This window comes from Melopsittacus undulatus, chromosome 6 (assembly GCF_012275295.1).
Source record: "Melopsittacus undulatus isolate bMelUnd1 chromosome 6, bMelUnd1.mat.Z, whole genome shotgun sequence".
Taxonomy (NCBI): domain Eukaryota; kingdom Metazoa; phylum Chordata; class Aves; order Psittaciformes; family Psittaculidae; genus Melopsittacus; species Melopsittacus undulatus.
Genome location: NC_047532.1, coordinates 52612457 through 52730853, shown reverse-complemented (window position 1 = coordinate 52730853; position 118397 = coordinate 52612457). Strand labels below are relative to the sequence as shown.

At 46.1% G+C, this 118397-nt stretch overlaps 4 protein-coding genes across 20 annotated transcripts; 2 read left to right on the top strand and 2 right to left on the bottom strand.

Annotated features, from left to right (window-relative positions):
* Positions 1 to 19446: 19446 nt before the first annotated feature.
* Positions 19447 to 38174, top strand: LOC101876068 (torsin-1A-interacting protein 2). 4 transcript variants are annotated; one of them, XM_031050039.2, is made up of 6 exons: positions 19447 to 19531; positions 30510 to 30710; positions 32972 to 33256; positions 33449 to 33769; positions 34150 to 34314; positions 35200 to 38174. In XM_031050039.2, exons 2-6 carry the CDS (start codon positions 30677 to 30679, stop codon positions 35964 to 35966), a joined length of 1572 nt encoding a protein of 523 aa, XP_030905899.2. In that variant the 5' UTR covers positions 19447 to 19531; positions 30510 to 30676; the 3' UTR covers positions 35967 to 38174. The 4 variants fall into 4 exon arrangements, with proteins under 4 accessions (XP_030905899.2, XP_030905900.2, XP_005150262.2 ...); XM_031050040.2 differs by having other exon boundaries at positions 32969 to 33256; positions 34150 to 34248; XM_005150205.3 differs by having other exon boundaries at positions 32969 to 33256.
* Positions 38175 to 43954: 5780 nt separating this feature from the next.
* LOC101875447 (ADAMTS-like protein 2) lies at positions 43955 to 66189 on the top strand. Of its 6 annotated transcripts, none has more exons than XR_004549686.1 (18): positions 43955 to 44152; positions 50787 to 50929; positions 53115 to 53190; positions 53665 to 53767; positions 54698 to 54843; positions 55068 to 55191; positions 56384 to 56464; positions 56902 to 57077; positions 57353 to 57767; positions 58362 to 58782; positions 59602 to 59708; positions 59894 to 60023; positions 60359 to 60572; positions 61216 to 61371; positions 61757 to 61927; positions 63632 to 63808; positions 64454 to 64593; positions 64713 to 66189. XR_004549686.1 is itself a non-coding variant. In XM_034063775.1 (18 exons), exons 1-18 carry the CDS (start codon positions 44090 to 44092, stop codon positions 64829 to 64831), a joined length of 2865 nt encoding a protein of 954 aa, XP_033919666.1. In that variant the 5' UTR covers positions 43955 to 44089; the 3' UTR covers positions 64832 to 66189. The 6 variants fall into 6 exon arrangements, 4 of the variants coding, with proteins under 4 accessions (XP_033919666.1, XP_033919665.1, XP_033919664.1 ...); XM_034063775.1 differs by having other exon boundaries at positions 57353 to 57665; positions 64449 to 64593; XM_034063774.1 differs by having other exon boundaries at positions 59897 to 60023; positions 64449 to 64593.
* On the bottom strand, positions 65455 to 80996 carry LOC101875899 (protein FAM163A). 2 transcript variants are annotated; one of them, XM_034063776.1, is made up of 4 exons: positions 80861 to 80996; positions 70299 to 70396; positions 69162 to 70002; positions 65455 to 68473 (listed from the first exon to the last, which is right to left on the bottom strand). In XM_034063776.1, exons 3-4 carry the CDS (start codon positions 69252 to 69254, stop codon positions 68072 to 68074), a joined length of 495 nt encoding a protein of 164 aa, XP_033919667.1. In that variant the 5' UTR covers positions 69255 to 70002; positions 70299 to 70396; positions 80861 to 80996; the 3' UTR covers positions 65455 to 68071. The 2 variants fall into 2 exon arrangements, with proteins under 2 accessions (XP_033919667.1, XP_005150261.3); XM_005150204.3 differs by having other exon boundaries at positions 69162 to 69276.
* Positions 80997 to 94220: 13224 nt separating this feature from the next.
* On the bottom strand, positions 94221 to 116859 carry TDRD5 (tudor domain containing 5). 8 transcript variants are annotated; one of them, XM_031050117.2, is made up of 12 exons: positions 116618 to 116743; positions 115992 to 116230; positions 114473 to 115066; positions 113542 to 113669; positions 108701 to 108921; positions 107593 to 107799; positions 106161 to 106227; positions 104845 to 105045; positions 103329 to 103490; positions 101118 to 101267; positions 97317 to 97326; positions 94221 to 95210 (listed from the first exon to the last, which is right to left on the bottom strand). In XM_031050117.2, the coding sequence occupies exons 1-12, from the start codon at positions 116623 to 116625 to the stop codon at positions 95011 to 95013; spliced, it is 2187 nt and encodes a 728-aa protein (XP_030905977.2). In that variant the 5' UTR covers positions 116626 to 116743; the 3' UTR covers positions 94221 to 95010. The 8 variants fall into 8 exon arrangements, with proteins under 8 accessions (XP_030905977.2, XP_030905975.2, XP_033920080.1 ...); XM_031050115.2 differs by lacking the exon at positions 97317 to 97326 and adding an exon at positions 97024 to 97189 and having other exon boundaries at positions 94222 to 95210; XM_034064189.1 differs by lacking the exons at positions 97317 to 97326; positions 116618 to 116743 and adding exons at positions 97024 to 97237; positions 116821 to 116859 and having other exon boundaries at positions 94223 to 95210.
* Between the last annotated feature and the right edge of the window lie 1538 nt (positions 116860 to 118397).

Genomic DNA, 118397 nt, shown 5'->3' with positions numbered 1-118397 from the left:
GTCTCATTCACCACTGACAAAATTGTCTGGAGCATGAATTTCAAAAGGGAAGTTACAGAATCTTTTATCCGATTTATAATTTTTGTCTCTACATGGCTTAAAGGAATGGTCTCAAGCAGTTTTCTGACTGAAGAAGGGAGATAAGTCCATGAAGTTTGGTTTTGGTTTTTACCACTGTGGCAAAGTCCACAGCGGTATGAAAATAAAAGCCAAATAGAAGGATTTGTCTAGGGTTACTTGGTGATAGCAGCAAGTCTTGGTCATGGTCAGTCAGCATTATTTCATCTTTTAATGCTTCATCATGAATGACAGATGAAGAAGGTAATGTGTTGTGTTACTGTCCACAGTGCTAGCTAGCAATTACAGAAGAAAAAGTGTTGATCCCTACAGGATCTCATGGATGAAAAAGCCTTCCGAGACAAGAATTAGCTACCTGTCTGCCCACTCTACTGGAAAGGAGTGAATGGAGCTGGGCTGTCCTCACCCATCTGCTCCTACTACCTGCCACTGAGATGGGTTAACTGTACTCTGGGGTCCACTGTGCCAGAAGCTGCATGAAAAGCATGCAGCATACTGTTCCTTTGCCCACAAGGAAGCTGCCTGTGATCAGCTGTCTTTGCTGCTAGTCCTTGCACCAGTCTGGTCTCAGAGCTGATTACTTCCAAGCAGAATGCACTGCTGGTGTTTGGTAATTATTGATTTCTCAGTTGTGCTAATCAGGAATGGCAACCTGAAAATGGGATAACAGAGCAAAAGAGCAAGGAATGGTTTCTAAAAGAAAACATGTATTACTGTGTTTTTTTCAAAGAGTTCAGCAGTTGAGCTTACCTAAAGACTCAATTTATGTCCAGTGATAGTGGGCAAAATGTATTGATTTTTATCAACATGGGAAAGCATGGACTCATTTCAGATGCTGCAGCTGTCATTCAGGGTTCCTTGAGCTCTCACTTGTGTGATAGGATCAGGCTTAATCATGGCCTGCTGATCATAAATTAAACACACTTTCTTGGTCTCTGCTCCTTCAAAGAATTACTAAAGGCTCAAAGAGTGGCAGAAAAGCCCCAAGACACTATGTGATGCTGGGCAACAAAATGGTAAGTATGAATGCATGGAGGAAAAAGCAATTTTGTCTTTACATATTCAGTAACATACTGAGTTAATCACAGCTACTTTTGAAGAAGCTCTTGGAATCATAAGAGGTAGCTCTACAAAAACATCAGCTCAATACTCTTAAGCAGTCAAAACTCAAATAGAACACGAGAATGATCAGGTAAAGGAGAAGGAAAAAAGTATAATGTATTGTGCACTTTGTCCTTGCTTACTGTGGAAAAATTCTTCTTTCTAGTCTTGAAAACAATATTAGAGATTGCTCAAACTGAACTAGCAGGCTAAAATTTTTCAGACTGGAAAAAGAGTGCCCAAGAAGGGATAACATACCCAGAAATATCATTACTGGCATCAGGAAGGTGAAAAATGTCTAACTTTTAGAAAGTTTTGTCAGACTAAAATGTTGACATTTCAAAGCACAAGCTCAATAGGATGTACCTCAGTAATCCTCTGGACACAACATAGTATAGCATCAGAGAGGTAGAATCAAGTCCAGACAGTATTCTCCAGTTAGAGCTTAACAAATGATGATGCAGTGCAGATGAGGAGTTTCCATCTTTCAACAATTTCCACATTGTACCATTTTAATATACCAAGGGAAAAAAAAAATCCTTCAGAGGAATTCATATTCACATTTGTAAAACAAATGTCTTCTACGTTTAAGAAACAGTTGTAAACAGTGATATTAATTCTACATTAAACAGGAACATTTAGGAACCTGACAAATTGCTCTAAGGAATCCACTGACTTTAAAACTCATGAGCTATTAAACAGGGAATGATCCAAAGTACAAATTAAATTACTTGCTTAGGATCCCATACCTCTCCTAAACCATACTATCTCAACAGTTTCTGGGATGAGACCCAGAATATATCCACGTGCTAGTGTGTGATGCAAGCAGCACTGATGTTATAATCTCACTATTTACACACTGGTTTTCATTACATTTTTTCACACAAAAAGCCTGCATATTAGGATCAATTCCCCAGAAGATACATTTGTGATGCCTTCCATAAGAAATAGCCTTTCTAGGATGACCTGAACTGGGCTCATCTTGGAATCACTTTAACTGGATGTAGTTGTTACCAGCCTGTTACCTCTTTTTATTTGCAGATTTCTGCCAAAAGTTTTTTAACCATTGCCCCCATAAGAAGGCCATGCAGCAGGGACCGAGAAGTTGAATGGTAACACTTAGGCAGAAGTTGTCATTCAAAGTCTGTTTTTCCACTCGATTTCTAGCTGCACCTGTAGCTGATTCAAGTGCAGGTCATTACCTCTATTCCCCCCCCCCTGAAAGCAGTATTTAAACTTTAAATACAAAAATACAGTGTAAGCACACTCCTACATGTTAACTACTGTGCTTTATGTTTTGGTTTGACCAGTGGCCAAAAACTTTATTTGCATTTAGAGGGGGTTTGTCTGGGGTAGTGGGGTAGGGGGTGTATTAAACACTAAAAAGATATTTATTTCATATATGCCAAATGATGAGTAAGTATGCTGCAAGTTCATACATTTTTGCATGCAAAGGAAGGCACTGGAGGAATGTAAATCCCATTTTCACATTTAATTTTCTTCATACTTTCAGGACTCAATTTTCATGACTGATCTCAGACAAAAAGCAAATTTAGGAAGTCTTAGACAAAATACTGTCAATTGTTTTGAGTTCTGCCTACAGGAAAAAATAACCCAAGTTAGGTTTTTCTTTTTTTTACCACTATTCAAGTGTTTCCTTTTCTAGCCTGGTCTAAATAGTCTAGTCAAAACCCATTAATTTTTCTCAACTCCTAGCTCTACTTAGCAGGTTTGCTGTATAAAACGAAAGTACCACATGCATTTAAAATGTTACCACAGTAATTACCACTTAAATGATACATCCCAAATTGAAACAGCCATTCTGGGAGACTTCACTGAAGAAATTGGTTTCAGCCTAATGGAAGTTAATAACTGCTACTTGCCTAGAACATTGTAACTACTATTGCTTAAATAAGGTAAATATAATTAACAGGTCATGAAAAAGAATATTCTCAAAAATGCCTTCTGATCCTGGTTCCTGCAAGTGTTTTATAGACCCAGCTGAAGGTGCAGCGAGGAACCACTGCAGGTACTCCTCCAGAAGGACCAAGGTCCTGCAGGGGCCATGCATGACATCCTGTGCAAACAATTCAGATAAGCTGTGCACCTGAAATGGCACTACTCAGGACTGGACACCTGCCCCTAAGCATTTAAATATCTTGATTAACCCAAAAATGTGATTAGAAATACTGACTTCTCAGATTAGAAATACTGACCTGGTCAAGAGCATAGAAGTATGTGAAGTAATGGGGTGTTGGGGCTTTGAAGTTCAGGAATGCCAAACAATATGGATTATGTTTCCAGAAACACACACATCAATTGGATTTCAATCAATGGAAACTGCCCTATTATGGAGCATTTAGTAACAGTAATAGCAGTTGTTTGGTTTTTTCTTTTTAATAAAAATGAACAAGAAAATCAAATGTGAAGAATTGTTAAGTTTATTTGCCTTCTTAACACATTATTTCTCTAGTTACATTTTAGTAGGTCAAATGTTTTAGAATTGAGCAAGAAAACGAGATGTCAGAAAGATGCCAGAAAGCCAGCCAGCACCTTTGCCCTGTAGGCTAAAATTACCAAACTTTTTTCCCAATTATTATAGAATTGTACATAGATTAAATTACTGAAATACTCAGAGACAGTTTATTATGACTCTAAGATCTACCAGGTTCAACAAAGACTGATAAAATAATGGGATTGGTTTTTCATCTACAATCCTTCAAGGTGGTTCGAATTAGAGATGACCTTAGGACCATCAAAAAAAGGTCAGTTTTGGGGGTTTTATTATCAAAACAAGCAACTTGAATGTATACAATTAAAAGCTGTTTACCAAACTGGTATATACAATTATCCCTAAATAAATCTGTCAGTGCTGTTACACTGACAAAACTACAGTCAAGCAGTGATGCTACATGATTTGTTTCTAACAAGTAGAGAATTACTATGTAATAGATACTGGAGCTTCCTTCCAAAAATCATCTTTTGACATTTTTGGGAACTTAGTAATAGAGAAATAAATCCCTCTTTCCAAGTATCAGAAATAAGATGGGAAACAGCCTGTCATCCAAGTATAGTGTTGATCTAGCCATAAAACAATTATTGAGCTGATTTCTTATATAAAAGAAAAAAAATCTCTTTTATATCAGTTCAAAGCCTGTTTCATTAGTAAACTGAGGAGATCCAAGTTACTGTTAATTCCAGAGCCAAGGTAAACTGTTTCTGTTTACAGTGAAAATATTCCAGCAGAAAGGAAAATGTAATATATATAGAAAGAAAAGGAAATACTAATTTATGCACATGTTTATCTAGAAAAGCTGTATTAGTTGAATTATGGAAAATCGCATTGAGTAGACAAAGAGACCATTAACTGTGAGGCAGACATTACAAATCAAACATTTACATCAGAGTTTAATTTTTCCCTAATTCTGATACCCCTTTTAGAGGACATATACCATGTCAAACCCAACTTACAGAGCCTCTGAAGTTACTCAGTTCAGATAAAGGGGAATTTCTATATGGGAGTTTTCAGGTTCCCTCCATTCTCCCTCATTTCTCAGCCAGAATCCGTACTCACCCCAAGACCTGTTTCTTAACAAACCCTACAGCTACAATTTAAATAAAAAATTCTGGCTAGCCATTATTATTGTCAACAGCAGTTGCTTTCCTCAAAAATTAAGCCCAGTTATTTAAACAGCATCTGGTCTCCTCAGTGTGAATGCTAAAATTAGAAAAAATTACTTGCTGCCCTAATACTGTATTCAGCACAACATAGGTAATGCAAAGAGAGCAGGATTTCCACCTCTTTCAGACTGCTCCAATAAATTACATTTTAAAAAAATGAGCTGAAAAATCCATTTTCTTAAAACAAAATAACTTATTTTTGTTAACTTTGGACACTGAAAACCAGCTCTTTAAATAAATGCAGGTGCCTAATCCTCATTCCTTTCAAAGAGAACAGAGAAAGTTTGTTGCAAGAAAGACTGACCATGAAAATGCTAGTATGTAATTTGTAATGCTAATAAGTAAAATAGGTAAATGTCTTTTTTTCTTTTGCTATGTATTCACACACAACCACACACAAAAGTATTAAATAATAGCATTTTTATATACAAGTTAAATTCATGAATACAACATATTACAGATCATTGCTATCAAGTGATTTTTCTAGTGCTGAAAATTATGTTGTGTCTATTTGGCACAGACAGTGCTACAGCAGTTTCAAACATTTAGCAGTCTCTGCTGACAAATGGGAGAAGGTCTCCATGCCTGTTATTCTCTGCTGGCTTTTCTAACCACTTTAATGCATAATTTTTGAGGACATTTTCATTGATTTAAATAAATACTTTCTCCCCTCCTATTATGTTATTACAGGCATTATTCTTTACAAAGCATTACTGGGGATTATTAGCAGCCAAAAGATTCAGAGAACACTATCCTTGCCATACAGCCCACAAAAACAGAGAGTCTATGAGCACCCTGTTTCCATGGTCTCCTCATACAGACTTACAAGCTGGTGTTTACATTGAAAGTACAGCTAGTAGCTGTTTTTATGCAAGACATGAGACCAGCTGTGGAGAAGAGGGTTTCAAAGTGGCAAACATCTGCTTATTTTTTTCCTCTGATAAAAACAAAAAAACATTTATCATTTGATGTATTTAGGTAGACTGAAAAGAGCCAGCAGAGTCCAACTTGAAAATCTGGGAAAATCAGGATGATTATAAAATGGGGGGGCTGGGACGTGTGGAGGGCAGCAAGCAGTAAAATAGGTTGGTTTTGTTTGATTTTCAAGGCTTTCCTTCAAGCAACGACAGTGTGATTAGACGTGCAACTCAGCACAGTGCACAGACTGTCAGGACCATGCTCTTAACTTTGCATCTTAAATTTGAAGAAAGACAGAGTTAAAGGTCTAAAACTCAGGACTAAGCTGCAGAACACAAAGCTGATGCTTCCTCATTCTATATAGGTCTTACATGAGACTACTCCCTCCAGCAATCCTATCTTTGCTCTCCTTTGCAGGGTCTTAGTTCAAGGACCAGATTTCAAGTAATTATAGAGCAGTTTAACTCATTTTCTCACTCAAGATCTCCTCAAATTTGCAACTTCTGCATTTGTTTTTGACATGTTAGAAGTACAAATCTGGTGAAAATACCAAAGTAAAATATTTCACTTATTCAGTCTATTTTGCACCCTATCATTTCCTTGTTGTGACTGGCAGCATTCAAAAAAGGCTGCTTCCAGACACCCCTTCTGTGTCCATTTGCAGTTCCTCTGTGTGCTTTCACAGATAGAAGTCCTTAAGGATCACACAATTTTCCAATTTGAATATTTTACCAAAAAGAAAATCCAAATGTGCTACTAAATTTAATCTAATTTCTGCAGATTACTACAACTGCCTTACTTCTTCCCCCTTTCACAGGATTAAACCAGAAACATGAACATAGTTACTTACTTGTCTGTTTCTTTTGCAATTTCTAAAAATAGCACCCAGGAGATAGGAACAGATGAATTATGAACTTTACATGGGGACAGGATACCTCTTGGGCTTTTTAAGCCTTTAAAAATTATTTAGCTGTGATGACAGAGGCAAGACTGAATCTCAATTAAATGAAATCCTCAATTTATCCATGCTATCAGTAAAGCTCCAGGTATTGAATGAATCTATAGCTATGCAGTTTATTACTGAGTTAATTCTTTCCTATAGAATAGTGATTAATAATCTCAGCTTCTGTTGTCTAAAACAGACGTTCTCACCACATAATGACAAAGATCAACTTAAATACATGAACAGATTAAAAATAACATCTTCTTGGGTCTGCAGAACACCTGAAAATAAAAAAAAAATGCGAGGTCTGCTTTCCCCTAGTCATTTGAAAGGATTGTCAAGTCTGGAACTGAAAGGTAAGTTACAGTATCGCCCTAAGTAATTATTTCTGTATGAAGAATTTCAACAAAAGCATCCAGCTTTTGTTCTTAACCTCCGGTCCAAAGCTGTCCATGAGGTGGGAAAAGTAATACAAAAGTAACATTCCAGGGGAATTAATTCTCATAATGAAACACTTTCATACTTAACTAACTTAAAATCTCTTAATTTTAATTAAGCTACTGTAGAATATCCAGTTTCTTCTGTCACATTAAGTGCTGTAACAAACTTCATGTAAAACATAGGTCCAGCTTGGTAAACAGCGTTAGTGTCCTAAACACTAAACATGCATACCAAGGTCCTGTGTATGTGATACACCACACTACTTCATCACCAACCAACCACAGTCTTGATGGTCTGGTTTTGGTACAAATTACCCTCACTACCTCTTTTTTTATTACCAGGGAGAACTCTAAAAACCCAGGTATGAAAAGGTATCAATCATGCCCTCCTCCTCAGCTGAATCTTGTGACTGATAGTGGCATCAGTCACTTCAGAATGTGAATAAACCCATCAGTTATATTATAGGTGTCCTCTTTATGAGGATTATAGCTGATTAATTGCATTGCAATGTCTACCTCTACCATCCAATTGGAGATTCATACAGAGCCCCAACAGATTAGCAATACAACACATACACAGCACTTAAAACTATGGGGTGGGTATTTTAGATCTACGACTTTCGCACATCAAACCTTAAAAAGCAAGCATGCCTATATGAATGAGATATATGCTTCAAAGTCTTAGGACTTGCAAGTGAAACACATTTGTTTAGAAGTCCAAAGCCTTCACTAAGTAGAGACCTGTCAGGGGAACTGGAAAACTGCAGCTGACTTTGTGGAAGCAGCCTTGTATAGCCAAGACTTTTTAAAATCTGTGATGACAGTCCTTGCTTGGTAACTGCATTCCTCAGAAATTAAGTGACCAGCTTCCCAGACAAAGCTTCTGTGAGCAGAAGACAAAACCACCAAAATCTGTTGGTTTACAGCTTCTCATCTAGATGAGATTAGAAAGACCATGAATTCAGGTTTAAGTGTTAAAACAATTGAAGTATGCTCTCCCACAGCAAGTTAAAAGGAAAAAGAATAGAACACACAAGTGAGTGAAACAGGAAATACAGGAAATAGACTCTAAAATCAGAGATGGGAAAAGCCTGGCCCATACACGACTTCCCTTGCCTTGTGAACAGGAGAGACCAGACCATTGAGTTCTGTGGATTCAGTATCTGGCAACCAATGTATGATGCTAACAGCCATAACATCTTATGTGGGGTTCCTGGTCATTATGGGTGGAATCAAGGTCTTTCACTGTAGGAGCTCACAATACCCACTGAAGTCACCTCACCAGGAAGAGGGCCAGATATCATTAAATCTAAGAAACAAGTAATCTCTTTTGCATACCTGCCTTATTCAGTATGTGAATTGGACCATGCACAATGAAGACTGCAAAGGTGATATACCCACTGGTCAGATCCTGACTAAATCCTTCCCCACAGTTGCATGAAAGATAAGTCATTTCAGTGGAATCAGCAATGAGTTTGATTCTACACTGGTGCAATATTCAGTAAATGCCTTCTTTAGTGCAGAGTGTGAGACAGATCTGTTGCCATTGACCTTAATACTACCAATTACTATGCGGTTTGTTGAGTAAGCACTGTGTAAGTGAGCAAGTCGAAAATACATCCTCTGAATAAAGATCACACAACATAAGCTTACATTAACAACCCAAAAATATTTGTTAAACTAGTAGAAATTGCACCATATAAAGTCTTCTTTCACTTCAGTTCTACTGCAAAAAAATTCTGCATAATGATCTAGCAAACAGAGACTGCAGAATCATATATAAGCAACAAGGAACAGTTAGGGTTTGCATACACAATCTTAACCTTCATCATCTTCAAACCTTTATGAAAACATTTTCTTTTTTTATAAGTTACTTTAATCCTTCAGAAATTTCTGACCATGCTTAATCTCAGTCCATTACTACCTATGCCTTTGCTGGGACTACTGTCTCTGTTTTCTCTGCAAAGCAAAGATTTTGCACCAGTAAATGAGCAGATGACTGTCATCACAACATACTACTGAATTAAATAGCTCTACATTATCTTGCAAGAAAGAAAGGAAACATGTCACAGATTAATATTCCCAGTTTTAATTTGTATATGCAAAACTAATGATCCAGCATGACCTAAATGGGGAGGGACACTTTCCATTCATTGAAAATGCAAATAGTTAAGGACCTTGAAAAGTAGTGCTTGCAGAGGTCACCTCACTGATCTGTTATCAAAGCTTGCATAATGAAGTGGATGACACAGCCATTAACTTGCATATGGTTTTGTATGTGTCAAAGCAAACCAGCTTAATCTAAAGGTGAATTCAATAATGTTATGCTGAATTGCAGTCCAAAAAAGCCTGCAAAAGCCTATGATTAAGGGTCAGCACATCTGGCTTCTGATTTGATGTCAGCTGCTAACCTTTCTTTGACCTTATCCCCTGCAGACTTTCTGGCTATTACTAAGGATATTTTACAATGTCAGCTTGCTGACTCTCACTGTGCAGTGAGAAATACAATGGAGCTTCACCTTTGCTAAGTTAATTTCAAAGCCTTTTCAGTGCACCTGGAAAACGAACATTTTAGTTTAATTTCCTAAACCTGCAGTAAACTGTCATCTGATACTGGGAGGACATGAATGCAAATTACAGGAAAGCTTATGTTTCCTTTCAAAACAACCATTCCACCCATTAGCCAGTGTGATCTCTGAAATTGCCATGCTTTTCCTGAGAGCATTCTTGACAAAAAATGTATTCATCCTTAGGGTAGCTGTGTGAAACAAACAGCAGAAAATTTTGCTTTTGCTATAAAGGAAATCATTCACACCACATGAGATTTCCTACTTTACTGACTTTTATTGTTCTTCCATTTATTCATTTCCCTGTATTTGGCAGGTTAGTGCCCCATTTCCATTGTTGATAGGCTGAGGATGGTTTATGCTTTTGAGTAGGGCAGTCCAAATCTGCCAAAAAAATAAGGACAAAATCGGTTGAAAAGCTGTATCCTTCTTCATAAAAGAAATAAAGCTCACTCTCAACTTGGCTTTTCATTTGCATCAGAAAACAGTCTGTTCATTAGAAACAGTTCGTAAACTTAAATGTTTCTCTAAGCTCCATACCAACTGATTCTTATTACAAAACAAACAAAAATTACAACTTAAAAAGCAAAAGGTAGATAATTACACCAGTACACCCAGTTATTATATCATGTCCAAGAACACAAAAGGAAGGAAATTAATATTTGTGAATACCCATATGCAATAGCACACTTTTAGTGAGAATAAATGAACAAGTTTTTCATCACAATGCATGCCCCAAGGCACCACAAGAATTTACTTCTTAGTAGAAAACAATACATGGAAAATTTGATACCTAAAAATTTCAGGAATACTGATCAGTTAGAACACATCTGGGAATTGTTTGCAACATACTTTTTTGAGAATGATGTGCTATAAGCTGATGTAAAAGGAAAAAACCTTTCAAATAATATGCTAGCACTCATACATATTTTTAAAATCTGTACTTTTAAAAGCATCAAGATACACAACATAAAAGATATTTCTTTTAGAATTTTACCAATTATCAGCAATTCCCACTTATTTCATCCCTCCTGCCACATTTAGGGAAAATGGAGCATAACTACTGAAGCTAGCAGCTGTTGTAGCTCCATAATACATATAAATAATACACCAGAAGACTGGGACCATTTGGGGTTACTATTTTAATGAAGCAGTATCACAGTTCTAGTTTTTTCCATGATTTCCACTGTATGTATCAGCAGTAAATCTAATCAACTACTTACTGCACTGCTTAACAACAGACAGAACCTACTGGGATGTAGCTGAAACCAGTATGAATAAGAGCTATACAAGTTCTTCAAGCTGCAAGTTCTGAGCAGGGACTGGACTTGTCCGTATCATGGCAATTTCAAAGTACCAAATAAGTAACAATCAAATAATAAACAGAAAGTTTAATAACTTAATTATCAACATGACTAAACACAGCTTTCATAAACACATCAAATCCATGCCTGCAAAGCCTTTTAGCCTCTTTTCTCTTTATTACTCTCAACCAAAAAGCAAATCTTCATTATCATTTAAAGTCCACCTCATTCTCAAAACAGGGATAATACCACCTGTGCTGCCATTCCACAACAGAGCAAATGTAGTCTCACTTCATAGTAATTTCTGCTAGACTGTAACTGCCACCAAGTCTACCTGCCTCTCATTAGCAAAGCCTACCCTGTTAATAAGCTAAAGGACTTTTCATATGTGGCAGAAAAAAAGATGAAGACATCTGCTGGATGTCATGCTGTCACTGACTTCTATGTCCAGCTCAATAATGCAAGCCTTCTATAAGCATCAGTAACTGTATGTACAAAATACATGTTTCCCTTGCTTCCCATGCAGGCTCTTGTTGGCACATACAGCAGTCTCATTCTGTTTGTGTGAAGGTTTCATATTTTTCCCCATTATGAGTCCCCACAGCCCAGATTGATAGTAGACCCAGCTGTCCTTTATAATTACATTTTAATGACTTAGGATGGTTGTTTGCATTTTGGCAACTTGTTTAATAGTGATGACATTTAAATTGTCACAACTAGGCTTCAAAGTTATCAATTTAATAGATGATCAGGAAACTTCACACCTATGGTGGTGCAGTTTTTTGGCTGCAAACTCGGTAATCCATCAGCACACTGATTTATATAATGAAGGTTATTTCATAGGGATATGCTTTAGTTAATTCAGCCCTGAAAAGGATTAACTTGCACAAATTAAAAGGGTTCTGTTTACTTATTTGTTATTACTTTAGATTGACAGACCCTCTAAAAACACACATCTTGTGTTTTGTCTTCTGTTGATTTCTTCATTTCAGTATATTGACTTTTCTGTGCACACATACACTTATTCTTCTCCTTCTGCAAATGAACCTGGGATTTGCAGAATCCCATATGATTCCTTTAGAGAAACACCTCTCTGATACACAAACAGAAGCATTCAAATACTGCATAGATTATATACATGGTAGATTTTTTTTTGCTAAGTTATTTCAACATCCCTCCCCCAGTGATGCATCAAAACAGGTACCAAACTTCTTAAATAAATGTAGAAGTCATGAATAGCCGAAAAATGACCCTGATTTGCCTGCTCTGAATAGCAGATTCAATCACAATACTGTCAGCTCCCTGGCATGTTCCCTGCACACTGCTTGTTCACCCCTTTCCCTCATTGCTTCCCATTTCCAACCCAGTGGCTTCAAGTCTCTGTAAAGTCTCTTACCCATCTCTGTTTGACCAGCTGTTTAGAAAAGAACCACCATTTGGAATGAGCAGTAAAACTATGTGAGCTTACTCACAAATCCGCCAGTGTTCAGCCCCTCCAGCTGAGAGAGGGCATGACTAAAAGTGATGGACAAGCCTATTAGACAAACTGTTATCTTTTGCCATATCGCCGGGATTTGCGTGTGCACCATTGGCCATTCCCATTGCATGGCACAGAGAAGCTTACCTCAAAGGGAGACTGACCATGAGTGGCATCTTCAGGAAGTGGTGGCACTGCAGCCCATGAGCAACCCACACTACGTGGCAGATGAGACTGAAACTGGGGAATTGATTCAGAAGTTACTGGAGGAGGCCAGCATGCAGGTAAAACTGCCACACTAGTTTTCCAGGAAATGAGCTAAAACATGCTCATATGTGGTTGGTTATAAATATCAACATGGATATGCCAGTCATCACTGAGGGAAGCAGCTCTGGCAGCAGCAAGAGGGGGACTACTGCTCACTGCCAAGGCCCTGATATCACAAAAGTCACTGCTGAAAGGCACCATGCAGATACAAGCTAATGTCTTGTGAGCTTCCACCTACCTCAGGAACTTGGCTCTCTATAAGGTCTGCCGTATAATCTTTACTCTGAGAACTGGCTTTTATATTCAAACAGGATTAAAAAAAAATATCTAATCAATGTACTTCTCTTTACATTTTTGACTGGCCTTTTCTCCTCATCACTGGTAGTACCTTCAAGCAAGCAATCATTAAATAAACAGATTTGAAAGAAAAGTAATTTCAAGTACAGATTTTTCCCACTAAATTCCCTGGAGTGCCCACTCTGTAGCCCTTGGGCAAAATCCAGCATGTATTTATCTCAAGAATAGGCCAATGATCATTAATTAAGCAAGGCCTGTCCAAAATCTTCACAAGCGGCTGCACAGAATGGGGAGTCACCTCGTTGTAACTGATCTAGGTAATCTGCAATGCCAAAAGCTGCCAGAGACCATTATTTTACAGATGAAAAGCCAGTAAAGAGAATAAGGACAGTAATTAAAAATATATTTCTCAAACACATTGGACACAGATCAAAATTAAAACACGGAATGAATAATAAAAATAAATGTGTCAGGCAGCAGAAATATATATTATTCAGCTGCTGAAAGAAAGAGCTGCAGACTCTCACAAGCTTTTAGGAGAGAAGAGGTCCCCAGGGCAATCCCCATGGGAATTCTTTGACTCTGGGAAATGAGGGAACTCCTCTCACTAATGGCTGAAAAACTTGCCATTCTACCTGGAATGCTGGCAGATCCCCAGAAACCTGAACAAGTCTTAGAAAGTTTGCATAAACACCCATGCAGATGGCTAAGCACTGCCTTTATACCCTTGTTGGTCTGCATTCTATGCCAATCAAAAGCCTTCTGCCCCAACCTCTGCTTTGTTCCAGAGGTAGCCTTTGAAGTGTGAGATTCCCTGCTGTGGAGATAGCTTGCGGGGACAAGACAGCCAGGGGCTTTATTAGTTGCCCTAGCTGGGAGCTAAACTGCCTCCTCTCAGCACATGCAGAGGATGATGTGAATCTTGCCTGCTCTAGCCACACCTAACCCCTGGAGACAGTCCCTGTCTGATCCCAAGCACCTTGTGATTTTGTTTAAAGAAGATTAGAAAGCTCTATCAGCAGAGGATTGACAGGCAATCATCTTCAGCAGAGTGGAAAATAAACCGGAGTGGTAGGACATCAACCTTTTGCTGTCTGCACCATGGCAGACCATTTCATAGCCTGTTGTGTGTTGCAAGAGACTGTCACAGCAGTATAACAAGGAGGCACCTCCCACTACTATTCCAAGTCTGAAGGAGGGTTTCCATCTGCATTTGTGGGTGCCACCAACAAGCAGTACTTTGTCTGTCTACACATTTCTGCCTTTGTCCTGAGGAAACCACTACAGCTACAGGAACACTACCACAAAACCAGGGGTAAGGCTTGGCATTTGAAACTAAGGTAACTGATGCTTATTTCCTTCCTACACATACACAGAGAAAGCATCATCCCCAGAAGACTGACAAGCTATTTCCAGTCAGCTGCTGTTTCCAGTATGCTCTAAAGGCAACAAAGAGAAAAGGCCCTCAATTTTTATTAAACTTTTAAGTGCACTACTTCTATTTCAGATCTGAATAAACTGTTGTGCACCTAAAAGCTTGTCTCCTTTTCCCCATGTATACTAGCTGATCAAATAAAATACATTTGCCAAAAAGCTGTGTGTTGCCAAGTTAGAGGGAAATTTTTGCCAAGCTGAACATGAGCAACACCCAGCTACAAAATACAAGCTCCCAGATTTGGTGATATTCAGTCTTTTTACTTAATTTCATTACAATTCATGCATTATTTTCTATGCTAAAAATGCTTAAATGCTTCAAAAACTAGTTTAATCTGCACTCAATTTACTTGTCTCCTTTCTGCAGCTTTGTAATTGCTACTGAATGCTTTAAAAACCAGAACCAATAATAATAATACATCTTTGATAGAATTTACCAGCTTTGAATTGCCACTTCCAGATTTATTGCCTTGAATATCATAATTGCTTCTTTCCTTCTCTGGGACAACCTATGTGAAGGGTGCCCAGCCCCAAGGTACCCAAGCAAGGAATAGGGAAGGCCCAAGAGTGGCACCTAGGTTCAACAAAAAACCCAAATCACAGGCAGCCCACAGTAACGAGGCAGGCTGGAGGCAAGTCTTTGATATCAGGATCAGCTCAGCAGGACATATAGCCAGAACAAGGCAATGATAGAGTTAGAGACCAATGCTGCTATAGGCCTATAGAAGAAAGAAAGCAACTTCTGGGGCTGACCTTAAATGGGGCTCATGAGCCAATGGGCAGAGGTGTGAGTAGGGATCCCAGGTGAGGCTGTTCAGGGCAATTAAGGCCTATCAACACACTCTGAGCCATGAGAGATGTGGTTGTTAGGCTTAGTTTTGTTAAATAAAATGTAGGATGTTAAAGACAGTTTCAGAAAGTCCATTAAGTTAAAAACAACAAAACCAAAGAATCAATTCCAATTTCAATATTATGACATGCTATGCTTTCTCACTGCTTCTGGGATTTAAACTTCCAAGGGCAATACAGCTTTTTTTATTGTACAAAAACAAAAATGAAAAGACTGAATCATGAAGTAAAATGTTAGGACCACTTCCACTGGTATCTTCCTCTTCCCACAGCTTCCCCACCCCTGTCTCTCAACCTCTCTGCAGGGGACATGAGTTGGGCTAGGAAGCATGTAGCTTTCAGAACCAATGTTAGCATGAAAAGGCAGTAACATGCAGAACCTGGATTATACTCTTATATTCATGAGAAAATACAGAGCAAGACTTCCAAAAAGGGGCTTAATGTAATTTCTAGAGAAATTCTTTTACTATCTTTTACAAATCCTTCTTTACATGGAGTGTCAGATAAAGTCATCCAGTATTGCCTCTGGTTTAGCGTTACTTTGAAAGCTGGCAGCCTGGGAGTACTATAAATCAATGTTCATCTCCTTGGGGGAGAACACTGCTTCCACTTTCCTGGCACCCTGCAGGTCAATGGAGCACATAAAGATGTCACCAGACTACTGATACGACCTTGTGACAAAGCAGTTAAAATTTCATTCAAAATTGGATCAAACCCTATGTTTCCATAAAGGAAAACATTGTGTGAGTGCTTGATGGAAATGGGAAATAATCACAACACTTTCACAGCTACAGTATTAACAAAAATTCCATGCCAGCAACAGAATATACTTTAACTTCATGTTTTATATAAACTGTGAATGATGAGATGTAAATTACATTGCCACTGAAAAAAGAACTGTATTCCACAGAATGTTTTCTACCTATAGCATTATTATGGTTAACAACTTTTAGACTGTTTTAGTAATGATTATTTAACATTCTTGTGGTCAAGCAAAATAAAGATATGTGTTTGCATATACATGTTTTAAAATCAATTTTAGGTTATAGCAAGTTACCCTCTTGTTATTCCATAATCAATAACTTTTTACATTATAGTTTGTTTTCACCTGTGATCTCATATTATACTTTCTTTGATTTTGATGCCTTTTTTTAGAAGCTCTTTAGCTGTGTAGAGGTACCATCTTCTTGGCATACTTCACACATTCATTTCCTTAACCTTGCCTTTTGGTCTACTCTCTTTGCTTCTGGTCACATACAACAGTTTAGGCTTTTGAGCATGAAAATACTTTGGTTTAACTGAAGTCTCTCAGCACAATGTGGAAGTACCTGGATAAGCAGGAGGTGACTAGATGATCAAACACCCTGTTGGCTGTGGTATGAAACCTTGTTGATTTTAGTTTCTTTCTTCCAGCCGACATTCAAACCAATGCTGTCTTTTATTTTCCATTAGACATTTATTCTATTCCTTCTGGCAGACTACACAAACAGATTAAGAACCTCCAGGATATATTCCTTTTTATCTCTACAAGCTGGAGAGAAAGCATCTACATTTTTCACTCCATTTTTCCATGTTGTATTATGAAGTTACAGTGTTGGTGATGCTGAACTGGAGAAAGTGCAACACTAACCAAGGGAAAATTAGTATGGGTGGGCTACATAACAAACACAAAGTTAATGTCAAATCAAAGACCCCAAAAGAGTAAGCCCCGAATTCATACAAAACACTTGCTATCAGGCCTTGTTTTTGTATGTATTTCTCAGAAGGGCTTGCCTCCACAGTTTTCAAAGCATTGTGTTGTTTTCAGAACCGGAATGGTAGCAGTGGTACAATAGCTGTGTATAAACTCATAACATGTTTAAACCACTCCTTTAATCATCTGTACTTTGTTAATTTTATGACAAGCTCATATTCTATGTATCAAATTCTGGGTTACTGCTTCTCTCGGTTCAGTTCCTTTACTCTAACCATGCTTTGACATTCTCACATTTGTAGGCTAGTCATAACTAGTTCCTTCAAGATTAACATAAACAGTGTTTCAAATACGCTGGTATCAGATTCCCAGCATTAATTAAAACAACAACGTTCAGATATGGATTCAATTTGCATCCATGCATTCCATAGCAGGCTGCTTCTTCCCAGTTATTTCATGTCAAAAAGCTTCAGTATAAATCTCAGAAAAATGAGTGTTCTGAGACCTGCTCCACGGCTCCTAAAACCGGCTTAAACCTTGTGCTATTAAGCAAAGGAAAGATCTCAATGTCACTTTTTCATTATGGGTCAACATATGACTAAGCTGTATGTTTACACTGATAATAGCTGTATTATAAATATTTACATGGATTATATAGTTAGCAGTAAGGCGTAAGCAGTGCTAACCGTATGCGTCACTCCTGTGCTAAGTGTACATGGGTTATGAAAATTATGTTTTGTTTATTTCTTCCTTATTTTCTTTCCAAGTACTGAACTCTTACTAATCAGGCACACCATACTTAGGAAGCAGAACCTGTACTGTTAATAGTTACCTGAATGGAAAGGGGCATTGTTTTACCTGAACACTCATTTACTTAGACTCCCACTCTTCCTGTGACTTCTGTTACCCCTGCCATTACCAGTAAGTATCTGAAAATATGGAATATTAACAAATGATTGCTCAGGTTGTTAACTAGGAATAAAATCCAGATCTTCTAGGTCCCAGAAGAGAACCACAATCTCAGGACTTGTATATGCAGTAACAAGATTGAGACCTGCACTCAGGTAATAAATATGGCTTATTTAGGAATTATGGACTGGAATTATGACTGCATGAAAATGGAGTACACTACTACAGAAGATGGTGCCAATTGTAGAAAACCTGGTGTATGATAGAGAATCAGCAAGCCTACACATTTGTAATTCCCACATCTTGTGATTTCTATGTATTATAAGGATTAGCATTAAGGTAACAGATCAGAATGCGCCAAAGCTAAGGAGCTTGAGACAGTGTGTCTAAATGGTGGCACACACTGAACCTGCCCTCCTCTTTTGGCTTCTGCTAGTTCTTGGAAGAGAACACGATGCTTAAGTTGCTTTCTTTGGCAAAGTCTGCTCCTTTAACTCGATCTCCACCCTGTTTCTAGGAATTCAGCCCCTTTCATGCCTGCCAGTCTGCTGAGCTGTGTGCTGGTTTTGGAAGAGCAGAATACAATTTTCTAATGAATTCTATGACATACTTGTATGAATTGCCAAAGTGTTCTATGAAACCTAAGTGCCACATAAATTATGGCAAAATAGGGCCTTTTACATGTAGCTTCTGCTATGGATTTTGTATGATTCATTTTTAGTCGCATATTTGCATCATTAGCTTGCCAATACTTCTATAACCTATTATTTTGAGCATTTATAATTTTCTCTATGCTCCCTACTGAATATTAGTAACAAAGTTCACACTCTAGACACCTATATAAAATTTGGTGAACAATACTGAACACCAGTGACTAGCATTCCACACAAGTGAAAATAACGTGTTCCTGTAATTATCTTTAATGAACGATTTAACTTAAGGAACTAGTTACTGTTATGCATGGATCCTAAGACGTTTTCAAAAGGAACCTAATTATGCATGTTAATGAGAAGTAGCACCAATAACCTATATTTTCGCAGATGTTTCTACAATAAACACAATTCAAAGCCTTCCAAGTGAGAAGGTAAAAGGTGCTTTTATCACACGAAGCTAGTATTTTACCAGAACGTATTCACTGAACGTTTTACTTAGAAAGCGGCGCGCTCACCACCCTTAGACACCCCCTATCTTCCCCAGTTTGTATTACCCGCAACACCATCCCCCTTGCCTGCAGTGCACAGGAGGCGCTGCCTCGCTTCCGAATGAATACCTCAGCGCCTGGGCAGAGCCCTGCACGACTACCAACGGCCTTTGTGTCATTATACCACACTACACCCGCTCTGCATTATCACTGCGCTCCCTACGCTACCACAGCCCACCCCATCACCCTAAAGCCCAGCCACCACCCTGCGCACACGCACTGGAAGCACACTCTGGGAACCACCTCCCTGCGCACACGCACTGGAAGCACACTCTGGGAACCACCTCCCTCGCTGCTGAGTGGTTGGCGCCGTCACGTGGTGCGGCGCGGGGTCCTTGGGCTGCTGCTGTTGCTGCGCCACTGCCGGAGATCGTGAGTGCTGAGGAGGGGGTGGGACGTGTGTGCCACCGCTGTAGGGGTTGGTGCTGCCGTCGCGTAGAGCTGGGTTAGCGGCAGCCATCAGCCATCGCCAGTCAGCTCCGAAGTGCCCCGCCGCCGCTTCCCGGAGGGCGTGGCCCCCTGCTCCCTCAGCCCACCCCGGGGCGGCTCGGAAGGGCTTTGGCGGCGGCTGTCGTGGCGTTGTGAGGTCTCTGGCGTGTGGGCTCCGCTCCTCCTCGGCGCAGGGTGGGAGCCAGATGTGAGGCGAGGCCTGGGTCTGGGTGTCGTGTCCGGCGAGCCGCCTCTCGCTTGTCCCCTGAGGGTGCTTGGTGGTCCCAGACATAAACGCACTTCAGAGGTGCCTGGCCTGTGGTAGGCTTTCCCTGAAGCCTTTGGTTCTCCGGACTGGGTTTTAGTAAGTTTCTCTCCTCCGAACTTAGCTCGTTCACCACCGCTGAAAGCAGAGGGGCGGAGTGAAGCTTATGGGTGTTTGGAGTAGCAAAGTGAGTTTCAGAAATCGCAGAATATCTAATATTTCACATTTTAACACCTCTTAGCATTGCTCCCTGCCATCCCCTCTCTTCCCCTTTTCTGTAGAACTCTGCTCTTTCTACTGCTTTTGAGACGATAGAAGGAAGCAGTGCCTGAAAAAGATGAGAGTTAAAAATCGGCAGAGATGTGGCAGTGGTGGTGCCCAGGTTCCAAAACCGAGATAGGATTGTCTCATCAGTCAGCTGCAGCAAATTAATTTTAAATGCAGCGACTCCTTAATACGCGCTGCTGCTCGTGACATTTGGGTGGCTTCAACTTTTATTTACTGTGTTTCCCTACAGCAGTATTTTTCACAGTTTATGTAAAAAATAAATTTAAAAAATCCTCCAGAATAATACGGCTTTCTTTCCTTGTTAGAATGGTTTAAAGACCGAATCCAACCCTGTAAATAGCTGTATCAAAGGAAAAGCAGTGTTAAATGTACCTAATCTATATTTGGTAAGCTTTCTTGTGCTAGTGTAAATACTGAGTTTAAGTAAGGCAAGTGTTTGTAAATTGCATTTAAATTACAGTGGAGTCTGTTCAGTTACCTGAGAGTGCAGTGATCTCCCTGGAGTTGCGTTTTGTTAACTGCAAAAGATTTGAGGTCTTGACAAAAACTAAAACTAACACTCAAGAGTATGTATTTGTGAATTGCGTGTATATTTAACCAATATAATTTAAAAAGCATTTAATTAGAAAGTAAGCTTCTTGCCCTTCCGTTCTACAAACTGCAGCTGAGTTTTCACTCAAAGCAACACGTGCTAAGGAATGCCCAACATGTAAGAGCCCTTGTGCTTAACACTTCTGAAGTGGAGTCAGGGGAGCATTGTTTGTTTTAGTTATATCACAAAATTCTTAGGATAATGTAGGATGTTCTTCTGGTGTAAATACCCAGGCTTAAGGTTATACAAGTACAAGTATTGCAATCAAGCTTAAAAAAAATCCCCTCATTCCTGAGCCTAATTAAAGTAGTTGAACATCTGTGAAGTTAAAATTCTGACTGTGGCCTTGTCTGAAGTCCACTGTTTTTCTGATGTATTTTTGTTATCTTAAACTGTGATGTAACTATGAATAATTATTATTTTAATTCTCTAATTTGAATTATGTGTAAATGTATCCTAATTTTTTGAGAGATAGTTATTAATTAGTATGAGATGGGGATAGTAAGAATGCTTATCAAACCTTTACATGTCTTTTTCTTTCTGCAGAACTGGAAAGGGAAGTCCATTATATCTCCTCAAACTATTATGATAAAGTAATTGTGACTTACTACTTCAAAGAAAGAAATCAGCTTTTGATACATTAATTTTTCTGTCTTGGTCAAAAGTGCCTTATCTGACAATATGTGGCATATAAATTTAGAGGTAAACTATCTCTGGGTTGCTTTTAGGTTTTCTAATAAAAAATCCCTTTTCCCAAGCCCCTGACATTGCTATTGTGGTTCCTGTATGGAGCCACAGACTTTTTTTTTTTTTTGTGGTTTTTCAGTGGAGGAAAACCTTAGTAATTTCTAAGGAGAACTGCTAAAATATAGACTTTGATAAGTGTAAGTTATAAAAATCATACTTGTAAAATAGTTAGGGTTGGCAGGGACTTTAAAGATCATCTAGTTCCAACCCCCTGCCGCAGACAGGGACACCTTCCACTAGACCATGTTGCTCAAGTCCTTGAACACCTGCAGGGATGGAGCAGCCACAACTTCTTTGGGCAACCTGTGCCAGTGCCTCACCACTCTCATTGTAAATAAATTATTCCTTACATCTAATCCAAATCTGTGCTTTTTAAAGCCATTCCACCTTGTTATATCTCCTTAGACTAAACTAACTTAAATGATTTGGCATTTGCAGCAAAATTTTTTAATGTAAAACTTATTTAAGCAAAACCTACTTCTTTTGACAGTATATTTAGAATCGGCTTCTTTACTAGAATAAGCCATAATAGTGAAAAGGCTTTTTATTAGGTTGTTGTGTTTCAGGAGCTGATTTATGCTGCATTATGAGGAGTCTGGTGTGATCTTTGTCTACAGAGGAAAAAATTTGTCGTGGTTTAAGCCCAGCCAGTAACTCAACCACACAGCTGCTCACTCACTCCCTCAGCTCCCAGAGGGATGGGGAGGAGAATCAAAAGATGTAGTTCCCATGGGTTGAGATAAGAACAGTCTAGTAATTAAGGAATAACACAAACCACTGCTGCTGCCACCAATAATAATAATGATAAGGGAAATAACAAGGGGAGAGAATACAATTGCTCACCACCTGCTGACTGACACCCAGCCCAACCTGAGCAGCAATCTGGCCTTCTGGGTAACTGCCCTTAGTTTATATACTAGGCATGATGTGCTGTGGTATGGAATACCCTTTTGACTAGTTTGGGTCAGGTATCCTGTCTCTGCTTCTTCCCAGCTTCCTTTCCTACTTGGCAAAGCATGAGACTGAGAAAGTAAGTGCTTGGTCAGAGTAAACATTACTTAGCAACAACTAAAAACAGTGTTATCAGTGTTCCCAGGCTGAAAGTCAAAAACACAGCACTGCACCATCTATTAAGAAGGAGAAAAATGACAGCTGTAGCTGAACCCAGGACAAAATTGAAATACATATTGCTACTGCATGCATTACAAGTAAATCCTTTTCGCTGTAGGTTAGGCTTTGAGGCATGTGAATAAATCACAGTGGTTGCCTACTGAAGGTAATGGGGAAACGGAAAGATCGGGAAGGAATGAGTTTAGTGGTAAATTAGGCACATAATGAATATGTTTTCCATAATTTTCTGGATTGTAATTGTTGATCTGAATTTTCACAAACTGAAGAGGTTTTGAAGACTTTATTACATGAAATAATTTTTCTGCTATTGCTAGTACAGTACTTTTTTTACCTTTTCTTTAAGTTCTACCTTTTTTTTTAATTGCAACTACGGATCATTGGTTTTGTTCAGTTTCTAGCTACTGTAAATTTCCAATAACATGTTGCATCAGCCTGGGGGTCAAGCTAGTGTTTCAATAGCTTAATGTAATTTCTACAATAAGTCTTCTAGTCCACGCTTAGTCAACTTTGTTGGCTTCAGGGAAAGTTCTAACAGAGAAATTGTGCAGGTGATTCTAGTTGTGTGTGGTAGTGTAATAACTCCTTAGAACTCAAGGGCTGTTTGGGCAATCAGACCAACTGCTGGATTTAAAGTTTTCAAATGTATATCTGAGAGTGGTATCCTAAGGAAGCTTGTTGGTTCTAAGTGCTGTGTCCTTTCATGGCATAAGAAGGTGTTGCCTGCTATGACTTCGGTGTCATTGTAGTCAACTGAAGAATTTAAAGACTTTGAATTAGAAGTGGATGCCATGTAGGAAATGAATCAGGTGGATAACATACTAAGATATGAATAACATAGCATAACATATTAAGGACGTTTTAGTGATCATGTTAGTAGTCTCAAATTATGACAGAACATATAACTGCTCTTTACAATGATAAGCCTTACAGTCCAATGGGTGCTCATTCTGATGTTTAGATTTGTATGTTGATCCTAATTAAATTTAAATATATGATAAACATATAAAGGAACTGATTTCTGTGAAAGAAAACACAAGTCCAAGATTGACAAGGCCTCCAGTGGTATGGCAAGTTAAGTATTATAATGAAATAGTTTAAATAACTGTATTTTAACTAAAGGATGGACAGGTTGCAGCCATTAAGTATTTTGTGTTCAAATAGCAGTAGTCAAACTAATATGACAGTTAAAACCCTAAATGCTTAGTGTCTCAGGTTATCATACTCAAGATGTGTTGTAGAGTATGAGATTTGACCTAGTCTCTTCTGTTCTTTCCTGCAAAAGCTATCCTGTTTGTTTTGAGATAAGGTGTCCAAAAGTATTCTTAGCATAAGTTAACATGTATGTATTTTATTCTGAATAGTAACTACCATACCCCTCAGAACACAATTCAGTTTTAAATTGAAGTTGTTAGCTTAAAAGCTTGTTTTGTTAAGGGCTTCTTTTTCACAGTACTTAATATTTTATAGTTCTTTAGCCCTCTTTTTAGTTTTCATGCTGAAGCATACAGAAAAAACAGAACTTCTTTATTCTCACAGAAAACTCTGAAGAACACTTAAAATGTGGCATAATTAAAAAAAAAAAAAACAACTTTGACCTAGACTTTTTTCCAGTCATTTTATGTTGATATTTAACTTTGTTGTGTTTTCTTTCAGCAGGGTAGTTACTGACTTTAATTTTTTTAGATGTTTGTATTACGCCTATATGACTTCTCATACCAAATTCTGAAACATGGAGGTTTTTTCAGTTTCAAGTTCAACATTCCTTTGTGAATGAAGGTGCATTATGCCCTTTAAAGGCATGTTTGATTAATCCCAGAGTCACTCTTTATAAAGTAATTAATTCTATAATTATGTCAGAACCTTGTCTTTTGTTATGAACTGTGTAATTGTCTGTGTGTTTCAAAGCTTATTGTAACTGACAGCTTGAGGTTGACCTGCCCCTTGAATACATATTAATATAAGCAGGATGATTCATTATGTTTAATTTTTTTCTTGTCTTTTTATTTTTTTTTATTATGCTTTCCTTCCTCTCCCTTTTCTAGAGTTTGAGAGCAATAGAAAAAGGGTCACAATTTGCTTCTGTTACAGCTATAAGAAAAGACAGTATAACATTTAATTTAATGGTAAAAGGATCACAGTTTGTTTCTGCTTTCTTTGTAGCACTCTTTTGCCCTAAAACCACTGTTTCTGGTTCAGTCTTGACTTGAATAAGTCTTCATACTCTGAGACTGAATCTTTACAGATGAGCAGTGTGGGTGTGTTAAGGTTTATCTGTGGTGTGAAGCAGTTTGTGCTCAAGATGTGATATTGAGATGTTTCAAATGTTTTTATTACGTTGGTCTAATTGTAATCTGGACATGAGGCTGAGTGCCGTTTTTTTTTTTCTGGAGTGCACTGCATTCGTTCCTGGAATACATCTCCTGATCAGTTTAATCTGAGAAGAGACTAGTTTAGTGACACTAAGGCCACTCCAGTTTCAGCCACGGTTAAGTCAGTGGGGGCAATGGAGAAATACACTTCAAAATCATATTGGCATATTCCGGATCCAAACGAAAGAGTAACCCGGGAATTAAATTTTTTTTTATTTTATTTATATTTTTGTCAGTGAAGAGTTATACAATGATAAAGGGCCTCCATTACAAATCATTTTTGTAAAGCAGTGAGAAGCAAGCCTTTCTAGAGGGAAAGAAGGTTGGTGACAGATGTCAAGATGAAGATGTGCCATGCAGATAGCAGCAGCATCTATACATCACAGCTGCGTTCATGCCCTTGGTGGACATGAGATGTTAAATGTTTCTGTTTAGTCATAAAAAATCTCAGGAAAAACTAGGGTTAAGTCACAGTGTGACTATTATTTTTGTTTTAGGAGGAGGTCAGTGTTCTAGATCTTGATTCACAGAAACTTCAATCAAAATTTCAGGATAGCTCTGTCCAGTTTAGGCAGAGCAAGGATACAAGGAGATTCTTTAACTTATTACAGCTATAGGAAAATATAATGTAACATTTAATTTCAAGTGGTATTTACTGAAGTATTTATGACATGAATTTTCAGTACTATGGAATCATAATATTTTCTGGTTGCCAATTGAGCAAGGGGGCTTGTCACAGTAAAAATAAAAGTTTAAATGTTTTGCACTTGATTAGTACAAAAGCAAACAAGTTCTGAGGATGTTTAATTCAGACATTTATCTTGAGTAGGTGACAAGAATGCAGACACGTGGCAGCCTAGATGCGAGACAAATGGCCATTTCAGGTCTGTTCTGGAAATTTGTACAGCTTGAAGTGGGTGGCATGTTTTCAAAAAAGAGAAAGGAATAAGTGCTTCATTGTTTTAAGCCTCATTGGGCTTCTAATAAACAGAGTAGAGGCTGAGGAAGAATGTTCAAACAGTTGAAAGCTCTATATATTTTAAATTGCATTCTAGAAGGCTCTACAGTAACTGCTGTTTTCTTTCTTATATCATACTTTTATATTCAAAAGTGTAATGTGTCTTGGCTGACATTTTTGATTTCTCCCAATAATGGGAATGATTTATAATACATACCATTACTGTAAGCCTGGTTTAAGCCATTCCTAGTCATGTTACATAGTTATTTTATGGATATATGCTGCATGTGGGTTTCTTTCCCTGGGTGCATATATGTAAAAAGTAGTTAAATTGGAAATTAAAGAGTATCAAAAGCAGGGGGGAAACTTTAAGAAGTAAGACTGTAGTATTTGGCAAGTTGAACAATGCAGTATGGTGAGAGTTTGGTGTTTCCACATAACTTTAAATGATGTAGACTTTTAAATTCTAACAGTTTTTTATGTCAACAGTTTTGTGGTGGAAAAAATGTAGCTGTGTCAGTGGAACGAGAAAAGTCAGAGATTTGGGCAGATGCATAGAAAATGACTTTGGGGATGTTGGTGTGCCTGGTATCAGAGCATATAGTATGGAAGAAGAGCAAGACATTGATTAGATTTTTTTTTAATAAGTAGGTTTTTTTGTAACATAGATATTAAAAAGTCAAAGGCTGACAATGTTAATCATAGGATCATAGAATGTTAGGGGTCTGATCAACCACTGTTGATTTCGTGGGCGGCTCCTCTCCTGCTCTGTGTTTCGAATGGTTTGCCTCTGCTTTTGAGGGAGGCCATATGTCTGTTACAAAGGTGGTCTTTTGTGTGTGGGACGGTTTCTGTCAAGGAGAATCTGCGGGAGATATTTTGGGATCACTGCACTGGTTGTTTGATTCATGGTAGTTCTTAGGGTGCATGAAGGATGAGAAGAGGCTCAAAGGAAGGACCTGAGGAGTTCATTTAACAGTTCAACTTGGAGGCTAATTGCTGCTGTTTCTTCACTGGTTTGGGAGGGATTGAAAGTGATAAAAGGCAGATTGTGGTACCAGTTAACAATTTTGAACTCCAAGGATATTTACCTTGGAAAGAAAAAGCAGAACCCATGTAGTGATTGTGTGGCACTTCCTAAAGTGTTCCTGAATGTACCATTTTTAGCAGAAGATAATTATTTTAGAGTCTTTTATAATATGTTAGTGTTACTCAGTGGTTCAGGTTATCATGGGTACCAAACAAACACTTAAACTGCTTTTGTGAATGGAAGCTTAAATAGAATTTTGTTTGCAGTCAGTCTGATTTTGTTCAGGCACTGAATGTCTTGCCTTAAAGTAAACATTTATTTCACAAGCTCTCCTCTTGCCTGCAAAGTTTGGGCACTGGAGTCCCAGCAAATTTGAGTTTCAAAATCCAGATTTTCTTCAAAATTTCTGTTAAAATCCAAACTTGTTTTTCTGTTTGAATGCCTTGTTTCTAATTTTTAAATACTGTTCAAAGTTGGGGGGGAAACAGCACTAAGATGAATGTATAAATGGATAATACAGTGATTGTAGTTTGTAGGACCAATAGTGATGTTGGAGTAGGTTGGATGGAGTCTGGTGGCATGGGCCAGTAATAGTTTCAGGGGTCCTTAATGAACCCTAGTGAGGACTGTGAGCAGTGAATGTGATCCAGCTTTGTTGCCATGGAGCTGCTCCTTGGTGTGGATCTGGACTTCCCAAATCCTACACTTTCTTGCTTAACTTTCTTACTTCCTTTCTCCCTGACTTTTGAATCAGTGAGTTCTGCCCAACTGTATGCAGCAATTTGAGAACTGTTTCAGGATAGGAGCAGTTTTGCTGTTAATAACTGTCCTTTAAATGGTAGGTGTAGATCTCGGCTTCATGGACTTACAAGCCTTGGGGAGGACTAGCTCCTGGACGCACACACACTGAACGTTAAAAAGACTTGTCAGGCTGTGGGGCTTCTTAGCAAGGTCAGGTTCCCTGCTGCTGGCAGGGTGTGGGTTCCTGAAAATACCTGCTTTGAGAATTGCAAGGATACACTATTGATGAATCTCGGAACTTTGACTGCTCCAAATTTCTTATAAATCAGCTCTTTAGATATTTCTGATCATGGCATATGGGCTGTTTGAGGTGTTGCTTTTTTTTTTTCTTCCAACTGATCATTAAAACAATGTTACAGGCAGAAAAGTCTACATCCTCAATTGAAGTACTAGTAAACCCATTTATTATGGACACTTTGTTTTTCCTTTCTGTTACAGTATCGTATCTATTAGTAGTACGTACATAGGAGTTGACTGTAAATTGAACAGGAGAAAGCTCAGAGCAGGCTGGGTAGTAGGTTGGTTGATGCAGAATACATTATTATGAAGTATTACAAACTTCTGTTGATAATATTGATTACAAGCTAAAATACAAACCATGAATGTGCCATGTTGTGGTTTAAGCCCAGCTGGTAACTCAGAACCCTGCAGCTGCTCGCCCACTGCCCTCCCCCCCCCCACCTTCTTCCCCCTGATCCCAGAGGGATGGGAAGGAGAATGGAAAGAGTGTAACTCCCAGGGGCTGAGATAAGTCCAGTAACTAAGGAATAACCCAAACCACTGCTGCTACCACCAATAATAATAATGATAAGGGAAGTAACAAGGGAAGAGAATACAGCTGCTCATGAGGATCAATGTTTACAAATATGTAAAGGGTGGGTGTCAGGATGGTGGAGCTAGACTATTTTCAGTGATATCCAGTGATAGGACAAGGGGCAGTGGGTGTAAACTGGAGCATAGGAGGTTCCATGTGAACATCAGGAAGAACTTCTTTACTGTAAGAATGACAGAGCACTGGAACAGGTTGCCCAGGGGGGTTGTGGAGTCTCCTACGTTGGAGATATTCAAGGCTCGCCTGGACAAGTTCCTGTGTGATGTATTCTAGGTTTCCCTGCTCTTGGGGGGGGATTGGACTAGATGATCTTTTGAGGTCCCTTCCAACCCTTGGGATTCTGTTGGAAAGGCTCTTAAGATCTTTTAGTTCTAACTCCCCTGCCATGGACAGGGAATTATCATAATTATATATTAATTCTCATCTGTAACAATCAATTTATACTTTAAGAGGTCTTAGCTCATTTCAGATTTGTAGGGACTACAGCTTTGGTCTCTGTATTTGTGAGGATTAGAAACTGTGTTTTAGAGGCACCCATCTGGTTAGTTCTAGACTAGTTAGTCTAGGTGTTTGTGAAATACGAATCCACTTCTCTAAACAAGATAACAAGGTTTTATTAAGGGACAAAGTCAATAAAGCAAAAGCAAACAGCGCTGGGCGCATGACCATAGCCAGAGGCGCGAGTGATTAGTATTTGTTACAGGTTTATATACTTTCACAATTTCATTAGTCACATACATATTCATAATCCCTGCATATAGGCAGGGAGCATTGTAATTAAGTCCAGTAATTTATTATCATAAGTCTCCTCCTCTTGGCGTCTGCGCACTGCTCTTCAATAATTGTGGGCAGGGGTCTTGAGGATGAAGTAATCAGTCTTCCTCATGTGAGTAGGGGTCTTCAAGATGAAGTAAGCAGTCTTCCTCGCAGTGTGCTTTTCACCTTTGGCCCAGTTGGACATCCCAGTAATTACACAACTCGCTAAAACCAGCCATATCTGTAATTATTCTAATAACTAACAAAGATTTGAAACTGTGACCTTCCTGCAAAATTTATAGCAGGACAGGAGTATCCCAAGCTAGCAGATGTTTGGGAGGCTCTGTCTTTGAGCTAACTGATAAGTAGAAGGATGGTGTGAAATAACTCCTTCATGCTTAGTGGGGTCACTAAATCTTGTTATCTCACCACAGACTTACAACACAAACATTGTTTAAAACTAAAGATACTTTAGAGGACCAGTGTGAAACAATTAACTCACATTTAGTGGGGCCACTAAATTCCACAGGCTAACAACATAAACATTGTTCTCTTTCTACAACCTAAGTGAAGCTAAAAAGTACTTTAACTCTATATTTTACAGGCACTAGCTTTACTTCTATCAAGCATGCAACCCCCCCCCCTTTTCTTCTTTTTGACTTTACAGATTCTTCTACTATACGACTCCAGCTCGCTCATCTTATGTCTTTATTGAGCTTTGGTTTTGTTACTATAAACTCGTATAATTATATCCACATAACCACACCTATGATTTGCGAAAGCCAATACATTTATGTGTTTATCACAGTGTTCAAGAGGCCTGGTATAATGTGTGTTTCTGCTGTTACCACCCTATTTTGAGCAAGACTTAGATGTTATATGGCATAGGCCTGCCAAGCCCCAAGCTCTGGGCCTGCCATCTCAAGAGCACATGAGTCAATCCAGGTCCACCTGGGTGACAAACCAGGACCTCCCTCCACTGGCTTGCCCCAAGACAGCAGCCTGCTGTGAAGCAAAATATCTAATAGCTCTTGGGCTAAAGGTTTCTGTTTATCAGCAGTATCTGTCCATTTTCACACCACCTTGGTAATCGAGGAGGGAGTAGCCTTCTTCTTCACCATGAATCATTGCTCCTATGTTTCTGGTTATCAGGTTTATGGGCATTTAATAGCAACTCCCAAGACCTAGAGAGGATGGTGTCTGTGAGGAGGGTAGGATTTCACCAGCCGCTCAAACAGCAGGGAGATATGTCTCCTTATGACCAAAGAAGAAAGTGAAACAAAACGGTGCAGAAGCCAGAGCTCCAGGGAAGAAAGAAAATGGAAGAGAATCCAAGTGTGGATCTATTTGGAGGTAAGTGAATCATATGCTTAACTCCATCTACTAGGAAAACCCTTTTGCAAGAAGACTTAAAACAGTGATATGGGAAACCTAAACAAAATAAAAATAATCAAAAATAAAAATAATATAAAGAATCCCCTCTTTTCCAGACCCAGAAATGCAAGTTGTTATCTTTTTTTGAAGGGTAAAAGATTAACAAGTTAGTTCAGTTTTGGATTCCAGTCTGCAACAGGTTTAGACTCTGTGTCCAGGATGGCAGCACAAGAAAGGCTAAAGATGCAGCTACAGCTGGGAGAGCTTTCTTCCCTGCATCCCAGTGCTTCCCATGTACAGATGCTTAAATAATAGGCCAGTTTTCCATCACCTATGGATGGAAAACCTCTGGAGGAGGCACAACAAGGAGTACTGTTTGTACCCAGCTTGAACAGCAGGATACCTTGAGATTCCTCCTTGTTCAGTTTTTACCATGTACTTGCATCTTCCATGTGTCTCATTATAACTACTATATATAAGTATTTCAGTGTCCTGGGTTCAGCAGTAGCAGTCATTTTTTCTTCTTGGTAGCTGGTGCAGTGCTGTGTTTTGACTTTTGGTCTGGGAATGGTGTTAATAGTACTTATGTTTGTAGTTACTGCTCAAATGTTTACTCTGATCAAGGACTTTGTGAGTCTCATGGTCTGTCAGGAAGGTGGGGAGGCCGGGAGAAAGCAGAGACAGGACACCTGATCCAAACTAGCCAAAGAGGTATTCCATACCACAGCATGTCATGCCCAGGGAGGTAACTGGGAGTTGGCCGGAAGGGCTCGGGCTGGCTCTCTTTTCAGGATCAGGCTTGTTTTGGTGGGTGGTATCGTATTCTCTCTCCTGTCTTATTTCCCCTATCATTGTTTTTGTTGGTGGTAGCAGTAGTGATTTGTGTTATATCTTAGTTACTGGACTGCTCTTGTCGCAACCCATGGGAGTTGCACTCCTTCGGTTCTCCTCCCCATCCCTCCGGGAGCAGGGAGTGGGGGGTGGGGGGGGTGAGAGGAAGACGGTGGTTAGGTTTTAAACCACAACATTCAGTGATACTGTGATGCTATAAAAACAGATCCATCCTAAGTGATCAGAAGTTTTCCCATCATAATCAGCAACAAGGAATGTAAAAGTCATGCTCCAAAAGACAGCGTGTTCTGACATGTGACAAGTGCAGGTTTTTCTCCATTTTCAAATTAGCAGGGAGTTCCTTGCCATTTTTATCAGTCTTTATCCTAGTTTTAGCATAATAATTTCTGTCATTATAGTGCTTGATCATTCATAAGCAGTTTTCCACAAATAGTGCATGAAATTTGAGCTGCACTGTTTGGTTTTGTAAGATTCAGAATATGTTACAAACACTTACTTTCAGCCTGAGAATTTCTCTATTGAATTACGCTCCACTGTTTGCTTTTAATTATATGTTACTATAGGTGTTTGGGAGAGCAGCTCCAGAACAGGAGCAGAGAAGGAGCATGAGCAGAGCTGACATTTACAATTCAGGCAGATGCTTGAAGTGCTTTGGCATAACTGTTCTGGCCAGTTCTCAACAACAACCTTAGAAATTCTTCAAATCCATCACCTTAATTTGCCAACCTAGGAAACCTGACTATCTGTGGAAGAAGTGGTAGCATATCCTACCATGTAATAAAAGAATTGCTTGCCCCAGCATGGCACATAGACTGGGATTGAGTTAACTTTGCTCACAGTAGCCTGTACAGTGCTGTGTTTTGGATCTGTGGTTAAAGAAAAGTAGTGTTGATAACACAGCAGTGTTTTGGCCATTGCTGACATGGCATCAAGGCTTCCTCTTCCCCCCTCCTCTCCCTGCTCCAAGCAAATAATTTGGAGTGGGCAGAAGATTGGGTGAAGACCCAAGATGGGCAATGGGTTATTTTATGAAGTATAACGTCACTGTCAGCAACAAAAAACAGGGGACAGGAAGAAAGGGAGAGGAGGTTTGGTTCAGGCTGGACAGTGTTCAAAGAGTGGCCTGGCATCAGTCCACTTGTAGGAGATGGTGAGCAATTGCTTTTGCATTGCTTGTGATTTCCCCTCCTTTCCTTCACTTATTCAGCTGTCCTGACGCAAGCCATGAGTTTTCTCACTTTTGGTCACCTATTCTCACCCCCATCTCACCCGGGGTAGATGTTTGTGAAATGCAAGAACTGGGAATTTTACAGGGTGGTGGTAAAGCACCGGGTATTCTTGATTCCTGTGTGGCTAGCTGAGCTTCTGAACTCTGATCTCAACAGCAGGGCCAGCCCAGGATGAGATGCAGAGCACAGCAGAGCATCCTGTCCACCAAGAGCCCACCCAAGAAATACTTGAGCACCAAGAGGCAAGCAGGTGGCCTGAGACCTCCTGCAAACTGGAGGAGGACTCTTCAGTGTGTAAATCATCAACTCCTGATGGAGACACAACACTGTCTGATTTAGCTGGTCCCACAACAGAGAAGGTTCACCAGGAAACTGAAATAGCACTGGAAGAATCGGGGAAGACAAATGATGGTGTCTCCAAAAGATGCCAGGAAGAAGGTGAAGGTGAGTTTCTTCCCATCCAGCATTTCCAAAAATGCATAAATGCATATATGATTCTGTATGGAGATATCTGACGCAGCTAAACTGCTGCGTTCACTGCCTTTCTTCTGTTCATCTCTATACAGAATCATAAAATGCATTTCCAATAAGAACAAAAAGAGTTAAGTGTAGTTCTGCAAATTTTATTCCCCATAGCCAAGCTAGCCCATGATAAAATGGACAGCAAAGGAGACAGCCCTGTACAGCAGGAAACATGGGAGGACCAGGAGATAAGCAGGCAGTGTGAAAGCTCCTACACAGCAGAGGAAGATGCTTCATCAAGAAGCAAGTCACTGAGCTCTGACAGTAAAGGGACACATTTGGCTGTGACTGCTACAGAAGATGTCACAAAGGACCTCTTGCCAGAGAAGAGCACCAGTGCTCCTCTCCTAGATAGGGAGCCAGAAGAGAACATGGAACAAGAATCACAGGAAAATGGATCCCAAGGCATGTTAAGGAACAGACATGGGATGAAAGGTAAGCTGGTGGCTGCATGTTGCTTCTCTTCCACTGTTCACATGCCTACACTTTGTGTAGGCATTAGAAAAATTGTAAGGTGAAATCTCTAGTGCCTATTGTCAATTTTCTGGAGTCAAGCATGAAAGAAGAGATAAGAAGTTATCTGGCTTCTCTCTTTCTCTCTCCTTTGGGTACTGTCCTGCATGAAATCACACTGCACTCTGCATTATCTTTCTCCTTCCCCTGCCCAAATAGCAGACTGTCAAGATTCAAAGCAGTATTAATGCAAAGCAGTATTGACTTTTAACTCTTTCTCAGCTGGCAGCTCTGTTGGGTTTTCTTATTACAGCTCCCTGTTCCCTCAACAATGAGTGGCACATTTCTTTTTCTTACTGTAGGGCACATATCCCCAAAGCCAGAGGCTCAGTCCTGCTTACAGAGTGTCACCACCCAAAACACAGACCAGGAGAAGGCAAAAAAGTCCCTCTTCCTGAAAGGTGAGGAAAAGAAGCTTCCCTTGCATGTTACTCATCGACTGGAAGGCCCTGATCCTCCAGGAACAAGTAATGAAGCACATTTAATAATTCTTCTCTCTTGGCACCTTTCACAGCCTTTTCTGAGGGCTTGAGGGAAAAAAAAATATTCCCTTAAAAATAGGCTCTGTTTGAGCCTATAGTAACAGCTTTCATCCAGTTCTGCATACTCAAAAGCAGGTATACATGCTCATGAAAAGCATATTCAGCCTGCTGGGGTTACCCTGGCATGCCCTGGGAGGTCTGATGCCACTACATTGATGGTTTCCCTTCCGAGGCTCCCTCTGTGTCATGGGGCCCCAAGCAGGAACTGTGATGCTGATCTGGAGAGGAACAGATGCAGTTGTGTCTGGACCTCGCTGTCCTTTTCAGGGTGAAGCATGGTAGCCTTTATTCACCCAGCATAGCTAGGAGGAAGGCAGAGAACACTTTAGCTGGGTCAGGCACCTCTATATAGAATCATAGAATCAGCTAGGTGGAGAAGTCCTTTAAGATCATCATGTCCGATCTTTACTGAAGGACTGCCAAGTCCCTCACTAAACCATGTCACTGTGTGGAAATAGGTGCTCTGAACAGCCACAAGCCTTAAAGCAAACAGAGAGGGTGAAAGAGAAAAAAGCTTGTAGACAGCTGCAGTTTCCTCAGGAAATTCTGCTCAACAAAGCTGTGGCCTTGCCTCCATCTCTGGAGCTGTAATCCCCCATCTGGTGGGTAGGAGTATGGGTCTCAGTATGGACAGTGCAGCTGCTTCATTCCTGGGTCCCCAGAGAACATGTCTATCTGAACCACTTTCCTAGTGGGGAAAAGGTCTGAAATGAGAAAAAAGAACCTTCATAGCTACTTTCTAGCATATCATTGCAGGTCACTTGGGACTGACTTCTGTTCCCCATCTTGTGTCTCTCCCCTCTTGAACAGGGCTTATCACCTTGAGCCTTCTATTGCTTGTTCTCTGCCTACTCTGCTTCAGCAACCCAACCTCCAGTTCCCAGCAAGCCCCCAAGAACCCCACGGTGGAGGCATTCCTGTCCCAGTTCAACCAGCTGCAGGAGAGGTTTCCAGGGCAGAGTCCTCAACTCTGGCTTCGTGGGTGTAAGTTCCTGCAGAAGCACCTCAATGTATCTCACCACACACAACCAGCCATCGTTATCTTCACAGCTGCCCGCAAGGGCGAGCAGACCTTACGATGCCTAAGCACCCATGTGGCTGACACCTACTCGGCTGCTCTGCATGGCAGCACAGTCCAGATTGATGGCATGGGGAAATCCAGGCTCCAGAGTGACAAGGCCAAGCTGGAGGTGGACATGGAGCTGAGCTCAGCTTTCCAAGCTAGGAGCCGTGCTGCAGTGATCCACCGCTTTGAGTTGCTGCCGGCAGGGGCCACCCTCATCTTCTACAAGTATTGTGACCATGAAAGTGCTGCTTTCAAGGATGTGGCCCTGCTGCTGACTGTGCTGCTGGAGGAGGAGACGCTGGAGACCCACATCAGCCTCCAGGAGGTGGAGCAGAGTGTCCGTGACTTCCTCTGGACCAAGTTCATTGACACCAGGACCCCCAGCTCCCACGACGACATGGACTCTGACAAGCTCAGTGGGCTGTGGAGCCGCATCTCCCACCTAGTCCTACCAATCTACCCAGTGCAGGCCATCGAGAAGGGAGGCTGCCATGTCCACACCAAACCCTAGGGGCAGAGGCTGACAGAGCTCCAGAGGAGGGTTGGACGATGCTCCTGTCAACCCTGGTGCAGGCATACACAAACAGTGCTGTTTCTCTTTAATTTGTTTCTTGCATCTTCCTGGAAAGAGTTTGACAGGTATAAGTTGATTCAGGCCATTTGCCAGCCTGGAGATGATAGATTGCACACTTCCTTCTGGCAGATGGGAAGAGTGGGTACTCTAGACTGTTAATTGCACAGGAGAACATTGCTGTGTGGGGAGGCAGGAGGGAAAAAAGGACTTTGCAGGTAGGATTTCTATCAGAAGATGCACAAATAATGTACACAACTAGTATGCCAGAAAGATACTTCAGTATCTCTTTCATTTCTCTCTGCCTTTTAGTTTGCTAATGCCATGTACATTGGTCTCAGTATGTACATTATCTGGAAGGTTTCTCTCCATTTGCAGGGTGCTTCTGAAACACAGGAAGGTCAAATTCCTCAAAGCCCAACATTTTGAAGGCATACTTCAAAAAGAAAACTCATTTGCTAGTCAGGGGTTTGACCAGTCAGTCCTGATAGGGTCACACTTGCACAGACAGATTGGCACCTTGCAAAGATCAAATCCTAAATATAGAATGTCCAAACAAGCCTGCAATTCAGAAATCCCCTAAATATCAATTAGAAGAAATTTCAGAGAGCAGTGAAACAAACCACCTCACTGTTGCTCTTATTGCACAGGTAAAAGAATGAGTAACACAGTTTAACTTGATGCTACCTCTTTTAAAAAGCATCCACTCTTGACCCTTTGCTGCCACAAGACTATGACTATATCTTTGGGCTGATGCATCAGCTTTGGTCCTACATGATGGATTGTTCTTCACCTGGGTCTCTGATCTGTGTGAGGAGAGGAAGCCTGTTTCTCCCCAGCTAACTTTTATTGATGAATGTAGATGTTAGCATTGATACTTATTTCAAATCACATAGGTTAGCACTCCAGGTGTTTGCCCTCCAAAGGTACATTTGCCTCCCTGACAGGCAGCTGGTGCTCTGGCATATGCTAAAGCAACTAGGAACAGAGGTGGGATTAGCTGGTAAAGACAAAATCTAAGTTAAAATCTAGTGTTAGCATGTTAACACTAAAATTCTTCAGCAAAGCAAGTTGGTTTCTTACTGTGCCTCCTCTTCTGCATATCAGGAAGAGAAATGCGAGTCCTGGAAACACTGTGTTGCCTCTGCACACTGCACTTCTGCAGGTGCTCTGGGACAGAGCAGCCAACTCATGGAACACCTCAGGGGTAGGTGCAGGTTGCAGCATTTGTAACAACACAACGACCTGCCCCAGGTGTCAGACCCTTGTGCCTATAGAGCTGTCTGCCAGGGAAGGAGCAGCACAGACTGGGGCCTTACAGAGCCATTATCTGTATCTGGACACAAATTGAGAACACTATGGTGTTTTTACAAGCAGCACATGTGAGTGCTCCTTAGAGCAACTGGACCCTGGTGCTGTCCAGGTCTCCTGCCAATGGTGCCTTGCTGATGTGCCCCACTGATGGGTCAGCTGAGGTACAACCCTGCACCCTAAAACCACAGCCTGTTTCTTCTTTCCTCCTGCTGCGTGCCTTGACCTCTCTTAGGAGACTTGTGGCCACTAACTTGGAGGAGGGTACAAAACAAAGAAAGAGGAAGGGGTTATTTGTTCATGTTCTAATCAAAGGACAACTCTGTTGGTTGGGGACATGAAGGCACAACCAAAGAGTTTTAACCATGACAAACACTAGGCTAGATGTGAGAGTTACCTGCTGGAGATCAGCATCAGCAGGGCAGCCCAGGGAGTGATTTTTTACAAGATACAGGTTGCTTCCTCCCCTTCCTCCTTCTTATTGCTAAACACTACTTTGATAACAGAAAATACTGTTTCTGCTCTGCATGGTTCAGTATGGGTGTTGGTGTAAGAACCAGCAGAGCATTAATCATGTCAATATCTCGAAGTCTGTATTTTAATGTTATCTCACCCCCAGTTTTATGCACTGTTTTTGTAACGCATAGCCAGGGTATGGAAAGCCAAATTCACACTGCTTGAGCACATCACCGTAAGCTTCACCCACCCGAGGTGGTCTAATACAGAGAGAGATACTTTTATGACCTTTTAAAGACAAACTGTCTGCTTGCTTCTGAACCAAGACTTCTATTTAAAAATAAATGAGATTGCGAAAGAAACCAGAAGTCCTCAAAGTGAGACAGGAGTCTTACCATATGTATTCTGGTTTTGTGATTGGTTGGTTTATTTGCTTGCTTTTTTGGTGGTGGTTTTTGTTGGGGGTTTTTGGGTGTTTTGTTTTTTGGTTTTGTTCTTTTTTTTTTCCTCCACTAGCTATTTTCAGTTTATTAGGAAGAGGGATCATTAGACATTAGACAAAGTTTTTTTTTTGTCAGGGCTATATTTGTGCAAACAAATCGAATATTATCTTTTTCCAGAAAAAAAACAAACAACCTTTTTCTCAGTTGTTTGGGGCAAACATTTGCAGCATTTTCAACTAAAGCAAAACTAAAACCCCCAAACAGCCACTGAATTCAATGCAGACTGGAACATACTGAGGTTTGCATAATGCTTAATGGTAATAATTAAACTAAAATCCATGGACAACTGAAGTATTTGAGAAATACGGAAAGCAAATATTTCTCATTTCAACACCCTTGATCAGATTGGTTCCACCCAATGTCACACCATGTCAGCACACACAAATTCTTATATTTGTGATGAATTACTTTGCCCAGCTCCGGCCTAAACAGAGAAAAGGCTGAACAAAAGAGGATTTACCCTTTCATTCTGGATTTTCTTCAGTCCCTGTCCAGACCCTGACAACCTAAATACTCATAACATTGGCATCTATTTTCATATAGATGTTCATGTGATTGATTGCCAGAAGTAAACATCATTTGTCTCCTGTTGTCTGATACAAGAGAACAAGACTTGGTCCTAGCCCAAAGATTCAGATGCAGGTCTGATGTCACCAGGTTAAGTGATTGGTGGATGACAAACCTATGCGGCTTTTTTAGTCTTGCACATGAGTTCAAAAGTGTGTGCGGAGGGACCGGCTGAACAAGCTCTGAGAGCATCTCCAGGCAGAAGGATGCACTGGTATTTTTCCCCTAGATGGTGTGCTCACCATAGAATCATAGAATAGTTAGGGTTGGAAAGTACCTTAAGATCTGTGTTAGTAAACAGAATCATTATCCTTGTACCTGCTCCAAAAACCAGGTTGAACTGGGAATGGGAGTGGTGCTTGCCAGGTGACACAGAGATCTTGGGGCACAGGGAACAGATACACCCACGACAGCTCAGGAGGAACTAAAGCTTCCCCTTCCCAGGCTGTGGCAGGTCAACACAAGACCAGGATGAAGCAAGACATGGTCCAGCTCTGCAGCATCACAGGTAAATTATTCTTCCCAGGCCTAGTTCATAATCTTTCTGGGAACATCTCTTCCTGCACATACACATCACCCAAGCCCAGCCATACACATTACTCAAGCCCATGGGTTTGGCTGGAGCTTATCAGTTCCCTGCTGTTACATCAATGCAAAAAACAGAATTATTTTTCAATTTCTGATGTTAAAGAATAAAAAAATCTTGCTCTACTTGGTCTATTAAAGCATTCTGCTCCCCAACTATCCTTCCCTTTTGTTTTAGTACTGCTCTCTGCAGCAGTAGTTCTGCAGGGAAGGATGTGCTGCCAGAGGGTGCTCAACAACCCTAAAAATCACCTTGAAAATTACACAGCAGCTCAACTGGAAGGCCAGTCTGGACTGCACCACCACAAAATGAGCACTGATAATAGGTGTGAATGTGTCACTGCCTTGTGATAGGACATAAACTTACCATCTCCAGCATTTAAAGGCAAGTGGCCCAGCCAGCGCTGCATGGGCTTGGCATGCCACCTGGCTCTTTGTGCAGCATCCCTGTCCCTGCAACAGGCACATCATGCCACGTCTTTGTTTGGCCCTCTGCACCAGCATAGGCTAAAACTGGAAGAAAGTGGGACATAAAGAGACAGGTAGTGAACCCAGCTGAGCTATATCTCTCCATATGAGCTTTAACCTCCTGGAGCTCTCTGACAGCTTTACTTTACTGCAGTTTCATGCATGGGCAGGCTCTGCTGTCAGAGGGCTGGTTTCTTGGGGGTCACTTTTAGGCCTACAAAACCTCCATTGTAAGAGAGATTTGCATATACCGGGAGCTTAACAGGTTTTTGATTTCCCTCCTTCACCTCTCCAGGGGAAGCAGCCATGCAATGAACTGCACAAAGGAGTTTGGCATCAGCCTGTGGGATGTGGATCTAAGAGCCGACAATGAAAAGGCTTGAAGAATACAGTTTGCAAGTGTATTGCCCGCACAGGGAGGGGGCAAAGCCATGAGCAGACTCCTGCTGGCCTCTCCCGCTTTGTCTGGAGTGTGCAGTTCCGCTCAGGCCGAGAGAGAGCACTCGAGAGCTGAGGATCCTCTCAGAGCATGAGCAGAGGCAGCCCCGTAGTTAAACACAAGGGATGGAAACAGCCTCCCCATACCACACATCCTTGGAGGTCTGCTTCATCCTCTGCCCCAGCAACCTAGGAACTACTCAAACACCTCCGGAAAACAGTTTCAGGTCGTGATGATCTCTACAGGAGAACAGACCTGGCCTCTTCCCCCAATTACAGCTTGAGCTGAATGAAACCACTGTTTTTCTATGTTAACAGAGCTGACACCTGAGAGCTGGTCAGAATGATAGAAAGAAGGACCAGCCATTTCCCTGGTCAGAGTTTGTGTCTGCAGTGGGAAGCCTTGGACCACACAAATTCTTCCACAAAAGGGACAGCAAAGTCCAGTTGTTTCTGCTTCAAGGGCCAGGAAGGGGCATCTGTGCTGTGGCAAACACCAGGTAAAGCCAACTGAGTTACCATGACTGCTCAGCCAGAGATATGGACTAAAAAGCAGTGCAGTGTTCTGCAAGACTGCTATGAAAGACAGGCTTCCTCCAGCAGCTTGGCCAATGGGAGGAAAACACACACACACTCGGGGAAATAAAGAGGTCCAAATACCTTTACACTTCAGGCCCATCTCTCACATGCTTTTTTTGAATTCACAACCTCTATAATTATGATGCTGAAACTTTCCTTGTAGGAAGATAGCTGCCATCTTGACATCTGCAAGTGAGTTATGAGCAGAATAAATCCCTTCAGGTAATGTTAAAGGACAGCGTACTCCAGTCCTGCAGTACCTGCTTCAATAGCAGCCACGAACATTGGTTCTCCTTTCCAGAGGCAACATGCTTTGATTCTTCTTCCTGACTGTGTTTGGAAGCTTTTTGGAGAAAAAGTTGGCTGTTGAAACACAATTCAATGAAACAAGAAGTTGAAATAACCCTAGGCAACTTCCAGACAGGAGATGAGCACAGATCAGATCCCCACAAGCAGCCCATATGTCCAAATGTGGCTGGCACCTACAGTGAAACACACTGGCTGGCCCTAGCTCAAACTTGGTTATGGAGAGACTGTAAGGATGAAACTATATGGCTCTGCTTTTGGGTGCTAATAAAGGGGAGATCCTCAACCTCATAAATCCTTTAAACATTCCCTGGTGGTAATACAGACCTACTTTCTGTTAACAAGGCACATGAAACTGGGAAGCAGCAGAGGAAAGGCCCTTTTCAATTGTAAAGCTGAATGCAAAACCACAAAGAGCTGCTGCACATGCAGAGCTCAGCCTGCTCATGTACATAATACAGCAGAACCAGCTGGCCCAGTTAGAAAGTGGCAAATTCACTTTAAAAAAAGATAGTAGGGAAAAAAAATACAAATTGAGAGAGGTGGATTAGAAACGATTACAAGACTGGGAGCTGGTTGTGGCGGCTGGTGATGGTTTTATTAGCAAAGTTTTAAGTGTGCTAGTCGGTTCAATACACTACCAAACCCTTCCATATATTGATTGGTGGGGGTTGGGTTCTCAAGACTAAGAGAGAACCTTTATCACCTATACCACTGCTCGCACATTGACTGAGATTATTCAAAATGTGCTCTGAACATCAAGAAAACAACCATGCTGCTTAAACTTAGGGTGTAAAACAGCAAGCAGCATTTTAAGTTTCTTGCTGCCTTTCACACTGCACTTGCATCACCCCTGTGAGCAGAAGAGGCTCAGGAGTTGTACTTAAGAGATGCAAACTGGCCTAGCAAGAAAGGTCAGGAGAGGGGGCACAGAGGGGCCCTGGAGGGGAGAGCACTGAAAGCCACCTGGATTTGCCCCATCACACTCCCTTAGCGCCTCATATGCAGATCCCCCTCCTCAAATTGTCTTTGCACTGCACAGCCTGTTTCTGCCTCCCTGGGCTCCTGCTCATATACTGGGTTTGAGCTGTACAACATCAGACACACCATAACTCACGTGAGACCCAAACTGCTACTGACTCCCTCACTCAGCTGGAGCCAGACACACTTTTCTTCAGCACAGCTTCTCCCCCACCTCACTGCCTCTCCACAGCTTTGCTTATCTGCAGTGCAGGAGGTGGGTTCAGAGGAACATTACACAGGGCTGCAGCAGGGCAGGAAAGCCAAGAATTGACTCTGAAGCTTCCTCCCCATTTGTAGAAGGCAGCTCATGATGCGACCATGCTATTGTCAGTGCTCCTCACTCTCATTTTCTCTGGATGGGTCAGAAGATTGCTCCCCTCCTCTCCTTTGCCTTGCCCCTGCCAGCTAGCAAACAGCTTTGATAGGAGCTCCCAGTTGCTCCCTCCTGCTGACACCCCTCCATCATTCCTCTCCCTTTCCTCTCCTCCACCTCGAGGCTGAAACCCTTGGTAGGGGAGGTGTGGAGTGCTCGGATCACCTTCCTACACTAATTACAGCACATCTGGCAGGCAAGAACTGCTGCTGCCCAGGCACCTGCCCCAGGTCAGGGACACCTAATGCCATTTTTGCACAGCCTCTGTCCATGGCTTGCAGCAGCTGGAAACTCACAGGATATCACCAAGAGCTGTCTTCTGATCACAAGTACAACAAATGGGGGTCCAGAAAGGAGGGCAAGTAGATTCATTCCTCTTAAGTTACACACTTGACTATCTCAGTGTTCCAGCCTGAAAGCAGCACCTGGAGACAGGAGGCACCGACAGATTTCTTTAGCCTGAAAGGTCTCAGAGAGCTTATGGGGGCTTCTGAGGTTCCATTGCATCTTCTGAGAAGGCCTCAAGCAAAGAGCAGACTGCTGGAGTAGGTTCAAATGGTCTTGCATTTTTGCAGTGCTTTTTGCAGTTACTGCCCAAGGTCAGGATGCACAAACTGAACAGCTTCCATGTGTGGCTTAAACTGAGTGTTAGTATGCAACTTAACAAACCGTGGCGGACATCTGGGGCCTCTGGGCAACTCTTTTAGTATGGGCCAGGTCGTCGGGCTCACTACCCACACTGCCACAATTAATTTGCAGCGCCAGAAAGAGCAGCTCTCCGTGTCCCGGGTCGTTTTCCTCCTTTCCGGCAAGGAGCACATGCTGCCCTTCAGCCCCCGGAGAACCGAAAGGGCTGCACCAAAAAGCACAGCTTGCCCAGAAAGGGCAGGAAAGAGGAACTGGGTAGAGCAAATGTTTTTTGTGCAGGAGGAAACCAGCGGAGGGAGGACTTCGCTTGGGAGCGCGGGGTGTGCGCTGTGCAGGGGGCAGCGCGGGGTGTGCCGGGGCAGGGGGCAGCGCGGGTGGCCGCGGTTCGGCAGGGACGCCCGCTGCATCCCGCCGCTGCCGGGAGACACCGCGGGGCTACGAAGGAGCCGCAGAAAGCGGCGAGAGAAATCAGTGCTGTGCCGGGCGCTGGGGCCGGCAGCGGGCAGGGCGGTAGGAGGCGGCAGGCCCAGGCTGCCCGCCCCCCTGCCGGCCCCGCAAGCTCTCAGGCGGGCGCGGGACCGAGCCCCGGGGCGGCAGGGTCTGAGAAGCGCCGGGCCCCCTACCCCCCGCCGAGCGGCCGCGCTGCGGGTTGCCGCCCGCCACCCGGCAGGTTGTAAAGTCATTAACTCCCTCAGCCATGCCGGCCCGAGCTCCGGCAGCGGCTGCTCCTGCCACCGCCGCTGGTGGGCCGCGCCGCCTCGCCGTCTCCTCCGCGGCGGCGGCAGCAGCGGCAGCAGCATCGCGGAATGGCCGCCGCTCCCCACCTCCTCCTCCTTCTCAGCGCCGCCGCCGCCCCCTTCGGCGCTAAGGTAAGCGGCAGCGGGTGGGCCCGCGGCGGCGGAGCCTCCCTTCGCCCCCTCCTTCCTTCCTTCCCTACCCTCAGGGAGCCGCGCGGGCCCGGGGCCAGGAGGGGCGCTCAGAGCTGGCGGGGCCGGTCCTGGCCACCCCGGGCCTGCGCGGGGCAGGGAGCGGGCGGTCTCCTTACGGAATCGGCGGCCCTTCGCTGTAGGTCTCTGGATCCTGCAGGGGGTAGCCTGGATTTGGGGGTTACCCCGCTGCTCTCCTTCAGCCTTGAAGTACTTGAGGAGGGGGTTTTGTTGTGTCTTCCCCCAAATTTACCTCAAGGACCAGATGCTTTGCCCGTTGCCCAGCGCTTAACTTTATAAAAGGCCGACGGGGGATAACGATGCCTGAGGAAGTGTCCCAGCATCACCTGAAGGACCATGGGGAGCAGGGACGTTCCCTGGTGGGGGTTTTGCCAGGGGCTGCCCCCCATGCTTATCTCTAGGCGAGGGCTGACTCCAGTTTAGGGCTGAAAACAGACTTTGATCCTCCCTGCCCCTCCTGCCACCCCATGCATGGGTCTCAGGCAGCAGCTTTCTCTGTCAAGTGGGGTGCATGTCCAGGCACTGAAGACCCATGCTCCTCTCACCTCTGCTCTCCTCCATAGAGGACTTTCTCAGCCTGACCTTCCTAGCAGCACTTTTTTCCACAGCAACACCAGAACCGCTCTGCCAGTCCCCTTCTCCCTGAGGCCCAGCCTGGGAGAATTGCCCCTGTTACTGTGGCAGGGAGGCAGAAATCCCAGCTTTACAGGGCACCTGCTGTGCCCCTGCCTTAACGGATGGATCACTGCATGCATTCTGGCTCAGAGCTCGGGCTTCCCCAAGGGGAACCCAGCCAGATTTCTTTGATGCTAAAGGGATTCTGCTCTGCAGAAGGGAAAAGAGGGTTTGGGGTTGTGTCTCCCAACCCCACAAGCCAGTCTCCATCGGGATGAAACAATCTCACAGGAGCTATTTTAAATGCAGAGAAGACCAGACACCAGCTTTACTGTGTGTAATCCCGGTTTAAGGAGCAGCAGCATCTCCTGGTTTGGGGTTATCTTAATTTTACAGCTGAAGTGTCTCATTTCCACGTTTTACCTTCACACACATTCACTGCCCATTCTGTTTACCCCTTAGCTACAGTACTAAGTCAGAGAAAACTTCAGGCAGAGCAAGCTGGGTCAAGTTAAACAGATGTGAAGTCCTTCATTTAAGAGTGACCTGGAGGGACTCCTCCATCAACATGTGCACACAAGCCTTGGCTGCTGCTGGTTCTCTCTGGCCCCAGCAGCTGTGTTTGTACAGCATATAAGCTGAGGGCATCTGGGCCTGGGAGAAGAGCTGCTGAGCTCTCCCCAGGACAAACACACACCAGTACTGTTGCCAGGTCTGTCCTGAAGACTCCCTTACTCCAGGAGAATCCCACAGAGCACTGATCAAGGATTGCATAGTGCAAGTTGGCCTAGCAGGTATTCATACTATTGATTGGTATCTCCAGTGCAAGCCAGTGCACAAAATGGTCATTTGGGAATTAACCTACAGTTTCTCTTGCTGTCCTGTTTTCTTTATAAACATGATTATACAGGAAGTGTAATAGAAAGCCTAAATCTATAGATAGGGTAAGCAAATTCCTTCCGATGTGGGGCTAATTGCATTCAGTGCCTCTGAAAAAACTGACCATGAGATGCCTCTCATACACACTGCCTGTTATTCACTTCTTCCCCTTCACAGATTTCCATCCTTTTTACTAGCTTGCTCCAAAATAAGTGAGTTATCGCACTTGAAGTGAAGAACCTAACTTACTTGAATCAAGTATTTTGTAATGGCGTGCAGCCTTTGCCTGTGCAATTTATGTCACAGCAGGGTTACGAACAGTACTTGATAGTTTTCCACTGGCTTCTGCTCACTGGTTTTCTAATTTGATTCTCATCTGCACCTCATTGTATGTCTAGATTTCTGTTACATACCTGCTGCAATATCACATCTTTAGCAAGCTACCGTTTCCACGCAGATTAACATTCTTCCTGATCCCCTAAAATTATGCTGCATTGCTTATTTTACCTCAGGATACCTTCCCCTCATGGAAGATTCCTCAGATACCTTGTTTCAACTTTTCTAAAGAAAATTGGGTTTTGTGTCTGCTTCCAACACTGAACCTCTCATACAAACTATTTAGCCTACCCAGACAGGATAAAACCATGACAGGATGAGAAGCAGCTTTACACGAACACCAGTTCTTTTGTAAAACATTAAGGCATAGTTGCAAATGCTATTGTTTTTTTCAGGGCTGTGGTAGAATCTCACCACAGCTTTAGTCAGAGAATGACATGGGGAACTCAAAGAAGGGGAGTTGAACATGGTCATTCATTTTCAGATAATAATCTGACATCCATTCCAGGCATTAAGACATCTGAAGCCACTTAGTATTTCAGTAAGCAGTGTGTGTGGTTTGCTGTAGAGAGAAGCCCTTCAGTAAAGGGATCATGGAAATTTTTGGTAGAGGATGTACAGTTAATAGCCTCAGAAGAAGTCTGTGAAGAATTTATTTCATTTTCAGCTGCTGTTCCTAGTAGTCTTACAAGCTTAGACAGGGCTGAACAGAACAGTTTATAACAGCTACTGTGCTCCTCAGGGGTGGGCCAGTGCTTAAGGCATGCCAGGCTGCAGCAGGAGAGCTTCCCCCCCCAAGCTCCTCTATTAAGGGAACTAGACAGGCATGTTTGTGGTCTCTCTTCCCAGACAGCATTTTTCTAGGACCCAGGCTCTAACGAATCTCAAGATTAGGCACAACAATAAGCAACACAGGAGACTGGGACATTGACACAGTAATTGCAGTTTTTCCCAGGTTTCTGGGAAACCCGGCATAGCTTAGAGCTGATCCAGGGCATGACAGGGAGTCAGTAGAGAATTTATTTTATCCCTTCCAGCACTTCAGAAAGACCACCTGGAAATCTGATAGGTTGTCAGTCCAAGCCCACCCTTCTTTGTAGGACTGAAGCATTTTGTTTGTGTCAGCCTTTGTTTGGCAGGGGGGAGAGGGGAAGCAGCTGCTGGGGCTTCAGTTACGCCGAAAAAGCTTTCAGTGATGCTGGCTGAGAGACTGACATTTCTGCTATTGATACTGGCAGATCTGGAGACAGATATTTTGTTATCAGAAAGCTCTCTGCAGGCTGGGGTTCAAAGATGTAGTTCCCCCAACAAGGAGACAGGAGGGCAACTCTAATTTACTCAGTTGCATGGCCTCCCGTGTAGGTGCAGGACAGAAATAGCTTGGTTAACCTCAGAGAGGAAGAACTGCAGCTATATAACCACCAGTGCCAAGCCACAAATGCCTGAGGGGAAATTCTTGCGGAGAGCACCTGGGTGAACTGGAATATGGTCCCTCTTTTCTACAGATGTAAATTCTAGGCCTTATATTCCTCATTAGCTAAGGAATCACACCTGACCCTCTTACCTCCTTTAGGCAGAACCCTCACTCAAGCCCAAACAGAACCAGCCTTGTAAAGCCTGGACCTACTCACATTTCCTGCTCCATTGTTTCTAGCCTGCTCTGTTTCTGTTACTTGCAGAGTGCAATTTAGAGCAGTTCCAGCATCTCCTACAACAAGGAGAATGCAGAAGAGTTGTTTTTAAGCACCTTTGATTTATCCTACAAGGAGGAGGTGGGGGAAGGGAATTCACTTGATCAGAAGGTAACTTGGGATTTGCTGCGGGGCTTGGGAAACTAAAGCTAGGAGCTAATCTAATCTGGAGTCTTTCCCACAGTCTTTAATTTACTATCTGAAAATTTGGAAAATGTAAGTATCACTAATGAAAAACAAGAACCATTTGTGTGTCACGGTTAGTGCAAATTTATTTCTGACATTATAATAAATTCAGCACAGATTGAAACCAGCTGTCCCAGCTCTAAGTACCTGGAGTTCCCCCTCTACGTCACCAGGCCTAGGACTCTGGTGTAGTCATACTGTAAGTCTTACTGGTCAAGGGGACAGCTCAGCCTTGTCCTTATTTACACAAGAAATAAGCATCCCTAGGCAAAGATTGGCAAGGGAGCTTGGTCATGGAAAACCTGAGAGCCAAATCAATCTACTTGAAAAGTGATTGATTGCTCCAGTGCAATGAGGAAGCAGGAACAAAATTTATGGATATAGGGAAACATTTTATTTTTAAAAAAGGTTTTGCCTAGCATCCTTCAATAAATCTTCCTTTGGGCTCCTGTCATCCCTGAAGGTCCCAGCGTGGAGAGAAACCTATCTTATTCTAACCATAAGAAAGAGGCACACAAAGGGAAAGATGCTGATCTTCCCCAGACATGCCAAGTCTCCTTGAATCAAGGCAAAACACCCAAGAGCAGTAACCCAGAAAAGAAGTCTGCAACTTTCCACCACTCCAGATACACAAAGTCTTTTTCATATCTAGGAATAGGTCGGTAGAACAGCCCATCTAACTTCCCTTCCCCCGTTTCCTTTCTGCCTTGTCTTACCTATTTGGATTGTAAGATCTGTGGAGCAGGATTATCTTGGTGGTTAGAGTGACAGAATTTTATTGCCACCTGGGGAAAAGCTGTGTAAATTTGCAGCTTTTAGTCCACATGCCTTCTCCTCAGGCTGTCCATGCATCTCATGCAACTATTTAGTGAAGTGGTAAGGCACAAGCTTTGATTATTACCCCAGCAATGGGAGAATCTGTATTGTGCTGAGCTCCCTGGACAGACACCAGATAAATCATTGGCATTCTCCATCCCAACAATTGTGAAGAGCTCTTTCTCCACAGGCCTTGAGATGCTTATCACAGATAAGCATAGAAGAAGTCAGGGAAAGATTCTAGCCAAAAATACCTTACAATAAGAGACCTTTGGTTTCTTTAATTTCTAAGTGTGAAAGCAACATAGTCAGCATTTCCATTTACAATCTGATAGTATACAATCAGACAAAAAATCTCATAGGAAATAGGTTGAGATGATCATTTGGAAGAAGAGAAAAAGTTATTTGTGAAAATATGTCTGTTTCCTGTAAGCAGTTTTTCTCTCAAGCAGCTCAGCTGCTGACCACAGCATTTGGTTCCTGTCAAGCAGGTCAACTCCAGCCAGAACATCTAAGTACAGCAAAAAGTTTTGCCATATTATTGTTTTCAAAAATTAACTATTGTAATCACTAGAGAGTAAAGCATTGGATATTATGGTGCTTTTCTGCAGCAGAAAAGGTTACTTTCAGCATGTTCTGGCTGTCACCAAGAAGCAGCACTATGCATATTTCAGGCACTCTAAGTTACAACTTAAAAAAATTTGCATAAACCAGCTGCATCTCCTCTGCCCAGAGGGTGCTCTGTTGGCAGATGCTGTAAAAACAAGTTTTCAGGCAGGATTTTACACTACAAGATGAAGAATACTTTGGCTGTATTACACTATGAAAGAGTATAAAGCCAAGAGACAGACAACCAAAACAGCATACAGAGCACATTTAGTGATGAGCAAACCCTGCTGAGTTTTCTTTCACACCCATCGGTTAAGCTTTTCAGACTGTTTTTTTACAACAGGATTATTTGCCACTGCCACAGATAGTAGCATTGATACAACTTCCCTGAGCCTTTACTTCAACATAGCAGACTTCACACACACACATTATTTATTTTCTTCTACTAGTACTCAGACATTGTCAGTGTTTTCAACTGGATAAATCCCTTCTAGTCACTGTCCTGTGTTAAACTCATTGCTGCATTTAACACTACTCACAGCTGTATTTCAATGAACAGCAGATTAATTCCTGCACAAGCTAGTTTGCCAAAACCCTTGCGAGTTTTCAAGCCACGAGACAGACACTAAACAGGAAAATATTCTAAGAAACCCAAATCTGAAGCTAAAGCACAGAATCTCTTACCTGCTGGGAATTGTGAAGGCACAGCCAACAGCAGCCTGCTGCAATGACCATACTGGGGCCAGGAGAGCTCAGTTTTGCTAAAATTAAAGGCTCAGCCCCTGCAAGGCATGCTGGGAGATGGAGTAATCCACCTCTGAGAATAGTGGGGTGCATAGGGAAAGGGAACAAGAGCAATTGCAGGAAACTCAGGTTCTGAAGCACACTTCAAAATGACTTGTGAGGGCTGGAGGGAGAGGAGCTTGGATGTGAGCTGATTTAATCACAAAGAGTTTATCTGGTGAAATGCAGCTCCAGTGAGTGACAAACCTGTACCCGCAGCTTCCCTGCAGGCAGGCATCTGCATGACCAAGCACCACAGATCTTCCTCTTCTCTCCTGACCTTGCATCAGACCCAGGCAGGCAGCACGACCTGTGATCTGCTGTTTTCTCTGACCCAGGCTGCAGCTGGTGTTACTGTCACATATAACCAGCCCAACAGCCCCTCTCTACAGCATGGCATAAGATCCCACAGGCATTCACCCTCACATAACTCAGTCTTTGAGAGAAATTTGAATTTGAGATGCATGAGCCTGGTGTGGCCCCACAGGGACCTTGATCCTGCATGGCTGTCCCAGTGCTGCTCATTTAGAGGGCATCCAGGTGACGTGGTCCCTGAGGGAGCTGCCTTTGGAAGGCCCTTCTCTGTTTCAGGGCTGGTGAGGAGCCAGGTTCTCCAGCTAACCATGCTCTGTTTCTGTCAGGACAGTAGTGAGGCAGCAGATGGAGCTGGCTTCTGGGATGAAGAAGTCACCAAGTGGTGGGGAGAGTGGAGCTCCTGGTCCACCTGCTCCCGGTCCTGCGGAGGAGGCGTGATGTCCCGGGAGAGGCACTGCTTGCAACAGAGGTGAGTTGTGTCCCAGCCTGAGCCCTTGGCCAGGTCTAAAATGGCAGAGGGGAAATGGAGTGCCCCTGAGCTGTGTTTTAGGGCTGAACCTGCTGAGTTTGTAGGGTCAGCTGTTCTGTCTTCATCCCTGGTCTCTTGGAAAGGAAGGCCACAGGCGGTGGCCTGTGGGGTAGGTGATGAGCAGGCAGTGGTGGAGAGGGCTGGCAAGGGAGAAGCATGCTGCAATGGGGCAAGCCACAGGCCCCCTGAACACATCACCCACTCAGCCCAGTTCATCTGACAGGAGCAAGAAGTTGGTCCCCTTTTGGGGTCTGTGGGAGATTTGACAGAGTTGTGAGCTAGAGAAAGCTAACTCTATTCCACTTCCCCTTTCCTTCACTTGCTGTGGTAGCTCTGATGAACCTAACCCTGATTTGTAGGCAGTTCATGTTCTAAGGATGTGGGTACGTACTCCCAGGTGCCTTATGGGGACTTGATTTACTCCTGACAGCAGTTAGCTCAGCTGCATCTCAGCAGTTTCCCCTCTTTATTTTCTGCGGAGCTTGCAAGTTTATTTCCCTCTGTGATATATCTGGCATCTCCATTTGTTCCCTACAGCCAAATTTGTCCCTTACAACTGCTACAGTCCTGTTATCGGTTGGACTGGGTTTGTGGGAGTAAAGAGTACTGGGGAACTTCAGCTGCCTGAACTCCTACTCTATCTTCTGGGTCACTTTGCCACCAAGCTCTTCTCTTCCTGCACACCTCACTAACTTCCTACTCCAGGCTCCTGTGATGTTAATGAGAGCCAGCATCCTGCAGCACAGCAAGCTCACAGGCGCTGCCCACCCCATACTCTGCCCCTTTCCCTTCTGTATGGATGCAGTCCTGAGTGGAGGAAGCTCAAGCTAGGATCCCCAACCTGCTCTCCTTCCTTCAGCAGAAAACTTATTTTATGTGGGCTCTTTGACAGCATGGTGAGGGTCCAGATGTGCTGCAGTACCTTCCATCTGGAGGTAGCCTCTCTGCTACCTTGCCAGTGTCTCTGCTATTGCTTTTCCCCAGCACACTATGGCCATGATGGGAGAGGAGTGGGAAACAAAGGGTGGGAAGGAGCCTGGTGCTGTCCCATACCCCCCACAGCCAGAACAGCCTGTTTGCCCTTTGTCTGCTGATGGAAGAGACGTTTTCCTCTCCATTTGGCATCTGCTCTATCCTTGACACCACAACTGGGGAGGGGAGGACTTTGCTATGGCATTTTACTCCAGGAATTGAGTCAGATTCAAGCAAACAAACAAAAACGCCTCACCATAAAAGCCAGTCAAAAGGTTTCTTCAGCTTTAAGGAGACTGGCTTAAGTCTGAGCCAGGTATGCCCACAAAATGATTTCTGAGGCTGCAGGCAGCCTCTACTTCAGCTGGAAAGGATGGCAGTTTTCAAGCTGGTTGGTGTAAATTTAGGTTTTGCCTACATCATGTAAAGCATTGTTCTGGAGGGACAGCTGCAGAGCCTCCAGCTAGTCCAGCCTGAGTGTGCCTACAGGGTTCTTCATTACACAGTGCACCTTAAGTTCCCAATACTGTCAACACATTGTCTGCTCCTGTTCACACACACTGTTGCCTTAATCTGTGGTCTTGGCCATTCTCCATACGTCTTCCCAGCTTTCAAGATTTTTTTTGCCTTTGCATCACTCCAGGATGCCAGTGTCCCGTGGATAACCCTTGTTGGCCAGAGCTGAAGTGTTGAGAAATTCCCATGGTTTTGGTCCATCATCTGCTAATCTTTTAACTGGGCCAGTCCCCATGAGAAGTTCTATCTCTGCCTTCTGCAAAGTGAACCCTGAGATCAGCTTCCCATGTCACTGCAAATCCTGTGTGCTTCCGTGGGAGTGAAGCATCACTGGGGTCTGTTGTTCTTTCATCACATCGACCCTTTTGGAGCTCAGAGGTCAAGAGACACAGAGGTGGTGGTACTGGAGTTGCTCCCTGCCTGCTCAACTGTCCCAAAATGAGTGATCTAAAATTGCAGTTTACCTAAAAGCACAGAAAATGGACTTCAGAGATGTTGGCTAGTCTAGATCCAGAAAGCTTTCCTGTGATAAAATACCTGCCTTGCTTCTCCCCCTTAAGTCAGGAATAGCTTCTGTGTCATCCTTACTACCTCAGTACTTCAGAGACCTCCAGCTCATTTTCTTTCTGCTTTGCAGACTACAGATACCCCAGGCAACAAACAGTACCATATGTGTTGGTCAAGCCAAGCACTACCAACTGTGTCAGCAGCAGGTAAGAACAACTTCCAGTTCTAACTGGTCCTCACTGGGGAATGTGAAATTCAGAGAGCTGCAAGAGTAGCAGCACTCAGAGTGCAGACAAGGGGTGTGATTGACTCCTGGGGTGGGTGACAGTGTGCCTTTGAAGATGTAAGAGGTGGGCTCTACTCTCTGGGACTGAGAGGTGGGGGAAAAAGATATAAAAATGTGTTTGTTGTGGGGTGGGGAGGTGGATAAAGTTTTTCCAGTATGTTTTTTCTTTGCTGGAAGTAATTTTTGCAGTCCTGTTAAATACAGCTGTCTGAAGGGCCCTTGGCAACAGAGGCCTGGCCTTTCTGCCTGTATTACAGCATCTCAGAGTCCATCACTGATTCCTTCCAGGATGGAAAGGGCATTTTCATCCTCCAGGGATGCAGAAAGGATAAGCAGCTGTCACAACCATGGCTGTGACATAGGCAGCTTTTGATCACATTTATTCCCTCCATAGCTCTGCCCAGCCAATACAGCAAGCTTCAAACAGCAGCAGTGCTCCAGTTTCAATGCCAAAGCCTTTGGGAAGCGTTACTACCACTGGATGCCTCTCTATCCAGGTGGGTTTTCACAGCTTCACTCAAAGCATCAGGGAGAGAAAAAACCCACAGGATTTTCTGACACAGGAGAAGGGGAAGGTCCAGGGGAAAAGGGATGGATGCTCCTGGCTGGTCTGGAAGTGCTTCCCTATGCTCCCTGCTTTGGAGAAATCGTTCCCTGTCTTTTCACAGAACTGCTCCACCCAGCCAGGCCTCCTCTCTCACCACATTGCTCCTGTTTTGGATCCTACATCAGCAAGCACTGGTGGGCAGACAGGACACAGGCTTCTCTGAGTTGTCTTGGCTAACCAGCAGTCATCTTGGCAGAGTGGGTGTTCATGCTCTTTGTGCCTTCTACAATTTTGGCTGCCTCTGTCACCCAGCATGCTTTATATGGGGTTGGTGGTGGGTTGTTCTGAATAAGATGCCCATCTATTTCCTGTACAGGCAAGACAGCTTCACATGGGTTGCCAGTTGTGCCTTGAGGCCCAGATTAAGCTCACCATAGATATTACCCTCTTTCTGGACCCACCTGTTTTTCCATAGCTGCACCTCTAGCTTTGGTTTCTGAGCTGAATGGAGTGGACCTGCCCACAGCCCCACATAGTCAGTATCCCTCTTACAGATATTGCTTGCTCTTTTGTGTTTATGTGTGGCCTGGGATCTGCTAATGCAGAGTCCCATGTTTGGCACAGGGCATTGCACAGGGGAGAGGGTATGACAAAGAAAAGGTCTTGCCAGCAAGAACTATTTCTGCTAGGCGTGGTTCCCAGCTGCAGCCCCATATCATGCCCACTTTAGTACTACAAAATCTGTAGCCTTGGGGTCTCATCTCAAGCAGCAAGAATATCCAAGCTAACATCAGTATGAGTAAGAGGAAAGTCCCCTTTCTCACTGCCCATCTCTGAGTACCTTGATTTGCCTGGTGACTTTCTGCCTTTGTCCCTTCAGATGACTACACCAGTATCTCCAATAAGCCATGTGACCTCCAGTGCACTACCCAAAGTGGAGAGAGGCAGCTGATGGTCCAGGCACAGGATGGTACCTCCTGCAAGGACAGGACCTATCAAGGGGTCTGCATCAATGGGAAATGTGAGGTGAGGCTCTGGGAGGAATTAGTATAGAAATCAGGAGTGTGTAAGTGCATGCCTGGATGAATTCCTCCTGCTGTGGGATTCATTCACTACTCTATTCCAAGCTAACCTATATCACCCACTCCCAGAGCCTCACCAAAAGAGCATGGTAGCATTTTCTTAAAAAGATCCTGGCCTGTGGAGATATACTGGCCCCAGGAAACCCTCTCTTGTTCTATTCCTTGCAGCCAGTTGGGTGTGATGGGAGCCTGTACTCACCCCGGACGATGGACAGATGCAGGGTGTGTGGAGGGGACGGCAGCACTTGCCATCGTGTCTCGGGCAGCTTCCGAAAGGCAATCTCACAGATAGGTACTCCCTGCTACCACAGTCTGGAGACTTCACCTGCTACTTCTTACACCAGCGGGCATGAAGGGTCACTGGCTTGGATGCGGGTAGGAGTTTCCCAGCTGCTTGATGGAAAGAGATGAAGAGTACCGTGCCTGCTTAAATGCCTGTAATTTGTCCCTTTCACTTATTCACCAGAGGAGATGGGTTTTTTGATGTGCCATATATTAGGCTGGTAAGGTTTCCCTTCACCTCTTTACAACAGGAAGCAGCTTTGGATCTATTTGTTCCTATTGATTTTGGCATCTTGTCTACCTCAGATAATGTGAAGAGGTCAATGAATCTTTTTTTATTTGTGTTATGTATTAATTTGAAACTTAAGCTCCTATGATGAGGGTCACAGTGTTTCAGTCTTCAATTAGTCTCCTGCTTTACCCAGTCCTATGGCTGGCACAGCTGAGGAGAAGTCCCCCTGCAACTGGGCTGAGATTCATCCCTTGCAACTTCATGGCCCATTCTTTCACCCACAGAAGGAAAAGACTGTGATATACTCAGTAGTAGTTAATTAACTGGTGTTTGAGGGTGTTTTGGAACATTTCACACTGTTGATGTGTGCATCCCTCCCTGCAGACACCAGGAAAGCACTCTGGCCCCTTTCCAGAGCAGAGGTAATGGTGCTAACCTCTCCAGCAGTACAGGTACAGATTTGGCTTCCAATTCCAGCCCTCATAAAATCTTACAGAATGGACAAGACCTGCATTTCCAGCAGGAAAGACAAGCTGCCAAACCCACAACTTTTAAGAGCCTTCTTATTTCCTCTCTCTTTAAAGGTCAATTTTTATGCTACTCCTGAGCCAAATTCTGTTGAGTCAGTTGCTGAGGAGCCCTGTGTTTTTTTCCATCCTCTGTTTAGCATCAGTCCTGATCACTAGTAAGCTTTTTCTCTGCTTTTTCCAGAAAGACTGCAGCAGCACGTTCATCCACACATTAAAGCCAGATTGTTATACTTGTGCAGCTCCTTCCTCACTTCAGACCCAGTAGTGCTCAGACTGAGCCTTAGAGATCTGTAACAGTGATCTGTAATGCAAATAAGAGTCCTGCTCCTGAAGGGCAGCATTGCCCTCCTACATACACACTTGTCCCACGAGCTGCTTTTCCTACCCAGACCTATTTATTTTGTCCTCGAGGTTTCCTCACACTTTGTTCTGTTCATCAGGTTATGTGTTCATCACCAACATTCCAGCTGGTGCCACAGACATCCTTATCATTGAGCGCAGGAAAACAGAAAATATCCTAGGTAAGCAGAGGAACCAGATGAATGTGGAGATCCCAGTTCAGCTGCCTGGGAGGTGGAAAGATGGCTCTGTGCACTCCCATCAATCCTGTGAGAGATATATCTGTGAGCATTTCCTCCAGGATAGCACAGGAGCACTTCATCTGTCCGTAAATCAAAGTTACATCTCCAGCAACGAGTGGCAAGAGGGACATTTTGAAACTGAGCTCACTATGGACTGTCCCTGTTGTGAAGACATTTGTGCTCTTGTTGGAGAGGGAAATGAAAGCACCAGCCACTGAACACTGCTGACCTGATGTGGAAGATGAATGCTGGAAGGCCTATAGTTCTTTTTCTAATGGGTTTTTCTTGATCTTGAGCTGTTTGCTCCCCTCAGTATCAGTGCAGCTCCAGTGTTCTGCATGGAGTACCATATTTACCCATTTTCTCTTTCTTTGAAGCACTTGCAGATGAATCTGGACATTTCTTCTTCAATGGTAACTCTGCCATTGACAACCCTCAGAACTTCAGGGTAGCTGGCACAGTCTTCAAGTACCGGCGGCCCTTGAGCATGAACTCAGATGGACTGGAGTATATCATAGCTCATGGACCCACTAACCAGTCTCTGAATGCCATGGTATGTATGGAACTAGTTTTAAACTTTCCTGTCTTGACTGTACTAAAATTGTCAGCCTCCCTCAGACAAGGGGAATATTAACCTGGTTCCCAAGCCAAACCGGTAGGTGGCTGAGGAAGCCATATATTGGTTTGGCTGTGTGTACTTCTCTTGGATTTATGATGATGCTGTCTTCTTTTATCATCCATCACAAGATGGCTGTGGCTAGGGGAGTTCTCTGGGAAATACATGCCCTTAAGGTAAAGAGTTTTGTTTTCTTTCTCCATTTCCTCCAGTACTACAACTTCAATGGGAAAATGCCACACATAACTTATGACTACACTGTACCACGGATACTGCCTCTCCAAACTGCAGCCCCTGATATAGACAGACCTCTCTATCACCACCTACCAGAGACCAGCCAGAACTATCCCATTCCAGCTAACTCCAGAGCTGCCCAGGACTTCAACACCACATGGCTCACTCTGTCGCCAGATACCAGTGAACAGCTTCCTCTAAGAGAAGGGCATGAAGATTTAGGCTTGGGTCACCCACACTTCTTCCAGAGCAACTCCACCAGTCAGGCTCAGGACTGGGGCTGGGAACAAGGTGAAGAGAAGAAGTATGACTTCCAGATAAGACAGATCTATCCCACAAACACAGCAGGAGAGGAGGAGGAAGCAGCAGCAGTTGGTGGAGAAACAGAGTTGGGTTGGTTGCTTTGTTGTTCCTTCTCTCCCAGTTTATTCATTGGAAGAGGACATCCCACACTGGTCTTCTTGAAATCTAAGGTGACTCAGTGTGGACAAGAGGGACATGACACTTGGTAGTGGGGTGGAGACTGTTAGGGGGCAGCAAGGGCTAGTAACTCTGTTAGGAAAGGGGAGCTGGGACAGTGACCACAGCAGAAATCAGTCAATGTCCTCTTACGCAGAGCAGTCCCACAGCACCTGAGCTTGGCAGGTAGGGCAGGGACAGGAGCAGGTCCTAGCAACAGTCCAGAGATCATCAGATAAAAACAAGGGGAGAAGTCCAATCTGAGGTCAGTCTGGGGAAGCCAAACAATGGTTTAGGAGGAAAGAACACCAGAAACGAAGGCCAAGGCCTGTGCTTAATTGGAGCTCCTGAGCAATGGGCAGAGTGTGTATGAAGCTGCTCAGGGCAGTTAAGGCCTATCGGTGCACCCTGGTGGCAAAAAAAAAAAAAGTGATTTTTGAGGCCAAATAAGTTTTTTTGTCTTGTTAAATACCACATGCTGAAGTATAATCCATTCAGTATAGTTCAAGCATGCCTGTTTTTTTCCAGCTCTTAGGTTCAATCAGATTTCCATCAGCACAGCTGTGCCCTACAGCATGAGGAGATCTGAGCTCTCAGAGAACAGCCACATAGCATCCTCCAGGCTTCATCTCTTCAGGCGCCTGTGTCACCGAGACCCACACAACACTGCCTTCTGTAGGGAGTTGCAGCACCTGGCTGCCCGGCTGGCCTCAAGGAACTCCACAGTAGGACTATGGACTGAGACAGCTGCTCGGTGGCCACAGGGCCTCCACAAAGTTCCGGCCCATAAGAACTCACTGGAAGACTTGAAGGTGGATGCACTTGCTGGGAGTCAGGGGGAAGCAGCCAACTACAGCATGATGGCATCTGTGGAGAGCCCTCTGCTAGGTGCCAGCCCAACCATGGACATCAGCCAAGCAGAGCCCTTGCAAGCTCCTGGCACTGAAAGGTGGCACTTGATTTCCTGGGCAAAACAAATGCATGGTTAGCTAGGGAGGGAAGGACAAGCCAGTCCTCTGGTAGTCCCACTGCTGTCCTTGATGTCCCCATTCACCAGTCTCTGCCCATGGCAGCTGATGTAAATGCTTGACCAATGGTACGTCCTCCAAAGACTGATTGTCACAATTGGCCTGACACAGGGCTCCCAGAACGTATTTCAAGTCCCCTGCATCTAGGGGGATCCATTTAAATACATGCTGAAGGACCTGTGAAGCCAACACTGATGTGGCTGTAAAGAAGGCTAGGAGTCTATAGCATGTCACATATTTACCACTACATCATGCCCCTTCTGTTCCATTCCTCTGAGCGCATAAGCTTGTTGAAGCTTCTGTAACATCAGTGAATATTTGGGAGGAGAATGAGGGCCAACTTTTAAACATTTCTGGCAAGCCACATGTGAACTCTTCTCACCAAATTATATTCTAACAAGGACCGTGCTTGAGCTCCCCTTTCCAACCTAGTATACCTCTCAAGGTGACAGTGTGAACTGAGGCTGAGGGTACCTGCTTGGTCAAAAGACCATAATATACACGAGACTCATAATCAGTGTTGCCTCCTCTCAACACTGATGTTGACACACTGCCTTGCTTGTTAAATTCAGGAGGTGGATCAAGGCTTTACATTATGTCCATCTTGCCCAAGGTGGGGGAGGTGGAGAGCAGAAACACTAGATTTTTTCCCATTTTCAGAGACACTGAAAAGGAATTTCAATATATTATGTTTGTGGCAGTTCTTCATTTTTAGCTCATATTGCCTCCTTTTTCCACAGCAATGAGTTTGATGTGAGCCCTGTGAGCCATGATGACATAAGCTTGGCTGACATGTATCGGTGGAAGGTCTCAGCTTATGCCCCCTGCAGCTCCACATGCACTTCAGGTAGGTTTGGCTTCAAGTGACTGATCATGTGAAGTCCTTTTTGGCTGTTGATGGAGTGAATACTGGTATTTTTTAAAATGGCAGGTAGCATTTCAGATGCAGTGAGCACTCCAGTAATTTAATCATGGTGAGTGGAGGCTTTTAATCCAATGGAGTGTGACCAAGGAAGTGTCTTGATTGCCCAGCAGGTATCAGTACCTCTTACGCGATATGTGTCCGGTATGATGGAGTGGAAGTGGATGAAACATACTGTGATGCCCTAACACGACCAGAACCTACTCATGAATTTTGCACAGGGAGAGATTGCCAGCCTAGGTGAGTGGAAATGACATCAGCTGTCCACAGGGACAAGGTGTCTTTCTAAGGATCATTTTTTGCTCAATGTATACAGCCATTTCTGGGCTGGAAGATATGCTTAAACTTTAAAGTATTCTCTTTAAGCAAAAAGAGAAGAAATTTGCTGTCTAAATTGCCTGCAGTTAGACCAGCATTGCCTTAACACAGACATATATGTGATGAGCAGATTCATAGCAGCAGCTACTGGGTGAGGGGGTTCCACATGTGCAGGCATTCCCCAGCCACCCCATGCCTCTTGTCTCCCTTACCTGGGTTTTCCTTTGTGCCTTCTCTCCTTGGGACTGCCCGTGGAGGTGGGAGACCAGCCGGTGGAGCGAGTGCTCCAGAACCTGCAGTGAGGGCTATCAATACCGCACTGTGCGCTGCTGGAAGATGTTGGCTCCAGGCTTCGACAGCTCTGTTTATGATGACCTCTGTGAGTCAGCTGGGCTGGCCAGGCCCATGGAGAGGAAAGCCTGCAAGAACAAGGCCTGTGGGCCTCAGTGGGAGCTCTCTGAGTGGTCTGAGGTAGGTAAGCAGCAGGAGAGCTTTGCTTCCAGAGTTAAGCAGCCAGGGCTGGGCTGGGGCCTGGAGGAAAGTGGCTAGTAGATGTTGGGTGCTAAAGAAGCCCTTGGCTACCTGCATCCGGGGGAAGCAAGGACTGCCTTTATGCATGGCTACCCTGTTCTGGCACTGCTCAGCAGACAAAACCCATTGCAAAACGTTTTTTCTAAGGTCACTTCTCAAGCAGGATGTGGACCAAATTAAAGCCCTGCAAGCAAGAGGCTTTACCTTCCTCTTCCAGAGGATCTAAACAGTTCTATGATTCTAAGAGCAAATAGGGAAACGGTAGCATGGAGACACAGAGAAGCTAAAATTCAATCAAAATTCTTTTGATTAACTCTCCACAGTCTGCTTGATACTGGGCCAGTGAACTAGTGACTTTGAACAGCACTCCAGCTATCAGCGTCTTGGAGCGTTGGAACTCTAGAACCCAAATTAAATAAGCAGCAGAGATAGAGACAGACCCACCTTTTCCTGTCCCTGCTGGTGCTCTTCCCCTCTCACCTAGTGCTGCAGAAGGAAATGGGAGGAGGCATAGCTGCCTCCCTCACCTTTGCTCATCCTTCTTGGTCTCAGCCCCAGGACTGACTGTGTATGGCCATTGCAGTGTTCAGCCCGGTGTGGCACTCAGGGGATGATGAAACGGGAGGTGCGCTGCTCAGTGGAAGCACCCCTCTGTGATGAGTCCCAGAAGCCCAGCAGCGAGAAGGCTTGCACAGGCCCACCCTGCGACCGCCACTGGACTGCATCGGATTGGGGCCCGGTGAGTGCCAGGGGTCTGCTTCTGCTTGTACCTGATGCTGGGGATGCAGGGCTGGCAGGAGGCAGCAGGCAGGCTGTCATGCTACTGCTCTCTTTTGGCTTTCTTCTGGAAGAGGCTAATCTAAAGAAACTTAGAGTATTTTTGCCTCTTCATGCTGTAAATGTTGGTTAGTTGTGAGGTGAGTTACATTCAATTACCTGGGAAGCTCATGGCACCAGGAAAATGGAAGCTCCTGACCATATGTACCTCTAAAGACCCTTGGGATCCAGTGCCACAATCCCAGTGGCAGGGCCAGGCTCTGGACTCAGGTCTTCTGGCACAACCAGCCCTGACCCCTCCACCTTCCTGCTTTCTGATGTGTCTAAATGCCCTTTATTCCTTCAAGTGCTCAGGTTCGTGTGGTGAGGGACGCATGAGCCGCTTCATCGCATGTCGTAACCTGGAGGGCAAAGTGATCTCCAACTCACAGTGTGACCCAGTCACGAAGCCCCTGGCTGTCCATCCATGTGGAGACAAGAACTGCCCTGCACATTGGGTGGAGCAGGAGTGGGACCAGGTAAAGCCAAGCACAGCCCTGTGTCCTCAGCCCTCCTTTCCACCCTATATCCCATAGGGGATAGTAGGAGCCTGGCTGCCCTGGAATAAGGTTGTATGGTGTGACCTTTAGTCTTGGGGCTGTACCCTTCTCCTAGTTCCTTTTAGAAAGGAGGAAGGAGTAATGAATACCCCAGCTTGTCCCCCGCCTCCAATACCCCATAGTCTGCCACAGAGTCTGTGGCATTTGCTGTCTTCCCAGGGACTTCCATTGGGGGGCAGCAATGACCTACAGAAACTGCACTCTTCCACTTCTGGCTCATAGCTGGATTATTGCAGACACCTCAGCAGAGCGCTTTGTCCAGAACCTGCACTCACCCATCTCAAGAGTTTGGTCCTACATGCTAAAGAGAAAGCCTCAACAAACACAGCTTCATCTCTGATAAATAATATCTGAAGATAAACCTGAACTATAGCCCACATCTCTATCCTGGAAGTCGTGTCCAGGCCATTGACTGTGTACTTTACTCAGTCTAGTAAAAATGGTCCAGGGGCCCTGTTCTAACAATCAATCAATTGATCTCTGTCGATCTTCATACTTCCCTTCTGTTGCTTAATGCCTTGAGGCTTTAGGCTTCCTGATACAAGCTGATCCAAATCCCAGCGTACCTAGAAGAGCACATTGAGTCCATTTGGGGATTTGTCTTTAAAATACTGAGCAAAACACGGATTCACAGAATAGTAAGAAAAAAGGCTTCTAGGGAACCAGAGAAGCAGTCAAGTCCTGTCTCTGTTCTCATTTTGCTATCCTTTATAGCTGTTGACTACATTCAGCTGAGTCTTCCTCCAGCACTGGTAACGATCACAAACTAGTTAAACCTGGGGACCCATGGCAGTTCTGTAACCCTCTTCAGCTCTGGCCTATAGTGTGGGTCACAGACAGTACTGCAGTGCAGTTTTCCAGCTGTATCCAAGTTATAAAATTTGCTTGAATCCAAATTCCCCACCTTTGTATGTGCCAGGTTCTTTGCCTTTGCTGTGTTCTCTCAGCTGATAAGCTCTGGGTTCACAGGATGACTAAGGGCAGACACAAGCTAGTTATGCTGGCCCTGCTGTGGTGAAGAAGGGACAAAGCAGTGAAATCTGAAACTGGCAATTGCCTCTGTGTGCATCAGGAAGCAGAGCTAAGCTAGAATGAGCTGCTTCTCTTGGTGGTGTCCTGAGAGGGTGAGTCCTCCCAGCTAGGCACGTGTAGCTTTGGGCTCAGTAGTACTTATCCATGCAACTTACCTGCACTGTACCAGTTTAGTCCCCTGGGGCCCACACAAAGTTTGTCAGTACTCCAAAATATAGGTTGCTACATGAATAGGCTACATGTTTTTTGAGAACATAGACACACATAAAATAAGACAGAAACTGCATCTTGTAGTCTTACCTTGGCTACTCCAGATCCCTTGTAGCTGTTCTCAAGGCCAGCAGAGGTTAATTCGCATCCCCAGCGCTGGCTAAACACTAATTACCACTAATTAGGGAGTCCCCACTCCCTGAGAAACTCAGCTCTTTTGCAGACCCCCATTGCTGCTGTGACCTGGGCAGCACAAGCTCCATTAGACTGGTATTAGCAGAGACATTATGCACCTTGCTTCTGAGCAGGATGCCATACTACTTGAAGCTCTATGGCTGACAAACATCATTTGTTACCTGGCTTTTACGTTCTCTTTCCCAGTGTGATGCCAGCTGTGGGCGAGGGATGAAGACCCGAGTTGTCTTGTGTGCGGGCCTGGAGAATGGAGTGTACAGGGAGTACCCTGAGAAGCACTGTGAAGCTTCTCAGAAACCAGAGGAACAAGCTACCTGTTTCAGGAGGCCATGTGCTACATGGTTCACTACTTCATGGTCTCAGGTAGAGCTCAGGGTGGTGGGGAAGGGGGAAAGGAGGCCTCATAATCCTGATTGGTGGAGCACAACCTGCATTGAGGTTTTCTAGCAGCCTGTTCTGCTGATGGCTCTGTCAGGTCTGGATGGGACCATAAGCTCTGCTCTTCTGCAGACCAGGCAGCAGGTGAAGGGACTGGCACACCCAAGCTGGGAAAAAACCTTCTAGCATGTGGATTATTGCCTCAAGCAAGAGCATGCACCATACTGCAGACATACAGGATACAGCCAGGATCCAGTGTTCTGGCTTTCCCTTGATTTAACTGGTGAGCCTATATAGAATGGAGGACAGGGGAAGCTGGGCCTGGCTCACAGCAGCCATTTTTCTTCTACTGCAGTCCATTGACAGTCCAAGAGAAAAACATTCCAAGCTGCACTAAGGAGGTGAAAACAAACACCTTCCTTGCTCTGCCCTGACCCCTGCTCAGGGAGGCTCTGCTCCAGCAACAAAAAGGGAGGATAAGTTTGCAATCAGTGTGAAATTTACCCAAACCTGCTCAAGGACAGTATCCAAAGCAGGGACGGGGTGGCCTCACTGCAAGACCAAACTTGGAAACTACAGAAAAATAATGTCTCTCATGATTCCTTTATCCTCTTGATGCCGACAGTGCAGCAAGACATGTGGTGCTGGTGTGCGACTGCGTGAGGTAAAGTGTTACCAAGGGGAAGCATTGGCTCAGGGCTGTGACCCTACTTCCAAACCAGAAGCTAGGCAGACATGCCATCTCCAGCCGTGCCCCACAGAGGCACCAGGTAAGTGTGGGAGGGTAGGGAGGGAGTGGAGCCCTTGGGAGCCCTTTGCTCTGTCCAGCTGTTTGCTGGGGAAGTGCATCTCCTTTTTAACACCTTCCGTGGATGCTTCTGTTCCCCAGAAGAGGACTGTGAAGATAAAGTGACAGCCAACTGTGTGCTGGTGCTGAAGGTGAAGCTGTGCTCTCACTGGTACTACAGGAAGGCTTGCTGCTGGTCATGTCGGCTCAGATCACCCTGACTGCTGCCAGGTCATACTTCCCTTCCATGTTAAGGGGCAAGAGCTCTCTCGAGCCAGACTTTACCACTTGAAGCCACACCACTCGGCTTGGCTGTGGAGCCAGTCCCTGTAGACCAGCCTGCTCACCGAGGAAGAATTCCTAGGAGTTAGTCATCACTGTTCCCTCTCCACCAAGAGGATTTTACACAAGATAGCTCATCAGTTCCTCAAAAGTTACTGAGAAGCGAGTTGTCAAAGCCTGTCCCTGCTGTCATCATCTCTGAAGAGCTCTAGCTGGAGGCAGTGGGGGGCAGAGACCAGCCTGCAACAGGGCACAGACAACAGCAGCCATCTCTCTGGTCTGCCCTGCAGATTTTTATACTAGAAGGACAATTTCCAAAACACACTGAAAAATTCTGTGTCACAATAAAGAGCTAAACTATAAAACTGTGGGTTTGGGATGCCTGCACCTAGACCAGAGGCAAGAGAGGAGAGGGGCCACAAGGAACCAAAGTAGGAGCAGGAAGGGTGGAGAGGAAAAATTCTTGCATCAGTATAGCTTCCAGGCAACACCAGGTAACCCCATTTTGTGTTGCCTGCCAAAGAATAGAAACCGCTCCTGTTTGTATTTCAAAGTCCTCATTTATTTCTGACATTTAATTTGGACCCATAGCTGAGCAACAAAGACACAGAATAATACCAGGAGGAATCTGAAGTTGAAAAAATCTGGGATCCCTGCCTCTACCCCATCCTGTTCCTCCACCATCCCCAAAACCTTCGAACCCACAGCTGCATTTCCTGTGTTTCCAGCCCTTTCAGACTCACCTGTTTCCCTGTAGCTGTGCCAGACCCAGGGTGTTGTGTTGCCTGTGAGGCTGACCCTCTTCTTGGCCATCCAGCTATTCTGGAACTGCCCTGCCAGCCTTGGCACCTCGTTAGCCAGTGATGGGTCACGCTCAATGTGCATGTGAGGATGATGCAGTTGTCTTCACCAGAAGGGTGACCCACAGAAGCAAAAGCCCCTGTGTTATTCCCACCCTCCAGAGGTCACGGCCCAGCACATGCTGTCGTTGCGGTGGGAAGCCTTGCTGCATGCCAAGAGGTAGAATTGGATGCTGGGAGCTGCTGTGCCTATGAGCTGGCTCTCTGTGTCCTTTGAGGCAGTGGCATTTCAGGGCCGTCTGGTGGAGCTGTGCAGGTGGCAGCCCGCAGATCACGCTGGGACACACTAACTTCTTGTGGCTTCCAGCAGGATGAGACCTAGTTGAGCAGATGCTCTAGTGGAAAAGGATGGGATTTACCAACTTAGTCAAGATATTTTTTGCAGTTACAGACTTTGTTTTCAGGGAGGAATACCAGCTGGATGGGAAGCATGAACTGTTGCCCAGTGGGATCCAAACAGCTTTGCTGCTGATAATTTTGGTCTTCCTGCCTGCCTGCCCTTAATGTGAGAAGACATTTAAAACCTGGTATCACTATTTGGAGAATGGAAGGAGACTCTAAAAGCACAGCAGTTAGGCTGAGTCTCAGAATAATGGAAATACAATGACTTTCTGGGCTGGAGGTAGGGAAGATGGTGCATAAAGTTTGCACAAAAGGCTGTGTAAAATGCAGGTTGGGACAAGGTGTTTGGTTACTATGACTGTCACCATATTTGGCATTCGTCTGTCTCCTTTCTTTGGGTAGTTGGTGCAGAGGTGCCAAGGCACGGGCAGGCCCAAAGTGTAAATTAGCCTTTTGCCTGATAAAGTAGACATTCAAGACTCATGCAGCGCGTGCCTCTATGCCAAGACTTATTTTTTTCTGTGCCTGAACAGGGAGTTAAGTCCAAATCCTTCTATTAGCAGCAGGATGATTTCTAAATTGCAGTGGTGAAAAAATCCAACCCACCACTCAGATTTCTGAGCAGTGGTACCCTATATTGCAAAGGCAATGGCAAGGATTTCCTATCACTGCCTCCAACAGCATCTGCAGGGCTGTGGGAATCGTTGCTGTCCTGGTCCTTCCTCCCGCATTGCCTGTGAAGTGCTCAGCTGAGCAGTCCTGCACCAGTTGCTACGGAAGTGTCTGTGAATGATGGAGATGTCCTTTGAGTAATTTTTCACCTAATCTGATTTATGGAGGAAGAAGGAACTTCCCACATTCATTTTTTGCAGAAAGGCAGTCACTGGCTGTCATTACCAGCCACAGAGCCAGTGAACCCGAGTTTGGGTCTTGCACCCTCTTCTTCCAAAAGCAGAAGAGGGGATCCTGACCAATGGAACATCTCATCTTTCCCATTGCAGTTTGTGGGCTCCTCAGAGGAGGAGATGTGACCTGGTGGTTTCTGCTGTTGATGTTGAAAGCAAAAGCCATCCTACAGCCAACCTTCCTGTGGCTGTCGAGCTGTAAGGGTGGCCTGGCTAGGTCTTTGAAAGCTGAAGATGACCAATACTGCAGTTATTTCGGGATGCAATTCTTCCCATAAGAAAAATTTTGCTATTTTTATGTGTCCAAGTTAAAATCACTCCTAAAAAACCTTGTGAAGAGTGAAAGAGGGGGGTACTTTGGCTGCAGAAAGATCATCCTGTGACCACTTGTGTGGGTGAATGGTTTTGTGAGCAACTTTGCCTCCCTCGGCAGTGATATAAACTCATGTCTTGAACTTCTTCAGAATGTGCAAAGACCGAAGCGGGTGGTAGAAGGTGTCGTATCTTACACTCGAACATGAAAGCTAACTGCTAGCGGCAACTAACTCAGTACAAGGGGAGCAGGATGATCTGGATCTTCCCTTCTTTGCTTTCCTGTTGGCCAGGAGTGCTGCCATTCCCAGCTCAGCAGTGGGATTTGCCAGGGGCAGCAGCCAGTGGGTGGTCATGTATCGCTCTGTGTGCTACAGGTGGTGGGCATCGCCTCGGGTGGCTGAGTGGGGAAACGCAATGGCTTGCTCTAGGCCTGGGGAACTGGGGAGCCTGGGGTAATTAAATTAGGTTGTACTGTACATAGCCCTCATTAGACAAGTCCCCTCAGGAGATAGAGTAGAATATAATGACACTTATGATGGGTTCGGAGGTGACCGGTTCAATGTTGTCATTTGAGGTCTCTCTTGTCTTCTTGCTCATAAAACTCAGCTGAGCTGAGCAGTTCAGCAGGAGGACCATGCTGGTCTCGGGCTGGACTTATGGGGTCTTTTCTGCAGGACCCCCCTCCAAAGACAAGTGAAAAGCCCCTTCCCTCGAGCAGGTGCCAGCTGAGAACACCCTGTGCTAGTGGCAACGGTGACTACACCTCCGTGCTGATAGCCCGTGGGTTTGGGAAGCTCTCTCGGAGGAGACTGTGGCGGCTCACCAGGTAGCTCTGCAGGGTGCCCATGTTGATGGGTGGCCCCATCTCCTTGTAGCATGCAGGGGTGTAGGTGACCCTCTCACCCCCGTTGCGCACCATGTCGGCAGTCCGGATGTAAAAGGGGGAGCTGTAGGGGGAGCAGGTCGGGCAGTAGTTGTGAGCCCCGTGCTGGTTGAGCTCGCTGGCGGGGGGTGCAGGGCTTCCCTGGCCGTCCACCATGTGGGAGCTGCAGGCGTTGCACATGCCGAGGTGTGAGTGTGTGGGAAGGTCTGGCTCTTCCTCTTCATCCTCCTCCTCCTCCTCTTCCTCATCAGAGTCATCTTTCTTGCAGCAATAGTACTGCATGAAAGGGAAAGGGTTGTATTATGGGAAGCAGAGCAGCTGAATTTGTCTTAACAGCCTGCCCTGCCACTTCCCTGCTCCCCTCATTCCCCTGGCAGAGAAACCCTCTGTGGGCCTCTGGCTGATCTGCTCCACCGGTACCTGGTCCTGCAAAGCAGAAGCTGGACAAACCCAGACCTGAGCATTTTGCAGCAGGCAGCTGCTGGGAACTCGTCCTCTCCACTCCCAGTGAGGCTTGCAAGAGGAAGGTATTTTACCATGCCAGTTGAAAACTCCTCCAAGTAACTGCTGTGCTTTTCATCACACTGCTGCATGGCATAGACTACATTAACTTTTAAAGAGCAGGAGGTTGTAGCTAGCTGTTGTTGAAAGCCTCCTCATTTCATTTACAGTGGGGAAAAAAAAACCCAACACAAAAAAATCTCAGTCTGGTATTGCAACCCCAGCCAAGACTACACCTAAATTAGCAAGCACTGCAGAGCCTCAAAAGCCTTAGGGGAGTCTCCTGACACTGGGATGAGGAATGGACATAACTCTGCAGTACCTGGGGGAAATGGTATTTCAACTTCCTGTCCATTGCAGGCAATAAATGCCCTTTGAGACTCCTCCTGCAGCATCAGTTCAGCCTCAGGAGCAGTGCCACTGCTGGGGTTTGTGGCAAGATGGGGACAGCCGTGGCACTCACCTGTAGCCTACAGTAGCAGAGCACAGCAATGATGCACAGTAGGATCACTGTCGCTAGGATTCCCCCGGTGATAACAACAGTTCCTGCTGTCATCCGACCGATTCTCCATCAAACTCTGCAAGGCAAGGCCACAGGGACATGCGTCAGCCCAGAAGATTAAAATCATCTACCATGGCTTCATCATCATATTACAGACATGACACTCATGAGGCATCCCTATATATCACATTCTTGTTCCTTCCGCCCCAACCAAAAAACTGTCACAGTCACCTAACATCATTCTCTTCCTCTTAGCAAGAGGACACTGGAGATGCAGCATCACAGCCCCTCACTGTTATCATTGCCTCTGGCTTGGGGTCTTTGAGAAACACCCATGGTCCACCCACAGAGCCTCCTCCCTTGGTGAGCTGAAAGGACTGATTTCCACCCTGTCAGCAGAAAATACAGCTTCTGCTTTAAAACACAGAAGCAAACCTGGGTTTCCACCAGGAAAAGCCAGAGGGAAGGCTTTGAACTCTACAACTGTGGCAGTCTGAGCTGAAAAAACACACCCCGGCTGCCTGCCAGGCACCAATGGGTCTAACATGGGCTTGGCATGAACCAAGCAGCTCCCACCACCATCCCTGTGCCACGGCACCTGGAGGCTACTTACGTTCAGGAATGGAGGCGTTAGACCTGTAAGAAGTGGAGGGAGAGGTTAGCGGTGGCCTGACAGTGCCCCTTCACCTGCCTGTGTTTTCCTGCTTCCTGAGAATTTGTCTGGATTTGGGACCTGCGGGAAGGAAGCACTGCTTCACCCCATGTCCTGTAGGGGTGGGGCTCAGCATGTGTTCCTGGGACCCTGCATGGTGCAAAAATATTTTTGAGTCCTGCAGATGATAATGATGGTAATTATTATGATTGTTTTCTTTAATTTGGAGCAGGGAAAGGAGGCATTTCCCAGCCTCAGAGAAATACTCCACAGGACATCAGCAGCTTCACAGGGCAAAGGCCTGGCTTAGTCAGCACTTTGCCTTTTCCTCTTTAAAATTAATTACAGGGGAGGCAGATGCATCACCGTGCAAGCAGCCGATGTTTTAGGCGCCGCTGGGAAATGGGCTCTCCCCAGCACCCCACTGCCACCCCACAGGCACCTACCTGGGAAAATGACAGGCAGGGCATCACAGACACACTGGCCCTGGGACAGCTGGCTGGGACAAGCAGCAGTGCATGGCCACAGGGAGACACTGGCAGACCTTGGAGAGAGGACAAGGAGAAAAACCCACTGTCAGCTCAAGGGGGCTGCCCAATGTCCCTGTCTCCACTGGTGCCACCTTCTGTTCCTGCAGTGGAGCTGAATAAATTGCTTGTTTTAGGAAGACCAGCAGGAAAGGTGGTGCTGCAAAGGTGGGTAAACCCAAACTGCCATGAAAGGACAATCCCACACCCAAAACCTGCTATTTCAGTGAAAATGAGAGACTGGCACTCCAGAAATGGGTGCACCCATCACCCCTGCCACCCCAACCTCAGGCGATGCCTGGCACAACCACATTTCATTACTGGCCCTGCATCCCTCTGTGCCTCATCCAGAGCAAGGCTAATTGATAGGGCCCAAGTTCCAGCCGGTTGCAGCTGAAGAGATCTAATTACCTGCTCACCACGCAGACCTAATTGAGAGGGAGGTGGCAGCTTCCAAACAAGACCTGGCCAACTCTGCCCCGGCCCCTTGCTCTTGCATGTGCTGTTGGGCACCATGGGGACACGCTGTCCTCCCCAAATCACCCCCCTCACTTTGGTGCCGTGATTTGCAGGATGCTGCCTGCCACAAATTGATTTTCAGCTCTTGGAAAGTTCCTGTGCGAAGCCAGAAGGGGGGGCACGCATTGGATTTCCTCCTCAAGCTGCTCTCACACACAACAAAGGGGGGGAAAAAAAAACCCTGAGAAATCAATAGGTCCATACCCAGCAGAACTAATAATAGAGACCAACACACTCAGCTCCTACACCCTGTTACCAAAAAGTACCCTGAAACATTGCCAAGAGCAAGGGGCACTGGAGACGCAGGGGACACACACCAGGGAGCCTTCAACGAAGTTATCACCTCCTCAGGTGTCATCCTTAACAGGGAAAAGCTGATGATGGGCAGCTGGAAAAGGCAGACATTGACCTTCAGTGACCCCCAAGAGGGAACCGCTGTGAGCTGGGCAGTGATGGATGATGCAAGCAGCCGTTTGCATCCAGAAAACTTCATTTCATGGGAGCTGTGATTTGATTTAGAGCTCAGAGAGCAGCATCCAATTAGGCCAAGGTTTGGAGCGAGCAGGCAGCCTTGGAGAACAACCCTGGAGAGGGAGGGACCGGCCCTGGTGACTCTTTGGTCACCTCTGAGAGCCACATGTCTGATCAGCACTGCCTCAAGGAGGGCCAGGCTTCCATGTGCCCCATATCTGGCATTTCCATTTCTGGGGCTGCCAGGGTCAGTGTTTCACTGGCCCTGCTCAGGAGCAGGGCTCTTCCTTATTAAAATAGGGACTGTTACAAAGAAAAATAAGCAGAAATTAAAACGAACAAGAAGAGAAGCATTGCCTTTCCTCATCTCGTTGGAGGTGATGCTTTCAGAGAGGAGAAAGTTTCTACTCTCCTCCCCCTCAAAATCCTTCTCACCAGCAGCCTAGCAGTTAATTTCTGTTCTGTGCCTATAAAATTGCAAGGGGACACAGAAGCCCAATTCCCTGGGGCATGGTCCCATTTCTCCTCTGGCTTAAAAAGGGAACTGGAAGTTGTTTATATATTTAAACACCACATGCTGAGCAGATGCCTTCGCGCTCCCTGCTCACTTGAGCTCCCTGGGCAGCTCAGGAGAGGGGGCTATGACCAAAGGGTAAGCATGGAGACCCTATGGTGCACAAACCACTGCTGAATAAAATCAGGATTTATATAAGCCAAGCTGTGCTACTTTCCCTTCCCTTCACTGGCTTCTGGGAAGTGATTTAAGATGCTATGCAGTGGTGTCATGCTGTCCTGATAGGGACAGGAGCAGGCACAGGGAGGGAACCCAGCCATACTGTACAACCCTGGGTCAGTGTGCAGAACTGCTTGCTGCAGGGATACATTTTCTTTAATTGATGTTGCCTCACACCGCAAAGTTACGGCCTGAAAAGTGACTCTGGGAACGAGTGGCATCTCAGGCTTCTATATTTATTCCCCTTCAATGACGTCCACAGGAGATTTGCAGAGTTTGCAAGTCAATGGTGAGGTTTTTGCCAGCTGCCAGCACTCAGCCCAGCTGAGAATCTCCCGTCCTTCCTCACCCCATGTGTCCCAGCTCACCCCTGCCATCCAACAAGGGTCAAACGCTACCACAGGAGCTGGGGAGCAGGTCCTGGGCTGGGGCAGAGCCCAGCTATCTGCCATGAGCACCGTGCTGAACCTTGCTGGTGAGTCCTGCCCCAGCCTGGGCTCTGCTCTCCCAGTTCTGCTCTGCAGCTCAGGGGCTAATTCAATGAAATGTCTGCCTGGTGAATTAGCCCAGCCGCTGCCTTACCAGAATCATCTCCCAGGGCCTAATTGGAAAAAAACAGCATCAGGGCTGCCTTTTCAGAACAGATTATGGCAGCAAACAACAGGGCACGGGCTCAGTGCGGTGGGATTTGGGTGGATTAACCCACAGTTGCAAACCTTGGTGAGGTGGGACAACATGGGGCAGGATGGGAGCATAGGGTGGGTCGAGGCGCTGCAAACTCATCCCATGTCAGATGCTTTCTGCTGCAAGGTGTAATGGGACAAGCTGAGCCCTGGGAAGCACAATTAATGAGATCCCCCTCTCAAACTGAGCCAAGCCCAAGTGAATTTTCACCCAAAGAGCAATGGCTACGTGGGATGCAAGAGGATGTGGGGGGCTGCACTCAGACAACAGCTCCCCAGCATGACCCCTCCAGCCCCAGCACTCACCGCTGGGGCTTCTTGCCCAGGTCCCAAAACACTGGGTCACTTTGAAGCCTTTAAACTTTAAATTACAAGCTGTCTACCCCAGGCCCTGAGAACACTGATTTTGGGAAGCATTACAAACTGCTGCTTTGATTTACCCTTGCACATAAGCTTGCTTAAGCCCCATTATTTTCAGTGCGAAAGGGGGATATGGGGCCAGCTTGTTCTGACTTTTGATGTGCTGTTAATAAATATATTGAGGAAAAAGCCTCTTTGAGGCATGAAAATCAACAGTGACACTGGGTGACTGGAGCAGCCCTGCTCCCTGCTGCAGCAATAACACCTCTCGGGCCAGCACTTTGCTTTGTGGAGGTTTCTGGCCACGTTATAGTTGAAGTTGGACCAGTTTGCAGACAGAAATCACAGCAGCACTTGGGAAAATGGATATCCACCTGCTGCAGAGAACACCAAGAAAGGCTTTTCCCTGCAGAAAGGGTGTTCTGTGTGACCTGTTTCCTACCTGAGATTTTTTTGTGCTGTGGCCCCTTTGGTGCCTCAAGCCCATCAGTTTTGCAAGGGAAACCACAGCAAACACTCTGTTCCTAGGTGTTACAAGGACAGCCAGCTCGCAGAGGCAACACTGTCCCACCACTGATGCTGCAGGGATTTGCACTCAGTTGTCAAAACCAAACATCCCGTGCACTGCCACATGCCTGCCCCTGCTTTCCCTTCACCAGCTCCCTGGGACTTCGCTCCACCTCCTCCCAGCCCTGCCTCTCTCCAGACAAGGGATGGGACAGAAGAAATGCCAACAGGGTTTTGAAACCAGAACTTCTCTTGCAAAAAATCTGTGGCAAAGGCAAGATACTAACTGAAATTAACACAAATCAAACCATTTCCAGGGTGGAAGCTGCCAGCCAGACCCCAGATCCTGGGTGGGCACTCAAGGCTCCATTTCCGCTGTTAATGCTGTGCTCCTAATCCACCAAGCCCAGCAGATCCCTTCTCCTGGCTGTCAAACTCTGCCAAACCCACCTTCTTGCCAGCCCAGGTTCACTCCCCCCCACACTGGGCCTCATCCTGCCTTGCACGAGTACAAGGGACCTTCCCCACCAGCAGCAATTGCCTTTACAGCTGCGTAGGACCAAGCATCCCCCTCCCATCTCTGACTGTAGCACTGCCTTGTGTGCAAAGTCCCAGCATGTTTTGTAACCAGCCAGCACATCCACATCCCTGTCCCAGAAGGACCTCCTAGCACTTCACAGACTTTTGGTGGAAGGACAGCTTTGTAGCCTAGGATGTCTCAGGCACAGACAACACGAGTATCTCATTACTCTGGCATCTCACCTGCGCTTTATATCCTTAAGTGACTAGTCAGATCCTGTCTTACCTGCCTGCATGGATTAACTGGACCCATGCGTAGAGGTGGAGGGACACAGAAGGAGCTGTCACCCCCTTCTGTCCCCACCAAGCACACACACCAGTGTGATACTGCAAAGCATGGCCAGGGCTACACCTGGATCTAGGCAATTACCTATACAACTACACCCCTTTGCAGTCCCTCCTAACTGCAGGATGGCTTAAAACCCAGAGCAGGAAAATTACGCCTCCCTCCCCATCCCCCCCACCTCCTACCAGCTGCATTTTCTTAGCCAGCTCCAGCCCAATGCAGCCCAGGAACCATGGTGGCTGGTGCAGCTCTGGAAACAGGGAAGGAGTGAGACATGAGCAGCCCATGGTGGGATGCAGGATGGAAACGTCCCTTGCCTGACCCACATGGCTCATTTCCTGCTGCTGTGCCTGAGGTCCTGCTTGGGGCTGCTCCCAGCAAAAGCCGTGGCCAAGCCCAAGCATGTGTGCCAGGGAGCCACTCCGCTGTGGTCGTAAAATAATGAGGGACAAAACCGGTGGCATCAAGCCAAGTCACACAAAGAAGGGCTTTTGAGATTATCCCACACATCAGATCCCCACAGACTCCATGGAGCAAGCCAGCCCCTGGCCAGCCAACCCCTGCTGCGTGCACCATCCCTCCCAATACCCAAATATCCCCTGTGATGAGCAGCTGTGGCAGCAGCCGCCACGCAGAGAGCAGAGCGATGCTGTGGAGAGGCAGAGTGCTGGGTGTGCGCCGGGTGAGACTGAGCTTTACCAAAAAGATAGAGCACTTTGCAGCACGAGTGCTGAAGGCTCAGGACCATGTCTATGGCTACGGCCAGCAGCGACCTGAAGCCCAAGCTGGATCCTGATGTACCAGGGATACCACGTGAACACAGCCCTGGAGTGCAAGGACCTGGGTCTGATTTACTCCCCATGTTGCCACTAGATCCCCTGCCACAGCATGGCCTGAGTTTTCACTGTGTGGATCCTCGTGAGCATGAAAAAGAGCAGGAAGAGTTATTTCCTTCACCCCGATGTCACCCTTGTTGCTTGCACAAGCTTTTTTGCACTGGTGTAGGTATCCCATGACAGATTCACCCCTGTGGTAAAACACTAACACAGCATTAGTATTTCCCCTGCATCAGCCAGCATTCCCAGAACTTGCCCCGGAAAAGGTGAAAAGGCACCAGCAAAGCAAAATGGGGCAGCAGGGACCTCTTTAAAAGCTCTCAGCCTCCAGCTATTCCACACTTAGGTCGCAGGGTGGAGCAGATCCTGCTGGTCCCACAGCATGGGGACCCTCCGTGGCAGTGTGGTGGAGCCAGCCTCCCTCCGAGGATGTTCTGCCGTTCATTCCCAGCCCTGGGGCAGTATTTCCCCAGCACCCTCGCTGCTCCAAGAGGGAACCTTCGCCTCCTCAGCACCCATTTATTTTCACACCAGCAGGCTCTTCCCACAAGGGCAAGGAGATGAAGGCCTTGGCCAGACCCTTCCTTTCCACAGGGACTGCAAACACACCCTGTGGAGATAGGATCTTCTCCCCAGTTTGATTTTCTTGCTGTTCAATCACAGGAAGGCGCATGCTCTACTCTCCAGTGGGGCTAATCCCACCAGGGGACTCAAGAGACCCAAAATGCATCTTCATCCCAGGTGCATACTTGAAGAGGAGCACGCATCCCAGCAGAAGCATTGTGCAACACAGTCCAGAGCATCCCCAACAAAATCCAATCGGGCACAGCAGAGAGTTTCCCACTAAAGATTTTTTTTCATCAGCTTTCTTTGCATCAACCCCCAGAACAGCTTCTTCCCCAAGGCATCATTTTGTTATCTCCCTCCTTGCCCTGGACATTGGTGCTGTCTCGCCTTTTTCTCCTCATTTCCATCATTCCCATGAAAATCCTCTGCCTGGCTTCCAAATTCCCACCCAGTTCTGCCCTTGCTCCCAGCCTGGTGTATGAAACATGACTTGTGCAAAACCTTTCCATGTAGCAGCAAGCTCTGCTCACGAAAGCAAAGCTGGGGGAAGAGCTCTGGCCGAGCTGGAGCCTCTGTAACCCCATCAGCCTCAGCCCCCCTCCCCAGCATGGTGCGCTTGGGCACTGCCTCCTGAGTTGTGCCAGTGCAGCTCTGTCGTGCCTTGACGTCACCCAGCTTATCTGTTTTGCTAATATAAAGTAACTTCTGCTGCTCACCCCTGGTTTTAACTCATGCCCTCCTGCAGCCTGGATAGTAATACGGGGCCAGCGCCTGACACAGCGACTGTGTTTGAGGGATACTGCTCCCTGGGGACATGCAGGGGACGTCCCCCTGTGTCCGGCCAGCATCTGCCCTCCTGCCTGCAAGTGTGCCAGCAGGACAGCCACTGGTGAGGGATTAAATTAGCAAAGACATCCTCAGGGATAACTGGATCATTTACCAGTTAGGCGGAGTGAAGGAAGATGAGCCTTGAGTCTGCCCATGAGGAGAGAGGCCACCAGCATCCCTCTTGGCTGAAAAGCTCTCTTGAAATCCCATTTACAGCCAGGAAAACTGTATGGATGTCTATCAGTGATGCACCATACTTACCTATTTCAGTGCTTGCCTCACATACATCCCTCTCAAGCCACAGGGCCTGCTGAGATCTCCCCCAGCTACCCACCAGATCCAGATATGGGTTAAAAGGGACACAGCCCTCAGCCATCAGCATCTTTAACAACCTAGGAGCCAAAAACTGGGATTTGTTACATCTCTGACTACTTCCAATGGGCAAGTGCCCTTCAGCATCAGGGAGCAGATAACCCTCAGACCACTGCTCCTTCAAAAGAACCCGAATCCTAGCACTGGTTATAATTTGATCCCACTCCTGCAGTAGCTGCAAACCTGCTTGGGTAAAATCCTCTTTTTCATGGGGAAGGGAGATGAAGGGTGCTGGGCCCAGCCATGGGAAGGAGGGCGCAGGGAAGTGCAGCCTCTTCCTCCACATGATGCAAGACCTGCAGCTCCGACTGTCAGCATCCCCCTGGAATGTTTACTTGGAGTAGAAACAGAGATTTATTTTAATGACTCATTAAAGCCTAATTGCATTCAGGCAGCAATACAGAGAGAGGAGCCTCCCACGTGTGGCAGTACTACAGTCAGGAGGGCTCTCAACGCCTCCCCGAAAGCACAAGGCAGACAGACTGTCTCTTTTTGGTGGGGCCAGACAGCAGGGCCAGCTGCTGGCTCTGGAGCAGTGTATCTTCATGGTTGGGTTCCAAACAACAACCCAGAAGTGTCTGTTCTTCTTCTCCTCCTTCTCCTCCATCTGCCTGATACAATGGCTGTCACTGGCTGCTCATCCCTCAGCTCCAGGGAGGAGACATGACCTGCCCAAAGCTTTGGTGCTCATCTCCAGAGCTTCAGGCCAGCAGCTATTGTATCTCCCAGCCTTAATGACCCATGTGTTTTTAACTCCCCTTTTAGGACCTCACAGCAGGAGCAGGTTGCTCAGCAGGTTAGGACTTGTGTGGGACCACAGGCTGCCCTGGCAGAGAGCTGGAGGTGGCATGGGGAAGGGATGAGCTGCTCCTCCCATCTCAGGGACACCCTGGGCTGGGGAGAACAAATTGGTCATGTTAAAATACACCCAGCTTGGAAGAGGACCACCTAAAACCCAACTATCTGCAGTGCAGGTACACCACTGCCTTGACACCACCCGTGAGGAGCTATGGGGTCTGCCTCCTCTGCTTTTTTGGGTGGACCCAGCTAGATCTGCCCATGTACTTCAACCTTCCCAGGGGAATGAAGACACAGTGACAGCCACGACACCCATACAATGGGAGCTTACAGCTGCCTTGACCCCTGGGGATCCTCATCCCCAGGACAAATGCTGGTAAGCCCATCCTGCCCTTCTCATCCACACAGCTGGAGAGATCAGTTGTTACCAACCTTCAGCTTTCTCCCCCTAGAAAGCTGCTCCACACAGGCACAGGAAAGGCACGTGCCCCCTTTCTCACTCGCAATTCAGATGCTCGCAGTACCCGCAACAATCCTAACACAGCGCTGTAGGAAGACAGCCCACCTGGTGACAGCCACCCTATGGGACAGGCACAGGTCCTCAGCTACAGCTCTGCTTTCCAAGCCAACAGCAATTCATCCCTCCAGGACAGCCCCTCCAGATGGATATTGGACCACAGCCCTGTGAGCTGCACAGGGAAAACTGGAGCCATGCATTGCTCTGGGCTGATGCAGGGGCACAGCATCCAACCACAATCCCACTGTTTCTAGCAAATCCAAGCACAGTCACTCCAGGATCACGGTCCAGAAGTGACTTTTCCACAAAGCCATAGGAACATTTCGCCCACAGTTGCTTTATGAGACCACTCACAGTCCTTTTACCCACTGTATCGAACCAGGGAGAGGAGGCGCAACACAACCAGGCACGGATGGGTCAGTTCTGCAGAGTTAAACTGCTGGATTTCAGACCAGGGTTTTGTTTTCCAGTTATTTCTCATGTGGCAGGGATACAGACTCATCCATTGCTTGAGATGCTCCACCTTGCCCAGGCCGTGCTGCCTGCTCAGGCAGGAGCGAGGCTGGCCAGGATGGTCACACACACAGCATCACACATGCCCAGTGAAAAGGAAAACCCACTGTGAAGTCTCTTAATGTCTCCCACAAATGAAGTGTGAAACTCGCTTTCAAGAAAACAAGGGTAACAGAGCCTCAATACATATTTCATCCTGGTGGGAAAGCAGTGACAGGGAAGGTCGGATGGGCAGTGAGACCGGGAGGGATGGGGGGCAGAGAGGCCAGGAGGGATGGGGGGCAGAGAGGCCAGGAGGGATGGGGGGCAGAGAGGCCAGGAAGGATGGGTGGCAGAGAGGCAAGGAAGGATGGGAAGCAGAGTCTGTAGTGGGAGAAGGAAGTGAAAGGGAAGGTAGCCGGGGCAGGAAGCAACAGGAACACCACAGCCTGACCTTATTTCTGTCTGCCACTTGCCCTGGGGCCTACCCGGTTTGATACATGGCCACAAAGCAGACTCTGGGAAAGGAAGTGCATCTCCTCTGAACGCCCTGTCCTAATGCTTCCCAACAGACAGGCAGCTGCCTGGGTCTCCCACTGGTCTGCGTACCCCAAATGCTCCTGCATAAAATGGCTGGAGGATGCTGCAGATTCTCTGGAGGGGAGGGTTTGCTGACTGGAAAAGTCTTTGCACCTGATTTTCACCCTGTTAAAGGTATTCTGGGCTGGAACAGAGCAGGGTGAGACTGCCTGGTCTCAGCAGGGTTTTGGCACCAGGTGTTGTCAGGTCTGTGGTCAGGCTAAAATCCAGTGCTTTGGAAAAAGATTGGAGAGGATCCCACATCCCAGTGGAGATGGCGCTGGAAGGGGATCAGACTCGCTGATCCAATGTTCACCATAATTTTTAGAACAGCAGCCTACTGCTGCTCTCCCCTCTTGGCTTTTCAACAGGTGAAAAAGCCTTTCCTAGGGAAAACAACGCCAAAGTTAGAGCCCTTTGGACCCCACGGGACAACACTGAATGCCAACCAGCAGCCCCACTACACCCAGTACCCCCAAAACAGCATAACGGGGAAGCTGTTTTGACTTGGACAAGTGAGGGGCAAGGCTGGGAGAGGCCTAAAAAAAGGCCCTGGTAGTACAGCCCCTCTGTTGGGGTGGAATATTCCACCACACCTTAGAAAACCTCTCTGCCGGAGACACAATCAATAGCACACTAACAAAATCCAGCTGAAAACACTAAATGTTTCCACATGCCCTTTTGGAGGGAATAAAATCCTCCAAGATAACCTTTGGAGAAAACAAATACCAGGAGAATAACCCGAGCGCAGCTCTCCTTTAATTACCACAGCACGGTGAGAGATAAAACAGAGATCTCTGGAATAAACAAAAGGATTTGATTTCCTCCACTTCAGCAAAGCCAGCCACCATTTCCACTGAGAGGTCTGGTAGTGAGACTGGGGATTTGTCAGGCCCTCGTGTCCTTGCTGAGTGGCAAGGCTGTGGGCTCCCACCGAGAGCAAGAGGCTGAGCCTAAGGCTTAGGACTTTCCAAACTTTGCCTGGGTGTGCAGGAGCAGAGTTTGAAGACTGGCAGACTCAGTCCTACCCACCCCAGCAGAGCTCACTTAAAAACCCCAGCTCAGCGCAAAGTTGGACCACATAGCCCTGAGAAAATGAGTTGGACCTTGCAGGGAGCCATAACCTGGGGCTTTGCCTGGGCAAGGCTGTGGTGCAGAGGCCCAGCGCAGCCCCAGGATGCTGGAAGCATCCCACCCGGGCATCCCAACCTGGCCTGCCCGCAGTGCACCCCGCACCCGGGCTCCCCTTCCCACCGCAACCCCAAATTCAGGTGAAAACCTCTCCCTTGCCGAGACCCCTCTGCTAAGCTGCGGTGCCTGCGGGAGAAGAGGACAGCTGGTGCCCGGGTCATACCTGGGTGACGGGGCGGGTGGTGGCGGAACCGGGTCCAGCGGCGGCGGCGAGGCAGGGTGCGGGCCTGGAGGAGGGCAGCGATGGTGGCAGCGGCGGTAATAACAAATGATAGGAAGAAGAAGAGCCACCGGATCGGAGGAGCGGGAGCACCGAGGCGGGTCCGGCCGGCGGGCGGGCGGGAGCCGAGCGGGGAGGAGTTTGCCCGGGCCGGCGCTGCCGCCCCCCGCCCCGCCTGCTGCAGGGGAGGGCAGCCTTGGCCCGGACCCCCAACTCCGCGGCGGAGCAGCCAGGCTGGGGCGTCGGATCACGGCTCATCAGCGCCCCGGTGCCTGCCCCAGGGACGGGAAAACTGGGGTGCACCCACTCAGTGCCCCCCGGCTACACCCCCGTGCTGCAGCTCTGTCCGGGGGAGCAAGCGCTGGCAGCATCCCCATGGCACCTCCAGACTCCTGGGTACCCCCCCCAGGGCACCCCCAAAGCCAAGCCCTGCACTATCAAACCTGCAGCATCCCCAAGCCTGCGTCCTACAGCCACCCAAGCACCCCCTGTCCTGTCAGTGCTCTCTGTGCTGCTGTCACCACTGACTTGGCCCCATACCAGGGGTCTGGAGCCTCCAGTTCCTGCTTCATCCATCCCACTATGTCCACCTAATGACACCCTTGTGGCTGCCACTGCAGACAGGGATCTGGCGCTGCAAACAGACAGGAAAAGCACCCATCACGCTGTTGTGAGAGGGATGAGCTGGGGGGAGGATGCTAAGATTACCCCCTCCCCATGACTCTCTCTAAAACAGAGCTGACCTTCAGCATACATCAGCTTCTCAGCGTAAGGCTGGCTGCAGTATGGCACTGCCTGCTCTGCTGGAAGCCTGGTCCATTGCTCCATGGCCTCAAGCACATGCTGGTACTCAGGAGGCATGAACATATGCACATGGAAAGCTTTTGCCCCCAGTAAGTGCTTTCAGCTGCTGGGAAGCTTTAAAGCTCCAAACCAAGAGTTTAAGCTGGAGAAGGTACAGCTGGCATCATCTTCAGAAACAGAGCTGCTCACCTCTGCAAGCTACGATAAAGATAATCGAATCTCATGCCTTGCGCCTGAGCTGACCGCTGCGTGTGTGAGGGTTGCTGTGCAAGGAGAACTTGTCTTCATCTGTTTTTCTCGGATTTTGGTCTCTATGGGACATGAGAGCTACTGCAAGGCAGTGCAGCTTGGTGGGATTAATGCAAGAATTCTGCTACAGCAAGTCAGTTGAACACTCCTGTGCCCGTTTCTCCTTTTCTAAGTAAAGGACACCACCAATACTTTTCCTTCCTGTAGAGCAAGCTTTAAAGCTGGGGAGAAAAAAACACTTACCTTCTCCTCAGTCACCCTTGCCGTCAGTCAGGGCATCCCGTTGTCCACAGATCGCTCTCCCCGTTATTCCAGCCCAGCCCGCACAGCTGCTTGCTGCCCGTGCCAGGAGCCTGACTTGCTGATTTCTCCCTAGGATCCAGTGGCAGAGCTGAGCCGGGAGGAAATAAACACTTGTTTGGATGCAAATGGCTTTGTGCCGTTGGCAAAAGGGCAGGGTGAATTATGAAATGCAAAGGCGAGATAAGTGGATCCTGTCACACAGCACTTACCCTCCGGGCTGCAGGATCTAAGTGCCTGCCGCATGCGGGCGCAGGGCTGCCCGGTGCACATGTACACCCGCACACAGCCCAGGCCGGGGGAAGCCTCCCTGTTTTTTCTGCCGATAAAGAAATCTTCATTACCGACTCCAGCACATCAGAGGGCTGGTAAATACGGAGCAGCATTAAGAGAGAAAGGCGAGCATGCACAATATTTCTGCGAAGGGTAGTGGAGGTGCATTTTCCCTTAGCTGGGCTTCAGAGATGCCGGAGGGATGTGAATTAGAGATATCCAGAGGAGTGGGAGGCCAGGAGAAGTGAGAAATTAATTTCCTGGGCTGCTCTGGGCAGGATGCGAGGAGGTGATGACAGCCCAGGATGCAGGGACAGACACTTCTCCCCTCGGAAAGCACTGCCACAACCACAGAAGGCATTATTACTGCTAATTCAGGAACTGATGTTTTGCTGTTTCCATGGATGGACACAGAAAAGAGTTTCTTTAGGATAAAGGAGTTACTTGGCTAACACTAGGATGAGATTGCCCAGATCCAGATCCTGCTCCTCCATCACCCCCATAGCTCCAGCCCAAAGCAGGTGGGTGCTGCAGAAGATCACAACAAAGCAAATGTGAAACAGCATCACTCTGGTGAGCAGGGTTATCAGCTTGCGTGATTTTACTGCTGGTCTGATTTTCCTCCCCCAAGCCATGTTTCCTATTGTAATTTCATTATTTTTAAGCAGTGCATGGGTGAATAAACAGAACACAAAAAGTGAAATTCCCACCTTTGTGGTGGCTGGGAAAAGCTCAGAAATGGGAGAGCCAGATGCTGCACCATGGGGTAGAAAATTAAACCCGTAGTTGTTCTTTTCAGTCAGTGTGGTTTTGGATAAAACACATAGTCTGGGAAGCCCAGCTGGGAGTGCTTGGGGCTAGCACTCCTGGTAAATCAAGCAGCAGTTTGATCCAAAATACCTTTCAAGTTCTTATTACAGTTTCTTCTGGGGCAAGGACAACACAAAGCACCTGCAAAGCATCCCTGCCTTGCGGCCATCTTGGTGCCTGCCACCTCTGGGGCACCACAGGCAGCTCAGCCTATTCAGGTCCTGGGTGCACAGGCACCCTGGCAGCACAGGGACAGTGAACCTGCCAGAAACTCACACTCTGCAGCCCTCAGACATTGCAGTACCCACATGTAAAACTGACTTTAAAGATCTTAAGTATTACAGCTAAAGTCATAACCAGCCTGGGAAGCTTGTATAAGTTTTATCAGATCCCTTCTTCCCAGCACCGAAAAGGATTTTATTGACCAGTTTTAAAACATACCATAAACCACTTTTATTCCCTTCTGGCTTTCCTCTCTTGTAAAAAATCTAAGCCTACAGGCTTCTCTACCACACACTGACACTTGACTCCTTTATTTGTTAGGATGAATCCTTGCAGCGAACCTTTCTTCAGCACCACTGACACATGGAAACCCTGCAAGACTTCCACATGTGTGCACACACAGGCACAGCCATGCTGCAGAGATGCAGCGTGCGTCTGAAGCCTGGTGCTTGTGCCTGCCTTGTGTTATTACATCTTATATCTGTGGACTTGAGCACATCAATAATTTCCTTCCTGTTCAGGCCAGCAATTCCACTGGTCCAAAATGCTGATGCCGGAGGATGCTCAGGAGCTGAACCTGCCACTGCTGGCATGGAAATTTATCTTGCTCTACTCTGGAATTTGCTTTTATTTTCATTTTTAGCAGAGCCTGGGGCAGCTGTATCAATCACAAAAAGCCTGATAGTGAAAAACGCCATCCCCACCAGTGTCAAGCCTGCTCCTCACAGGTTTGGAGCTGTTTAGTTGCCTTATGCACTCAAGAACAGGGCTACTGGGATTCAAACAGGGCATCTGCACATAGAAAGTGCCTTGGCAGTCAGGCAGAGCCTTCAGCAACCCTGTGTTTCTGGTTGGGTGTGTAGGAGCAGGCACAGAGCTGTTTACAGCATCGGATGCAAAGCTGCAATGCCCTCACCTCAGGGCACATTCTGCCCTCCCAGTGAGCCCCTGGAAACACATCCCGCAGCCTCCCAAGCCCGCCTGGAGAACGCAGAGTTAATGCACAGCTTTCCCCTCCACAGCACATTCCCAACAGATGTGAATTTGTCATTATACACCTCAGTGGGTTTGCTTTTGCCTGCACAAGCACTGGAAAACAAGCCCAACAGCAGAAGAAACATTCAGCATGGGCTACCCTACAGCCCCAACCCCTCCCTGCTATCTAAGTGATGCACCCACCATGCAACAGAGGGATGGCACATGCCCATACATTAGTGTCACAGGAAGCCTCTGTGCAGCTGCTCACCCCCAGATCTGTTTAGAGATCCCCCCAACCCGGTGGGGTGGAGGGGAGGCCTGCAGTGATACTTGTGCATTCATTTAATGGGATGGATGGTTGTTTTCCCCTGGGAGCTGATCTAGGAAGGTCATGTTCCCCAAAAAAGGAACCTTCTCTATCACATGTGACCACTTAGGTACAATAACTTGGTTGGCAAGGGCCAGGGTTGCCCATGCTAGACAGGAAACAAGTGGGGACACACAAGGCAGCCTGCAGTGGCATCTGGCTTTGTGCTGGAGGAGGGGAGGAATGAACCTTGGGTAATATTGTTAGCTGAGAGTTATGCTGTCTCCTTCCCAAACACAGATAAATGTCATTAAAGCTCAGCCCCTCTCTATCTTACATTCTGAGATGAGGGGGGGAAGTTACAGCTTTGGACTGCAATCAGGCAGCAGGGTAGGAGTAACCTATCCCGCTCCCAGATCATCAGCCTGGAAGCAAGAGCCATTTCAACTTCTCTCCTTGAGCTGGCTCAGTATCCCCCTCCCAAGGCATGGGAAGCAGTGAGAGAGCTCAGTGGGACCAAGATGCAGCAAGTGAAACTGTGGAGGAGAAATCCATGCAGCTCATGGGGTGTTGAAGCCTTGTGCATCACCAGTGCCAGGGGGCCATCATAGCCATCGGCAGCATGAGCAGCAGTACTTGAGATGCAATGCCAGGTACCCAAAAAGCATCCCGGCTGCCCAGAATTCCCACAGCAGGCTCTCCCAGCCCTGGGCCAGGGCTGCCTTTTCTATTTATGAGCCACTTAAAGTCACATCTGGAGCTGTCAGGGGAGATTTGTTTTGTGCCCCATGCTGTGATTTTGAAGCGCCCAGTTAAGGAGCTGTTGGCTGCTCACCATCTGTCTTAGCTATTTTCCTTCTTTAGTGGCACATGTGCAATGTGGAGCTTTATCTGTGTGCTCCTAAGCCCTGCCAGGGGCTGTGGATGCGCTTTACATTACCTGAAGATAGTCAGGATGGGGCAGGGGAAACATCACACATCATTGTTGACTGTTCAGCCAAAACTGGGGATGTTTGCCATGAGCTGGGTAAACACAGCGTGCAGGGTTCATCCTCCCCAGGAGACAGCCCAAGCCATGCAAAGGAAGCAGGCTTCTGCACAGGGAGTATGGACAAGTTTGGGACAAAAAGAGGGGAAAGCAGCAACGTGTGAGACAAAAAACACCTTCTGTGGTGTTTTTATCCACTGGGATAGCTCCAAAAATGGCAGTGCCCATGAAAAACTTGGACAAATAAAAATAACCCCTGCTGACTTTCATCCCCTTGCCCAATGCTGTGGGGAAGCAGGACTTCCCCTGGCCAGCACAGGGTCCCACAGGGAAAGTGCCACTGCTCTCCCCATCACTAGCAGGTGCAGCACAGCCACAAGCCACATCTTTCCTTGCGCCCTCACAATAAACACAAATATTCAAAGGAGTGGAGCAGCTTTTCCTGGAGCCAGAAAAGAAACACTGCACCGTGTGAGCAACCCAGGGCTTTCCAGCAAGGAAAAGAAGCCCTTGGGGGTTCCACCCTGCTCTGCTGCCTGTGGAAGAGCTCCAAGGTATGGGAGAGGGGCCGTGAAGAGGTGGTGCTGGTTTGCTCTCATGGAAGGCAGGGACTTCCCCGGGCAGGGGAGTGCATTTATCGGCTGAGGGGTCTCTGCCTGCCAAGCCGCAGCCCTACTTGGCTTGGCAGAGGCTCATCGATCGCCACAGGCACAGCCGCGGCACTGGGGTTGTAGGGAAAACATGTCCTGTGGGACTTGTGGTTCATGCAGCTCCAAGCTGGGCCACCACTGGGTGTGGGGACAAGCTCACCACAGCCCATTGGTCCCAGGGGGAGTTTTTGTGCCTCTCAGGGGGGTGGGAAGGAAGGACAGACATAAAGTTAACTCCTTCCAGCCAAGCGTGGCCTTACCACATGTACACTGACCACTTCTCCAGGCTCAAGGGTAATGCAAGCTCTGCGGTTCGCTTGGAGCATCCTCCCAGGGATCAGCAGCAAGCTGTCCATGCGATATGGTAGCACAGAGCAAACCCATGGGGATGAAGCCAGGCTCATATGCTAGCCAGAAAAAAGCTCAGGGCACCAGCAAGAGGCAGGGGTTGTAGAGGTACTAACCTGACCCCCAGCCAGCACCAGCATCCTTAAGCCCCAGCACAGGGTAGGGATGAAGGCCTACGCTATGGCAGCAGACCCTTGAAAATAACACAACCCCCCCCCCCCCCTTTTTGCAGCAGAGCCGTCAGCCTCCCTGGCTGCACAGAAGCCTTTCACAGCCAAGCTCTGGCCATAATCAACACAGCAGACCCTGCCAAACCCTGTCACTGGCTGCTCCTGGCCATGAGAACACCAGCCCGGCTGTACTCTGCTTCAGCATAGCTAGCAGGGAGGTTGGGTAAAACAGACATTAGCCTGATGACCACCCATCCAGCCCCCTGGTGCTTTTAGGGCTCCTGCTGTCTCTATTCACATCTTCCTTGCCTTTCACCATGCTCTCACCATGTATCAGCTCCTTCCTAAATAGCTGCAAAACTGCTGTGAGCAAGCTGGTCCTAGGACAGCCCCCAGCCTCCCTGCAGCATGTGTGCCTGGAGTGCAAGCACCCTGGAAACCCCAGGGGGTATTCACAGTGGTTGGGGCAGGGATGAACGACAGCACCTTGCCCTCCCATTGCTGAGCTGTGCTGCCCATTTTGCGAGGCAGGGAAGGCTGCTCAGCCCATTATCTCTCCTTCCTACAGTCGCCCTCTTGTAGGCAGATAGGGCCTGGCAGCCGGAAGATATCGTGCTGTACGGAAAGATAAGACCCCTCTCCAGGTAGCCAATAGTGTTTAGGTGATGATACCAGTTTCACGATGCAAGCAGACGGAAATGACATCGTAAACCTAGGCTATATAACACCATGTTCTCTCTCAATAAATGCCACTTGCCATCCACCACATTGGTGTCTGTGGGCATTTGCACCGAGCGGCCCAAGGGGGGGCCATCGTGCTGTTCCTGAACCAGGTCGTCATGCCTCTCAAAGGCAACAAGTGGTGCCGAAACCCGGGAAGCTGGAAGATGGGTACCCGGCGGACACTTGGGAGGCCTGGCAGCAGGGAACCCAAGTGAACCCGGGAAGCCTGATAGTCAGGAACCCAGGGGGTCGGGAATCACCTGGATGGGTGAACGGTGGCCGGAGCGGCTGGACCAGCCCGGCAGAGGGAGGACGCTCCCGGACCCACAAGGAGGATGGAAGCTCTTGTGAAGATCGTTTATCAGAATTACATAAGCAGGGGGATATTGATTGTAAACCTAAAGATTTTACTCTCGTTGTTGAGAGACTTGTGCAAATTGGGGCTATTGCCCAACTGGTGGATATTCTCCACCCAGAATAATGGGATAAATGTACTAATGCATTAGCTGAGGAGACGATGTCCTCAGGTAGTGGGAAACATCTTAAGTCATGGGGGAGAGTCCTCCAGGCTCTGTGGAAGGCCCTGCAAGAGCAGGAAACCTGGAAGGCGGCAAGGGAGTGTTTGATGGCCATCCCGAAGCTAGGATTCAGGGCAGCCACACAGACTTTACCACCCCAGACTATGCCGACTCCATTAGCCTGGAAGATCGGCAAGAAGGCGATACGACCTCTCAACCCTCGGGCGCTGACACGCTCGCGGAGGGACAGAACCAGGCTGGATCCCTCTGGGGAGCGCTGGCCGAGGAAGCTGGGGGGGTCTCGGAGAGAGCAGAGCCCGCGGAGGTCAGGGCTGGACCGCTGCCCTATGCGCCCCAAGATGGCGCCGAGCACAAAGGCGAAGGGTGGGGCGAGAATGCTCCTGGCGGGAAGAGAGAAGGACCACAAGAAGAGGAAGGGGGGGGGGGGGGGCAGGGCGGACACCGATCCGAGGGCATCGGGAACAGTGCCCATGCTGGACAAACACCCCCCCGAGCACTGGGAGGGGTGAGCCAGAAGGGGAGGAACGGCCCCGCCCACCGGAGAAGCGGGCGGGGTTGGAACCCGAGCAGGAGGAGGGGAGAACCCAGAGAGAGGGAACGGCCAACCCACAAAAGCGGGGGGGGGGGGGGGCGGGGCCCAACAAAGAGGCACCACAAACCGGCAGTAGCCGCCAGTCGAGTTCCGACCCTGAGCCAGACCCGGGGTGGGATGGGTGGTCCGCAACCGGTTCAAGTTCAGAGGAGGAGGAAACAGAGATAATCAAAATCAGGAGCCAAAGTATTCCCACCCAAACTAAACAGGGACCACGAGGGGAAGAAATCCCTCTGACAGATTGGAAGAAAATGCAAATTGCGTGCGCCGACCGGACCTCACCAGCCACATTAACGTTCCCGGTCGGTGTGGCACCTGGGGGACAGAGGCACTATTCGCCAATAAGCCCCAAGGACATACATGTAATTGTTAAGGCAATTGCAGATAAAGGGCTTAACTCTGCCATGAGTTTCTATCCACAGGACTGGATTATTGGACGTCCCTGTAACCCATATACCCCGGTGACAAGAGAGGACGATAAGCCAACAAGCATCCAGCCTGCACCTGAGAGTTCTGCACCGATTAGATCCAAACGACAGCCAACGCAGTGCCTGTGTATACTGAATAAGCTCATGTCGTTTGTAAAGAGCCGGTTAGAGAGAGTTAACATCATGTTAGTAGAACGCCGGCAACTGCTGTAAAAATGCAGCCAACAACTGCTTTAAGAATGTTCTTGTTCAAAATTTCCTTTACTTATCCCCAGTTATACCCTGTTATTCCCAGTTATCCTCCTGTTACCTCTTGCTTACTGTGCCTTATGTTTTCTATCCAAGTTTCTGATATATATCCTAAGTCTGTTATAGAGCAGAGAATAGGAGTAGAATGCATTTAGTGTATTTTTACGATATATATATTCTTTAAGATTGTTACATTTTAGCCAATTTAATTAAGCATAGGGAGGGGGGAAATGTAGGCAGATAGGGCCTGGCAGCCGGAAGATATCGTGCTGTACGGAAAGATAAGACCCCTCTCCAGGTAGCCAATAGCGTTTAGGTGATGATACCAGTTTTACGATGCAAGCAGACGGAAATGACATCGTAAACCTAGGCTATATAACACCATGTTCTCTCTCAATAAATGCCATTTGCCGTCCACCACATTGGTGTCTGTGAGTATTTGGACCGAGTGGCCCAAGGGGGGGCCGTTGCACTGTTCCTGAACCAGGTCCTCACGCCTCTCGAAGGCAACACCTTCTCCAGCTTCGTTACCTCCCGCTGAGGCACTAGGAGCCACACGCAGCAGCACAGAAAGGGATGCTTGGCTTCACACAGCATGAACACAGCCACACATGCTGTGACAAGAGCAGAGGGAGATCATAAGCAGGTTACCGAAATGGAGCCACACTCCTGGTGCAGACAACAGCACGGGCTCTGGCTGCAAGTGCTGACAGGTTTTTCAACACCCTCAATGGCTGGGGAATGGCACTTACTGCCACCCCAACTTCTTTCCATCCTTCTCCCAAAGCAACCAGGCCGGTCTCCCCTTGCAGCACCCGGGGCAGCTGGAAGCACTGGGGAGAGCAGTGGCAATGATGGCCCCGAAAGCATCCCTACTTCCCCTGCCCACTCCAGTGTAACCCAGGGTTGTCCTCATTTCAGGCTGGGCAAGCAGCGGCCCAGCCCCAGAGGTAGCAAGATGAAGCCAAACCTCCTAATGGAGCTTGACAGCAATGGGATTAAAAGCACAAGTGAGATCACAACCCCTCTGCAATCAGCTTCTGCCTTGGAAGAGATGAACCAGAAAAAAAACCCTCCTGGCAGCAGGTAGGGGATGAGGAGTCCACACACACACAGGGTGAGGGCAGCAGGGGCTGGGGGGAACCTTGCTGTCCCAAGCCCTCCTTGCTTGCCCTACTAACCCATCACCAGCACCAGTGGTGAAGGGTTTCAACAGGAACAGCCCTGCATCCAATTGGTCCCTGTGGGATGGTACTTTTTATCTCCCTGAACTGTAGGTGCAGAGCACGCCATGCCATGTGCTGCTCACCGCTTCCTCTTGCCATCTGCAAGCTCAAGGCATTGCACAGCACCTGCAAGAACTCAAGTCCCCCCTCCCTCCTTTGGGTGCTGCACTTGGAGCAGTGCCACTGATGCTGGAAACAACACCCAAGAAGCCAGGTCCAAGATGGAGATGGGAAGACTTATTTGGATGCAAGTGGGTGCTGGGGAGGACACTCACAACCCCTATTTCTGTGGGATACAATGTGCACAGACCCTTGCAGCTGATACCAATTGCCATCCGCCCCAGAGTGCAGCCATGGTTCAACTAAAACGCAACACTGACCCATTTCCCACCTGAGGGATGCTCCAGTAGCATTGGCTGCCCCAGCTCTCCTTCACTCTCCTTCCTGCAAGCAGGAATATCTCAGCATCTCCCGCAAACCCACCCAAAGGGACTTTTGCGGAGATGAAGTGGGGTTAGCTTGTACAAACCATGCTGGGGTGGCCACTAAGTCATCCTCCAAAAAGCCAGCAAGGCACAAGCACCATCCCCATCTGAAGCCCAGCAGCCAGAGGCTGCTCTCACCTGGCAGTGTTTGCTCCCAGCAAAATGCAGGGCAAAGTGGGGCTTTTTACTGCAAGAAAAAGGGAGCCACTCCAGGGACTGGTGCATGCACTCAGGAGCAGTGGGAAGAGCTGATGGTTTTTGGCACATTGCTCAGGCTGAAAAGCTAGCTCCAGCCAGAGACCTTGTTTTGCAGTGACCTGTACCAAGAATTAGCTTTTTCCTTTTTCTTGTCAAATAGAAAGAAAAAGAAATCCTTCCAGGTCAGAGGAAAGAAAAGCATTTACTCATGGGTCAAGTGAAACAATCTGATGCAAGGTTGAGTGCACTTTTATCCTCCCCAAACCAGGAAAAGATTCCATTTCCATCTGAAAAAAACCATCAAAAATAAAGAGACAAAGCTTTTTGGGTCAGAAGCACTAGATTTTGTGTTTTAAGCCCAAATGACTTTCTGCATTGAACCCTACTTTGCAAAGCATGGGTTGAGCCACAAGTGCAGAGGTTTGGGGAAGGGATGGGCTGATGCACTGATCTGGAAAATTTCAACCACACTGAGCTAGCACCAGCCACAGCAACAGCAGGGGAAAGCCCAGGACCCCCCATGCCCTCAGCATGTAGCTTGGGAACCCCAACCTTAGCCCTGACAAGCCCAGCTGTGTGCTGGGAGGGAGGCATTTGTTTTGCTGCCTCCATAGCACTTTGTTCATCTGAAGCAAGCTGTCACTTCGCAGCCTCCTCCCTGTCAGCCAAATGCTTCCTGACAGCCTGTTTAAAACTCAAAGCACCCAGTTACTGCCATGGCCAGGCAGCTGCTCACAGACACCACTTCCATAGCCTCCCCCCTGCCAAAGTGACATCCCTGCACAGAGCATCCCTCCCCAGACCCACCCTCACCCCAGGGTCCTTCTCCCGTTGGCTCAGGTCTGGCTCTGCTCCTGCATGCCTGACCCCAACTGACCTTCAGTTTCCATCTCCAAGGTGAAACCCCAGTTTCCATCTCCAGCACCTGCTCCCCAGCACCTCAGTGGGGAGTAGAGCTGCCTGCCCCAGCTCCATCCTGCTGGCAGGGCTGACCCCAGACCCCACACGTCACCCAAGTCCATTAGTGAGTCCCTGGAGCGCACACCTCACTGGTGTTTGCTTCACCCCAGCTTTTAGGGAGAGCTGCAGAACTGTGCTGCCCTTCAATTTTTAATTTGTTCTAAACATTTTGGTTCTCTGCCCGGGGGACTCCCAGTTGATAACCTCTGCCTGCGCATGGCTGCCCCACAGCTATGGGGAGGGTGGAAATGGGGGGAAAAGGAGAGGAAAGGAGCTCCACCCCAAGATGCTCTCCTTCGGAGGAGTGAGACCCCTTTGCATGCATCCCCACTCTAGAACGAGGGGCACACACACACAGGGTGCTCTAGAGAAAGGGCCCACAGTGCCCCATGGAGTTGTTCCTCATGAGGATGGGGGGGACTCCCAGCCCCTCCAGCACAGACCTGACACCTGCAGAGACAGGGTTGTCATACGGCAGGACACCTTCCTCCTTTTCAGCAGACACCTCTGCAGGGCTGAGTCCCTCATGTCTTCCTTAGGTTTTTCCTGATGCCTGGCACAGCCACCTCTCCTTCCCCACCGCCTGGCACCAGCACAGCAATGGCCCAGAGCAGGGACACAAATGCGGCATCGCTTTTCAGTCCCTTAGGCATCTTTCTCTTTTTCTACTGCCTTAGGCAACAAACATACAAACAGGGACCTGCTAAGCAGTAGAAACATGACCTGAGCTGCTCTGGGGAGGTAGATGCTGCCGCACAGATGGGAAAGATCAGCCCAGGTCACCCTGGAGCAGGGTTTTCCACCCCTTGGGTGCTGGGGGGGCTGCCCAGGCTCAGGGTTAAAGGACAGTTCTTCACACACCCTTTGTCTTGAAAGGGTGCGGAAAACTAATCAAGCACCTGCAGATGACATGTGAATGGCAAAAACTCATAGGAAAAAAAAATATCCTGATTAGTTAAGCACCAGCATGCCCTGCACCCCACCTCCAACAGGTACCCTGGAGGAACACATAAAAAGGGTGATGTGCAGTGGTTAACAGCATAGAATACGCTTTCTGCACACAGGTAAGCTCCGAGTGTTCACACACACCCCTCTCAGACCCCCATAGCATCTGTTCCCAAAAGCTCCCAGTTACATCTCCAGGCAGCCGCAGCCGGGAATGGGGATGCTGCCCACGCAGCAGGATCTTCAGCTCCTTACCTCCCTCACCCCGTTTTAGGCTGAAGGGAGCACAGAGGTAGCCTCTGCCGCCACCTAGCAGTGGTCTGGCAGGGACATGGTGACAGCTGCTCCAGCCTGCTGGCCCCCTGCTGCAGCCCCGGGACAGGCAGGGGAGGACGTGGGGGTCTCCTGAGGACTTATCCACAGTTCTCACCTCCCTGCAACCAAAAGAGGTCTCCTGTGGCAGAGAGGGTGGTGCTGGAAGCAAGCACCCCATGGCCAGAGAGCTGCGAGCAACCTCAGTTCTGTTTCAGTCACTCCCTATGCAAGATAACTGAAGCAAGCCCCCAGCTGGAACTTGGGACAAGAGAAGTCAGGAATCTCTGAACCTCCTCGCAGGGTTGTACAGCCCCTGCTCAAGGCACAGCTCCTTACCTCTCTGCTTCAGTCTCCTTCATTAGCTTTCTGCATGGTCATTTTCCAATGGGCCCCAGATTTCCTTTCTCTACTTGTTTTTGGCCCTTCCACATCCAAAATCACCCCCTAAATGCTGAAATTAAAATAGTCATAGAATGATTTGGGTTGGAAAAGAGCTTTAAAGATAAATCCGAACAATAAACTTCTTTTGCTGGTCTTTTATCTACTGCAATATTAATGTTAAACCCTGTCTTGAGCTTTACTTGCTGGTCTGCAGTGAAGCATACCTTTGGCACATTTGCAGGTGGGTACAGAACGGTCCTTGAAGCCCCTGAAGCCCCGCGGAACAGTCTGGGCACCAGCAAACCAGCTGAACACCAGCATGCATAACCAGGGTACTTTTATTTTCGCAGCTCCCCTCTGCATTAACAAACGCAAACCCAAATGGATTTCTTGCCACAGGCACGGATCTACATAAACATGGCCAACGTAAGCTTCCTTTCTCTGGATTCTTCTGAGATTTCACTCCGTATCAGTGACATGGGATTCCTGATGCTTCATGAGTGGCATCACAATTCACCAACAAATCAGAGCATCTTCTTCTTGCAAGTTAACAGCACCTCCAGGGACTGAGGCGTGAGCTGGGATACAACCAGCTCTAACAGCAAAGAGCATGTAGAGCATCCACTGTGTCAAAACCCAAAAACATCTCTTCACACAATGTCAAACTGCTCGTGCACTGAAGGACAAGTAGTCAGTTTCCCTCTCCTAAACTTAAAGGATATATAACAATGTGACACTTAAATGTTCTCTTGAACCATTAAAGAGCAATAAACCAGCACAGCAAAATCAAACTATTTTCCTATCAGTAAAAGCAACATTTATCACATATGGAAAGATGAAAGACTCCCAAGTTTTTCCAAGTGATTAAACATTTCTGAGCAAAGAAAATAATAGCAAGGTCACACAGAAGACCTTTGCTGCCCCCGGCAGCTGCTCCAGCGTCTTCCCTCTTCTCACACCTTTTTTCTCAAGCTGGGGAGCCAGTGGAAGTAGCTACTGGAAGAGGTTAAGCGTGCAGCTGCCAACACTGCAGGTATCGTGGTAGGAGGGAGACAGAGTTTCCGGGACAGCCCCTGGTCAGGCATTCCACTGTTAAAGCACAGGCTAACTGCAAGACTCCCAGGATGGTCTTTGCTCCTCATTTGCTCTTCATCTGCATAAGGAGGGACACAGAAAAGAAAGATGGTATTGGCATTGGAAACTCTAAACTGGAGCTCCAGTTTAGACTGAAATACATTTTGCCTGGACCTTACCAAGCCATGGCAAGAGAACTTTCTACTGCCCACCTGTTTGATGAGCCCGACACTGTATAATCCAAGAGCCTGTCACCCACTCCTCCCAATGTTCCCCCCATTTTCCCCAGAGGTGGGAAATCAGCTGTGAATTGAGCGCTCCTGCCTGGGGAACTGGGTCTCTACTCCAGACACAAACAGGCACTGCCTTTAGTGAGTCGTTAATCTACCTCATAAATTGGGCAATTCTCATATGGGTGTTGTAAATTTCTTCATCATTTGGAAGATGAAAAATGAACACCCAGACAGGGACCTTCAAGGGTTTAAAAAACCCTTTTGTCCCTTACAGTTAAGAGATTGAGAGACTTGGTATGAAACAGACCAATGTATGAAGTGGAGAAACAAAGACTTTTGCATGAAAGCAGCAGAAAGTCTAAAAATGACAACAAAAATCAACAGAGGGAGAAATTAGAATCATAGAATAGTTAGGATTGGAAAGGACCTCAAGATCATCTAGTTCCAACCCCCCAGCCATGGGCAGGGACACCTCACACTAAACCATGTCACCCAAGGCTCTGTCCAACCTGGACTTGAACACTGCCAGGGATGGAGCATTCACAACTTCTTTGGGCAACCCATTCCAGTGCCCCACCACCCTAACAGTAAAGAACTTCCTCCTTATATCCAGTCTAAACTGCCCCTGTTTAAGTTTGAACCTGTTACCCCTTGTCCTGTCACTCCAGTCCCTAATGAATAGTCCCTCCCCAGCATTCCTATAGCTCCCCTTCAGATACTGGAAGGCTGCTAGGAGGTCTCCACGCAGCCTTCTCTTCTCTAGGCTGAACAGCCCCAACTTTCTCAGCCTGTCTTCATATGGGAGGTGCTCCAGTCCCCTCATCATCCTCGTGGCCCTTCTCTGGACTTGTTCCAACAGTTCCATGTCCTTTTTATGTTGAGGACACCAGAACTGCACAGAATACTCCAGGTGAGGTCTCACAAGAGCAGAGTAGAGGGGCAGGACCACCTCCTTCGACCTGCTGGTCACGCTCCTTTTGATGCAGCCCAGGATACGGTTGGCTTTCTGGGCTGTGAGTACACACTGCAGCTGGCTCATGTTCATTTTCTCATTGACTAACACCCCCAAGTCCTTCTCCACAGGACTACCATGAATTTCCTTTTTGCCCAACCTGTAGCTGTACCTGGGATTGCTCCCACCCAGGTGTAGGACCTTGCACTTGGCAGGGTTAAACTTCATGAGGTTGGCATCAGCCCACCTCACAAGCGTGTCAAGGTCCCTCTGAATGGCATTCCTTCCCTCTAGCGTATCAGCTGAACCACACAGCTTGGTGTCATCAGCAAACTTGCTGAGGGCACACTCAATTCCATTGTCCATGTCAATGACAAAAATATTAAACAAGACCGGTCCCAACACCGATCCCTGAGGGACACCACTCGTTACTGGTCTCCAACTGGACACTGAACTGTTAACCTCAATTCATTTGTTTCCATTAAACATTTAGAAATCCATTTTGCTACACAAAGGTCAAACCAATGCATTGCACCCAGCCATTCATTACTTTCACATTTCCATCCCGCAGAAAGACCAACATTTTCATCTAGCAAAGAAGCAGCACCAGTCCTAAAATACCCAGTAGTGACTACAAGACTCACAGCACAGTAACAGACTGCTCGGCTTTCTGCCGTGTGAACTTTAACTGACAAATCTATTCGTACTGTTATGGTTGTCCATAAACGGCATTGCCATAAGGAGAACAGAAGGATGTACAGCTTCACGAAGTTGGAGATTGTTGGAAAATCTTTCTATCTCATCAGGCTTATCTTGGTTCATTCCTCCTGGTTCCTTGGAGCACATACAGGAGGTGCAAAAGTCTTTCACTGACTTGAATAAGACAACAGGCACTGAGGACTCTTCAAGACAATGAGGTGTCTGCAAATGTATATAAAAAACTCAGGAGAGGGTTTGATTAGTGCATGCTTGGTTCATTAGCTGCCCTAAACTTTATTACCTCTCAAAGTCTGCAATGAACTGGAATGTCAGCAAATGGATGATCTGAAAAACAAAACAAACAAACAAAGCCCCAAAACCCACACCCCAACAAAGACCCCTAGTTCCTCACAACCTTGGCCAAAAGGCAGCTTTTCCTACACAGCAAGCTGAAGAGTGACAGATTATTACAAGATAAAAATCACCATGTCTTAGCAAAGGATTAACATCTGGTTCATCTATCAGCAGCCCCACACAGAACAAATGATGGCAATGACACAGGGAGTTTCTGCAAGCGAGTGGGAGCTGAGTCAGAGGAAATCCCTCTGCATTTTTGCTTAAGAATACAAATTAAATTTAAGTTTCAGGGATCGTCACACATGTCTCAGCACTAGACAGGGACTAGAGCCGATGTCTGTTTTTGTTAACTCAGTACAGATGAGAAAAGTAGTGAAACCACAGACAAGCAGCAATTCATCTTGCCAGCCACAGCTGTTCAAAACTAGGGTGCTTGCTGTGCAGGGTTCTTCTTTTGCCAAGGCAGAAGAAAGGTATCCACCTTCAGAAGGGGTGGATCACCATTCAGAGCTGCTTCACCCACTGGTCAGAATGCACTGAGAGGATTAGCCAGAACAATACAATTGTTTTACACAAGCAAATTTAAGCAATTTAAATTGTCCCCCACAAAGCACTCCTGAGGGACTTCTGTAGTATCCAGGAGACCTACAGTGGCTGGGTAGCAGAAATTCAGTGCCAAGACAGAATAATTTGGGTAACAGGCATTATCAGAGTCCAATTAACCAATGACTCAGCTTGATACCTCCAGCCCACTGAAAACCTCTGCCCAACGTGCAGAAAGAACAAGGTTAAAAGATAATTACTATCTCCTCTTGTTACCCATGCTATCCTTGTTGCAGTGCAGGCAGTGTCACTGACATTCCAGGGCAAAGCAGAAACAGACAGGGTGTAAGGGTGGATACTAAAAACATCTGTTAGCACTGGAAAAAGCTGGGATGGATATAATTAAAACAGGAGGCTGTTCAGTTTAAAGAAGAGGCAAAACAGAGGGATAGCCTAGAGAGTGCTGTGAGGGGCAGGAAGCAAGGCAGTACGTACTCTTCCTCCTGAATAACACTATTAAGAATACTACCACTGAAAAGGAAAACATGAGCAGTAAAAACTGAAAAAGAGGGAATGTCACTTGGTGATACTGCCACAAAACCCTATGACCAAGAGATGAGCACGAATGAGAGAAATAAGGTCCTCCCATCTATCCTCATAAGCAGCTGACTGATGCATTTCACTCCCCCTAATGACTATAGGTAGGATTATTTTTTCATTCCACTGTCTTCCTCAATAGAAATTCTTGTCACTGCTTCTAAAGACTGTAACAGAGATCACAGCCAGGGACAGAAAATGTGCCCAGGACCTCTCTATTCCAGTTAGAAAGGCAGAATCATAGCATAGTTAGGGTTGGAAAGGACCATAAGATCATGTGGTTCCAACCCCCGTGCCATGGGCAGGGACACCTCACACTAAACCATGTCACCCAAGGCTCTGTCCAACCTGGACTTGAACACTGCCAGGGATGGAGCATTCACAACTTCTTTGGGCAACCCATTCCAGTGCCCCACCACCCTAACAGTAAAGAACTTCCTCCTTATATCCAGTCTAAACTGCCCCTGTTTAAGTTTGAACCTGTTACCCCTTGTCCTGTCACTCCAGTCCCTAATGAATAGTCCCTCCCCAGCATTCCTATAGCTCCCCTTCAGATACTGGAAGGCTGCTAGGAGGTCTCCACGCAGCCTTCTCTTCTCCAGGCTGAACAGCCCCAAGTTTCTCAGCCTGTCTTCATATGGGAGGTTCTCCAGCCCCCTCATCATCCTCGTGGCCCTCCTCTGGACTTGTTCCAACAGTTCCATGTCCTTTTTATGTTGAGGACACCAGAACTGCACACAATAATCCAAGTGAGGTCTCATGAGAGCAGAGTAGAGGGGCAGGATCACCTCCTGTGACCTGCTGGTCACGCTCCTTTTGATGCAGCCCAGAATAGGGTTGGCTTCCTGGGCTGCAAGCACACACTGCAGCTGGCTCATGTTCATTTTCTCATTGATCAACACCCCCAAGTCCTTCTCCTCAGGGCTGCTCTGAATCTCTTTTCTGCCCAACCTGTAGCTGTGCCTGGGATTGCTCCCACCCAGGTGTAGGACCTTGCACTTGGCAGGGTTAAACTTCATGAGGTTGGCATCAGCCCACCTCACAAGTGTGTCAAGGTCCCTCTGAATGGCATTCCTTCCCTCTAGCGTATCAACAGAACCACACAGCTTGGTGTCATCGGCAAACTTGCTGAGGGCACACTCAATCCCACTGTCCATGTCACTGACAAAGATGTTGAACAAGACCAGTCCCAGCACTGATCCCTGAGGGACACCACTCATTACTGGTCTCCAGCTGGACATTGAGCCATTGACCGCAACTCTTTGCATGCGGCCATCCAGCCAGTTCTTTATCCACCAAGTGGTCCACCTATCAAATTGATGTCTCTCCAATTTAGAGACAAGGATGTTGTGTGGGACAGTGTTGAACGCTTTGCACAAGTCCAGGTAGATGACATCAGCTGCTCCACCCCTGTCCATCAGTTCTGTAGCCCCATCATAGAAGGCCACCACATTGGTCAGGCAGGATTTTCCCCTAGTAAAGCCACGCTGGCTGTCACCAAGCACCTTGTTGTTTTTCATGTGCCTTAGCATGCCTTCCAGGAGAATCTGCTCCAAGATTTTGCCAGGCACAGAGGTGAGACTGACTGGTCTGTAATTCCCCGGGTCATCCATTTTCCCCTTCTTGAAAATGGGGTTATATTTCCCTTTTTCCAGTCATTGGGAACTTCACCCGACTGCCATGACTTTTCAAATATGATGGACAGTGGCTTAACAACTTCCTTTGCCAGCTCCTTCAGGACCTGTGGACGGATTTTACCATGTCCCATGGACTTGTGTATGTTTAGGTTCTTAAGATGGTCCCAAACCAGGTCCTCTCCTACAGTGGGCCTAAAGTCTTCATTTTTACAGTCCCTGTGTCTGCCTTCCAAGGTGATCCTATGCTTTGAAACTCACACAGTTTAATACTTGCAGGGGACCCTATTGCTATCTACCCACCTGCCTCCATCTCATTGTACTTTAGCCCTGCACATGCTACCAGAATCTCTTCTTCTCTCTCTCTCAAGGTCCCTTTTTCCAGCTTGCTTTCTCTCATTCCCTTTCATTTAACAACTCTGATGCTTTGATTCTTCCAGGTCTGCTCTAGACTGAGAGAACCAACTGAGAACTGAGAGAACTGACTCTCCCCCTCATCCTTTCAGAAAGATTTTTGTCTCAGCCACTATCAACCTGTAGATGTGTAAGGAGCTGTGGTTATCCAAAACCATATAGGCACATCCCCATTTCCAGCTTTACAATGCTTTCTGCAGCTCAACAAATCTTGAGCAATACTGGCTCCCTGCTGAACCCAGAGCAGAGAATATTCTGCAAAACATCATGCTGCAGGCCCTGTTAGACTCATCATTAAGCACTACTAAAGAAGCAACACCTATGCCACATAGTGCCTCAAAGCACAGCCCAAACCACAACCTTCCCAAATCCACTCTCCTAACTCATAAGGAGACCTGTGTGATGCAGCCCCACAGCAACTCCCAGTTACTCCTAGTAACCTTAAAAAAAACACTTAAAAAAAGAAATACATGTTAAAGCAATCAAAGGGTTACTAAAATAATCTAAAACCAAGAACAACCCCTCTCAACAGCAACAGGTGCAAAAAGCGCCCTTACCTTAACCACTGCCACAAGATCTGTAGAAGTTTCACCTGTACTGTTCTGTGCAAGTTCACTGTCTTGGTCTGTTGTTCCTGGGACACTCACTTCATCCAAAAGTGGCGGCACATCATCCTGTGTCTCCTCATTATCAGACAGATGCCATTGCTAAGGAGATGAACAAAGCAAAAAAAGGTAAAGCTAGTGTGGGTAGAAGAAAGCTGCATGCACTAGAACAAATTACAGAGCAATCAGATCATACCACTAACGATTAACTGAGAGAGAAATGCAAAGGAGCTTATCTCTTCTATTCAGAAGTTTTAACATTTCTATGTGGAGAGCTTGGGCTACTTCTAATGGGCAGAAATAACACGGAAGGACAGGAAGTTATGTGAATGAGAAATTAACTCACACTTGAACTTCTCCACAGTAAAAGTGATCACTTGGAAAGTACAGTTTTATTCAAGCAATGTTTTCTGGTTATTGCTTGCTGCCTTCTGAAAAATTTTACCATGGAGAAGTGTCCCAACATAATAGAGCTGATACAACACAGTGTCCAGATGTTTTGCAGTTAAGGAGGGTGGGAGGTAAAAAAGAAAGCTGTTAATACTGATGAGGCAAATCTAAGATCAGACAATGCAAAGGGAGTTTCCCACAGCTTAAGAGGAGTTACCAGAAAATGCTAGCTAAGCAGTTAACAAATGTCATATTAGACACATTTCATTCCAGTTCAAAATATTTTGAACTATTGAACTGCCACTGATGATCATGTTAATGATGCACCAAGGAAGAAAAGGAAACATTCTGGAGAGCTAAACAGGACAGCAGAGAAGGAAATGTTTAAAGTCTTACACAAAGGGAGATGTAGAGGACTGACTGCAATTTCTGGAAATGGATTCTAATAAGACCCTTGAAATCAGACATGACAAAGCCACCTGAATGCATTTACATTCCTCTAGTCTTGAAATTACCAGCTATGTCTGACATTTACACAAATGGATATTGCAATAGTTAACTAGTTAGGGTACTCTGTATTTTTCCATTAAACCCCCCCAAACACAGTGAACTCAGATGTGCAGCCTATGTCATGTTAATTTCTGGCAAATACATTCGTAAAACATTGGTTTGTGTCCTTCAGTTCAGATAATGCAGCAACTGTGCAAGGCCATTAATATCTAAGATATATAGCTTTCATGGTTTCTCTAGAACAGAAACACAGTTGGCTAAAACAAAGCCTAATTAAATGACTGCTTTCCAAGTCACTAACATTACACTAGCTTTTACTCTTATTTCAGAGAAATGTCAGAAAATAGCCATGGAGCAGGCCCACTGCTAAATGCTTCAAACAGCTGACATTTACTCAGAGGTGCTTTGGCCCCTGCAGTAAAATGAGTCATGAAAATACTACAATTTAAACAACACAGAAAAGTAGAGAGAGTCACCTATAGCCAAGTGTTCCTGGCATTTCTAGCATTTAGTACTACATCTAGCATCTAGTACTACACTCTACTGCACTCAAGACATGGGTTTTACTCCCTGCTTAAGCCCTCTGTTCACCAGTTTCTCCACCTGTTAAATAGGAAAGGGCTTCTCTTTTAACATGCTCTGAAATAAAAGGTGTAAAGTAGCATCCAAATCTAGAGATAATTCACCTTTAGTGTTATCTTTTTAATAAAACTGTAGTTGTATGACCTTACCTACTGCATCAAACAGGACTGCAAACTGGTTCCTTTCAAGTAAGTTTGCAATGAGTAAGACCCTTAATTGAAATAATACACCACTAATTCTTATGGTCTTTTTCCACATTTAAACAACACCCCAAGTTATTACACATCCCTTGCCAAACCCCAGAGATGTGAGAGGAAAATACACCACTTCTTGGCTCCCAGGGTGCAAAACATGAAAGTGCTAAGTCAAATGGATCTCAAGAATCTAGCACTGGTTTGAGTTCTCAGAGCCCATTCCCCCCCAACTGAAAAAATATGGTGCATATGGGAGGTTGGTGAAATCTGAGACTTCCTGAAGTCTGCAAAAGGATGAGAGGACAAGCAACTAGAGATGTATTTATGGTCCACATGTAATTGTTTTTATATTATGGGTCTGCCTGCTTTTTATAAAAGCAAAACATCAACTCCACAAAAAAAACTGCATGGGACTAAATAATACATGTCTACTGATCTCTGGAGGTGATTTTATTGAGTGATAGCTACACCACAGCCAAACTCCCACCTGATCACACAGTTCATTCCCATCCAGCTTTGAGGTTGCTGTTGCACTATCTGCATCTAGAGACTCCTGCTGCAAGCAAAGGTCTGGTTCCACCAGTTCAGCATTCTCCCACTTCTCACAGGGCTGAACATACAAGGCCAAAGGATTCAGTTCCTTGAATCCCTAGTAGCAAACAAACAAACAAAACCCAATATAGTCAAGAAAAACATTTTGTAACTATCACAAAGAATAAAAAGAATTCATCAGATTTCTAACAGATTTTATGAAGAAGCACAACACCCACAAGTTAGCTCCAAATCCTTGCAGAAACTGTCTTCCTCTTCCCACATATATCAGCTCCTCTCCTTTGAGTAACAAAATTACTCAGCAGTGGTCCACTTCCCTCAAAATCAGACATACACATGCAAAAATACAATCACAGCAATCCCACCAAAACACACATTCTTTATCTAGTCATTAAAACAAAAGATAGAAGCACAGCAGACCGTAAAGCCTGACTTTCTGCTGAGATATAAAATCGTGGCAGTACCTTTTTGAGGGTTTTCATATCCACACAGCTCTTACTGAAACTGAGCTGAAAGATTTAGTGTGAGGTGTCCCTGCCCATGACGGGGGGGGGGTGGAACTAGACGATCTTAAGGTCCTTTCCAATCCTAACTATTCTGTGATTCTATGATTCAGACAACAACACAGATGGGCCCAAATCATAAATGCTCACACACGGGCTTACAACCTGTTGGTCCAAGGGACAACATGCAATCTACATGGTTACCCTGTCCAACATTGTACATTTCCCTGGCAAAGTAAGAGACTTTTTAAACCAAGACCAGTTCCATAATTCAGCTTATTAATGTCAAAACCAGCCTTCAGTGCCCACAGTAGAGAAGACTGAAATAATTTAACTATCTTATTCCTCACTCAACTGCCTCTGCCAGTATGTAGCACTACTTTAAGCTAGACAACAAAATTTAACTAACATGCTCTGACTAACTGTTTGGATAAATCAGGGGCCTCAACTTATGGCTAACCAAACTGGCTGGAATTAACAATAGGTACTGAAGTAACTAATACACCTCTTAACAACCTCTCAATTCCATCTCAGTTTGGCCTTATGCGCAGAACATTTACAGCTATTTTACTTTTCCATTTATTTATATGAGAAGTGTGTCAGTTCCAGGTGAATCTGCAATCCTAACAGGGTAATCAACTTAAAAGGTAAACAAATTTAAAAAAAATAAAAACCTTCTAATCCACTGTTAGAAGATGGTAAAAATAATTCTACTAAATCAGAACATCACTGCTGTACCATCAGATTCCACCTCAACCAAAAAGCAAGCTCTCATCATAGACACCATGGGATGCAGTCACAAAATGTTAAGTTACATAAAAGCAGGGAATACCAGTTTTCTCTTCACAAAACTATTTGCTTCAAGCTAAAGATCTTCTCATTAGAGGCACCCAGCTGATATTTTTGTTTGGTTGGGTGCCTTCCAGCAGCCCATGCCTCCCTCCTGACCTCAGAAGGAACATTCTTTCCACAGATATCAGCATATCCTTTATCCTTCAAGACACAGTGGAAGTAGACATCCTCCTCAGTGGATGTGTCACACAGGAAAAGATGCAAAATGCCATTGACATATTCATCCACAGTGCCCACAAGTAGCTTGGAACTACACAGGTTCTTGAATAGGAGAATTGCTGCATTGGACCATGTACCCTAAAGAAGAAACAAGAATATAAAGTTACTATAAACAGATCAATATCCATCACCTGAGACTTCCCCCTGAAGGCACTTGTCAAAAAGGCAGTTAAGCTAGGTCAGGCTAGGGACAAATATAGAAAAGTCAAGTAGATGAGCTTCCCAGCACTGAATACATCAAATTCCCCCAAAGTCTGTAATGCTAGTTACACTGGGAATGCCCTTTCACCTTAATACCTATTTCCAAACATGGTTTGAGGGCTAGTGTTTTTATCACAATTGCCTAAAATAGTTTTTTAGGTTTTGCTTTTTTTTTTTTTAAATTCCTGGGATCCCGTGATTATAAATGTTAGAACTGTGGTAAGTTTTCAAGAGGCTGCTAAGCCTCACTGCAATGAAAACTGGTTCTTTAACTCTCAAAAAAAACAGAGGAAATAACTTTTAAAAAATAATGTCTTTAAAAGACAGAAGCTTTCCTTCCAAGATTTTATTTCTCAGGCTTCTTGACCAAGGCTTCCCAGCACATAGGAATTTTCTTATGACCTCTATAGTTCCTTGGGTATGCTGATTGCATCAAAACAACTCACTTAAAGCTCTGTCACTGACAAAATTTTTAGAACAGGAGACTGAAGCTACCAAGGGTTCAGAAGGACCCTGGAGAATTACTGGCAGGGAAAGAAACAAGTTTCAGAGAATCACAGAATGATTTGGGTTGGAAGGGAACTTAAAGCTCATCTAGTTCCAACCCCCCTGCCACAGGCAGGAACACCTTCCACTAGACCAGTGTACTCAAAATCTCATCGAAGTTCCTGGCCTTGAACACTTCCAGGGATGGGGCAGTCACAACTTCTCCAGGCAACCTGTGCCAGTGTCTCACCACCAGCTTAACAGTAGCTATCTGTTTCTGCAACAACGTAAGGAAGAATATTCTGATCATAAAGAAAACAGACAGAGGAAGGCAGAGAGAGAAAGACACTTAAGCAGTCACACTCTGCTGAACTTAACAGCGGCAATTCTGCTGTAAACATCTACAGGACCTGAATTAATGAGTGTTTGCCCTCTATTTCAGGGCAACTTTTACTTGATAGCTCTCATACGTATGTCAAGAAACAAAACTGCCTGTGAACACATACCTCCATGGGTTTTACCCATGCTAAGGAACACGGGATGGCCTGAGCAGGGAGCTTCAAGTAGCACCACCTACAATACAAAACAAAGCCATCACCATTACATCAAAGACAGAGCAAAACCAGGCAAAGAACAGAACTTCCTCCTCTTCTGGGTTTTAAAATCAGCTTAGGAATAGAGAGGCCCGTATTGGATTTTGTACATAAGAATAAAGACCAGCAGCAGTTTTGGAAAACACTTCATATCCAAGAATGGGCACAGCAAAAACAGCAGTAACAACTGGTCCCCTACACCTTCCCTTGCCCCAGCACCTTCCAATCAAACCCCCTTATAATTACCAAGTTATGGACAGAGAGCAACAATTTCTGAAACAAAGAATGCCTGTCGGCAGGCATAAATTGAGGCAAATCATAGGGAAGAAGGAAATGGGAAAAGGTACTGAATTACAGAGGAAAACAAGTACCTCTGACACTGCACGTGTCCCACTTTGATTGGTGTCCGCTCAGAAAGATGTTCACATCCATTCATGGAACCCAGGAAGGAAGATTAGGGAGCTTGTCCCAGAGTAACAGAAAGCAGCAAGAGGAAAGACTGAGGAGTGAAGGCAGAAACAGGAAAGGATTTAGCCCAAAGTCACAGTGAGGGAGTGATGGACAGGGTTTGCGAGCAGAGGACCTAGAGTGCTCAGAAAAACAGGGCTTAAATAATGTTCCTTAGCATGTAAGCAAGGAAATGCCTCAGAGACACAATTATTGTATAAAAGCCCATATTTTTCCTAGGCAGTCCACATGCTGGGATGTCTTTCTGAAGAAAGACAGGCCAGTCATCCTTTCCTCAATACCTGGGAAGGCAGCAGAACAACTAACCCTGGGAACCATTACCAGCCACATGAAGGACAAGGTTACTGGGAATGGCCAGCATGGATTCACCAAGGGAAAGTCATGTTTAACAAACCTGACAACCGTCTATGATAAAATTACTGGCTCGGTAGGTGAGGGAAGAGAAGTGGGTATTACTTGCCTTGATTTCTATCAGGCTTTTGACACTGTGTCCTGTAAGATACTCACAGGAAAGCTAATGAAATAGGGGCTGGATGAGCAGACAGTGAGGTGGGACTGAGAACTGGCTGAAGGGCCAGGTTCAGAGAGCGGTAATCAGTGGTACAAATCTGGAAGTCAGGAACTAGCAGTGTTACCCTAGGGGTCATGACTGGGTCCAATACTGTTCAGTATCTTCATTAATTATCTGGATGATGGGCCAAGTCTACCCTCAGCAAATCTGCAAGTCCATCTCAACCATCTCAACATGGTCCTGGGCAGCCCGCCCTATATGGCCCTGCTTGAGTGGGAAGGTTGGACAGGATGACCTCCAGAGATCTCTTCCAACCTCAACCATTCTGCAGTCCTGGATCATTCTATGATTCTGTGATTTACTTACTTGAGGAACCTCAGCCAAGACTTTCGGACAATTTCGAGGTTTCCATAATCAGGGTAGAACACCTCTACATCTCTGTCATTGATCACACGGTGAACGACAACACGGTACCACCATTTTGAGATCATTACACAGCAAAGCTGTCCGGGCTGTACTGAAGACTCAGGCATGATATAACGATCAGAAACAAGTTTATGTGAGTAGCAGCGTCTGCAAAAGATCAGAATGAGAAACCATGCTTTGTAGGATGCAGGAGATGAATACAGAGAAATATACAGGGCTTCAGAAGAATCCAGATTTCTCAAAGTCCTCATGACATGAATTTTAGGACTTGTTTTAATAGATCATTTACATCTCAGTTCTGACACACTCAAGCTGAAAAGGCAATTAAAGATGCAAACCCAAACTTCTAACATTTTAACTGTATTCTTGGGTTCCAACAAGCAGTTAATTAATGAGGATTAATCAGAAGCTACATACAATTATTCTAGTCACTAATGATATTACCTTGACATGTCAATGCTTCCCATGAACCAGGTCCTGGTGTACTGGTTCACATACACAGTATGTCTGCAGAGTCTGTAATTACACTTACACGTGCCCCACAGACATCAAGCACTTGCTTTGGCACACAATTAACAGCAGCTGTAGCACTGTTGTGGCGGAACAGAATTCTAAATACGTAATGTAGCTGACACAAAGGCACTGACAGGATTTTGCTTTCAAACATAGGCTGGACAAAGGCCTGTGACCTGGTGCTTTTTGGTAAGTGCTGGAGATGGGAGTAAAAGCCTTAACTGAGTACATTAACCATAGCAGCACAGACAACAGAGAGGTGCAAAGGAACCTTAATGTTTCTTTCCAGGCTTTCAAAGTTTAGAACTGTCTAGGACACAGCCAAAATACAGTGAATTGCTATTAACCATATTTATTGCTTGCAAGTTAAAAGAAACAGGTAGGCACACCAGCATATGTTTCAGTACAGCACAGGCATTTCTCTATTAAGTAATCAAGCCAGCAGTGTCCATAATCAACATCTGGGTGCCATGTTCCTTCAGTGCAAACACACACACATGAGTAGTAGTACTGAATCAGGATAGCATGCTCGCACCTCATGTCAACCATCATATCCTGCAGTTCATCAGATGTTTCCCTGGTGCATACATGGATGTAGAACTGGCTAGGAGAGACTATTACTTTCACGTGGACTCCCACCAAGCACCTTCTCTTCAGTGGTGGTAAACTGCAAAGACTTCTGTCTTGAACAGCATCTGGGGGTATTTCTGGAGTCATTATCAATTTCTCTAATAGGGACTGCTGCAAATCTCGAGCCTACAAAGGAATAAAAGGAGGGTGACACTCAGATATCTTGTCATGCACTGAACACACTGAATTGTCATTTCCACTAAGGTAAAAAAAACAGTTCTGCTTTTCTGGGACCTATTAGTTACTGAGTATCAGATAATCCCAACAAACTGCACAAGCTGGGATTAAAACTTCCCTTGTGACAGAAGCATTCATTTTCACATACTCTGTCTTTCCTCCTTCTTTCTTTCCTCTATTTTAAAGAGAGGTGCAACAAAAAAACCCTTGCTTAAATTCCTGCACGGAATAAAAGAGAAGAATTGAAGTCACGTAATATATTTAGAAAAAAGTATTGAATAGGTATTGCTAGAAAAGCAAAACAAACTAAGTATCTACACCAAAAAAAAACCAACAACAAAACCCAACAACAAAACAACCCACAAACCAAACATGGCAGTTTGCTGGATTTTACCCCAAAGGCGCTATTTCTATGTTCCATGACCATGAAAGAGTACATGACTGAACCAGCAAGACTACCTGAAAAAGATTCAAAAGTGACAGACACAAATGCATCTCACTTTCACACTAAAGCTATTTTCTAAGGATAAAAACAAAAATGAAAAACCAATCCTACAAATTCTGTTCTTTTCTCACACTTGAAAAACTGTACCCGAGTGAGCTGTTAGCACAGCTTAAAATTCTGTGTTATTCTTTTACTGCCAAAAACATTATTTCATTTGAACTAATGTGTGGATGGGAACCTTAATCAGACTTCAGCTGCTTTCAGTGCTTCAAAAGCTTTCTCTTGTGCAAAAACCCAGCACTCATCCAAGGATCTGAAGTCAAAATTATTTCAGTTTTACTCACCTTGAACATGTTACAAGTTATCACTGCATTATACACCAGGCAAGGTATGGTAAATTTGTCTTCTAGCACATACACTGTTGTGTGTACAGCTAAATTCAATCGCAAACAATGGGGTTTTGCAACACAAGTTTTTTCAACCATTTTTTGAAGAAGCAGAGAAGAGCTTTCTGCAGACTGAGCAAGGGCTAACATCCTTGAATTTGAGTTAAAAGTTTTGACTAAAGCATTGACTTAAACAGTGAGTTAACATTTTTGAGTTAAAGAGCAACTGAGGGAATCCTTGAATAAGCAGCAGCAGCATCTCTAGAAAATATCCTTACATTTCACTCCACCCAAAAAGGGGCATTTTTTCCTCTGAAAATGCTCTTCATATCAGACTGTTAAAAGCATACATGATCTTCATAACCTAGCTCATACACTGGCAGCAACAACAGACATTTCTTTGAAAGATGTACAAGATGTATTTAAAAACACGCCCACAAAAAAGGAACAAATTTGTAAAAAGATAAACCAACACACTGCAAAACTAGGCTTACAAGAGGCACGGCCTGTGACACTGGCTAAACTCTTTGCCCTATGCTGGACTGGAAGCTGCCAAGATTGGTGCAGATGACACATTCTGCACAGGGCAGCGAGAAAAAGCTGCCAAGAGCAAGAGAATATACACTTTACCTTTCTCAGGGCCAAGGAGATTGACTCAGCCTTTGTTTCTCATTTGACCATTACAACACTTCCACTGTCAGTCTCTTATGACTGGATATTTGGACACCTTGCAGCAGGACAGGAATGAGGTCTCATCTTTCCCCCCTCTACCTTGCATCATCCCAAAAAACAAGTGTTCACTGCATACCCAAATTAACACATTTCAACCTGCTTTCCTCCTTTTTAGGGCATTTAAAAACAAAAACAAAAAACAACACAAGCCAAATCCAAAAACCAGCAAACTTGGTGTTTCATGACAAATACTAGTTAGACAAACATCTTCCAAGACTGATCCTGCTAGGATCCTTAAATCGGTTCCCTTTGCAGTACACCAGAGAAAAAAACTGGAGCTACCTGGACCATAGCCCTCCTTTTTTCACCCTTCCCACAATCAGACTCTGTTTGATCTTGGGCAGTTCCCTAAACTTCCTTATTCTCTGGACTTCATCACACCAAACTGCGATTTCTTTAAAGGGTCAGAATAACCTGCCAAAAATCTCTAAAGGGTATGTTTTATGAAGCACCACACAAAGTCCAAATCATAGTCCCAGTCTCCCAGATTCATTCATACACAAAACACCAAAGTAGAAAGAACTCCTAGGACCCTTTCCTGACCTATGTGCTCCAACTGTACAGGTGCACACAGCCATAAGATGAGCTTGGCTGACAACTCTCATTATTTCCTTTCCTTTCGTTATCCTCCTCCTGACAGTAGGATGATTTTCCTCAAGAAAAAGAAGGCTTAAATATACTTACAGGAAAAAAATAGTGGGGACACAAACAAATCTTTCCAACGAGGTCTGGCAGTTCAGAGCCTATGTACTGTTCCTTCTCCATCCCCTTCTAAACATATACTGCTATAAAAAAAGAAAACACAAAACCGAAGCAAACAAACAAACCAACCCCTCAAAGTTTCCCAAGTCCCATCAAATAAGAGTTGAGACTGCAGGAATTAAGTTCTCTGAGGGCCAAAGACTGTTGGTTGATATTCAAGGATCACCTACTGCAAGCTCAGGAGTGTTGCATCCCAACTACAAGGAAGTGCAGCAGGAGGGCCAGGAGACCTCTTTGGATGGATAAGGAGCTGCTGAGGAAACAGGGGGGAAAAAAGAGGCTTATAAAAGGTGGAAGCAAGGACAGGTGGCCTGGGAAGAATACAGGGATGTTGTCTGGGAAGCTATGGACCAGGTCAGAAAAGCTAAGGCCCAGCTCGAATTAAACTTGTCTAGGGATGATAAGGATAACAGGAAGGGATTCTATAGGTATGTAGCAAATAAAAGACAGACTAGGGACAACATGGGTCCTCACTGGAAGCTATCAGGAGAACTGGCTACCCTCAATTTGGATAAGGCTGAGGTTCTTAATGACTTCTTTCCTTCAGTATCCACTTCCAGATGCTCTGACCACACCACCCAAGACTTGGAAGGCAGGGACTGTGAGAACGAAGACCTTAGGTCCACTGTAGGAAGAGGACCTGGTTTGAGACCATCTTAAGAACCTAAACATACACAAGTCCATGGGACATGGTAAAATCCATCCACAGGTCCTGAAGGAGCTGGTGAAGGAAGTTGTTAAGCCACTGTCCATCATATTTGAAAAGTCATGGCAGTCGGGTGAAGTTCCCAATGACTGGAAAAAGGGAAATATAACCCCATTTTCAAGAAGGGGAAAATGGATGACCCGGGGAATTACAGACCAGTCAGTCTCACCTCTGTGCCTGGCAAAATCTTGGAGCAGATTCTCCTGGAAGGCATGCTAAGGCACATGAAAAACAACAAGGTGCTTGGTGACAGCCAGCATGGCTTTACTAGGGGAAAATCCTGCCTGACCAATTTGGTGGCCTTCTATGATGGGGCTACAGAACTGATGGACAGGGGTGGAGCAGTTGACGTCATCTACCTGGACTTGTGCAAAGCGTTCAACACTGTCCCACATGACATCCTTGTCTCTAAATTGGAGAGACATCAATTTGATAGGTGGACCACTCGGTGGATAAAGAACTGGCTGGATGGTCACACACAAAGAGTTGCAGTCAATGGCTCAATGTCCGGCTGGAGACCAGTAATGAGTGGTGTCCCTCAGGGACCAGTGGTGGGACTGGTCTTGTTCAACATCTTTGTCAGTGACATGGACAGTGGGATTGAGTGCACCCTCAGCAAGTTTGCCGATGACACCAAGCTGTGTGGTTCTGTTGATACACTGGAGGGAAGGAATGCCATCTAGAGGGACCCTGACATGCTTGTGAGGTGGGCTGATGCCAACCTCATGAAGTTTAACCATGCCAAGTGCAAGGTCCTACACCTGGGTGGGAGCAATCCCAGGCACAGGTTGGGCAGAGAAGAGATTTAGAGCAGCCCTGTGGAGAAGGACTTGGGGGTGTTGGCTGATGAGAAAATGAACATGAGCCAGGTAACAGGTTCAAACTTTTGCAGGGGAAGTTTAGATTGGATATAAGGAAGAAGTTCTTTACTGTGAGGGTGGTGAGGCACTGGAATGGGTTCCCCAAGGAAGTTGTGAGTGCTCCATCCCTGGCAGTGTTCAAGGCCAGGCTGGACAGATCCTTGGGTGACACGGTTTAGTGGGAGGTGTTCCTGCTCATGGCAGGGAGGTTGGAAATAAATGATCTTAAGGTCCTTTCCAACCTAACTGTTCTATGATTCTATGCTTCCCCATCTCTGTCACATAGCTGCTTGACACTTGAGCCATACCTACTGCAGCACAGGGGATTCTACACAGGTAGTCTCAGAACAAAATTACAGAGGTCCAGTTACAATAAGGTACACCAAAAGGTATAACAACTATTATCATGGAGCAAGATCATGCTTAATTGAGTCCAGATGATATGCAACATAGATCTCAAGGCCAGAAAGAGACCCAGTTTGTATGGCACATAAAGCTATATACTAGGTCAGTATGAGTCTAGTCACCTCCAGGCTCATCCAAAACAGGTAAAAAACTCTTTGGAAGCAGCAGTGCATCAACAATACAAACATTAACAGAAACAAGAGCAGTAAAATAGAGTATCACTCCCTGGATTAAGACATCAAAAAACTACAGATCACTTGTCCAGCTACTTACTTGTTTGAAGCCATCATCCAAATCTACTGCTTGTGTTTCCACTAGCTCCGACTTCTCTTCTGTGGTTAGGTAACAGTTCTCTGTCTCACAGATGGGTTCCAAAGGAGGCATCTCAACTGCAGTTCCTCCTGCAAAGATAATAAGTTAGCTGTTATTCTTTGTTGGACTGATACAGTGTTCCATATTAAGCAGAAAGAGAAGACAAATGAAAAGTCTGAAAGCACTGATGCTGTTTGCCTCATCTCTGGTACCATTCACAGCCACCAGTCATGAGTATTCACTTGAGAGGCACCCTTCACTGTGCTAATACATCAAAAGAAAACAAAACACACTTGCTTATGTAATCATACTAACGGTTAAATCACTTGTTAGAATGATGCACAGACAGAACAGTTGAGAATTTGGCAGGAACTTTGGTTTTCTGCCTTCTCTTGTAGCCATTATGGGAATACTGAAGACATCTGTAGTCTCTTCTGTTTTGTTTTGTGGAACATTGTAGCTGTGCCTTTCAGACTAGTGCTAAACCTTCATTCTGAAAAAATGCATTGGAAAGGCTTTATCAGCCTGCAGAGCAGACGTTCAGGAGATCCTTCTATTTTTGCTACCTGTTGCTTGGAATTACTAGAAAGTCCAGTCTCACACACACAAGCAGAAAGTCCATAGTCTGAACAAGCTAAACATCCCTTCTTTCACCTCATACCAAAAAACAGTGGTAACCTATAGAAAACTTCCAATTAAGCTCTCTGCTACCAAAACAACACCCTTGTGACAGCTGCTTCTGCAGTACGCCAAAATCCTTCTGTGCTAAAACCTAGGGGAACCAGGACTACAGCAACTGGAAATGCAGCAATACCCTCCTGAAACACAGCTGCTTGGCCACGCTTGTAAAACAACACCATTTCGCCTTGCAGAATCTCTTACTGCATCTCACCTCGTGGCATCTCTTCCCGCGTCTCACCTCGTGGCACCTCTTCCCGCGTCTCACCTCGTGGCATCTCTTCCCGCGTCTCACCTCGTGGCATCTCTTCCCGCGTCTCACCTCGTGGCATTTCTTCCCGCGTCTCACCTCGTGGCATCTCTTCCCGCGTCTTGCCTCGTGGCGCCTCTTCCTGCGTCTCGCCTCGTGGCGCCTCTTCCTTCTTTATCTCACTTGCCAGATGCTTCCTCAGGGTCAGCAAGGAACCTGCTTTTGTCCGCTCAACCACAATGATATCAGACACACTTTTCAGGACTTCAAACATGGAGAAAAATCCATATTGTGTGTGCTCAAATGCCCGGCCAAAGCGCCTGAAGAAGGCATTATGAAAGTCCAAGAGCAGAAGTGGCGAGGAACTCAGCAGATCCTGCAACTCAGCCTTCACCGTTGCTGGCAGGATGGGAGCCTTGCCCCTCCAAGGGAAACTCCGTGGATTCTTATGGGAAGAAATAGTATGTGCCCTCACAGCAGCACTCTTCCGTTCCTTAGCACTTCTCCTCTGTCTGGCAACCAGTCTGGCAATTGTTTTGGTGGTCTCATCAGTAATGGCTACAACAGAATGAAATAAACTATTAGACTACCAAAACCGCAAACCATTAAAAGCTCTACAAAGGCAAAACTCCTCCTTTTCTTTTCATTCCTAATTCCTCCACCTTTTTCAGAAGCAGGTATCTCCTTCGAAAGCAAGCACACTAAACTGTGGCTGATTTATAGCAGAGAACCCACTTTTCCTGTCGCTTTGCAAACTGGACTGAACCACTTTTAACAGACAACAGCTGAACTGCACCCTTATCCCTATAAGCCCAGATCCAGGTAGGAGGGCAGTCAAATCCTTGATAAAGGATCACAACTGGAGATCCAGCTGCTTGCGAGTTTTGTTGGGAAAACAGTAAATGGCTCATTGCTCCCCTCAGCCAGAATCACAGTAAATCCTCACTGCAGAAGACCCACTTGCCCAGGCAAGGTCTCCATGGACTTACTATAGCAACCAACAACTTGCACCTACCACTTGTTTCCCAACAAAAATGAAATGAAAATTTAAAACATTCTTTGATATAGATTAAACCTCCCATGGTGTCAGGTAGGGAAATGTATCCAAGAGGCCTCATCCCTGGCTTTGGCTCCTGCTGTACTCTGCATTTAGAGGAAAAGCTTACCTATTCTAGTGTACCCATAAGAAATGTTACTGCAGTTTCTAAACTAAGTGCATAATGCAAAATGTACAAAAGTAACTGGAAGCTGCTGTGATTTTTCTGAGGAAGAAAAAGCAGACAAACATTAACATTAAGATAAAAAATACACAAAGAAGCATCAATGAAAATAAACAGACCTATAGAAGAAAAAATAATACACAGATATGGGACCTACAGCTAGCTCTAGGAATTTATCCTGCACATCCCTGCTTTGGAGCATCACTTCATACCAGTATGTGGTCCCAAATAATTCCTCCACCCATGAGGAAACAAAATCTAACCTTTGAGGATAAAAGTGCCTTTCCCATAAGTACAGATTCTGACAACTTCAGGCATATCTGCCACCAGCTCCAAAGTGGATTGGAAGCCCAGGTCATGTACAGGAAGTGGTTTGCCAATCATGGCCATGTACTCTTGCTCCAGCTGAGCTGGGGTTAAGCCCTCCTTGGCAGCGATTAGCAACGATCTCACTTCCTTTTTCAGCACCTCCGTAAGCTGTCCCTTCTTGGACATGTCTGCCCTAAAGGGGACACAAAAGCAAGCAGAAGACAATTCATACCACAGCAATAGCAGCACGGCCAAAAGACTTTTTACCAGTTAGCATCTGAAAGCTGGGGAGGGGGGAATAGTACAAGCCAGGGTCACCAACAAACACTACCTCCCAAGCCCTGTATTTCCTTGCCCGCATCCCTGGAGCTGCCCCCCTCCAGCAGCCTCGTACTCAAGATGGCTCCTCCTGCACTCGCTGCCTCCTCCCATGTGATTTCCCCTAATCCCAAACCTGTCGTATTCCCCCCTCTGCTTCACAGGGTCGCTGTCCGAGGAGCCAGCAGCGATTCCTGCGGCCCTAGAACACAACTCGAGAACCCCCAGGGCACGACGCCACAGCGGCCCCGCCCGCACTCACCGCGCCATGCCGCCGCCTCGCCCACTGCAACCCCCTGCGGGGCCTCCCCTTTGCAGCGGGGCTATGAGGACGCCAGCGGAGGAGAGGGCGGCGGCGGGGCGACCTGTGCGGGGCGGGCGGCCTGTGCGGGGCGGGCGACCTGTGAGGGGCGGGCGGCCTGTGCCGGGCGGGCGGCCTGTGCCGGGCGGGCGGCCTACGCGGACCTGCTGCCCCGCTCTCGCAGTTAAAGCGTCAGGTGTGTCTCTCTTCTGACCGGAAGCGTTATCGCGGTGCTAGAGAGGCACGCACAGAAAGGAGGAGTCACTTTAAGGTGGCGATACTTAAACCCAACGCTATTAAAGAGTGTTTTCTGGTCCCATTTAAGAGGAAAAGCTACAGAAGAGACGCTGGGTGGCTTTCCCAAGGCCAAAGAGCTTGGTAAACTGGCATGAAGTACCTGAAGGGGAGCTCTAAGGATGCCGGGGAGGGACTCATTCATTAGGGACAAGGGGTAACGGTGCAAACTTAAACAGGGGCAGTTTAGATTGGATATAAGGAGGAAGTTCTTTACTGTGATGGTGGTGAGGCACTGGAATGGGTTGCGCAGGGAAGTGATGAATGCTCCATCCCTGGCAGTGTTCAACGCCAGGTTGGATGAAGCCTTGGGTGACATGGTTTAGTGTGAGGTGTCCCTGCCCATGGCAGGGGGGTTGGAACTAGATGATCTTAAGGTCCTTTCCAAACCTAACTATTCTATGCTTCTATGCAGTGGCTGTTACCTAAAGGTTCATGGTCATGTGAGCAACCCGCTCAACAGTGCAGCTAATTTCCAAACGGGTATGCTTCAAAATGACAAAGGACCTGAGGCTGCGGCTTTTGGGATGGCAAAGGTTGCAGACACATTAGCACATACTCTCAAAGCATCTCCGCTGTCTGGAGGTAGTGGCCAAAATGATTCCCCAGGGCTGGAGGAGTCGGGACCCACTGGTCTATTTAAACATCACACAAAACCAGAAAGTTGCAGGTGTGTAGGTGTCAAATATGTCAGAGTGCTTTTACCAAGGAATCAACCAGAATCCATGCTGCCCAGACAAAACCAGACCTGAGCTGCTGTTTACTGCTGCTGCTTAACACACCACCTGCCCTTTCAGGAGCTGAAGAACATCTCCCCCTGTCCCATGTGGGCTGAGTGATAAGCACAAGGTGAAAAAGCTTTCTGCACCATTTCCAGAGCAACTGCAGACACTGTGTAAATTTATTAATTACACCCCATTTCCACCTAACTTTTTTCTGTCATTAGTCTTCTCCATCCATTGCTTCCCCAGTGACCTGCTGATGAGGCACCCAGTACTGATAGAGCAGGTGCTCTTGCCCTCCCTGCCTGCAATATCCTGACTCGGCACAGTCCACCAGTCTCCAATAAAGCAGGAATCCATGAAAAAACAAGAGAAGCACTTCTCTGGCTGGCTTCCTGGCTCCCTCCAGCCACTCCTCCACACCAGAGACTGGACATCCCTGAGCTCAGCACTGCCTGTTGACAGAACAGTTATTGCCTTGTCTTGCTGCAGCATTATTTCTATCCAGGTGCTGGTTTCTTTAATATGATAAGTGACTTTAAAACACTTTAAGAGTGTTTCTTCCAGAGGTTTCTGCAGATCTCAACACAGGCTGAGCATCATGAAAAGAAAAAGCTCCTTTGCTTGCTCTACCGTGCTCTTGCTTTGGAAAGCCAGAAAGGCATTTAGGCACAGCAATTTAAATTACACAGCTGTAACTCTCCAATAGATTCCATGCTTTGCAC

Bases quoted from the DNA above. Each gene is read 5' to 3' on its own strand.
- LOC101876068 (XM_005150205.3), top strand. From the start codon at position 30,677: ATGGAAGAGAATCCAAGTGTGGATCTATTTGGAG. The intron at 30,711-32,968 runs GTAAGTGAATCA...TGATCTCAACAG, and splicing joins AAGTGTGGATCTATTTGGAG to CAGGGCCAGCCCAGGATGAG. The intron at 34,315-35,199 runs GTAATGAAGCAC...CCTCTTGAACAG, and splicing joins CCCTGATCCTCCAGGAACAA to GGCTTATCACCTTGAGCCTT.
- LOC101875447 (XM_034063773.1), top strand. From the start codon at position 44,090: ATGGCCGCCGCTCCCCACCTCCTCCTCCTTCTCAGCGCCGCCGCCGCC. The intron at 53,768-54,697 runs GTGGGTTTTCAC...TTGTCCCTTCAG, and splicing joins CTGGATGCCTCTCTATCCAG to ATGACTACACCAGTATCTCC. The intron at 57,078-57,352 runs GTATGTATGGAA...CATTTCCTCCAG, and splicing joins ACCAGTCTCTGAATGCCATG to TACTACAACTTCAATGGGAA.
- LOC101875899 (XM_034063776.1), bottom strand. From the start codon at position 69,254: ATGACAGCAGGAACTGTTGTTATCACCGGGGGAATCCTAGCGACAGTG. The intron at 68,474-69,161 runs GTGAGTGCCACG...CCTTTCATGCAG, and splicing joins TCTGCTACTGTAGGCTACAG to TACTATTGCTGCAAGAAAGA.
- TDRD5 (XM_031050113.2), bottom strand. The intron at 113,670-114,472 runs GTGAGATGCAGT...TTATCTTTGCAG, and splicing joins GCGGGAAGAGATGCCACGAG to GAGGAACTGCAGTTGAGATG. The intron at 106,228-107,592 runs GTAAGTAAATCA...TTTGTATTGTAG, and splicing joins TCTTGGCTGAGGTTCCTCAA to GTGGTGCTACTTGAAGCTCC.